Source organism: Zalophus californianus, chromosome 2, assembly GCF_009762305.2.
Source record: "Zalophus californianus isolate mZalCal1 chromosome 2, mZalCal1.pri.v2, whole genome shotgun sequence".
NCBI lineage: Eukaryota > Metazoa > Chordata > Mammalia > Carnivora > Otariidae > Zalophus > Zalophus californianus.
This window is the reverse complement of record NC_045596.1, coordinates 89,146,673-89,284,074: the sequence shown is the minus strand read 5'-3', so window position 1 is coordinate 89,284,074 and position 137,402 is coordinate 89,146,673. Positions and strand designations below refer to the sequence as shown.

The following is a 137,402-nucleotide window of genomic DNA, read 5'->3' as shown; positions in this document are numbered from 1 at the left end:
TTGGATGGTGGCATTGATATATAGTTGAACACAAAGCAATACTAGATTGTTATGGATGAGGAATAAAGCAAATATAAAAGCTGGGTTGTAAAGACAGTCTTGGAGTTCAGGATAGGAGTTACTTCCGGGAGTGAGAGAAAGGACCGAGGCGGGCAGGATTGGAACAAAGGAGGCTTCGACTGTATGGTAACACTTAGTACAAGGAAGGAAGGAAGGAGGGAAGGAGGGAAGAAAAAGACAGGAAGAAGAAAGGGAGGGCAACACATTACTGTCAGACACTGTACCACCAGAGCAGGGACCTGTCCTGGAATGGACTGGAGTCCTAGGGCTGGTCTCTGAAACCATGGGTGGCTCTGGGCCCTGGTGACCCCCAAAGTCAGAAGAATTTGAAAGGCGTTTTCCCAGCAAATGGAACATCCAATAGTTCTGCTCAAACTTACGAACACTCTAGGACAAGAGTAGAGTTAGACTAAAGCAAAGAGCATGAACTTTCTCCCTCAACCTCAACTAATTATTAGCTGTGTTTACTGAGGTACAAAAGAGAAAGTGGATTGAGAATTCAGAAAAAAAAAAAAAAACCCAGACATTTGGAAATAAAGTGTATTTGCATTCATTTCTGAGCTTGAAATCAAGGATTTATAATATGTTGCCTTATATGAAGTCCCTTCTACACTCTCCAAAGTCATCCAAATTAAAGCACATGGGTAGTTTAACTTCACATCATAATCCCCCCCAAATCTGTTTTTCTGCTTCAGATCATTTACGGTGGCTAATAATTAGCAAAATTTCACTAATATACATTTTATAGCCTTTCTTGTATCCAGGACCTTGCCCAAATGTCTCAACACTGTAAAAGGAAAAGATGAGCTGCCTAAGATCACCTGCATCATTCCCAAGGGAAGAAAAACAAGTTCTAGGCAAGCCTGAGTATTTATTTCTATAAACATTTGTATCAACTTATTACAAAATAACATATCTTTTTAAATATTTCCCAATTTAAAAATCATTTCACATCAATTATGTCAGCTGAATTTTACAGAAGCAATAAAAGCAAGCTCAGGAAAGTGAACCCTTGGCTCTAAGTCCCCCCTAGAAAGTAAGGTGTAGGGACTGGAATCCAGCTCCAGGCAGAGGGATTTCAGATGTCTGACAAGATCCTTCCCCAAGCTGCAGCTGTCTGCTGGGGAGTCGGGAGTCCCAGCACTACTATCAGGGGATTCAGAATGATCGAATTCAAGATCACAACAGGGTGCAGGGTGGCAACTTTTCATGGCTGGGGAATACAACCAGCCCCTTGAGCTCAACCCTTCCCAGTGATTCAGCACTACTGGATTTAATTATTTCCTGAAGGAGGGCTGAGAAAGAGTCTGGTTTGGAGCCTGAAATCATTCTTACTGCCTAGCAAGTAAGCAGTAAGAAATGGCACTTACAGAGCATTTACCATATTGTCAGGATGATATAGGTAATTTACATACCCTCCTCCCAGAATCAGCTGCTCTATTTCAACTGAGGAAACCAAAGAGAAAAATAAGATGATTTGCCTGTGATCATATGCATAAGTTCAGAGCCAGGACTTGAACTCAGATCCCCTGCCATAAAAGCCCTAACTCTCCCCCCGAGCTGTGCCTGTGCTCCGCTGTGGGAGGGTGCCCCAAAGTCAGCGCTAAAGAGTTCTGCTCCACAGGGACAAGGGGTGGAAAGCCTACTTTTCCAGAAACTGCTTTTATTCTTTAGCTTGTTTCAATTTATTTATTTATTTATTTGAGAGAGGGAGAGAGCACAGATGGACAGTGAGAGGGACAAGACGACTCCCCGCTGAGCAGGGAGCCCGACGTGGGGCTCGATCCCAAGACCCCGGGATCATGACCCGAACCGAAGGCAGACGCTTAACCGACTGAGGCACCCAGGTGCCCCTTTATTTAGTTTTTTTTTAAAGACTTGAGAGAGAAAGAGAGCGTGTGAGTAGGACGAGGGGCAGAGGGAGAGAGAGAAGCAGAGAAGCAGACTCCCCACTGAGTAGGGATTCCCCATCTGGGGCTCCATCTCACAACCCTGAGATCATGACCTGAGCTGAAATCAAGACTCTGATGCTTGACCACTGAGCCACCCAGGCACCTCCACTTTATTTTTTTATTATTAGTTTCAGAGGTAGAATTTAGTGATTCATCAGTTGCCTATAACACCAGTGTTCATTACATCAAGTGCCCTCCTTAATGCCTGTCACCCAACTACCACATCCCCCACCCACCTCCCCTCCAGCAACCCTGTTTGTTTCCTAGAGTTAAGGGTCTCTTATGGTTTGCCTCCCTCTCTATTTTCATTTTGTTTTATTTTTCCTTCCCTTCCCCTATGTTCATCTGTTTTGTCTCTTAAATTTTTAAATTCCCCATATCAGTGAAATCATATAGTATTTGTCTTTCTCTGACTGACTTATTTCACTTAGCATAATACCTTCTAGTTCCATCCACGTCATTGCAAATGGCAAGATTTCATTCTTTTTGATGCTGCATAATATTCCATTATATATATATATATATATATATATATATATATATATACACACCACATCTTCTTTATGCATTCATACAAAGATGAAGAGAAAATCCTGAAAGCAGCTTGGGGATAAGAGGTCCTTAACCTACAAGGGTAGACACATAAGGGGGCAGCAGACCTGTCCACAGAGACCTGGCAGGCCAGAAGGAACTGGCATGACATTCAACATGCTAAATGGGAAAACATGCAGCCAAGAATACTTTATCCAACAAGCCTGTCATTCAGAATAGAAGGAGAGATAAAGAGTTTCCAGGACAAACAAAAACTAAAGGAATCTGTGATCATGAAACCAGCCCTGCAAGAAATACTTAAGGGGATCCTTTGAGCAGATAGAGCCCCCAAATAACAAAGACCAGAAAGCAACAATCTATAGGAAGAGTGACTTTACAGAACCTGCTTTTTAAACCCCTTTATTTAGTATGGCATTCAAAATTCTGGCGTGTGGATCTTATGCTGCAAATAACGATGGAAAGTCGTTAACAATCAACCTAAAGCAATACTAAGAAAATGACTGTACATGGGAGAAAACTGACGAGCATTAAGTCAGAGCATCCTCTCGCAGGGAGAGGCTGAACACTGGCCATTCAATTTACAAGGAGATTGTTGAAGTTCAAGGAAAAACAGAAAGCATATTTCTTAGAACTGATGGCATCTTTTTGCAAATAAAGTATACTTATATATCAACAGCATTTAAAATCTCCATAGCCAGAAGTCTTTACACAGGATAAAGTAAGGGGAGAGAGGTTTAAGGCTTCTATGAACCTTCATCACTGATGTTTGCAATCATTTGGTTCTCTTTTAGTTAACACTTCTGGGGAAAAGAGGTGTTGGTAGCATAGGAATTCCCCGATCTTTATTTCTATAAAATTAACAGCAGAAGTCAGCAATTAATATTCTACCAAGACCAGACATTTTATATATGTAATAATAATAAAAATAGTAATGGTGTTAGCACTTACTAAACACTTGCTGTGATGTCAGGCACTATTCTAAATGCTTTACTGTATTATCTCATTTGATCCTCCCAATGACCTGCTATTTGCCCTATTTTCCATAAGAGGAGGTTGAATAACTCACCCAGAACTCATGCAGCCAACAAATGGTGGAATCAAGCAATCTGACTCCAGGCCCTGAGCTCTAACCCAAACCATTTAATTTGAGCATCTCCAGGGTGCCTGGGTGGCTCAGTCCATTCAGTGTCTGACTCTTGATCTCGGCTCAGGTCTTGATCTCAGGGCCATAAGTTGAAGCCCCACAGTGGGGTCCTTGCTGGGTGGGCATGGAGCCTGCTCAATAAAAAGAGAGAGATGATCATTTGAATGGCCCCATAATCCTGTATCCCGTAAGATCCTTTTTATGGCTAACAAAATTGCCCCTCAAGTGGGTTAAGCCGTTGAAACAGAGCTCAGCTTCAAATTCAGGTCAGTCTATCTCCAAAACCTTCTACCCCAGTTTCCCTAAAAAGAAATGAGGTCGCAAAGGCGGAGACAAGAAGAGACAGGTCTGGGGAACAAGCCCTATGGACGCCTCCCAGAGGTCAGCGGGGTTTCTCCCGCCCCTCGAAATCTAGACAACCGTGTCTACAAACCCCTCTGCGCTTCTCCGGAGGAGCCCCAGGAGTGGTCAGGGGTGCTGTTCCGTCCCGGCCATCTTGGCCTCCAGTGTCTTGTCTCTGCTGACCGCTATTCCCGTTCTCCCCTGTGCGCCCAGTTCTGGAATCCCGCCCTGTCCCCATGAGTTCCACAGTGGTCCCAGGTGCATGTACCAGACAGCCCTGTTCTCCTGTTTAAAATCAGAAAGGTTTCCAGACCTTTTCTCCCACCCCAGCTTCCCATCAGGATGTTCATCTCTCTCTTCTTCACCCTCGGGTCCTCTCTCCTTGAGCCCCCGTCTCCGGGGCAAGGATTCCTTCCCCTTTTCCAGGTACAGCCATTTAGTCTCAGGGCCCCGTCTATATAAGATCCCCTCCTGAGGGCTGTAATGTCCTATCTAGAAACCTTCTCAAGGGGTTTTTGCTTCCCCAGCGGAGGTGCAACTCTGGCTTTGACAGTGGCAATCACACCCAGCTACCAAGCTGACCGCAGGACTTTGTCATCGGGAAACTATGGGCTGGGGAGTAATGTCAAGGCTACAGACATTGCATGTCAGGAAAACCTCAGGACACTTCTCTTTTCACAAGTTTATAATGCCAAACATCTAACAGCCCATTAGACACTGCTTTATCTCTATTGCTAAAATTAAACATACATCTTATATAACTTTGGCTGCGAGTGACCTGGAATCTTGTTGGCCAAGCACTTGGCAGCCACGTGGCTCCCGGGCCTGCCAGTTTCCAGGGACGCCAATCCTGGCAGCCCGCCTAGAAGCCTCGGGGCTCCTGGGTCCCATGCCTAATCTTGCAGGGTCACCCGAATGGTGACTCAAGAAGCTTACTGACGTTTCTGGACTTTTTTCACATAAGGGCAGGCTAACACATCAGCTGAATGCTGTCTCAGGGATGGTCTTAATGATTGTCTTTCCATGTCACTATGACCCCCCCAACATAGATTTTCTCCAGGAAATGCAGCTGATGCTATAAGGCTCCGCCAACCCTGCCAGGAGCCATGGTAACCCTCTATCAGCAGAACCAGACTGGCAGCGTGAAGAATCTTGTCCTCACTCCAGCCCAAAGCAGCCCTGTGGCCTGGAGCCAAGCCTATGACCCGAGCCTCCATTCCTTTCTCTGATAATGGAGATAATAATTTGTTAGCTGTAACTGCTGTTACACCGGTAAGCAAATATGATCTTTACTTTAAAAGTATTTATTGAGTACCTACTATGTGCCGGGCCCTGGACTAGACACAAGGGATACAGCGGGAAAAGGTCAGACCCAGGCTCCGGCCCATGGAACTTTCATTTTAAGGAGGAAAAACAGACCTTCAACACACAATGATACAGCTCATTTATTAATTAGTTACAATTGTGACAAGTTCTCCCGAGGGAAAGTATGGGATCCTGTGGAAATACCAGAGATGGGCTGGCTGGAGTAGATTTCCTAAGGGGGTGCGGGGGGGGGGGGGGGGCGGTGGCTGACAGTGAGCAAGCATTGCTGAGGCTGAGGCTTGAGTGAAGGGGGAGCCCCATCTCTTGCTCCCTCCCTCATTTGCTATAATATTTTCAACGTTCAGATTACCTATATTGGTGTTTTTTAAAATGTGTTCCTTGAAACAGGAGTTTTTGGAGCACTGATAGATATAGAGCTGCCAAGAGAAGCGAGAAGTGGGCACTCTTTGACTGCAGAAGCTTCCAGGGGCAGCTGGAACAGAGATCAATGGAATGGAACATTGGTTTTGTTCTACATTCTGGAAGCGTCCTGCAGAGCAATGCACCTCCCCAGCCCAGAAGTAGTTGAACTTGGGACTTTGTCACTTGCCCCCAACTCCTGCCAGCTCTTTGGAGGAAAACAGCAAGACTTCACATGGATTATGTCCTTAGAAAACTCTTTTCGGTCCTGGCATAGTTGCATATTATCCAGTTGGAGTGAGAAGGAACCTGTTTGCAGTCTGTCCAGTTATCCTCTCTATCAATTCGCCCAAGACACATTTGTATTCATTTACGGGGAAGCACACAGGAAAATGTGACTCGACCGGGCAGTTAGAATCTGGAGCTTATATACCATCTTTTCTTTTTTCTAAGATTTTATTTATTTATTTGAGGGAGAGAGAAAGATAGTGAGAGAGAGCATGAGCAGAGGCAGGGGAGAGGGAGAGATGTGGGGCTCGATCCCATGACCCTGGGATCATGACCCGAGCCGAAGGCAGATACTTAACCGACTGAGCCACCCAGGCACCCATACCATCTTTTTATTTTTTTATTTTTATTTTTATTTTTTTAAAGATTTTTTAATTTATTTTTTAACAGAGAGAGAGACAGAGAAAGAGGGAACACAAGCAGGGGGAGTGGGAGAGAGAGAAGAAAGCTTCCCGCTGAGCAGGGAGCCTGATGCGGGGCTCGATCCCAGGACCCTGGGATCATGACCTGAGCCGAAGGCAGACGCTTAACGACTGAGTCACCCAGGAGCCCCCATACCATCTTTTTAAAATAAGATTTATTTATTTATCTGAGAGAGAGAGAGAGGGTGGAGGGGCAGAGGGAGAGGGAGAAAGAGTCTTAAGCAGACTCTTCATTGAGCATGGAGCCCAGTCCCACAACCCTGAGATCGCAACTTGAGTCAAAACCAAGAGTCGGTCACTTAACCAAGTGTACCACCCAGGCGCCCCAGAGCTTATATACCATCTTAATGGGAGAAAGGGAAGGGGAGAAAGAGTATTTATGGGAAAACATTTAGGAAAAGCTAAATGGGCCCCTAGGAGAATAGATGGTGCATATGGTAGTTTTGGGACTGTGTCACTTCAGGTGGTCTCGTATCCGGATGGTAAGATTGCTTCCCTGGTTGTGAATACGAAGAGATGATTTATGACAGTTGAGTTTTTGTGGGGGTGGGGCGGTTGGGGGGGCAGACTCTGCTGTTAGACAGATAAAGGGAGTTCAGGGAAAAGCCCCTTCCTGCCTCCATTGATTCTCAAATGCCCACAGCTCAAAATAATTTTTATGCCCCAGTGGCATATTCTGAACTCTTTCACCGCTAGAAACAAACTCACTAGAAATAAACTGAGGCCATATTCTAGATCCTCGTCTGCATCTAGAGCATCACAAAGTACAAGTTCCAGCACCTGCCTCCTGAGCGCTTACGTGGTTTCCGGGCCGACTACTGTTCCAGTAAGTGTAAGATGAGCCTTGGATATTTAAAATATCACCTTACTCCATTACCACATACACCCTTGGAAGACTCCCCCTGCTACACTCAAGCACAAGTCTGGAAGACTCCTGAGGGCTAAGTTTGGGGGGAAACCTCAGGATGGAACAAGGAGAGGAATAGGTTTATACGAGCCTGACGCGCTGTTGGCATACAGTAGGAACACACACACACACACATTGTGAGTGGTCGAATGGCTCCATTGAAGTGCTGTTGAAGTCCCAGTGGTGGAAGGGCCTGTCAGGTTCTTCCTGCTGTGAACTAGGGGCTGTGCGCACAATTATACACACATGCTGACATCAGTGTGGACTCTCAGGGGAAGTTAAGATGTGTGATCTGCACTCTCATGCAAGGTCTGTTGGGGCAAAGGAGACCCTCTGTGGATATCAGGTGTCATGTCAGAAAAACATCACACCCAGCATTTGTCCCAGATGATGTATGACTTCAGGATAGACAAATCTCCATGAAGGGCAAGGTAGGTCAGGGCAGGACAGGGTAACAGGAATGAGTGAGGAACTAGTCAAATGCCCACATTCCATCTTGAGTATTGTATAATAAGCTGGAGAGCCTCTGCTGTTGTGGACGTAGAGTTCACTCACCTTTGCATGCTTCTCACTGACAAGAAAATTAAAACCTGCCACTTAGACTCTTTTAATCGGACTATTGAGTGGAATTCTGATTACCCCAAGCTTGTGCGTGCTGTGTCTTCTCATTTCAGTCATGCAGGGGTTGGTTTGTTTGGCCAAGCCTAGATGGTTGAGTAATCTGTGGTCTTGAGGTCAGAACTCACTCAATAGGGTGATCCAATCAATAGGATCTTGACCAAAACTGAACAAACATCTACTTCTGGGAGGAAAGGCACTCCAGCCCCCACTCTTACCAAATAGTCATATGATAGAGAAGTACACGAGAAAATATACCCCCCCAAAATACCTTAGAATTTGTTTTTTGACAAAACACTGTAGAGCGTGAACTGTTGACTTTTATCCATCTTTATGTTGGTGCTATTATATGTCTGCTCTTTCTTTGAAGACTGTCCTTGGTACTTCGTTAATATCATACATTCCACATTGTGAAATAAGTAAAACAATGGGGAAGTCATTTTTTTTGCAATAGTAATTTGCTTTCCCATAAAAGATAATGAATCTGAGCATTTTTCTCCTAAAGAAATGGTTGAAACGTAAGTTGGCCATCAACTGGGAAATGGAACAGTTTCGAGGGCTATACGGCCGGTAAGAACTTTCGTCTTCAAAATAAGGTATTAAGTCTTTAAATAAGTCTTTGCTGTTTCAGTCAGTCAGTCAGTTAACAAATATTTATCAGTCTACCATAGGTTGAGCGCTGCGGTAGGGCTGAGGTACACTGATGAACAAGGCAGATAAAGACCAAAGAGGGGGTTCAGACAGAGGAACAGGGCAGAGATTCGTGTTTTCAATTCACTGAGAATTATGTGAGGCAGAGTAGTCAAGAATGACCTCTCTGATGCAGTCTTTGAAGTCATTAAGGACAAGGAATACCGGTGTGGGCCGGGGGGAGGCCAAAATGAACCTGGAGAGGAACGCTGGAAGTCACTGCTGGGTTTGAAGAAGGGAAAGGACAGAATTGTGCCCGCACAGGGTGGGAAGCGGGAAGCAAGGGAATGCGTCTGCATATATCTTGGAGGAGATGCAGAAGGCTTCCATATGGTGGGAGTAGATAGGGTGGGAGCAGATAGATTTAGCATATATTTTGAAGTGGAGTCAACAGGGCTTAAAAATAATTTAACATGGGGATGGAGTTGAGAAAAAGAGAGGAATTATCCAGGACGCCTATGTTTCTGGCTTAGGATCATTTCCCTTAGTTTATTTCCTTTAAGGCCCTTACCACAATTAAAGAGACTTAAGCTGCCACCTTGTTAATTTATTTTGTTTATGTGTTTATTCTGTCCATCTAGAATAATCCTGTCCAATAGAAAAGTAATGCAAGGGGTGCCTGGGTGGCTCAGTCATTAAGCGTCTGCCTTCGGCTCAGGTCATGATCCCAGGGCCCTGGGATCGAGCCCCGCATCGGGCTCCCTGCTCCACAGGGAAGCCTGCTTCTCCCTCTCCCACTCCCCCTGCTCGTGTTCCCTCTCTCACTGTGTCTCTCTCTGTCAAATAAATAAAATCTTTAAAAAAAGAAAAGTAATGCAAGCCACAGATGTAATTTTAAATTTGCTAGTAATTACATTAAAAAAAGGTGAAATTAATATTAATGATATATTTTGCTTGATTCAATATATCTAGAATATTTTTTCCAACAAGGAACCAGTATAACACCTAATGAGAAATTTTACAGGTGTTTTTTTTTGTATTAAGTCATCAAAATACAGTGTTTATTTTACACTGAGAATACATCTCAATTCAGATTACCACATTTTAAGTCCTTAAGAATCACCCGTGGCTAGTGGCCATATGCTGGACAGTGCATACCTAGTATGAGCCACCGAGGGTGCATCCATTCAGTCTAGTTCACTGTTATCTCCTGCAACTGAAACATTCAGGGGCATACAGTGAGCACTTGATATATTTTGAATGAGTCCATAAATGCCTGGTTTGGGGGGCCCTATCGGAGGCAGTCATTTTGGGGGTGGGGATCAAAGCTTTCATTTTGGATTCGTTCAGTCGGAGATATCTGTGAAGCATCTAAGTAGAGAAGTCAAAAAAAGAAGTAGATATGAGAGTCTGGGACTGAGAAGATCTGGGTGGAGAGGTAAATTTGGCACCTTGATGGGTCCTCAATCCATAGGAATCATGGTGGATTACCTTGGGAAAGAGCACAGAGAAAAGAAAGGGCCTAAGACCTTACCCTCAGAGATACCAACATTTCATGTTAAGTGACAGAAGAAGAAAATCAGGGAAGTGCGGTGGTGCCAAGAAATCAGAAGAGTAAGTGCTTTAAGGAGAAAGGAGTGGTCAACTGCTGAGAGATCAGGTATTTAAAAAAAAAAAAAAGGTAGGAGCATCGAGATCCTAACAATGATCCTGCCACACATTCTACAATCATGATCTCTTTTAAGCCCTCCTTATAATGCTTTGAGTCAAAGAGAGTTTTTTGGGGTTTTTTTGTTTTGTTTTGTTTTGTTTTGTTTTTAGTATAAAGAAATTTGGCCTCCAAAAGGTCAAGAAGCCCAACTAATTTATGGAAGAACCAGATCTAGGCCCTAAGACTCTTGGTCCAGCAATATTTACAGAACATATTTTAAAGCACTGGGAATAACAAGAAACCATGAAGGTTTATAGAAAAAGCATGACTTATCTGTGACTTCACCAGGTTTAGGTGTTTTGAGAATAAATGTACATCTTTCAAGTATGGAACTAGACCAAGATTAATGATCGGGATTTCTTGTAAGTTTCCAAGCGCCTTCTGCCCTTCATTCATAACACCTAGAATTCTTACCACACTGTTCCTCATAGGACTCGGTTTCTCAACTTATCTTAGGCAATGCAGTAATACTGCTTCTGCAGTGCATTAATGTAAATTAATAACTTCATTCAGGAGAAAGATAGTCTGCAGTTTTCAAGTGTGTTGTTATAAGTAAATTAAGCTTTCTTTGCTGCCTTTCAAAACACAGAATGAATGAAATGATCTAATTTAAACTCTATGGCTAAGTTGTTGCATGACCTTGAATAAGACTACCTTTCCTGTGCCTCACTGTTCTTATCTATGGAACAGGGGAGTTCAGTCAGAGGATGTCTAGTTCTTAAAATAACATGCTTAATGTTATAGTTAATTAGGGTTAACTTTGTCCAGATATTGAACTTCCACTTTAATCAGTGTGTGAAGATCATCCCAAAGGAAGTCAAGAAACCTAGGAATGAGTTCCAAGGGCACCACCAGGTAGACATGTAATCATGGGACAGGGAATAACCTCACTTTCCCCGTTTGTTAATGGCATGATAAATCTGATCATCTCTCAGGGTTGTTTCAAGGACTGAACCAGGTAAGGTATGTTTTATCATCTCTAAAGTAGAGAAATTAGAAGTGTAAGTACTGTTAAAGTGGATCTTTGAAACACTGTATACATTATCACTCCCAGCAAGTACCAGACTCAGTCCCCTGTTACTTATCATTAGGGCCATTACTTTTGTTGAGTTACAGGTTATGGTATTGAAATATGCTCAGTGTGAGAAAGGAGAAAACTGTAGAGTCTGGGTATCTCCAGAGAGCGCCCATCTCTGAACGTTTACAAGAACATAATGGGATACACCAAAAAGAAACGAGAAAGAAAGGGGGAAGGAAGGAATTCGTGGGCAGAAGAGAAAGAAAGGCAAGGCCACGTTAGGGAAATAAAAGGCGAGTCCGGAGAAGTAGCAAGGATTAGGAGGGGAAATGGGAAGGGCAGGGCAGGAACGGGAGCCAGTTAGACCAAGGACAAGGGTGGTGGCGAACGAGTGGCCAGTCCGGCGACTTGCCAAAGCAGGCGCCCGGCGGAGGAGGGGAACGGGAGGGTGGGGCTTGGCGAAGGGCAAAGGCAGGGCAAGACTTAAAAGGGGATGACCCCAGCTAGTTGATGCCACCGGTGACTTCCAACGCCCAGGGCAAGGGGACCCCACGAGGGTGCACGGCGGAGGCAGCCCGCGGGCTCGCGAGGCAGGCGCGCACACGCGAGAGGGAGCCCCGGGGAGCGCCCGGCAGCCGCGCCGCCATGTGCGAGCTGTACAGCAAGCCGGACACCCTGGCGCTGAGGAGGAAGCACATCGGGTGAGGGCTCCGAAGCCGCCAGGAAAGGCGCAGAGGGGGCAATAACTAGCGCAGGGGGCGGGGAGCTGAAGCGGGGCAGGTGGCCGGCGAGCGGGAACGCGCCGGGGCTGTGGCCGGCGGGGCGCGTGCGAGACGCCACCGCCCACCCGCGCCGCACCTGCGCACGCGCGCCGCCGCCCGCCCGCGGCGCCTCCGCCCGCGCTGTCCTGGCGCTCCGCCGCCCGCCGTCCAGTGGGGGCTGCGGGCGGCGAGAAGAGCTGACCCACGAGGGTTAATCGCCCCAGGAGGGGAACTCCAGTCCAGGGACGGGCGCTGCGAGGGAAGATGGGTAGCTCTCCGCCGAATGCCACCAACTCGAACGTTTCTCCAAACTATGAACTCAAAAATATTTTTGACAATGGCTATGAAAACGAACTAATTCTGACAGCTTTTGCTTAAAGTGAACTTTTTCTTCTTGCATGCTTGGTTAGATAAAGGGTTAATCCAGGCAGTTAAAAAAAAAAGAAAAAAAGAAAATCCTTAAAACCACTTTCTTGGGGCGCCTGGGTGGCTCAGTGTGTTGGATGTCCGCCTTCAGCGCAGTCATGATCCCAGCCCGCATCGCATGGGCCTCCCGGCTCAGCGGGGAGCCTGCTTCTCCCTCTGCCTCTGCCTGCCACTCTCCCTGTTTGTGCTCTTTCTCTCTCTCTCTTGCTCTCTCTCTGTGTCAAATAAATAAAATCTTAAAAAAAAAAACAAAAACCCACCACTTTCTTAAGGGTAAAATGCCACTTACCCACCTTGGTCTCCCAAGCTGTGCCCTCATTACAATTAAAAAGTGCAGTGTTCTCTCCTGTCTACTTTTGTTTTGCCCGTGTTATAAACGACTGGGTGAAATACTGGTAAGCGTACAGAACTGAACGTTAAGTCTGAGCTGGGCTCTGGTCCTAGTACGGTATCTCGTTACCGGTGTGACCTCTGTCAAATTACTTTAATTTCCTCTTCTGTGGAAGTAGGAATAGTTTTCTGCTTCACGGGAGCGAGCAAGTGAGATTAGTAAGCGGGATCTGGTTTTTAAAACGGCACATGTAAGTATCAATGATGATTGTGGCCACTGGCAAAGGCCTGCAATAGTCACACTTAATTAACAAGCAGTGTCGCTGGTGAACAGAGAGAGGACTGGGGGGCATAAAAAAGAAAATAACTGGTATCCTCTCCTGAGAAATGCTGGGCGGCTCCTCCTACTCATCTCCTGGTCTCAACCGGGGAGGTTTCTAGATGGGCTTTTAGGAGACCGGTTGGAACTTTCTCATTCCTGCGTAGGGAAAGCCAAAATGATCTGATCCCTCCCTCATTACCCAGTCACCCCCTTGCCCTTTTCTAATCACCACTCCTTTCTGTTAGTTTTCAATCCCACGTAGTTAGATTCCAGTGCAAACCCAGTGACTTCTAATGTGAACTGAAGAAATTCTGTGAAAGGAGGAATGTAGCCATGGACAGCCTGAAAGAATTTTACCTGAAGTCTGAGTGGCGAGGTGGAAAGTACCCTTAGCAAGGGAAGGTGAAGTCTGCAGTTAACAGCCCACATTCATGACAAAGGTTTTCTTTGGCTTTTAACTCAGCGGTATAAACTAACAGCTGGGATTGAACCAATAAGAAATTCTCATTAAATATTGTTTTGATTTTAACTGATGATGCTTAATCTGAGGCAATTTTAAATTAAGATTACATATACACAATAATTAAAATACTTTCTAAACAGTTGCTTATCAATTTAATATACAAGCATCCAGTTACCCTCCAAAATAACTCCAATGCATGTGACATTTTTTTGTGTGTGTGCATGCAAAATCACCAGAATAAAAATAATATATTCCAGGGATGCCTAGGTGGCTCAGTGGGTTAAGCATCTGCCTTCCGCTCAGGTCATGATCCCAGGGTCCTGGGATCGAGCCCCGCATTAGGCTCCTTGCTCAGTGGGGAGCCGGCTTCTCCCTCTGCCTGGCGCTCCCCCCTACTTGTGCTCTCTCTCTCTCTAACAAATAAATAAAATCTTTAAATAATAATAATAATATATTCCATTTTAGTTTCTACGTGTCCATAGGACCAACATCAGAAAACTTTGTGATGTTTCTATGTTGCTAAAATTTATATTCCAGACATTCATCCAAATAACCAAAAATATGGATGACTTTTTATTATGTTCAAAATAATGGATTAAGAGGTTAGAAGAATAATTGGATTTCATTATTTAAGAATGGAAAATCCATTTGATACAGGACAAATACCACTCAAAAGACTTGAAAATGGTCTCCTATAAAATCTTTTGTAGTATTTATTACCAGTTTATTTGTATTTAGCTTTCAGTGCTATTCATTTCTTTATCAATTAGATTAGAAGGAGAGAGAGAAAGCAAGCAAGCACTGTCTTGGGCTGTGGTATAGGATAGTCTATTTTCTTTTTTTTTTTTAAGGATTTTATTTATTTGACAGAGAGAGACACAGCGAGAGAGGGAACAGAAGCAGGGGAGTGGGAGAGGGAGAAGCAGGCTTCCCGCGGAGCAGGGAGCCCGATGCGGGGCTCGATGCGGGGTTCGATCCCAGGACTCTGGGATCATGACCTGAGCCGAAGGCAGACGCCTAATGACTGAGCCACCCAGGCGCCCCTAGGATAGTCTATTTTCAAATTCTGGTTTTTTTCATTTACTGGCTGTGTAATCTTGAACAAGTTTCTTGATTTTTCTGTGTCTCAGTTTCCTCACCTATACAAATGAGAATGATAATAACCCCTATTTCATAAGATTATTGGGAGGATTAAATGAAATGATTTTGTAATATTTGTCAGTTCCTGACACATAGTATACCTCGAAAAAAAAAAAGTTTGTTTTGTTTTCTGGTAGAACAAAACTTCCCAGAAGAAAATTAGTTATTGGTTTGTGTAATTAGAGTTTTCAGAGTTGATCCATGTGCCTCTAAACAGAGTTGTCAAATCATGGCAAATTTAATATAACAAACATATGAAATGTGAGGAGTGTCACCAATGGGGGGGGGGGTTAAGGTAAAAGGTTCCGGGCTAATATGAAATTAAAAAAAAAATAACGTATGTCACCCAGGTTGTGTTTTCCCTTTCCTTTATGTAACTGTAATTTTCCACTGATCATGACCCTCGTTGAGAAGGAAAAACACTGAGCAGTCCTTCCAGACCAAAGTGTTTCCTTTCATTATTTCTAGACCCTCATGCAAAGTTTTCTTTGCTGCGGATCCCATCAAAATAGTGCGAGCCCAGCGGCAGTACATGTTTGACGAGACAGGTGAACAGTACCTCGACTGCATCAACAACGTTGCCCACGGTAAATGTCCTGTCTCTGTAGTGCTGGGAAGGGTACATTTGTGGAGTAGGGCAGACACGGCACCACTGATATTTGCCCCAGGAGGTGCAGTAGCTGCTGTTCCTTGGCTGGATGGGGCCAGTAGTCCTAAACCCGGCAAAGTTACAGCGCAGTGTGGGAGAGAAAGAAGCTCAGCCTTTTTTTTTTTTCCCTTGCTTCAGAATCCCCATCACTCCGGGAATTTAGAATTGTAATTCCTTTTTGGGGTTTTTGTCTTCTGAATTTTAGTGGGACACTGTCACCCAGACGTGGTCAAGGCTGCCCTGGAACAGATGGAACTGCTAAACACAAATTCTCGATTCCTCCACGACAATATTGTGGAGTATGCCAGGCGCCTTGCAGCAACCCTGCCGGAGAAACTCTCTGTTTGCTATTTTACAAATTCAGGGTATGTTTCCAGGTTTCCCACCCACCCCCATTCCCACCAATCTTTTTTTTTTTTTTTTACTCTCTCACGCACACCTTTCTTCTTGATTCCTGGGGGAGCCCAGACATCTAAGGTTTCCTGAGATTCTTGTCATGTACTAAATGACCACACGATGGGACCTTGATGGTTCTGGTTCTTCAGCTTTACTTCATGAGCTTGTGGTCGATAGGATACCCAACAGCGTTTTCTAGAGGTTTTGACCCAGCCACTGATGATTAACATGTGCATGCAACTCAACTTCTTATTACCATGGCTTCCTTGGTGAAAGATGGGGAAAGCTTACCTAGCATGCTTTAGTATCCCTGCAGGTTAGATACTTGGGTCATAACCATGGCAAAAACATCCAAGCCTGGGGTTCATGTGAGAAAACCTAACCCGTCAAATAGCCCTCACCTCCTCAGGAAGTAGAGTAAGTAGCTAAAGAGTCAGTGGGCCTACGTAGTTCCTTTAAGGCATGAATGAGGGGTTTTAGCAAAGGAAGAATTCTACTAAACAAGCTATAACTTTTGTAAGACTTTTGATTGACTTGTTTCTTAGGCAATTTCCTCAACACAAATACAAATAGGAAGGAGTAAATTCAAAAGAATAGATATGTCCCAGCTTTTAAATTCTGTAAATTCAAGTTATATATCCATTCTGTGGAATATTATGCAGACATTAAAAATATGTTTTTGGACATACACATCTAATGACATGAAAAGCTTGCAATGCAACGTTATATTGGGAGGAAAGCTGTGCACACGGTGTACACTCATATTTTTTAAAATTAGGTATATGTATAAATGTATTAAAACTATTAGAAATTCTGTAAATGTTCGATTATATGATTCTGTGATTCACTTTCATCTTTGCAATGAGATTTTAAAACCAAATTTATAAGGAGAAGATCGTCCCTTTTTCTTTGTAAAGAATTAAGGTATTTTAGGATCTAACTTATTGTTATAAAGCATTTTTGCCTTCAATAAATAAATGCCATAATATTTGACTTTCACTTCTAAAGAATCCTATACTGTCAAAGAGGGATTGCCCCAAGGAGCACTGTCACCAGAGACTGAAGGCGATAGAGCCTGGGTTAGGACAAAGAGTAATCTTGAAGTTAAATAGACTTCAGTCTGAATGCTGGCTCTACCTCTTATTAGCTGCGTGAACTTATTCTGCCTCCTTAACCTCTCTGAGGTTCTTTCTTCATCCATATAAAGGAGATGGCAACCCTTGCCTTGCAAAGGAGTTACGAGAATAAATGCAAGCAAAACCCTCAGCATGATGTCTGGCAGATAGTAAACATCCCACAAATGATTATTTTCTTCTTCTGTGTCTGAGTTGTATATATAGACTATCTAAGCCAGATAGAAAAATTATAATCTTTATTTTGTCGGTAAGGAGCTGATCAAATATTGGGTCAGGACAACATAGTTTAGTGGTCAAGTTGACGGGCTCTCATGCTCTCCTTCCTCCCTTTGAGATCTGGCTTCATGTGGGCTTCCTAACATCCTCCAAGTTAGTCACCTACTCCTGTAACTGAATTGGGCGGAAGTTTGAAATAAGCAGCGTATCCTTTGCATTGGGTTTCTTCCGTGTGTCTCATTCTTTATTGAAGACATCTGGGGAACTTGTATGAGAAGGATGAAGTGAGATTGCCGGCGGCGGGGGGGGGGGGGGGGGGGGGGGGGGGGGGGCGCAGACTAAAGGGGAAAGAGAGGACTTGCACTTATTTCCCCCATACATTTCTGGAAAAACGGGATCTTACAACTTTTGTAATTAACATTTGAAATATTTTAAAAAGAGCTTATGTCACCTTGACCCCTCTTTCTGTGATCTCTTAATAGATCTGAAGCCAACGACTTAGCCTTACGTTTGGCTCGGCAATTCAGAGGCCACCAAGACGTGATTACCCTTGACCAGTAAGTTTGGGACGCAAGACTTCTAAGCAAGAAGCTCTTTCAAGAGACAAAATGGTGTTGATCCTGTCCGTACTAATATTACAAGCACACGGGGAGGAGGGCGGATATATGGCACGATGATTTTATTATGTAGTAAGGTATCAAGGCCAGCTGAGGCCTGAAGGATACTTAATTCCGTCCAAGTTCCTGCAAATGGGGGAGGCTCTCTTGGATGCTCTGTCATGGCCTCATGGGCTTTGCCTGAATCGTTATTTATTGAGCCACTCTAACGAGTAACTCAGTATTTTCCAAAATAAAAATATAATTGATTTCTTTAAACTCTCTACGTTCACGTCACTATTGTGACTACCCACTGTAATCATTTTAAAAGATAATAATTTAGAGCAAATTTAAAAAAAAATAAGAAACCCAAGTAAAAGATCGTACTTTCTTGTTAGTTTGAGACTATTACCAGCCATCATTTAGTCTCATCTCCTTAACATGAATTTAGTACATTTTAGACAAGAAAGCTGACAACCCTCGTCTTTATTAAGATCTTTTCTTTTAATTTTTTTTCTACCTTTGCACCCCACTCATCTCAGTCACAGAGGATTAAATTGAACGCATACCTCATTTCTTGCCCTTTTATAGGCTTCTCTTGTTTTATGTGTCAGATCATCTCTTCATTTTCTATTGCTGCTATAACAAATGACCACAAACGTAGTGGCTTAATTACCACAAACGTAGTGGCTTAAGCAACGCAAATTTATTTCCTCACAGTTCTGTAGGTCAGAAATCCAAATGGGTCTTCACTGGGCCAAAATCAAGGTATCAACAGGACTGTGCTCCTTCTGGAGGCTTCTTCTGTTTGCTTGCTTTGCCCAGCTTGTAGAGGCTGCCTGCGTTCCTTGCTCAGGGTCCCCCCTTCATCTTCAAAGCAGCCGTTCTGCCATGGCCCCCATCCTCACCTCGATTCCCCTGCCTCTGACCACCATCCTCCTGCCTCCTTCTTTCACTTGTAAAGACTCTTGTGATTCCGCTGGACCCCCCCCCAGGATTATCTTTCCATCTCAAGATTCTTAATTTAATCACACCTGCAAGGGCTCCTTTGCCATGTAACATATTCCTAGGTTCCCAGGAGCAGGATGTGTATTCCTTGCCCATTTTTCTATTGGGATTCCCATCTGTTTCTTGTTGGTTTGTGTTTGCTTATATAGTCTAGATCAAAAGATCTCAACATTGACTGTGCCTTAAAATTATCTGGGAAAAATTTATTTAAATGCCAATGCCCAGGCCCCACCCCAGACCAATTAAAGAAAATCAGTGGTGGGGGCGCCTGGGTGGCTCAGTGGTTAAGCATCTGCCTTCGGCTCCGGTCATGGTCCCAGGGTCCTGGGATCGAGCCCCGCATCGGGCTCCCTGCTCGGCGGGAAGCCTGCTTCTCCCTCTCCCACTCCCCCTGCTTGTGTTCCCTCTCTCGCTGTGTCTCTCTGTGTGTCAAATAAATAAATGAAATCTTAAAAAAAAAAAAAGAGAGAGAGAGAGAGAAAACAAAATCAGTGGAAGAAATTCAGAAACAGTATATATTTTTAAGTTTCCCAAGTGATCCTACTGTGCAGGCGGAGTTGAGAACCACCATTGTGAGCATTCATCTTTTGTAGTTTGAAACATTTTAAATATCTTTTCCCACACTATCATCTATCTTTTAGCTTTGTCCATGGTATCCTTCAACCAAAATCTTTAATTTTCATCAAATCAAATAAATAAAATTTTCATCATATGGTTTATGTGATCTAAGTTTTGTTAATATCTCTCCTCCTACACCCACCACACCCCCCAGATCACAAAGATGTTTTCTCTATTTTCTTCTACTACCTCATATGAAATCCACCTGGTGTCCACTGTGTTAAATTTATGTGTGGAGGTGTCCCTGAGCTGGCCTTCTGTCTAAGTCTTCTCTTTGTTCTCATGCTGATACATACTTACTGATACATACATACCATTCTGATACTTACTGTGGTGCTGTAGCATCTTTAATCTTGCTAAGGGAAGTCCTCTCTCTTTGTTTTATCTATTCATGGGCTTTTTAAAATTTCTTTTCCAGATCTCCCACTTATGCCTCTGGGCAAGAAACAGAAAAGGGAATATTATAGCCACCTGTATTTTAAGCAAGCGAAAAGAATCTCATAGCCACTTGGTCATCTCTCAATCTTAGTTCTTCCTGAGGAGACATCCTGCTCTTACTAACTTGTATTTGCCCAGCATATGCAATCTGACATCCCATAGAAACCGTTCCAGACAGAAACGCAGCCCATTCTGTGATATGTTGTTTTAAAATTCACTAGAATGTAACTGTCGAATACATTTAAAGAATACTTAGTTAGCAAGTTTTCCATAAAGCTATAGAAAATAATTTTTGCATTTAGACAATCTAATTTAGCACATCTAATATCATCCTAAGAAATTAAGTTTTCTTTTCCTGCTTAAAAAAATTGTCTGTGAGGATCCATATTTGGTTTCCTATGTGTTTTATCACATGAATAAGGAGAACTGGACAAATTAAATGGCCAGTCTTGCCATGAAGAATTAGATCTTGTATAGTTAAGTCTGGCATTAAGGTTAAGATTCTCCTAGATGGTGTACACTACTGTTTTTCACATACTACAAAAACTTCCTTCTCTGAGTGATTTTGGTTCCTGTTCTTTTTCTTTCCAGTGCTTATCATGGTCACCTATCATCTTTAATTGAGATCAGTCCATATAAATTCCGAAAGGGCAAAGATGTCAAGAAAGCATTTGTGCATGTGGTAAGTATCTTAGAGTCCAAGAATCAGAAAGCTGCTACTGGAAGAATGCCTAATGATAATCCAGTCCAATCCTTTGATCAAAATGAAACTACGAAAAAGAAACTAAAATCTAGAGCAGTTACCTGACTTACTAAAGTCAAAAAGCTAGTTAATGACAGGATGTGGCTTAAAATCCATTGATGAGTATCACAAGTAGCAAATTAGTATGGTGGTAGTGAAGGCTATTATTCACAGCTATCATTTTGTTTTTCTTGCCTTTTGATCTTTAATTACTTTTCCTATCTACTGATGCCGGCTTCAATTTGGAGTTGAATCTAGTGTGTATGAATGTCTTAAAATTACACTGTTCTATGCTAAAGTATTATGTAGAGTTATGAAGTAAAATAAATAGTAAAGAAGATAAAGAAACCAATCACGTTGTTGAAATATTAAAACTCCTTTGGTTTAATTAAGGATCAGTAGACTTTCTTAAGTGAATCGTCAACTCCTTCTTTCAAAATGGTAAGACCTCATATCCGTGCTAAGGCATTCTAGTATTTGGAATGATTACAATTTGCTATATAGTTGGTAAGTGTTGGTTTATTTTCAGTATAGAATAGTTAATACAATTTTCATCCATTGAAATTTTCAAATACAATAACCACATTTGTCATTTGAACTTGCTCTTGATTCAAATAGGGATGTAGTCTTGACTTATAAAGGTCTAGGAGCGAATCCAAGCTCCTGTTCACAAATGCAAAGATCTTAGTTTTCACAGAATTGAGAAATGTTAAGGAAAAAGAACAAAAGAACCGAAGTCACTTAAACCGACATGGTCACCTTTCCAACATGCTCTTGTGGGGAAATGCCTTTTCTTTCTTTCTTTCTTTCTTTCTTTTTTTTTTTTAAGTTCATTTGTCTGAGAGGTAAATCTTGAGAAACTCTACCGCTTGGTTGTTTCCAGGCACCAACTCCAGATACTTACAGAGGCAAATACAGAGAAGATCATGCAGACCCAGCCAGCGCTTATGCAGAGGAAGTAAAGGAAATTATTGAAGAGGCTCATAACAGTGGAAGGAAGGTGTGTATTTACAGCTTTGGAAACAGCATAACGTCTTTTATAAAGTGGATCGAAATCACTGTGACACATTGGAGAGGTGGAAAAGGATTAGATCTCCATCCCCTTTCTGTTTTTCTCTGCTTGCTTTTCACTCGATTCATATCTCAAAAAGTGCATTATTATGATCATGCCTCTAAGACTATCTGTTTTTATTTATTCTGGAAATGCAATCACTATGCCTGTTCCAGAACTGGTGGCCTAATTTCTCACTTTCCCAGTGGGTTGCAGACTCTGGCCCAAAGGGGGAGAGGGGAGGGGGGATTAGGAAAGGCCCATGGACAGACTCTTCCAAATGAAAGTAGCGTTGGGGGGGGTGGGCTGATGTATGAGGAAGGGAAGGGAAGAGGCACAGTGGCCCTGGGACCTCTGAACCAGTGCAGGTTCCCGGGCCCAGGAAGCCATGCTGCTTCCCTCAGACTGGTACAACTTTCCCGAAGCTGCAGAGCTTGGGTTAGCCAAGGCAGATGTTTCTCCAACCTGAGCCTGGGCTTCGAAGACAGAACCAGAATCTTCCAGAGTAAGAAAAAAGAGTTTCCATTTTCTCGGTCTTCACCCTACTCTCTTCAGCCTAACATAAATTTTCAGCCCGTTTGGGGGTTATTTATGTGGAGTTTTAAAGTGATTTGACACATGCTTTGCCTTTAAACTGGCTTATAGCATCAACAGGGCAATAAAATAAAAAAAAACTTAAACTTTTTTTAAAGATTTTATTTATTCATTTGAGACACAGAGATACAGAGAGAGAGAGAGAGAGAGAGAGAGAGCTCATGAGCAGGGGCAGAGGGAGAGGGAGAAGCAGGCTCCCCACCGACCCAGGAGCCCGATGTGGGGCTCAATCCCAGGACCCTGGGACCATGACCTGAGCTGAAGGCAGACACTTAACCACCCAGGCACCCCCCAAAAAATCTTAATTGAGATAAAAATGAAGCCTTTCCTTTTTCCAGTGCAAATACTTTTATCTTAGTGATTGGAGAGTCATTTGCATTTCTTAACTGTTTTCTTCCCATCCCATTCATTTTTCGTATCTTCAGATGTCACATCTGTGCAACTAGCCCTAAGAGCTACCTGTTCTGGGGACCTTCATATGCTTTTCTTCTTCAAGGGTAGCCCATCCCTCCTTACACAAACTGTAAAGAGTGCTTCCAGAAAAAAGTTTACATTACTGAGCGCCTGGGTGGCTCAAGTCGTTAAGCGTCTGCCTTGGGCTCAGGTCATGATCCCAGGGTCCTGGGATCGAGTCCCACATCGGGCTTCTTCCTCGGGGGGAAGCCTACTTCTCCCTCTCCCACTCCCGCTGCTTGTGTTCCCTCTCTCGCTGTCTCTGTCTCTGTCAAATAAATAAAATCTTAAAAAAAAAAAAGTTTACATTACCAAGATCACATGGTCTTCTTGCTGCCAAAAGTGTTCAGATAGCTTTTTGAGAACATTACCATCGAGTAGTTACGGACCCGATGCTGTCCTGTTAACAATGCTGAAAGTAATGAGCAAATATAAGATGGACGCTTCAGAATATTAGATGTGCTTGAAAAGTCAGGGGATTTTAGAGAAGCAATCGCTTAGGTCCAGTGGCTTCATTTTATAGCTAATAAATGAAATATTTAAAAGTGAAGAACTTAAGCCAAGGTAATATAGTTCCTGAGATGTAGTCTGGACGGAAACCTCGGTTCTCTTGACTCCATATCTCATCTTGTCTATGCTTTCTCTTCTTGATTTAGTGTTACCTATCTTCTACTCCTCCATTCTTCCCCTCTAGAGCATTCCCTCTGCAATTCCTCTTGTGAATTGCCTGATTCCGTTAAGTCCGGTTCAGGGTAAGAACTAGAAATACAGCACAGTAACTAACCTGTGTGGCCACCAGTCAACCTCCCCTTTCCCGAGAGCAAATTCCAGGCGCAGGCAGTCCTCATCACCCCGCTGGGGAAACGGGCACCTCAGTAATGGGGTTAGAACCTGGGTAATTTTTTTAGAAGTTGATGTCAAAGACCGATCGTCATTCTTGCTCAGTTGATCCTAATGAAAACACTGCATTTGAATTAATAATGGAGAACCGGAGGTTGCTCTCTCTTCCATTTCTCATGGTAGTGTCACCGGTACTCTAGAATTTCAGAAACGGATGAATTTCAGATCAGTTGCTTTTCCAGCATGGACATCTCTTCTCTTCTTTGTCATCAAGTGGCCTACTTGCCACTTGCCACAGGCCCATTCCCAACCATTTTAAAAATAACCTGCTCTGTAAGAAGTCCTCTTTTTTAGGGGGCTCAAGGGGGACCTAATGGACTTTGACCCCATCTTCTCTTGTATAGATTGCTGCCTTTATTGCTGAATCCATGCAGAGTTGTGGCGGACAAATAATTCCTCCAGCAGGCTACTTCCAGAAAGTGGCAGAGTATGTACTTGACTTGGGCACTCTGGGTCAAACTGAAGGCTCTGTGACAGTTCTGCAAGGCCATACTGGTTAAAATGTTGAAGTACTTCCAGACTAGCTGGTAAATAGCCACTTCAGCATGCCTGCACACCAGGACTCCCCAGAACCCCTCCACCTTCCCAAGATCCAGCAAATAAAGGGTTTACACATGGTCCAGTGAGGGGTGGGGCCTCCGGGGCTCTGCCCCAGTTCCCAGCCTGACATCCTCTCTGGCTGGTGCCCACGCCTTACCAATAAGTAAACATTTGAAGATTAACCCTGCTAAACACTACTTCTTGTTCACGTCTTTCTCTTCCCACTTAAAATGCCACAGTAGAGCTTATTTGAAGCAGCACAAACCTGAATAATAAGACTATGTCTACTCTGGAAAGTATGTGATTATATTTCAAAGTCAGTGACATCACGTAGATGTCACTGGGGATTCGAGCACAGAACCGTTTTTGACAACAATTCCAGACCTCAAGTTAACAACATTTTTTTAAGTCCTCCATAATCTGTATCTTTGTGGGTGGGTTTGGGGACTCTCAGTGACCTGAAGACGTTAGACTTCCCTTTTGCTTTTCAGATACGTACACAGAGCAGGAGGTGTGTTTATAGCTGATGAAGTTCAGGTGGGCTTTGGCCGAGTTGGGAAACATTTCTGGAGCTTCCAAATGCATGGTGAAGACTTTGTTCCAGACATTGTCACAATGGGAAAACCAATGGGCAATGGCCACCCAATGGCATGTGTGGTAACAACCAAAGAAATCGCAGAAGCCTTCAGCAGTTCTGGGATGGAATATTTCAATACGGTAAATGTTGGCTTCCCGGTTTATGCTTAGAGGGAAAAATACTGTGTGTTCTTACACTTCTTGCCAATGTAGTAAAGAATAAAGAATAAAGTTCAGTATCGCCAGCTAACCACCCCAGGACTTTAGCCAAATTTGGATCTAACCATATTTCATTCTATCTGGCATAATTCTCCTTGTATTTTTTCTTGTGTATCTTTCCCCTTTCTGAAATGACTAATTGTTCCAGTGATAAATGGTTGCCTTGCTAACTCTAGAGGTTGTGATGTTTCATCCACAGATGATATGATCTTCTTTATTTTAGATCACATTTAAATTCCCCAAACATTTCTAAAGTGTTTAGATGATACAGAACTATAAATGTTATATGGCTGTCACAGGAGATACTAAATTTTCTATCTTTGGGAAATTTTCTTTCCTTGGTTTTACCCCCATAAGTCGTGAACTTTAAGCTTGGAAAAATTATTATAGTTTATGCTGTGTGTGTAATAGGACTTGTGACAACTAAAAGTAAGATTCGAATCTAAGGACATAAATTATTCAGAGAAAATGTCATTGCTTAGCTGTTTTCACACAACTGTTCAGGGGCAGAAGCCCGTATCCCCCTCACTGAACCACACTCTGAAATTCTTAGTTCCCAAAGCAGTGTCTGGTTTTTGTTTGGATGAACTAACAAATTCCCTGATAGTCCTCCATACCAATTAGGCAGGATAGAGAATATAATTTGGGATGAATTTTTACTCAGTTGTAAACAAATAGAATCACATTATATTCTAAATCTAAAAAGTTTACAGCACAAGGGAAAAATTTATTGAAATTATAGCTCTACCTGCCTATGTATGAGCCAAATTTCTCATGGATGAAACAATACCACTAACTCAACTATTATGGTTTTTCAATCTTTTTTCTGCAGTATGGAGGAAATCCGGTATCTTCTGCTGTTGGTTTGGCTGTCCTGAATATAATTGAAAATGAAGACCTTCAAGGAAATGCCACTAGAGTAGGGGATTATCTTACTGAGTTACTCAATAAACAGAAAGCTAAACATACTTTGATAGGAGACATCAGGTATGTTTATCATGAACTTGTCATGTGCTTATTCATTTTTCCAATGAAAATGGCTTGAATTTTATCTTATAAACTTAAAATAAATTACATAAAACCAAATCTAGAAAGCACTGAAAAACATAAAAAAAAAACCACCTCATTCTTAATCCAGAATCCTGATATCACCACTGTTAACTTTTGGGTGTATATCTTTCTCAATTTTATACTTAAAAAAAAATAAAGCCAATATAATTTCAGTTCCTGAAAGAGGAAAAGAAGGAACTTAAAGTAACTCTAAATGATTTGTTAAAAATTATCTAAAATGACATCCTGGAAAACTCGATGTTTTTCATAGATATATGTAAACATTAAACATCATCATTAATGTCCTAAGAAACTAAATAGCATAAAAGATTGTTTTTAAGATTTTTTCCTTTACAATTAAGTAAAGAAAAGAACTGGATGACAAAACCAACTTGGTTCAAAAACCGGAAAGATCTGTGACACTGGATTGATATCTTGGATTAGTTAGAATCAATAACAGTTATGCCTACGGGGAATCATATCCAGCTTCTAATTAAACTGAAGTTTGGGAACAGTGTTAATATTTTATGACAATGCGATTCTAATAGAGCATCTGTCAAGTTTCTTTCTTTATCATCTTCAGAGGCATTGGCCTGTTTATTGGAATTGACTTGGTGAAGGACCGTCAGAAGAGGACCCCCGCCACAGATGAAGCTCAACATGTCATCTACAAGTAAGTGCACCCCCACACCTGACGGATGTCCCGGTTTGAAACATGCCCCTCCCCCCCTGAAAGCTTCTCTTATTTCCTCCCATCTCTCCAAATAAGGGAAGTTGGAGATGCATGCAATTTATAAATGTGGGCTGCTTGCATGAGAATACTCAACTGCTCTATGTTCACATCATTCTTTTTTTTTTTAAGATTTTATTTATTTATTTGAGAGAGAAGAGAGCACAAGCAGGAGGAGGGGCAGAAGGAGAGGGAGAAGCAGACTTCCCTCTAATCAGGGAGCCCAATGTGCCCCAGGACCCGGGGAGCATGACCTGAGTGGAAGGCAGACGCCTAACTGACTGAGCCACCGAGGCGCCCCTCTTCACATCATTCTTAAATAACCTTAGTTACCAGTTGTATGTACTCACGCATATTTCCTGCCCAAATTAGGATGAAAGAAAAGCGAGTCCTTCTGAGTGCCGACGGACCTCATCGAAATGTGCTTAAAATAAAACCACCTATGTGCTTCACGGAAGAAGATGCGAAGTTTATGGTGGACAAACTCGATGAGATTCTAACAGGTCTGTTCAAAGACATTTCAGATGCCTCCCCCTCTCACACCCGGTCATACATGATGGTGCGCGTTGTTCTTCATGACAGAATGGAAGGCGTTTGGAAATGAATGTGTAACTTTGTAGGTAGCACTAGAAAAAGCTGAAAAGTAATAACTATGTAGACTCTTAGTTAACTCTAAATTTTCTGTTTGCCCTCCCACAACTCCAGATCTGGGTTTTTAAGGACATGACACAGCCTTATTTTTTCCCTATTTTCACTTTAAAAAAAAACTGCATGTCTGCCTTGCACCGTGCCCCACAGATGCTGCAGTGTATAGGGTTTTAGCATTCTACCAGGGAAATTTGAGAAACATTATTAATAAAAATTACAGGATACAGGTAACAATTCTTTGCTATATGCTGAATCGTTTGACTTGTGTGTATATTTCACTTATTACATTTAACTTTTGAGGCTTTTTGTTTGTCATTCAGAACTATCCCTGTCATAGGAATTTATCTTTTGCTTACCTATATTATATAATTAGGTTCATTAGGTTCATTTGGTTTTTTATTATGAGCATAAATTGAGCTTAAAAAGTAAACTAGCAAGGGCGCCTGGGTGGCTCAATTGGTTGAGCGACTGCCTTTGGCTCAGGTCATGATCCTGGAGTCCCAGGATCGAGTCCCGCATGGGGCTCCCTGCTCTGCTTCTCCCTCTGACCCTCCCCCCTTTCATGTGCTCTCTCTCTCTCACTCTCTCTCTCAAATAAATAAATAAAATCTTTAAAAAAAGTAAACTAGCGACATAAAACCCTGTTGGAAAACATAACATACTGTCAAATGTTAGAATACTTTTGGTTTTGCTTTAGTCATATTTTTAACATTCAACTTCTTTGCTCCCTTCTCAGACTTTTGGGGGTTAGGGTAAAGCTGATAAGCCAGGAATCGATATAGCATACAAAATAGATTGTCAGTGTCGGAAAACTTGAGAGTCAGCCCAAGTTATCTGTAGTACGGTCACTGTTTTTGGATTAAGATCACACCCACACCTGGCAAGCATTCCTCATACACCTGCATTTCCTCTGGTCCTCTGAAGGGCCAGGTGGAAGGAAGAGTATAGGATGGGGCAAGTCTGTCACCATTGCTTCAAAGGCATCTCAGAACTTGGGCATTAATAACAGTGGGCTGAAGAATTTCCTTTGAACAAAGGGAACGAGGCATACCTAACCCAGGTTCAGTGCCCCTTGTAAATGATAATGATGAAATGTGGCAATAAAAGTTTAAAAGCAGCAATTCTAATAGGGACGTTTTAAACACATTACATTTACTCCTCAGTTCTTCATTAAAGGTATTTCTAAAGATACCAGAAGGGTTTTTTTTTTAAGATTTTTATGTTGTTCTGTCTTCTCCATTGTATCTTCCTTGATGTAGTTTTAGAAGAAGCCATCGGAGTCCAAAGTGAGAGTATGATCTCTGAGAATTCTCCATGCAGAGCAAAGGTAAGAAAGAGTCTGTTACTCTATTTTTAGGGGAAAAGTTTAAAACTTTGGAAAATTGACTAAAAGGAAGGCAAATTTTTTAAAAGTTGTACAATAACCTTTAGAATAAAATCCACCTTTGCTGGGGTTGGCTTATTGTGGCAATTTTGAGTGCACAATTACATTTCAAAGCAAGTGTCATACTGTTTGAAAGAAATAAAGCCAAAGAGCCATTCTTACAGGATCATTCCCATATTCCCCCAAAAAACCCTCAGGCCTGCCAAGGAAACCAGCAAAATATAGAGAGAAATGATAACAAATGTGCTCAGCTCCTTCCTGTCTGAGGGCCACCTGACACTGGTTCGGATTCCCATACATCACTCTTTAAAATCAGCAGAAGCCTTAGCAGTGTGGCCCCAGAAGGCCCGGGTTCGGTCTCGGATGGTGGCCGGGGCCTGGGAACCCTCTGGCACCGAGTGTCCTAGTTTCTGCATTTGATGTGCTTCCAGCAGAGGGCCTTTCCATTCTCTCCCCGAGCTGCCCAGGGTGTGAGAAAGCGCTCCCCGGCTCAGGAAACAGAAAGGCGAACACTCAAGAGGCTTTGTTGCATAATTTGCTATTTGTTTATGACTTCGATGCATAAAGGAACACTCAGTGCCTCGAGCCCGCCTGCACGTACGGAGCAGTCAGCAAAGCCCTTTTCCTGGTGCAAAAACATTAGGCTCTTTGAGAGCAAATGGTTTGCTAACAGGACTGCTTCTGTCTCTTGGTGGAACACAAACCAATTCTAAAAATCAATTCTTATCTGTAGTTTGAGATTCGCTTATCACGTCCAGGACAGAATCGTAGCTGAGAACTGAGCACGCATTGACAAGGAGCTTACAGAAGAAGGTAGTTCATGGGAAATCGCACATTGGAGTTGGTACACATGTTCCTGAAATTTTGGCTGGGAGTCCTGGATTTTATGTTGACGTTACATTTCAGATGTCTATGGAAGAGAATAGCCAGGGTTCGGGAGGACGGCGCAGCAGTGTGGTGTTGTGTGGGGCTGAGCTGCCCCACTGGCCCGCTGAGTCAGCCCCGCGGAGGCTGGCGGGGGGGGGGGTGTTGCGGGGGGGGGGGGTCCTGGCCCGCTGCAGTCTATGTGTCTATCTTGCAGTTGCCGAACGAAGCACACTCAGAACAGCTCGGTGACGGCACCTCGGACCCCAGGGAAAATCCCAGCCCAAAGAGGAACGGACTGTGCACAGATAAACATTCCTTGCTCAGTAAGAGGCTCAAGACATGAGAGATTAACACTGTAAAGCAGGACAGATGTCCAGGGTTATAGAGAATCATTGGAAGTGTCTCTTCCCTTAGCAGCTCTATCATACCCTCTAATGGTAGAATTTGCATTCCATTTTGGTGTGTTAATAAAAAGGTAAGGGAGTGAAAAGAATAAGCCAAGTGATCATCAAACCATGTCAAGATGATTAGTTCAGCCTCTAGCCTGTTAATCCCTGACTTGAGATTTCTGAAAGTGCTTTATTTATTCTACTAAATTTATGCTTCAAATTGAAAATGAAGTTGGCAGTTTTACCTCACGTGTTTTAATGTTTGAAATGAGAGAGCAAAGCACAATAGGTTCCTTAATTCTGGAGACTTAGTGTCTTAAAATACTAAGGAATCATTCTTTACTGTTTTAATTTATATATATTTGGGGGGCTATAATAAAAGATGTTGTAAACCAAAACATTTTTACTAGAAAAATGTACCCTTCTTTTGCAGAGAATATTAGGGCTGGTAAAATCAAAGCCATTTGGAAAAAATCACATACAGCAAGTGTTAAGAAGTAAGTGGATAAATCAGACCTCTGGCTGAGGACCAGGTTAGTCAAGATCCTGTGGAGTCGTGGTGGGGGCCTGGCGGCAGCCAGGAGCACAAAAGTCAACTCAGAAGCACACAGACATAGCTAGAACAGAGGCAGTAGCCAAAGCACTGTGTTCAGTCAGGTGACCTCAGCTCTGTCTACGTCAGATTGTGTCACCTTGACAAGTCACTAACCTGTCAGGTAGGAAGTTACCTTTCAACCAGCCGTCTTCCTTTCTCATCAAGTTTATCAGTACCCAGCACACACCCCACCCCCAACCCCCACCCCACCCCGCACATGCGCACACATACGTACGCGCGCGCACACACACACACACACACACACACATATTTGTAACCAGACATTGGCCAAGGGAAGTGAGGAAATCTGGAACCTCAAGGGTCTCTTTGTAACATGCTGGTATCATGAGACATTCACTTGGAGGCCAATGTACTGAACTGGAAGAAACTTGACTTTTACTATTCACTTCCCATTCTGTCTCTATGGCCTTCCTAAGACTTATTAAACTTTGTATTTTGGTTTTTGTTCCATACAGGAGAGAGAATAATTTTGCTATGGCTGTTTCATGACAACTGAGAGGGATGTTGAGAGGGAAATTAATTGTAAAATCTTCCTTTCTGAGTTCATCATTAATTAAAATGCTGTTTAAAAAAACAGGGCCTTGTTATTAAGTACTTTTTCCTCCTAAAAATATCACTGACTCTGTGAGTTAGTTCTGGCTGGATAGTACTGAAGTTGGTTCCCAGGAGATGGCAAAAACGAGAGAGCATAGCGGTCTCTGTGGCTGGCTTCTAAGGGACAGCTAATCAGATCTTCCACAACACAGATCAACACCCCCACGAGTACCACTTGTGGGCAAGCTCAGACAGTACTTGTCCTCTTTTCTTTTTGGAGCAGGTATGTATGTTCAAGAGAGGAAGGAGAAAACCACCTATACCTGTGTTACAAGTTTTCCAAATATAAAATAATAGAAAATTAAGACTTTCTTCTTTGATATACTCCACTCTTCTTCGTTGCCTATAAGTTAGGTTTCCATAATGAGGAGAGATCTAGAAATAAGTGACACCTTCCAGAATGCAACAGTGACTCTGTGTGAGGTTCCTGGTAACTGCCGCATTTCTGTGGCGTCACAATCGAGGCTGTGTCAGTTCGGGTCCCCTGGGTCTCTAGATCGCGTCCCAAGATAGATCTAACACCAAGATCGCCGGACACACAAGCGATGGACTAGGGGTAGCACCTGTGAAAGATAAAGGAGCAAGGAAGCAGGACTTGTCAGGAAAATCTTCCGGGTCTGACACATACGTAAAGAGAAGAGCCAGAGAGGAGATCTGAGTGGGAAGCACCTCAGACTGAGACGCAGCTCTGTGGAAAGTCTCTGCCAGTACGCTGGGGACCCACAGATGTGCATACAGAACTGCAGGCAGAGATGACAGGGCCCTGGGTGCCCCTACTGACTTCCCGCCCTGACAGGGAGCGCCCAGGGAGCACATACCCAGCTCAAATGTGGCTGTGATGCTGTAGCTGGAGGCTGTCAGCGGACTGCACTCCTCACCACAGGCTCCCTCTTGAAGGGGAGCTGAGCAGCACACCCCCCTTGGCTGCCATGGTCGGCCCCTTGTGCCGCACAGGTCCACTTCCCCACACGTTTGGGAAGTAGCTCTTCAATGGTTCCTGTGCATCTCTCTTCCTCAGGGGAGACTTAGAATTCTGGGTGAGCTTAGTGGAGCAAACTACAACTCCTGTCACTGCCAGCAGTCTCAGGGCCACACCTGGTACTCATTACGTCCCTTCTCCACAACTGAAATTCCACTTACCCCCCGGCCATCTCTTCTGGATGTCCTAGTAGTGGTGCATCTCAAGCCCTCCTTCCTAAGATGTGTGAACCTCTGGAAACCATGCCTTCCTCAGGCCTGGGCTGAGGCACAGTCCATTCACAGTCACAATTAGGTAAGGAATACCAAGAGACCTCAAAGCGTACCATCTGAGTTCCACACGTATGTATCCTGCCTCCCCCACTGTGGAACAGTAGCCCTACCTGCTCCTGCAGATCAAAGTCATGAGCCCTTATGAATCAGCTCCAGCAGCACCAGCATGCCTAGCACGGCACCTGCAGCTGGGGCTACTTACTGACGGAGCTTCCAATAGTGTATGGTCTTTTCCCGCTTGTCACCTAGTTTCTGTAGAAGCCAAGTCAGCTAATTACGAGGAGAGATGGTAGGCACAGCCACCCCTACATCCTTTAGATTTTCTTTAAATTTTATTTATTTATTTATTTATTTAGGTGGAAATACAGTTGATTTTTGCATATTGACTTTCGTTTCAGCAAACTCACTAAACTCACTTGCAGATTCCAAAAGTTTGCGAATTCTTTTGGATTTGTACATATATAATCATATCACCTGAGAATAACGACAGTTTTCCTTATTCTTATGGGAGGCTTCTGTGTTTTCCATCAATGCTCCAGTCTTCTCTTTACGGAATTCCTTTAATTATGTATTCTCTTAAAGTCATTTTGCATTATCCCTTGGATTTCATTGTTAATTTCCTTGACGTCAATAAGCACTTTATATTTTGTTGCATCATTTTATTGTATTTTACATTTTATTCTACACTTTCCCCCAAGTTTTTATTTTGAAAAATTTTAAACCTTCAAGAAAGTTTCACACAGTAATGCAAATTCCATGTATCTTTCACCTGGATTCACCGATTGTAATGTTTTGCCCCACTTCGTTTCCTACCTATATACTGTTACACACAAACTTTTTGGCTTTGGTTAAGCCATTTGAGATTTGTGGCTGATATCAAGGCAACTTACCCTAAATATTTCACCTTGTTCTTCTCCCAAACGAGGGCATCCTCCTACAAATCAATTATCACATTAGGAACATTTAGCATTAATTTATAATATTATCTAATATACAACTCATATGCAAATTTCCTAAATTGTGTCAATAATGTCCTTTATAGCCTTTTTTAAAAAATTCAGAATCCTATCAAGGATCCTGCAAAGCATTTAGTTGTCACTTCTCTTTAGTCTTTTTTTTTAAAGATTTTATTTATTTATTTATTTATTTATTTATTTATTTATTTATTTGACAGAGAGAGACACAGTGAGAGATGGAATACAAACAGAGGGAGTGGGAGAGGGAGAAGCAGGCTTCCCGCAGAGCAAGGAGCCCGATGCGGGGCTCGATCCCATGACCCTGGGATCATGACCCTGGGATCATGACCTGAGCCAAAGGCAGACATTTAATGACTGAACCACCCAGGCACCCCCTGTTTAGTCTTTTTTAATCTAGAATATTTTCCTATTTTTTCCTCTCATCACACTGACACTTTTGAAGTATCCAAGCCAGTTGGACATTTTGAAGAATGTCTTTCAATTTGAGTTTGTATAATTTTGCTCATGATTAAATTCAAATTAAATATTTTGACAGAAAAATTACATAGGTCATATACCCAGATTTATTTTCAAGTGTAAAACTAACCTGAAATAAACTCAACTTCATCATGATGCATTGCTTCATATAGAGACTATATGTAGAATTATATATATATTCTTATACATGTATTATGTATTTTGTATTTTATTTTATATTTATATATATTCTATATATAGAATTTGAGAGAACTGTATATCTCAAATATATACATGTGCAAAAATCCTAAACTAAATTCTGGCAAACCAAACCTGTACTTATTAAAATTCAACAATGAGGGACGCCTGGATGGCTCAGTCGGTTAGTGTCTGCCTTCCACTCAGGTCATGATCCCAGGGCCCTGGGATCGAGTCCCAAATGGGGCTCCCTGCTCAGCGGGGGAGTCTGCTTCTCCCTCTCCCCCGCCCTTCCCCCTGTTTATGCTCTGTCTCTGTCTCTGTCTCTCTCTCTCTGACAAATAAATAAAATCTTAAAAAAAAAAAATCCAGCAGTGCAGTAATGACTAGAATTTTTATCCCCTTCCTGTTCAATGCAGAGACTTTAGAATATTTTTATTTCGTTTATCTCTCTGAATGTTACTGTTTTATATTGTAAGTCCATAATTTTAGACATATATGTGTATATATGTATTAATGTTGTTTTATATATATACTTTTTGTTGTTCTTCATTTCTTCCTTCCCTCTGCAATTATTTTCCTTTGCCCTTGTAGAACACCCTTTTAATATTTCCTTTAGAGTGGGTCCTTGGTTCAGCTCCTTTGTTTGATCAATGGATAAACTGAAGGCCATAGATGTTAAGTGACTGAATGAAGTACAGTCTTTATAGGCCAAGCTGGGCTTGGCACCCAGATCACTCTGACTCTTAGGCCAGTGCTTTTTGCTCCACATCATTTTTAAATGTTGGGATCAGGGGCGCCTGGGTGACTTAGTCAGTTAAGTGTCTGCCTTTGGCTCGGGTCATGATCTCAGGGTCCTGGGATCAAGCTCCACATCTGGATCCCTGCTCGGCAGGGAGTCTGCTTCTCCCTCTCCCTCTGCCCCTCCCCTGCTCATGCTCTCTCTCCCTCTCTCTCTGACAAATAAATAAATAAAATCTTTTTTAAAAAATAAAAATAATAAAATGTTGGGATCAGAGGCATAATATTGACAATTTTGACATAGATGGTTAGATCTCCTAATGAAATGTAAAACCAGTTATTTTGACGAATTGGCTTTGAAGTATTAGAAGCAAATGAAAAGCACAGTTTATCAGTCAGTGACAGACACAAAAATATTAATTAGGGGAACTCACTCAAGTGATACAGTAACAAATACACAATAATTTTACTCGGTAATATGGACCTGAACATAACATTGGCCACCAAATGCTGGCCTATGCATCCTTGCTACTTTTTATACCAATAACAATATCATCTGTGAATGGAAATAAACAGCTAACCCCAAGGAAAGTAGAAATCCAGGATGCATTTCCCACCCCCCAAAGGAAGAAAACTGCAGTCATAACACAGGATTTGAAGGAGAAACAGGACTCTGGGAGCAGAAAATGCAGATTTAGAAAGCAAGAATGATTTGCAGGGAGCCATGGTCCCCTAACATCTGTTCCCTTCAGAACACGCTGAGGACTCTCTGAGTGTAACCATATCGCCTCATGTTTCACACATGGTTTCTGGTCTTCTTGGTGTAAGAATTATAAAAGAAGAAGGAGAAAAGATGGAGAGAGAAAAATAATCACCCATTCCTTTCAAATATTCAATAATTTGCTTTTCTTCTTTACTGATAATATTGTCATGTGATATTCCTGAGATTACTAACCTATGGTATCTATCTAGATCATAAGTTTGTTTCTTTTCCTTTTTTCTTCTAGAACTGCTTCTTTATTTAATCCCTCTTTTCTAAAGGGTTTCAAGTATACAGATTGGTTTTATAGAAACACCAATTTCCTCGTGATTGTCTGATTCGGTCACTCCAGTCATTGACAAAGGGGTTATGAAAGAAATGGCCATGGCAGCAGGGATAGGGGTTACATATGGACTCTGCAACGTGGACTTCTGTTTATCAGGGTCAGTCTGGCTACAGCTGCTCCTGATTGCCCAGTCAGCCAACAGCAGAAGTCAATGCTGAACCTCTAGGATGGCACCATTCCCCAGAGAATCTGCCAAATACCTAGTGGCAGGTTGATTAAATTATACTGCTTCAACCACGGAAGGGTAGTGCTTTATTTTTCCTGGAGGAGATAGTTAACTCTGGATGTGGATTTTCCTTCCCTGCCTGCAATGCTCCTACCAAAACTTATTCATAGACTTCCAGAATAAGCCCACTGTCATGGTACTACACACTGCATGACGACTTCTGACACAGGAACTCATTTCACAGAAAATAAAATGTGGAAAAGGGTCCATGATTGTGGAGTTCACTAGTCTTCCAACGTTTTCCATCATCCTAAAACAATTAGCTTACAAGAATGGGGGAGTGGCCTTTTTATTACCCGATTATGGTGCCAACATCTTGCGAGGCTGGAGAAATGCCCTTAGGAGTGGCGTAAATGGTTTATATTAGTGACTGATATATGGTGTTCTTTCTCCTGCAGCCAGGATTCACGGGACTGGGAATCATGGGGTGGAAACGAAAGCGAATCCTCTCACTGTTAACCACAGAGATCCACTAGAACAATTTTTGCTTCCTATCCCTGTAGCTTTAGGCTTTGCTGGTCTGGAAGTCTTGGTTCCAAAGGAAATAATCCTTCCACTAGAGGACACAACAATGTTTCCTCCTAAAAATGGAGATGGCCACGTGGCCGCTTTGGGTTTGTCATGCCATTGAATCAACAGGCAAAGAGGTTGGTTGCTTTAATTCATTGGGGTGAAGGATACGGATCGTTAAGGGGAACGAGTGTTGCTAAGATGCAGTCAGGGTAAGGAAGAGTATTTCTGGAATGCAAGAGAAAAGTAAACATCACCCAAGGACTTTTTTGCGGGGGAGGAGCAGAGGAAGAGGGAGAGAGAGAATATTGAGCAGGCTCCATGTCCAGTGCAGAGTCCCATGCGGCGCTCGATCTCACGACCCCAAGATCATGACCTGAGCTGAAATCAAGAGTCAGACACTCAACCCACCGAGCCACCCAAGCGCCCCTCACCCAAAGATTTTTAAAAGAGAAGACGTGGTCCATATATACGATGGAATACTACTCAGCCATCAGAAAGGATGAAGACCCAACTTTTACATCGACATGGATGGGACTGGAGGAGATGATGCTAAGTGAAATAAGTCAAGCAGAGAGAGTCAATTATCATATGGTTTCACTTATTTGTGGAACATGAGGAATAGCAGGGAGGACATCAGGAGAAGGAAGGGAAAAATGAAGGGGGGGAAATCGGAGGGAGAGATGAACCATGAGAGACGATGGACTCTGAGAAACAAACTGAGGGTTCTAGAGGGGAGGGGTTGGGGGGATGGGTTGGCCTGGTGATGGGTATTAAAGAGGGCACGTTCTGCACGGAGCACTGGGTGTTATGCACAAACAATGAATCATGGAACACTACACCAAAAACTAATGATGTAATGTATGGTGATTAACATAACATAATAAAATAAAATAAAATTTTTTAAAAACTGTGTGTTGGAGTGGATTTTGTATCCTTTTCTGGGGAAAGTGGTGTGTGTTTGGGGTTGCATGGTGGTATAGGTGTGTCATGGTCAGTGGAAATATGAAGTTGCTATTGTCTTTATTTGGAGATTAAATACGGTTTAAGGAGATGTGCATAGCTTCCAAGCTGAAGAAGGAAGGACCGTGGTGGCTTTGTAATGTGTCAACTTGCCTAGTATGAACTCTATTTCCAAGAATTCTTTTTCTGGTTTGTTTTTGGTTAGGGTAAGCCATAAGATTTGGGTTTGAGACTTCGAAGGAGGCAGCAAAGCAGAAGTCACTTTGAAGCTAACACCCATTGTCACCAATGTGCTAACTCACCTCCGCGATGTAAGGCAGTGACTGGGCTGCAGCTGCCCCTCTTCCCCTGGGTCCCCCTTAGTTCCTCCAACTCCTGGATTTGAGGTAGATGTTGAGAGCCATGATTAAGGACCAGGCTAATTCATGACACTCACACCACTAGGGTCAGAAGCAACAAAAACCGACAGGGGTTTCAGTCTGTCCTCATGGGCTTATGCTTTGGATTCCAGATTTTGCTCTTCCCATATTACATCTGCCTTCCCTTTCCAAATAAACGCTTGTCCTGCCTTACGGAGATTGTTCCACAATTGCACAAGGTCAGATCCCTGTAACAAATCCTTATAACTATAAATGTAATATAAGCATAAACATATGTGTATGTATATGAAAAGCAGACTCACTAGGATATATATGTGTGTGTGTGTATATATATATATATATATATATATATATACACACACTCTATTATATATAATATATAGATAGATATCCTAGTGGTTCTGCTTTTATTATTGGACCATGACTGATACATGCTACAGAGTATGTTGTCTTACCATAATGGAATTAATCTAAAAATCCTTAAAAGAGTGATTACAGGAAAATCTGCAAACACTAGGAAATTAAACAACATACTCATATTTATTTTGAGAGAGAGAGAGAGAGAGAGCACAAGCCGGGGTGGGGAGGGACAGAGGAAGAGTGAGAGAAAAATCTTAAGCATGCTCCATGGTCAGTGTGGAGCTGGACATGGGGCTCAATCTTATGACCCTGAGATCATGATCTGAGCTGAAATCAAGAGTTGGATGTTTAACCACCTGAGCCACCCAGGCGCCCCAAAACAACACACTTCTAAATCACGGGTCAAAGAAGTGAAAAGTCTCAAAAAGAAATGGTAAATGTTGAGCCAAATTCTATGTTGAATCAAATATACCAAGTTTTCAATGCTACTCTAGAGCATCTAGAATGCATTAATACATTCTCTATTAATTGAAGGCTATCTTAAGAGGGGTTCCCCAGAAGCAGAGCCGAGACAGGGATTCTTGTGCAAGTGATTTATTGGAGGAGCTCTCAGAAGGAGATTCCTCCTGAATGGGATTAAGGAAGTAAGGGGAGAGGAGAAGTCAGGGAAAGAGGCAGCGAAGCTATTCTCCTTAGCAGAAGCCAGCAGTACTTTTGGAACATGAATGACACCATACAGTTAACCCCCTTTCAGACAAGCGGCCGGGGCCTTTACGGTATCAGGTTAGCTGCAAGCCGATGAGGGGGCTCTTTCTAGACATCCCTGGGATAGTCGGCTCCCTCGGGCAGAGGTCAGTTCTCCAGAGAAAAGGAAGCCCTGAGCCATCAGGAGGCAACACTTAAGAGAAGTTGGGGGCTGGGGGTATTAATTAGCCTGATAAAAGGGTCTGTCCGGGCAGGGCATTAGCGGCATCCATTAAAAAGGGTTTCAGAAGAGATTTATTTGTCGTGAGACCTCCAACACATTATCTTTTATTTTGAGACACAGGGGCATGATCCTTCACTATGATGTCTGAGCATGTAAAAAGCATTTTAAAACATGGCTTCGTTCTCCTGTCACCAAAAACAATTCTTTAAAAAAAAAAAAAATCTAACAAGAGAGCAGCTGTGGACTGGCCACCGCAAGAAAGCCGTCTTTGCAGTTAGACACACATCTAAGGAGACCGTGAGGTGCGCTCAGCGGCCTTAGGTTGCCTGCGCAGGTGAGGTGAGTGTGGGGGGGCTGCTGCCCACCAGCCCCGGGGGGTGAGGGGGGTGAAGGGGGTGGGGGGTTGGGGGGGCGCTCAGGCTCCCGGCTCCCAGAGGCCACCGCAGCGCTCCCCCAACCGGGTGGGAGCCAAAGCGTCTCCTCAGGTCTGCCACTTAATCACTGTGTGACCTCGGTGACCCAGGTTTTACTACTGTTGACTCCTAGGACCTAGTTTTCAAACACCCACACAGCTGACCGGCGTTGCTGAGCGATCGTTGATCCTTCCCCCAGAGGCAGGAGTTGAAGGAACCACGAGAGGAAACTGAAACTTGCGTGGGTGGGGGTTCTTTGACCTTGGTATCTGAAGAGGGAGGAACAGGGTGGTGGAGGGAAGCCCGCTCAGCTGCTCAGCTCCGTGGAGAAAAGAGGAAACCCGAGGGGAGATCGTTGGGCTCTGCGCTCACCCACCCTGGCCGTTGCCTTGGGTCGCCTGGTGAGTGTCTTCAGACCTCAGCTCCGGGGGTCCCTGGCCCGAGAGTCACAGTTTGAAAGGTCACTAGGAGAACTGAGAACTGTAGGTGGGGACTCATTGACCTCAGACAGCTGTTTTACCTCCCTGCTTCCTCTTCCAAAGCCTTGGGCTGGGAATGACAGTCTAAGCGTTTCTTCCTTTCAGAACTGCTCCTCCCCCCAAGCAAAACCAGGGGGAGTCCTTGTGAGGGATGGCAGCGGGGGCCTGGATTTGTGACCACCCCCCCGTTGGACCTCAGGCTCTTCCACCCCCAACCCCACCCCAGCCCCATTCCCTGAGTTTGAGGGTTCCGAACTTGTCCCAAATACTCCACTCCACTGTTCTGGATATTCATCTATACATCTCCGATTGCACATTGCCATAGTTTCTGTTGAGTGTGTGCTTAGGGGTGGAATTGCTGAGTCCATAGGGCATGTGAATGCCCAGCTGGGGTAGATAATGCCAAACTATTTCTACCAAAGTCATTACCTCAATATCCATTCTCACCCGCAAGTTGGAAGAGATCCTGCAGACCCTCCTCCTCTCCCGTATTTCATGTTGTCACTAGTGCTGTTCCTAACAGCAAAAACCTGGGAACACACAAATTTCCCCTCAGCGGTTGAGGGGATTAATAAGCTATGAAATATGTACACGGTGGAATACAATACAGCGTTAAAAAATGATCAGCTGCAATGCCACACAATATGGAATAACCTTATCAATATAATCATAGGTGAAAAATATGTCTGAAAGATTCCAGGCAACGTGAGACCCCTTCCTATAAACACTGTACACACACACAATGTATTCTTTAATAGTACACTTAGATACCAAAAAGAAGTCTAGAGAAATCAAAGCAGGTAGTGATGAGCACAGGATGAGGGTGAGGGATGACAAAGGATAGTTTGATAAAAGGTATCACGTAGTTAATTGCAAGTTATTGTCAAGGCCCTAGCTTTCGATTTCGGTGTTATGGTCTTGGGTATTTATTGCATTATTTAAAATATCTAATTAAATAACTGACTAAAGACCATGCATGAACCAATGATGAGGCTATTTACAAACCAAGGATAATGTTCATTCAGTTCTATACACATATACACCTAAGTTTTTTAAATGGAAGAAAGGCGGGAAGGAAGAAAGGACAGATGGATAGAAGCAAGAAACCACTAACCTTAGAGAACTAAACAGAAATCATGCAGGCAGTGCCCTAGCCAAATGCCCTACACACATGGGTTGGTTGGCTGTTTGTGCCCCATCTATTCCTTTGCCTCCCTTCGTGCTTGCCCCCCCCCTTGTGTCATTTCATAAAGATGGACATCCACCTCCATAAGGAATCTTTAGAATACACGAACTACTCAATTTTGCAAGTCATTCCTAGGACCACACTCTCTCCCAACTAAAATGGTGGCAGGGAGAGTTTGCTCTTGTTTTGTATCCAGTAGAAAGAGAAAAAAGTTAATCCTTTCCTAATAGTTAAAATGGGTGTTCTCAAGTCTTGGTGGTATAATAATCACTGGAGCCTTTTTTTTTTTTCTTTTCTTTTAGGAAAGGAGTAGGGGAGGGGCAGAAGGAGAGGGAAGGAGAGAGAATCTTAAGTAGGTTCCATGCCCAGCACGGAGCCGGATCTCCCAACACTGGGGACTTTTTAATATACAGATTCCTTAGAAATTCACTTTCAGGCATCTGCACTTTTAACCACCATTCCAAATAATTCTGATGCAGGTAGTCTGAGGACCATATTTTGAGAAATATCTGGCTAAAGAACTGAAACAAGTGGAGTTTGTATAACTAAGGAAGTTGCCCTTAAGGGGTCAGTAATGGAGCAGTGTAGGCCAATTGTATCGTGAACATACAAAACCTTGTAAGTTATGAGTCAATTAGAGAAATGACTTTCTTTTTATGTGTTTAGTACATATTATTTCTGAGAATTTGTATTGGTCCTTGGGAGGTGTGTGTGTGTGTGTGTGTGTGTGTGTGTGTGTGTGTGTGTTTATTTTCCAATAGGTACCTCAAGGACACTTAAAAGTATACCCGCATATCTGCAAAATTTATCCTGGAATCCTTAGAAAGGATTAGATTTAAAGGGATCAACAGCACCCCCCATGGGGGACTTCTGGACCGGCCTGCCAAGCCCACTGCACATTGTCTGAAGCCCATAAACTAGTCACGGCTGAATGTCATTTTCCCCCCTTTTTACCAAATATAATGGTGCAGAATGACCCTTAAAGTGGTGGGGAAAACTGGAATTTGGATTTCCAATATTATTAAAATGCTTCCAAATTTGTTTTTTTTAAATTAAATAAGCCCAGTTATTCCAGGCTTTTCTCATAGAAACCTGTTTCTTAAGCGTTGGTTTTTTTTAAATTCAAAGTTAATTATAATATAATAAATAGAATTCATACACAGTAAAATTGACCCGTTTTAGGTATATCGATTAACAGTACACTTCGCATTTGACAAACATACACGAAGAGTATGGAAGCGGCCCAAACCCCTACCTTCTGGTCTGTGGTCAGTGTGTGTTTGACTCCAGGAGCCATGGTTGTCAGGATAACTATATGTTTTAGGAAAAGTCTCAAAGAGAGAGGTAAGAATATTTGAGTTCTCTACATGTCTAAGTGGTGCTTCTGGAGTTTATATTCGGGTATTATTCAGCTCAGGCTGCCCCACAACAAAATACCATAGACTAGAGGGCTTAAACAACAAAAATTTATTTTCCCACAGTTTTGGAAGCTGGAATTCCAAGATCAGGGTAGAAGCGTGATTGGTTTCTAGTGAGACCCTCTTCCTGTCTTACAGGAAGGCTAGCTGCTTTTTCACTGTGTCTTCACGTGACAGGGAGAGAGAGACAGCAAGCTCTCTGGTATCTCTTCTTACAAGGGCACTAATCCCATCAGGAAGGCCCCACTGTTATGACCTCCTCTAAACTTAATTCTCCCAAAGACCCCATCTCCAAATACCATTATACTGGGGGTTAGGACTTTCACAAGGAATTTGTTGGGGGTGGAGAGAGTTCATTTCTGCCTATGGCATACCCACGGAGTGTATTTCTGGCTCAAATCTTCAGACCTCGACTGGGTTTGGGAGAGGAGGGGTAAAGAACCTCCTCCTTCTAGAGAAGCGCTCAGAGACACTCTTTGCCCGTGATCAAGTCTTAATGGGGAAATGTGAGGATCAACTCTTTCTGTGGGCAACACAAGAGCTGCGTGTTTTCTGACCCCTTTCCAGGTCAAAGCGTGTCAGGTTGAGACTTCACCTAAGTCCTCAGTGTCATCACTTGAGTCAAGAGTCAAAGTTCTGTCCTTCAGAAAGTCAGGACCTTCACTGCCCTTGGAGTCCACAGTCAGATGCACAACAACCTGAGGTTAATTTTAGCGTCTTTATTATAACCACTGAGGTCTTGATGCATCTGCTTTAAAAGGAACAGTGTGATGAATTTTTTCTGATATTAAAAGTTATAAAAATAAATCTCAAGAAAGTCAAGATGCCTCTGATGTATTAGAATAAAGAATAAAGCCCCTATAGCTGGTACTTTATAGGTAGTTGGCCTTTCCATGAAAATGTGAAAAGTTGTCACTGTTACCAAGAACTGCTTTGGGTTCCTCAAACAAAATTGTCAATTTACATATTCAATAGGAAACATCTCCAGTGAATCAGACAAAATTCCAACTGAACCGTCGAACTGAGTCACTTTATCTCTACCAAATAATAATAATAATAATAATAAATTATTGAATAAGAAATCTGTAGCTCTGAAAAGAAAACCTATGAGTTTCTCGAAACGTTTCTAATGTGATGGGATCCAAATATAACGATAATTTGAATAAATAAGCTTTGCTCCAAAAATGCATGAAATCCTTTCATTGTGATTATTTCCATGTGTCTTTCTGAAAGCTTCACAGGTCAAGTCCAAGAATGATAGAAAACAGTCTTTTTTTTTTCTTTTAATGACATGTTTGCATTAGATAGTCCTACATTAGTTTTATATCTGATCTGGCGTGATTCTGGGTGTTATAACTTGGGAGTGCGGACTGACAGGGCCCCTGGAGGGGGAGTTGCTGCCAGTCAGGGGGAAGAGAAGCAGAGCATTGTCTAACTTACCAGATGCTTAGGGTAGGCAGTGAAACCTCAAAATGAAAGAGCAACATTTTCTTATCTCCATCCCGTAATTAAGTCATAAAAGTCTTGACTTTCCCAAATGGGTAGCCATGTGCTTTTAAACAGTGACTTAGTTTGCGTTTTCCTAAAAAGCGGACCCTGAGACAAGGACCTGGGGACGGAGAGTTTGCTTTGGAGATAATCCCAGGAAGCTGAAGTGGGGAAATGGGGAATATGAGCCTGGGAAGTGAGAAAAAACAATAATGGAGGGATCACCACCCTCACGTGGGATGTTTTTTTTTTTTCCCCAAAGTACTTTCAAATCATTAGCTAAAGGCCAAATATTAACTCTAACAAACATCCCATGATTTGTAATTTTTGTCTATCTTTTCTTCTAAAAATAGTTCCATGATGGGCCTGCTGTCCCTGCATTTGTGTCCATATGCATGATGGTTGTGTTCCAACTAAGAGCATCCATGGGTCTGGTCTCCCACCCCAGCCTCTCCTGGAGCATTTTCTCCGGCTTGAAAGCCTGTGACTGAGACGTAGGTCTGTTTGGTAAATGCCAAGCCCGAGGAACCATTTTAAAGTCCATCTGCAGTGTGCTAGAAGGGGAAAGGAGAGGCGGCCTGGCTCCCCGGAGACCAGGCTGGGGTGATGCAAGCGTGAGCACTGACACCTTTGGCAAATGTTTCTTGGATTCTTCCCGGGCTCCTGCTTAGGCTCAGTCCCTGCCAGGAGATGGAAAGAGCACAGGGACAACACAAGCTGCCGTGTGCTACGAATCAGCAAGATGCACAGAGAGTGTGCCGGGCTCCCTGGAAAGGGAACAGTCGACTCTGTCCAGGGCAGTCCAGGAGTCTGCCTAGGCCAAGAGATGTGGAAAGGGCAGAGGAGGGTAGACACCCCCTTCCAGACGGCGAGACAGTACGTGCAAAAGCCCCGGGTCTAGAGTGAGAACCAATGAAAGAGCAAGGGAAGAAGGAAGACCAGAGGACGAAGAGAAGGGTTGTTGTGGAAGGCGAGGAAGGAATTGTAAAGGAATTTGGACATTATCTCCTAAACCATAAGGGGCCTTTGAAGAGCTGTTAAGCAAACAGATGTGCATTCTACAAAGATCTCTGAGGCAGCCTCAGGGTAGACAGCAAAGAGTTGAGTCTGGAAATAGGGAAGAGAGCCTGGGATGGTTCATTTCCTTTGCTGCTGTAACGAACTACCACAAATGTAGTGGCTTAAAACACACATGTATTCCCTTAGGGTTCTGGAGGTCAGAAGCCCACAGTGAATCCTATGAGGTTAAAAGGCGAGATATTGGCAGGGGTGGTTGCTTCCACAGGCTCCGGGGAAGAATCTGTTTCCTTGCCTTTCCTTGTCTCCTCTGGCTCTTAGAGACCACCTGCATTGCCTGGCTCCTGGTCCACTTCCTCCACCTTCAAAGAGCATCACCCCAACTTCCAGATCTGTCTCCTCCTGTCTCCTGTCTCCTCCTCCTCTGACCTGCCGGCTGTCCTCATCTGAGGACCCTTGGGATTATGTCAGATTCACTGGATAATCTAGGATAATCCCCCCCATCTCAAAATCCCTAATTTAGTCACATCTGCACAGTCCCTTTGGATATAAGGTAATATTCACAGTTTCAGGCATTGGGACAGGACATCCCTGGGGGACCATTACTCAGTCTACCACAATGATAGTTTCCAAATGAGAGACAAGTCCAATGAACCCGTAAGATACATGGGAATATCTTAAAGTAAGGAGACTCTAGGGAGGAAGAATATCACGTTTTATTTTCTTTTTACTGATGCAGAATGTGTGTGTGTGCGCGTGTGTGTGTGTGTTCATTATGTAAGTGCTGTGATTGCGGGGTGGCAGTGCCTACGAATCATGCAAAATGTAACAGTGTTCTCTCTCATGAGACTTCGATAACAGCATTCCAGTTCGGTCATGTAAGGGAAGCGCAGTGATGTGTCAGTACTCGGGGAATGTATCTACTCTCCACTATTTCCCTTTGAGGTCCTTGAGAGCACTAGTCGCTCTGATACACATTTTTATCTCCCACAGAGTGGAGCACACATTCTACACTACACATTTGTTGTCTGCTGACCCAGCGTGCCTTCCTCCTTCCTTCATTTTAACAACGCTCGATTTTCACGGGGATATCTAACACACACGAACGCACACACACATACACGCACGTGCGCGCGTTGGTGTAGTCATTCAGTTTTCTGTTCCTTGGCCCACAGTCCACAGACCATTGGCCTAAGCTGTTCCCAGTAGAGTGCGTGCTGGAACAGAAGAGCTCTCGTGGTATAAAGATATGAACCTGGAACTTCTAGAGACACTTAACCAGCAAGAGGATAAAAGTAATACCTCTATGGAGAGAAGCACATTGCCGAACCACTGAAAAAAAGCAACCCTAAAACCTACTCTTCCTCCGATATTCCAGTTAAATGAGCCAATAAATCCTTTTTGTCGTTAAGCTAGTTTGAACTGGGTTTTCTACTTTGCACGCTAACATTGCTTAATAGGTACATATGTATTCCATGCTGAATGAATGTGAATGTATCAATGAATAGCAAGAAAAACCACCTCATTACAACATCCTCTTTAATGCTAGTCAGAATATTTTTAGTGTTGATATTATAAAAAATATCTGCTTTATTTCTGGGCTTGCCCTAACTAGGAAAATATGGTTACATAATTTTGGAATCATATATATCGAATAGAGATCTATAGGCATGGTTTTCTAGATGGAGGCTTTGAGGGGCAGCAATCCAATTAGATTGCTGAGAATTCAGGTCCTGGTCTTGGAGGGGCTTTTGCAAGGTAAGGACCTTGTTTTCCCTTAGCTTAACCGAGTTTACAGCTTGGCTTTGGGGGGCTGGTGGAGATGATGAGGGTGTCAAGACCACTCCTTGATGCCTTTACGGCTCAAGATTGCTCCTCACTCCTTTCCAAACATCATCTAGTGTAATGTAATATTAAACAAGGAAATAATAAAATCAGTTGTGGAACTGAAAAGGAATCCCATCCCTTGGTTACTTATAATTATGTTGAAAAGGCAGCTAAGGGAAAATACCTGAATGAAGGGAGAATAAACAGGGTAGAGTTCCGCCCTCTCGCCCCAAGTCCTTCTCCCATCACCAAATCAACGTAATTCCCTCTGTTTCTATGAACATCCATATGGGGCAGAGAACTGAGCATTTTTGATTCCTCTAAAATAACAGAATTGGCTTAAGCCACCTACATGGTGACCTGAGAAAGCCCTTAACATTTAAACTGTTTCTCTAGACTCTTACCTGTCCCTCTCTTCTGCCCGATTTGTCAGTTTGTCTCACTCTACTGACTCTCAGAAGAAAGTGCAAGACATAGTTCACCCCACCCTGGGCTGATCTTTGGCTCTTTGTCTTTCTGTATACATTGTAAGATCAGCCTGTCAGTGTAACTGCCAGAATTTTTATTGGGATTGCTGAATCTATACATCACTTTGGGGAGAATTGACATACATATAGTATGCTTCCATTTATACAAAGTTGAAAACTAAGAGAAACTAATCTATAGTGTTTAGATACTGATAAATTTAAAATATAGCAAGGAATTGATTACCACAAAAGCCAGTGGAGTAGTTACTTCTAAGAGGGAAATAAGGAGGGATGATTTCAAAGGGATACAATACATAAGGAGCCTTTGTTTTGCTTCTTGACCTGATTGTAGTTATATGGGTCTCTGCCTTATAATTCCTTAAGATGTGTATTTCTGATTTACCTAATTTTTGTATGTGGATTTCATAATAAAATATTTTAACAGTTCTAATTCTGCCTCTTGTTAGTTGTTGCATTAGTCTTTCAAAGATTTTATTTATTTATTTGAGAGAGAGAGAATGAGAGATAGAGAGCATGAGAGGGAAGAGGGTCAGAGGGAGAAGCAGACTCCCTGCTGAGCAGGAAGCCCGATGCGGGACTCGATCCCGGGACTCCAGGATCATGACCTGAGCCGAAGGCAGTCGCTTAACCAACTGAGCCACCCAGGCGTCCAGTTGTTGCATTAGTCTTGGTTACCTTAGTCTTTCTCTCTCTCTCTCCCTCCCCAACCTGGCCCGTTTTTCCCATTTGTAAAATAGAGTTCATACCTGCCTCACAGATTTGTCTCTTCTTACAACATAGCAAACAGTACACAGTACAGTGCTTACTTAGCACATGCTAGAGAATAAAAGACGCTGATTTCCTTCCCCCTCCACAGCAAGCTCAAATAAAATCAGCCAGAGATGAGAGGACAACCTCTGTGAGGGTTACGTATTCAGGAGTCCCCAGCAGGCAGCCTTGGACTTACACCCTGTCCCGTACTGGACAGTGACGTTATCTCCTGCTCTTTCTGGAAATCATGACATCTGTCAGTTTCATCACCCTAGGTGGAGGGCAAAGTGAAACTCATTCAACAATGCTTATCTCTAAACTAGATCTCTGCCAGAGTCACGCACTGGCAATGCACTTTCTCCCCACTCCTTTCACTCTGTCCTTGGCTCTAGAGAAAGCGGACCTGTAGCCTTTGACCCCCCCCCACCTGCCGTAAGCATTGCCAAATTGTATCAAATCATTCTGAACTGATATCACTTTAAAATAATGCCATTGAGCACACTTCACAGCTTCTAGGGGTTAGGCACCAAAGTTAGTCCCTTAATAATAAAAATTAAAACAATAATATCTAAGATATTTGGAGTGATTGCTATATATGCCAAGCCTTTTGCTCAGCGCTTCAGGTGTGTTATTTTATTTACCCCTCACAAGATAGTATTATCTTTATCCCCCATTTCATAGATCGGTAAACCAGATCTTAGAGAAGTGATGAATTATCCAATGTCTCATAGCTAGTAAATTGTGGAGATCTTTACTGTATATCTAAATTTGTGTATGGACAAGTTTCGGACAGAAATAGTGGAGATACATACGCACTCATGCATACAAACTGGCTCACGTCACATCTTCTATTTCCGCACTGAATGACAGTCACAATAGTGGTATGTTCTCCAGCCTGTGTAATTTTTTTGACTAATGACCACTTATCAGAGCACTAACAAATCACCATGGGGGGCACCCTGCTCAGCCTGGCTCAATGACTATTAATTTCTCGGGGTAAAAATGGGATGAAAGAAGAAGAAGAGCACACATCTTACAACCTTAGTTATCACAAGTGCATTTTATAACCAAATTGTTCCACAACTGAAGGAAATGAAATCACCAATGGCGCACAAAAGTAGTTGATGGTTGAGAGTTAAAGTAATTGTCTGTGGTCACAATAAATACCTGCCCAGAAACCAATCATCCACTGCTGCAAAATTTGGAATTGGAACAAAGAATTGAGTCTCTTGTTTAGCCATGAGTGTTTTTTAAAGATTTTATTTATTTATTTGAGAGAGAGAGCACGCACGCGAGAGAGTGTGAGCGTGAGTTGGGGGGGTAGAGGGAGAGGGACAGAGAATCCCAAGCTGACTCTGCAGAGCCCCCTACTGGGGGCTTGAGCTCCCAACCCTGAGATCCTAATCTGAGCCAAAATCAAGAGTCCGGTGCTTAACTGACTGAGCCACACAGGCCCTCCTGTTTGGCCAGAAATTTAACACATAAACTCGGGAGCTGTGAGGGAGCAACGTGCCCTGTGCCCAGTAGAGCACCTGCTCACCAGAGAAAGAGCAGTGAAACAGTGGTGCAAAGACAAGTAGGCAGATGAGGTTAAGGGGCGTTTGGGTGGCTCAGTCGGCTGAGCGTCGGACTCCTGATTTCAACTCAGGCCATGATCTTAGGGTCAGGAGACTGAGTTTCCTGTGGGGCTCCAAGCTCAGGGTGGAGTCTGCTCGGGATTCTCTCTCCCTCTCCCTCTGCTCCTGCCTCCCCCCACCACCACTTGCACGCTCGCTAAAGCATGCTCTCTGTCTCAAAACAAAAACAGACAAACAAAAAGAGAAAAGAAAAAACAAAAACAGAAAAACAAGATTAAGAGAAAGAGCTCGAGGGCTTGGTAGTGCCTCATAGTTCCTGGAACTCACCGCACACCTGTTCTGGGTTCCTCAAATACCCCTTAATGCTTTTCATTCATATCCATAGTTGTTGGTTGGTTGGCTTTTGTCTCAAAGTAGTTTAAGTGTGGAAGAGGGGTTTAAGAGGAAAAGTCCCCCCTTTTCCTACAATAAAGCTTAGATAATTTTCATTTGTCAATCCTCCGTCAGCAGAGCCTCTGAGCTTCCCCTCAGTGTCTGTCCCTGTTATGGGTCCTCGAGTTCTGCTCATAGCTTCCCTTTCTAGTTCCACCTGGGATCTTCAAAGGTTGCTCATAACATTTCTCACCAGCGCTGTCCTGTCACCCTAATTCCAGATTTACCATATGGTTCCCATTTTATTCCTCGCAATAACAGGATAGGCCCCAGAACCCACCCCTTAAAAACAACCAAAAAATGCATTCCTCTAGATTGCTACAAGTGGCATGACATAGCTATGGGCTATTTTCTCAAAAAGAACTTGAGGGCTGTAGTGTATTATTAGACACGGATGAAGGGAACGGGACAGAATGAAGAAATGTAGACCAGATGCACACTGGAATCACCTGGGGAATTTTCAAAGTCACGATGCATGGTCCCACCCCCAGGGACTCTGATGGAGTTGGTAGGGGGCCCTGGCATCAGGATTTTAAAAATTGCCTGGTCTCCCACGTGATTCTAATGAGCAGCTCTGGCTGAGAACCACTGATGTACAGGAGGAGCATTGGTTTTAGGAAAGGTAAAGGTGATGAGAGTCATGCTGACTAAATTTTTTTTACCCTCCAGAGCGACAACTACGAAGCACCTGCTGTGGGCCAGAAACGGTGCTTTGCCTTTATTATCTCCCTCCCTCACAGTGACCCTGGAGTTTCTCTAACTGAGAAAGCTAAACCTCAGGAGCTGACATCATTCTACTAAGGACAAAGACTCCTGGGTCACAGAATTTCTATTTTCCCTGATACACCATCGAAGTCACCAGGGGCATCCGCTAACAATGCATTCCTGGCCTTCTCCAACAGGGATTAAATTCAACAGGTTTGGACTGGTTCAAGTCTTTCCCCAAAAGCACTCCAGCTTAGTCTGATGCACGCGGTTCACAGACAGCTTTTGAGAAAGAGTTTCCCAATTATACTGCTTCCTCAAGCATGGGCCCCCACTACTGGGGCTCCCAATATAGTAGATGCTCAAGAAAAAATTACCAGATGGGGCGCCCGGGTGGCTCAGTCGTTAAGCATTTGCCTTCGGCTCAGGTCATGATCTCAGGGTCCTGGGATCGAGCCCCGCACCGGGCTCCCTGCTCGGCGGGAAGCCTGCTTCTCCCTCTCCCACTCCCCCTGCTTGTGTTCCCTCTCTCACTGTCTCTCTCTCTCTCTGTCAAATAAATAAATAAAATCTTAAAAAAAAAGAAAAAATTACCAGAGGGAGAGAAGAAGAGAGAGAAAGAGGAAGGAAGGATAAATTTGGGACTATAATGATATAGTAGTATATAGTATAGTACATACTAATACAGTAATGTAGTTGAGTAATCATTATTGTGTAACTGAGTACTAACTGAGGTGACTGTGACAAAATAGTTAAAAATGTTAAGGGAGGGGTGCCTGGGTGGCTCAGTCGTTAAGCGTTTGCCTTCGGCTCAGGTCATGATCCCAGGGTCCTGGGATCGAGCCCCGCATCGGGCTCCCTGCTCCGCGGGAAGCCTGCTTCTCCCTCTCCCACTCCCCCTGCTTGTGTTCCTTCTCTCGCCGTCTCTCTGTCAAATAAATAAATAAATATTTATTTATTTTAATATTTAAATTATATATTTAATTATATATTTAATATTTAAATTATATATTTATAAATTATAATTTATAATTATATTAATTATATATTTTATAATTATATGATAAAATATATAATTATATTATATAATTTATAATTATATTAATTAAATATATAATTATAATTTATAAATTATAAATTAAATATTAAATTAATATTTAAATTATATATTTAATTATATAAATTATATATTTAATATTAAAAAATATTAAGGGATACTTCATGTATCTGTGGGGCTTGTCAGCTTTCTTCCTTGCTGATGTCAAAGAGCTAAAACGAGAAACCCTGAAGATTGGGGGGGATAGCGGCAGAGAGGGTGCAGGGCCAGCGTGGGAAGCAGGTGGGGGGGGCGGGGATACGTTCTCCTGCAGAACCACCAACGTGGCCCCGACAGCCACAGCAGAGGCACCCAGGCCCAGAGACGATGCTCTTGAGCACAGAGGCACTTTCTTGTCCACACACCTACTCTATTGAACTTGAGTTTGACACCGGTGAGTAAAAACATCCATGAACACACACAAAATTGCAGAGGGTCAAGCCTACCATTTCAGCTGGAATTTCAGCTCTGCTTAATAATAAATAGTACCATCCAACAAGAAGGATTCCATACTTAAACCAAAGGTCGTAGGCAAAGTGCAAGAACAAATTAAATTAGGAAACTGCATGACACTTCCTGCACAAGAATGACTCTGCATTCCATACTACTGTCCCCAAAATCTCTGTAGTGAAAAAGCAATAATTACTGAGCCCTAGCGGCACATCATATTTTATGCAACCACATTTGCGGCCAATAAAGGAATCCGGACAGCCCCTTGGAGTCTGTTCCTTGCCAAGGGCAGGACTCTACTGTAATACTGACAAAGGGCCAAGCCACATGCTTTCTGCTCCTCCCTTCTCTGCAGTCCTGCACCTCACCAGAAATTGTCTGTCAAACGCAATAAACACAGCCGAACAGGGACCCAGAGATAAAACTTCAGTGAACATTTGCTTTTTCAACCGAACGTATCTGGACACCACTGGCCTTGGATGGACTTGCAACATGTGTTTGTTGAATGAATGAACAAGTGAAAGGATTCATTAACCTAAAGACAGCCTAGGAATCGATGTAAACAATGTGACATAATGGGAAAAAGACAAATGCTTGGTATTGACTCAGAAATTCTATAGTAGTTGCTCAATAAATGAGTGTGAAATGACTGTGGGAAAAAAGTACGCTTTGAGACACCGACCAGGTAAAGGATATTTATTCAAAATCCCAGGGCCATGTTTCAAAAATGTGCCTAATACTAAGAAACGTCTGGTGTTGTTATTAAAAATACAAATTCCCCAGGCTCCTGCCATGTAGGTTTTAGTTCTGCAGATCTACTGCAGAGTCTGGAAATCTCTATTTGTAAAATTCCTAAATACCCTAGGGCCAAGGTGTTAAGCTAGTTTGCTATTTTTCTTCCATTTAGTAGAGTTTGACTTTCTCATGCATTCAGCAAACATTTATTGAGTTTCTACTGTATACCAAGCACAGAGTTAGGTGCTGGGCGTATGCAGCATGACCAACAAAGACAAGATGCCTGTCCTTATGGGGCTTACCCTATCGTGGGATTTGAAGCACATTGGATGAAACAAGATAAGAACTCAAGAACATCTGAGACCAGCACAGACACACAAAAACGGTCTGGTAGATGAGAAAGGGAGGAAGATAAACAGAAAGAAAACTCTCTAAAAAGGATTGAAATTCAAAGTTTAGGAAGATGCTGGAATTTGTGCAAATGCGCCATCACCAGCACCTGGGGTGGTAAGGCTGAGAAAAGCAGCATTCCAGTGGTTTGCTCGGGGTCACTTCAGTGACAAGAAGTAACAATGTGGCCAGGGCTAACACTCCTGTCTGACATCCAGAACAGGAATGTGTCTCTCCCTGGGGCCTGTGGGATTTGACTTAGCAGAGTTTTCCGACAATAAATGTTGTAATTACTGCACCAGATGAGTGAAGCTTTCGTTGCTTTCTGAAGAGCATTTGCTGCAAAGGTCTCCTCAGGGACCCTGTGGAGACCCTGGGGCCTTGCGTGTCTCCATCTGATCACCGGTAGAGAGTACATGGGTTACAGGGCTGAAGGACCAAGAAGCACCTGTTTTGGAGTTAGGGAGAATGAACTGGAACTCTGGCTTCTCCATGTATTTATTGTGTTAGTCAAGGTCTCTACTAGCCTGTTGTCTTGTCCCTCAAGATCCTTGTGCACATTATATCACAAAATACATAAGAAGTGATTAGCTGAGTTACTGGGCCATTGCTCTTATTATTCTCATAGATGTGCAAAAAGGATAGCAAGGACCTACATCTTTATGGGTATCAGTGTTTATGACTTTTATTTTGACAAGTTCTCTACCTGTGGAAGCTGGGAATTTCCACACTTACCTTCCAGATTTTCTACATAGAAGATACTTATTAAAGCTTTCCTCATCCAAGGGCTCTGAGCGTGATGACCTAGGGGCTTCCACACCATCAAAGGAGGATCCCCAGGAAAGACCTAGCTGAAGACATATTTCTAGAGACTCCACTTTTGCCTCTCATCCCTGCCAAGTGAGAATCGTTTCCAGTGGGCACATGTTGACTGCAGGTGGTAAGGATTCAAGTAGTAACAGTATTGATTTTTAGCTAAGGTGAGAATAGAAAGAGGGTTTAGGGTATCGGTGGATCGTTGAATTTAAACTTTGAGAAAAAGATGGTTTCAGTGGGCGAGGGAAACACTTAAGGAGCTGGGGTCAGGATGAAAGCAATGGGAACTGGGGTGAGGAGAATCCCAAAGGAAGAAAAGGTGATTAAAGAGGGGCCAGACTACCTCAGTTGGGATCTCGGGTATTTTTGAGCATTAACTGGGTATTACCCTGGCATTGAACCCTGCCAGGTCATTGATTCACTGGTTCATTCATTCATTCATTCATTCAAATGGTGTTTATTATGGATCTAATACGTAGCTGCTCATCATAGCAGGTACATAATAAATCCCTGAACAGGATTAACAGGATGGTCCATGCAATGTCTGACCTCGGGCCAATTACTTTACCTCCGTGCCTTAATTTGCTAATCGGAGAAATGAGTGTAATAGTAGTACTCACCTCATAGATACGTGGGAAGGATTGAATTAATACATGTAAAGTGCTAAGAAGAGGACCTGGAAAATGGTAAAGCCTCAATAAATATTAGCTGCTGCTTAGTATTAACAGAAGGCTATTTGGATGTCAAATTAGGAATTGTTATTTTTAGGAGATTATCAATTTTTTCCATCACCCCACTACGCCCCCCCGCCCCTCCCCCGGCCGCCCACACACGTACACACGTACACACACACACACACACTCCGGTCAGTTCAAGATTGTAGGGTTTATAGTACGCTCAGCTTTCCCAGACCTCAAAATTTCAGAGCCTTTTCCCTTTTCTTCTCTTATACATTTCACGTAAGATTCTTCCATTTCACCTCATTCACATTCCTTTCTCTAATTTAGCAACTTTAGAATTCCTGTTTCTGTTCAGTCTTCATTTTATTCTCATACTTGTTGCTCTCTCTAATAAGCACTTACTTCTCGAACACCTATAACTGGAGACAGTTTAAAAGATCCAAATAGAAAGTGCTGGATAAAATTCTCTTTCTTCTACCTTCACTCCCTCCATGTTTTCTAACAAGACTTTTCTATTCTTGAGATCTATGGTATAAGTTAGAAATGACTGGCTCATCTTACGGTGATTAATAGACTTTAATTCATTCTCATGCCCCTAAACTGATGACTCTCACAGGACTCAACACAAGATTTACTTATATTTGAGCTATGTCTACAATTTTCTTCAAATCTCCCTGTCTCCATTTGCCCACTCTAGAGAATGGAAATCTCATCAAATTCCTGCCGACCCCACAAGGGTATTATAAAGGTTAATGAGGCAATTTCCCAGCAGTGCTTTGAGTGCTGAGAGTGTATGACCATTATTATTGCAAGATTATTGAGGCCTTCCAGTGCTTGTAAAGAGCACACATTCCCCTCAGGCTATTAGATAAGAATTCTTACTTTTAATTTTTCAGATTTTAATAAATTCAGGGTTTTTTCATCTTTAGAGTTTTGTTAGGCATTTTCCTGATATTTTGATGAGATGGATTTCTGGACGTCTTATGTAAATTAGAATGTGTATATAGACACAAATTCTTATATGTATTTATACATAAGCATAAATCCTTATATTTCTATATCACATCAGTGATTTTATATGTAATAAAAAAAATCCTTCCAGATGTAAGTTTCTGAAAGAATAAGTATTAAAGCCTCAAAAAGGGAGCATTTAACCCTTACAACATCCTCAATCTGATACTTGAATTCCCTCCAAGTCATTACTGGCAAATGTTCTATCTATGCTTAAATCTCTCCATTGACAACTTGTTTGGTTTTATAAACTTCCTAGCGTGTAGAGCATTCCCCCTTTCACCAGGAAAGGGCTGTTTCCTGTTAACCTTTCTCCCCTGAAGTCCCCAACCCTTCCCTCATTCTCATCCGGCGGACAAGCTGGCTTCCAGCTTTGCTGGGGCAGCTGATGCCCTCGGAAGAGAATGTGCACACTCCCGCATTGCCAGGCCTTCTGCCTTCTCTCTGATTTCAGTGGGGGGTAAACTGTCTGTGCTCCTAGCGAACGCCATCCTCTCCCCCATCTACGTTAGCACATTGCACCACCTTTCTCCTCTCTGTCATTTGGGTTACCCACTTTTCTCTACCGAATCATTCCCATCAGCAGGCAAGTAGATTGCTAACTTGCCCAACTTAATAGGACCTTTTAAACCCCACTTGACCATTCAGCTAATACTCAGGTTTCCCCATCCCTTTTTGGCAAAGTCCTTGTAAGCGTTACGTGTACCGGTCCAGTCTCTCTTCTCCCATTCCATTACAAACGTCCCACCACGTCTCTGAAACTGCTCTTCTCAATGTCACCGGTGGGCTCCACACTGTTAAGCATTCTGGTCATCTCTCAGTGCCCACATCACTTCACCCAGCAGGGGCATCTGACCCAGGGGATCACTCCTCCCTGAAATACTTCCTTCACTTGGCTTGCAGGACGCCTGGTATTCCTCTCCCTTTTCTGCCTGCTCATTCTCAGTCTCCCTGTTGGTTCTGCCTTTGACATATATCACTTCTAGCCCCCTCTAGCTGCCCTTCGTATAAGCCACCATCACTTCTCACCTATATTGCTACACCTTGCCTCCTAAGTGGTCTCCCTGCAATGGCTCTTGCAGGATATTCTCACCACAGCAGCCAAACCCATCCTGTTCAAATAGGTCAAGGGGAATCATTCTTCTGCTCAAAGCACTCCAATGGCCTCTCATCCCATTCAAAGTAAAGGCAAAGTCCTCGCTGTGTCCTACCAGACCCAGCGTGATATGATCCTATGTTATTTTTCTGACCGCCCCTCTCCCACTGCTTTCCCCCTGAGTTCACTCAACTCCAGCCACGGGGGCTTCTTACTGATCCCCTGAACTCACAAGGCCCACAGTGACCGCAGAGCCCCCAAATTGCCTCATGGCTCCCTCACTTCCTTCATTTCCTCACCCAAGAGTGACCTTCTCAGGAAGGCCTTCCTTGGCCATTCTATCAAAAATTGCAAGGACCCCCCCCAATTCATATTGCCCTTTTCTGTTTTTCTTCTTCCTTCGCATTTCTCCTATCTGCCCCTATTGTACGCATTTGTTTATCCTGTTTTCCACACTGGAATGTAAGCCCCATGAGGATAGGGATTTCCTTGTCTATTTTGTTTACTATGTTATCCAGTGCCTAGAGCAATGTCTGGGAAAGAATAAGCGTTCAATATAAATATTTGCTGAATAAGCTATGCATGAAAGAAACTGATAAATCCATTCATTATAATTGGTAAATTGCAAGGAAAATAAAAATCAAATATTGGCATCCAAACACCTCTTTGCTGTGAATTGGGCCGTCTACGTGCCCGTGTGTTCCTGGTGTTGATGATGACCCTCACCTCAACCCCAGAGCAGCAGGGTTGATGACAGTCTTCCCCAGAAGCTTACTTTGGGCTCAGAGAGGACTGGCTCTTCACCAGAAGAGGTTTGTCAAGCTCGCCATTGTTAATTTATCAATGGAGGCAAATAGGATTTTTGTCCTTTTTCAATATTCTGTGAGGTTATCAGGCCTCAGTCTTCTTGGCTTTTGCCCCTTAGTTTTGTTCCCAAATGCAACTGGAGGAAGATTCTATTCCAACTTAATTAAACTCATAATACATAATCATGTATTATGATCGTCTGCTCCTGGAGTCTGTCTCTCAGTGTCAGCCTGAGCGTAAACATTTAAGTAAGATATCATTCCTCATTCAACAAACATTCAGAGGCTTTCAAGGTTCCAAGTATAGTATAATGGATGCAAAAATAAATAAGGCCCAGTTCTCACCTTTGAGGAGATCAAAGTCTAATGGGCGAGGGAGACTTTTGACTAATTCAACACAATGTAATAAGCCCAGTAATGGACAAAGGGTAATGGGAGCAAGAGCAAGGAAGTCTGCGGGGACAATGGAACTTTGGAGGATGAGAAGGTGCTTACTGAAAAGGGAAAGTGCATTGTAACAGAATAACTACAGGAGATTTTCCCCACCCCCACAATGATCTCTGTTTCTCCCACTATGACACAAAACAAGTCACCTTCCTCTTGTCTTGAGGCTGAACAATGCTCCAGTTAAAAAAATGACTTGATTTATTACAAAATTTCATATGTTTCAAATTCGTGTCATTCGATCCATCTCTAGGAATCTGCTGTGGCAATCATCAGGCAGAATCAAGTGTCATAGGATAAAGTAATCCCAGGTTCCTACTTGGTGGGGTTTCCACCTTGGGCTCACAGATTATTGGAGCTGTGACTTTAGAGACTAGCTCTGCCCCAGCTTGAGTCTCTCCACTGCTGAGGAAGCCAAGCCCTGAGGCGATGCTTGCTCTCCCCAGGTGAGCACGGTGAGTTAGGTCACCCTTTCCCTCAACGGGACCTAATTTGAGCACATATCAGGTAAATGAATCAATTCTTGCAGATTACTTCCTGCATTTCCCAAGGCAGCCTTACTGTACCCAACACCTAAAATAGGCAATATCTCTCTGGCCTATTCCCCTCCCCACTCGTCATGTTGGATGCAGGAGAAGCCAGTGCCAAGAGGTCCAACCTGACCACTCTCCCACATCTAAAGCAGTCCTTGCATGGCGCCAAGCTTTGCCTTTAAAGAGGCTCAAGTGGCTTTCAAGGGCTGTGAATCAAGCTCTGAAACTAGGTCTTTGTTGGAATGTTAAAACCTATCACATCCTGGCATTGAAGATTTTTTTCCAATTCCCCAGCCGATTCTCCAGGATTTGTTTGTCCTGTTATAGAAGAACAAAGGAGATGGCAAGAATGACCTGTTCTCTGCTCAGTACTTTGTCTTCCCTACCTGATCATAGCTCCGTTGAGCAAATATTCATAGCTGTATGTAGATGAGCATCATCCAGTGGATATTTGACTCTTTCAACTTCAGTTAAGAGGGAGTTATTTTAAAGTATCAGAGGAAAGTGAGAACCAGAAGCCCTCCTGGCTGTAAAATAGTTGGCCTTGTGCAGCCACTCAGGATAGCAGAGGATGGGCAGTCCCCCAGGTTACTGTGGCACCGCTACTCTCTTCCCTCAACTACTCTCGTCCCCTCTGCCTGCTTCTGTAGCTTTTTATTAAGGCTCTAGTTACCTCTCCTGCTGCCACCAACCACCATTAAAAAATATTTGATTGCTGGGTGCCTGGGTGGCTCAGTCAGTTAAGCGTCTGCCTTTGGCTCAGGTCGTGATCCCAGGGTCCTGGGATGGAGCCCCGTGTCAGGCTCTCTGCTCAGTGGGAATCTGTTTCTCCCTCTCCCACTCCCACTCTCCCTGCTTGGGCTCTTTCTCTCTGTCAAATAAATTTTTAAAAATTTAAAAAAAATTGATTGCATCATTTTTCACAATCTAATTTCATCTCTGCTGGTCTCGATATAGGCCAATAGTCAGTCTCTCGATAGCTGCCTTGGGCTTGGGAAACATCCGCAGATCAGTTGAGATCAAGGCAGCCAAACTATGGGATTCAGAACATGAAGGCCTGGATATCAAGAACTACCTATAATCAATCACCTCAGACCAGAGGTGATATAAATGGCAGGCCAAATGGCCTGTCCAGTACACAGTTTCAAACTCTTTGGCCTCTTTGGACCATTGCACAAAAAAGCATCCTTGATAAATATCACGTAGAAGAAACTATAAGAGCTCTGAACAGGCATGAAGTAGGCCAGGAACTTCCTCGTCTTTTTCAGTTTTGTCTTCTTAAAACCTGGCTTTAAAATGCCCAACTTACAGAACTGTTTGAAGGAGTTAAAAGTGCTGAACACAAGGTCAAGTCCATAATCACAATTTGTCATGAATTTGTCATGAATTTTCCTCTTCCTCTAAAGCATACAAGCAAACACGGAGAGTCTTTAAGGTCGGTTCCTCCTTAGCTAAGCCATGGCGCTGGCCACTCCTTTGAACCTAGGTTAATAGAAGCAGTAATAACACCTAGTGTTTGTTAAGAACTTTCCCTGTATTACTCTTACTCTTACCCTTACTCTGATTCATTTTCCTTCCTAATACTTGTCTACCTGATACTATATATTTCTTTGTTTCAATATGTCTCCCCCTCTAGAATATAATCTCCGCAAGGACAGGATATTTTGTTTACTGTTACATCACCAGCATCTGAAAGAATACTTGACAATTAGTAGCGTTCTTTAAATATTTGTTGAATAAATCAATGTAATCCCTTCACATGCTATGATATAGGTAATATGATTAGCTCTTTTTTCAGGTAAGAAAACAGGCTCCGGGGGGTAAGGAAATTGGCCAAGGTCACACAGTAGGTAGATGGTGGAGGCCAGATTAAAACCCAGACTGGCCCAGCCTCTCCAGGCTTTGCCCAGCGCTCTGCCTCCTCTCGGCTCCCGGCCTCTGCGCTCTGGGACAAGAACCTTCTTTTCAGCCCCTGCCTACAGGAAGCAGACCCAGACTGGGTTAAAATAAAATAAAATAAAATAAAATAAAATAAAATAAAATAAAATAAAATAAAATAAATAAAATAAGATAAAACAAAATAAGATAAAATAAAACAAAACAAAATAAGACAAAATAAAATAAGATAAAATAAAATAAGATAAAACAAAATAAGATAAAATAAAATAAAACAAAATAAGACAAAATAAAATAAGATAAAATAAAATAAGATAAAACAAAATAAGATAAAATAAAACAAAACAAAATAAGACAAAATAAAATAAGATAAAACAAAATAAGATAAAATAAAATAAAACAAAATAAGACAAAATAAAATAAGATAAAATAAAATAAGATAAAACAAAATAAGATAAAATAAAATAAAACAAAACAGAATAAGATAAAACAAAATAAGATAAAACAAAATAAGATAAAATAAAATAATTGTTCCCTTTGGAACTGATGCCATTTATGATGAGCAGCAGTACAACTTCTAGAAGGGGGAATAGCAGAAATGTATCTGCTCAGGGGCCACTGGCAGGTGCAGAGAAGCAAGCTACCAGGGCAGGCCTGGAAGGCTGGCGGCACTGATCCCAGACCAGCGTCTCCGAAAGCGAAGGCGGATGATCCCACACGGTGGTTGCCCAGTGGGCTGTAATCCAAACTATGGTACAAAGAGGACCTTTTGACAGCTGATTCCTGTTTTGCCAAAGGATGAGCCATCGGCTCTTCAGAAACACTAAGGAAAAGCATGCCCCGCATGGACGCCAGAGTGAAGAGTGTCAAGCTGACTTCATTCGTAGCCAGTGGGAAGTGTCATGTGCCAAGACTCTCTCCCAGGACGAAACCCCAGGTATGGCTCAGTCAGCATGAAACCTGTAAGGAACAGAAGTGGCTGGAGGCACAGGTATGATACTTGGGCAAGAATGCTGGGGTCACAAGGGAACATGTCAAGAGAAGAGTGATAGAATTCAAATAGGAGCCAAATTTTAGTATTCGAACCAGACTTATATAATACAACACTTCTCTTTCACAGCAACTTGTGAAATGTGACTGATATTTACAGAATCGGAAGTGAATTCTGTGGTTCTGGTCTAACAACTAGTTGCTAATATATTTATATGTTTTTAAAGATTTCTTTACAGATAAAAGTATGTCTCATTCTCTGGAACTGACTGCAAATTAACCTGGGATGGAAGCAGGGGACTGGGGCTGGGCCCTGATGAACAAGACTTGCTATGAGTTCATAATAGGGGAAGCTAAACAACGGCTGAGGGGACGCTTCGGTTTACTATTCACTCTTCTTTTGCCTGTGTTTAAAGTTTCCATGATAAAAGTGAAAAGGTAAGCAAATAATGAAAATAACCTTTATGCAAGACACATTGACCCCTTCAATGTGCACAGCACTATGCGATGTGCAGTAGGCTGTGCAAGACCGGGCTCTGTCTCAAGGAGCTCAAAGTCCTAGCAAGGGAAAGAGAGCCTGCACTCCATGAACCCAAATCCTGAGTGGGAGTTGGTACCTTGAGAGAAGGTAAGGGAAAATCCAAGAGGGTTCAAGTTCCAGTTGCCTGGCTAATACTGGGCCAATTGAAACAGCCCTGTCATTAAGATCTAAAATCCCATTCCAACCTAACTTACAGTGCCCACCAGGCTGGTCACATAGAATCGACATCTGTCATCTTACGTGTCATGGGATATGGCGGAAAAGTAGAGAAACTGTTTTCCTTCCTGGACAAGACATAGCTGTACCCCAGCATACCATTTTAAATGAAATGCAAATATTTGGCTAGGAAAGAAGCTAGGGATTTTAAGGCTGGACGTAATAGGTACAGTCATGGTGGTGTCGGATGGAGAACGTTTTACAGTGATTAGGTGGTCCCAACAATGTCTCTCAAGAGTTTGAGGCACTTTTCTCCTTTATTGAAGTCATCTTGCCAAACAGGTAGATATTCAAGCCTATTGGGCAGAAGTTTCTTCTATCCTGGACTGTACAGGAGAGATCTTACCAACTGGTGTTTGAGGATTTTCTTTTTCATGGACCAGGATGATTCTCCCCTATTTTATCCCTTATCCACCTGCCAACCAATCACAGCACAAGTGGACAAGTCTCCGGGGATTATACCTTGACCACTTTGATTGGAGTTGGTGTCGCCAGCCTTCAGTTCTACAGTTAGTTTCCTGTTTTATGATCTAAGATGACAGACTACCTCCATCCAGGGAATCTTCTTCCAGCTTACTTAAAGTGCTCTCATTTTCCATCTTCCTAAGGTCTTAATAGCTCACCTCATTGCTGAAGCCATGAACCACCTACATGAGCAAATTCCTTGATGGATTCTGTTCCCATGCCTGAACTAAGTAACACGAAATGCAGAAGCTACATTACGAAAAGGAATTCAGGGACGTACATATAATCTGGTACATAGAATTTGTGTAGGATTTAACTAACATGCTTTCAAAGGAAAACTGTATAAAAACTATACTTTTCCAAATTCCTGAGAAATGGAGGCTATGTTAAATATCTGTAAGTAGTAATGAGTGGAGCAATGTACATGTACTTTGTGAAATTTAGAGCATTCTCCAAAAGGTATTTCTACTTAAGTCCCCTAAAGTAAGTCAAGCTCCTGTGATAAGTTCTGTGCACATTTCTCAGACGCAAATGAGACTAAACTGACAAAATGTAGTGAGTGCTGCGGCAGGTGAATATGAACATAGCTGTGGTGCAGAAATTTGTGTAAAGGAGTAAACAAGAAACAGAATCAGATCCTGAACTCAAGCAATTTCTAAGCTAGTTGACTCAATCACATTAAAAGTTTCCTAATCCTTTGAGGTCAAATAAGGACACATTCCTGGGGAACATACCCTTGTGGTTCAGAGCGGAGGCTCGGGAGCCAGGTGTCCGATTGAGTATCTGTGCAAACTATGGCAAGTGACTTGACCTGTCTGACCCTCAGCTTCCTCATCTACAAAATGGGCGTAATCAGTTTACCTCATCCACTGTGCTGATGCAGAGTTCATACACTGAGAGTTCTTGGAACGACGCCTGGAGCACAACATACTCTGCATAAATACTCGCTATTTTTCATACCTATCCTTCCTTGAACAACAAAGCTTTGGACAGTAAAAGAAAATCCCCTCAAGGACAAGATTTAGATATTTATTAAAGGGTTAACAGTCCTAGACAATCTAGTGCTGAGAATCTAGGACTAGTGAATCAGCACTTTCCTCTCCCTTGTTTAGGCCCTGTTTGTTCAGAAACACTGATTAACTCGCTCAGGGGAAGAGATCTAAAATGAATTTGTATGACAAGGAAAACAACAAACCTTGAAATAGGCAATTTCCTTGTTAAGGCTTTAGTCAGTAACAACCAGGCTCTGTGACATTTGGGGAGTTGGAGGGGGAAGGGGAAAGAGAGAAAAAGCAGATCTGCCTGTACTAGACCCAAAAGACCCAGAGACACAGGTTAGTATTCCGCCTTTTCTGGCACATCTGTCTGCTCTTCTCAAAATGCTGACCAGGTGTGGCCTGGGCCAGAGAACACCCAGCCACACGTGGTCTAGACGGATGACCAGTTTGTTGTGAAGACCTGCCCAGATTACTCAACCTCTGGGTCCCTCAAGGAAGACACCCTCACAGGAAGGGGCAACATGACCTTTCATGAGGGGACACATGTCCAAGCTTAGTTAAGTGGAAGAACTAGTAGTAACCTTGTCCTGGCCTACCTTTGAGAGTTTATTTAAATATTTGACAACTCTTTTACTTGATTGTTGACACAGTTTTAAGTGGTGTTGCCAGCTTCGGTGCAGCTCCTGTCTTGAGAAATCTCTTACTTAGAAATGTTGAAGTACAGTACGGTATAACCACCCCACCCTAAGTGAATGCGGCTGTTTATAAAATAATCATTGATATTGGAAAATTGTAAGAGAGCTTTGAGAGAAACAAAGATAAAACAAGAGTTTCAGAAACGTTTGGATTTTTTAAAAGATTTTATTTATTCATCTGAGAGAGAGAGCGATCCAGAGAGCACAAGCCGGGGGAGGGGCAGAGGGAGAGGGAAGAGTAGACTCCCCTCTGAGCAGGGACTCTGAGGGGCCTCTCCGGGCAGGACCCTGGGCTCATGACCTGAGCTGAGGGGAGACGCTTAACCAACTGGGCCACCCAGGCGCCCAACATTTGGATTTTTATGCTTCCTGTTTTGAAACATCGTTTAGTTGATACTTTAAAAAAAAAAAAAAGGAGACTAGTTTTAGTACCAATTTATAGATAAAAGCTATTAAGTGTTGAAAATGTATGTATAAGTTGAAAATATTCTTGAACTCTCTTTGGCTTCTCTATACCACTTATGATCACAACAGCCTTAAGAAGATGCAGTTTCCAGCTCCTGAGTTCCTAGGAGGTGTTTGACATATCAGATCCATCACAAAGGAATCATGGACTCCCAGGGTCACTTAACTCTGGGCTTCATAACGTAAACAACAACAACAACAAAAAGCCTCTGGGCTTCAAATCAGGCACTGAAACATTGGGAGAGATCTCCATCCAGTATTCCACAGGGAGTTTTTTTCTTGGTAAAATAGTATGTGTTTTTTTTAAAACCTTTCCCCCATGTAAAAACAATACTTTGTGATAGGCCTGATAGAGATAGAACATGATTATATAAATCTGAAGCAGCCGCAGGATTGTGCTTGGGCAGAGACCTGGCCACATGCGGTAGACGCACAAGAAATGCATCTTCTGTTCAATCATCAAGCGCTCCCTCTGCTGGTCAAATGGAATTCCTTTGTAGCCCTGCAGATACTGAGGAGAAAACCCCTGTGTCGGAAAATTAGAAAAGACAAGAGTATCCATGGTGAAAGAGGCTTTACAGGTCATCTGATCCAAACCCTTTACACACGAAGACGCTTATTATACTACTGGTATATTCCTAAGTAGACGAAGTGGGGAAAGTCAAATAATTCGTTGAAATTATGGTTGACATACAGGTAGTCTAAAAAATATTGACTGCGAGAGATAGCAAGTATGAAATTTGATAAGGTGAAAGTAATGCACATTGCAGATGCTTTTTGGTTTTAAACTGCTCCCTGCTCTTTTCAGAGAAAAAGGTAAAAGACGACTTTGGACTTGGAGTCAAACTAATGTTCGAATCGAGGTTCCACCTCTACTAGCTGTTTCTTGGTGGAGATATTTAGCTCTCTGGCTTCATATCCCTCTTCCTTAAATCGTGAGTCGTAATACTCCACTTGGTGGAGGAGAGATCACCTGTCTAAAGCATATCAGTGGGCACACAGCAGGAGCCCCAAAATTGGAGGAGAAGGAAGGATTGGCTGTGGTTGTTGCTCTAATCAACATTGTAGAGTAAGGGTAATTTCCTATCTGCCCAACAGCTTTGTACCTTGACAACGTGCAATACAACTAAGAGTTATGAATAACTACACTTTAACCATCAATTTAACACAAAATCTTTTAAAGAGGATAAATGAGGAACATTTCTTGGATAAACTGTGTTTTAAAAACACAAGCTTTTGGAGGGCCTGGGTGGCTCAGTTGGTTAAGCATCCGACTCTTGATTTCAGCTCAGGTACTGATTTCAGGGTTGTGGGATGGAGCCCCATGTGTGGGGCTCTGAGCTGAGCATGGAGCTTCCTTGGGATTCTCTCCCTCCCTCTCCCTCTGTCCCTCCCTCCCTCTCTCTCTCTCCATCTCTAAAAAATAAATAAATAAAAACACAAGTTTTTATTTGCTACCTGGAAAGTCACTTCTGGCCTATTGCTCTAATTGAGCTCAAAAAGAGAACAACTCCTTCTCTGGTTTCTCTCTTCTCACATGTCATTATGTGCAGCTAGAAGAAGCCAGCTGACACTTGGTGCTTTGCCTGGAAATCTCCCCATGGGATTCATGAGTGCATTAGGTGCCTTTTCTATTTTCCACATTAGTAAACTTTTTATTTATTTATTTATTCCCGGTGGTACTGGTAATATTTTAATGCTTGTGTTGGGTTATGGGTTCTCGGGACTTTGTTCATTTTATTATGCTTCTCAATTTACATGTCTGTTTCATATATTCCTTTGAATATATTACATATTATATATTAAAATGTTAACATGAAAAATGACATGAATCAATGTAAGATATCAAAACCACAACCTCATCAAATAATGATCTGAGTGTTTTTCCATGGCCTAGTCCTCTTTGAAAAAGTTTCTTCTGTCCTATTTTTCAACCTGAAAGTTTTCTTAAATTCGTTCTTATTCTGTCTATGGATGACGTACTTCAGGTTTTCGAGCTTCCTGAAATAACAGGCAACAGTGTGCGTGTGTGCGTGCGTGTGAGTGTATTGGAGGGGGTGCGAGAGAGGGAAGAGTCCATTCTTTTGGCAAGAGTATCTAGAGATAAGCAGTGTACAGCAGATAAGGGGATGGATTGGGGAGGCAGGAAAACTTGGGTTTGACTCTTGGTTTAAATATTCCTAGATCACTAGTGTGTGATCTTGGTCAAGTTGCTTTTGTCTCTGAGATTTGATTCCCATATCTATAAAATGAGAATAATAATGCCCACCTCACAGTGTGTGGTGCAGGTAAAATAAAACCATATAAGATTTTGGCACAGTGCCTGATATAGAATGTATATGCTTTGATTATTACTTTTTATTATAATTTTAATACGATCCTCAACTGGTCTATGACCCAAAAGATTGAGCAGCACTCTTAGAAGCAATAATTTCCCTTGATTCTGTGTATTTAGCACTCACTTACCCACAATAAATGAGCAAAATGCACATGAGCTAAATTTGTTCACTGCAACAAATAAGCACAGTATTAGATTCCGGGGATAAGTAAAGAGCTCGCTTTCAAAAGAAAAGCTGGATTCAAAAAACCTTTTTATTGAGGGGCTCCTGGGTGGCTCTGTCGTTGAGCATCTGCCTTCGGCTCAGGTCATGATCCTGGGGTTCCGGAATCGAGCCCCGCATCGGGCTCCCTGCTCCGCGGGAAGCTTGCTTCTCCCTCTCCCACTCCCCCTGCTTCTGTTCCCTCTCTCGCTGTCTCTCTGTCTGTCAAATAAATAAATAAAATCTTAAAAAAAACTTATTGAAATGTAATATTCATAAAGGACACAGATCCTAGGCGTACAGCTCAATTCATTTTCCCAAAGTGTATACTCCCTACGACATGGGGCCCAGATCAAGAAATAACATTAGCAACCCAGGCAGTGCCCCCCATCTCCCCTCTGGTCACTATCCCACTTCTCAAGGCAACTATCACCCTGACTTCCACCATTAGGGGAGACACTGACTTTTAAAATGACGAATTAAAATATAGGATGATGTCCTAGTAGAAAGTACATGAAATTTAGAGCTAGGCACACTTTAGTTCCATCCCAGCTGATCCCTGTGAAATGGAGATGCACTATTTACTAGACTGAACTGTTGTAAGGATTGGAAATACTATGGATCGAATGCCCCGCACATTACCTCCTCTTGCTGACTCAGCCTATTTCTTCTTATGAACTAAGAGACCCAGAAGATAGTTGGCGGACCTCATTACTACTTACATGAGATAGCAGATGTGAGGGCACTGTGAAAAGATGAAATATGTTCTACAAAGTGTTACGTGAAAAGATACAGTACAGCATGTGCTCTCTGGGCTTAAAATTGTTAGATAATTTCCTGTCATCTCAGTTAAAATAGTACCACAGTCCAGAGGACTCCGAATTACGGTTGTTCCAACCTATGAACCGGGTCAGACCTTGAGTGCTCTGTGTTTAGACTGGCGCCCACACTCTGCTGTCAAGAGAAAACTCGTTTTCTGAGGTGGGACGATGGCCAACATAAGCACTTAATGGCACATGTGAAGGTTCATCCTCATCAGGAGGCATCTGAAGAAATGGACTTTATGAAAAGGCAACACCATCTATTAACCAAAGGCAGCTCCTTGGCCTTCAGTAGATGGTGGCGTCATGCTGTCTGCCGGGTGGAACCGTTTCCACCCTGCGATGGATACAACGTAAGTCGTAAAAATACTTTTTTGAATGGACATAAAAAGCAGACATTCCATGCTTCAATTATAGTGCTCACACATGCCTATGTGTGCACATATCCACCACTCCTATCCCCAGGGAGGAGAATGCATAATCATGCATTAAATAAAACTACAGGGTGTGAAGGGAAAATAACTAAAGATAAGTACAGACCTAACATAGCTGGAGCATCTAGAGCACCTGACAGGTTCCAGAGGCTGTGCATTATCTCATTTAATTCTCAGAACATTCCTATAAGGTGGGTATTGCTATCTTTATTTTACTAAGAAGATGAGGCTCAGCTCAGAGAATCTGGGTAACTTGGCCATGGTGACACAGCTGGTAATTGGCAGAGCTGAAATAGGAATCCAAATCTGACTTGACCCCCCCTTCTGAGCTCCTGATAACTCGTGGTATCGTCCATCGAGATCCATAGTAACTATCTTGGAAACCCTGATAATTAACAAAGCTTATGAGAAGTATGTAGCCACCAAAATGGCTATGTCAATCTAAGAACACATAATCTTTCAGGGAACTTATTTTTAAAGGAATATAAACAACCTAGAGTGCAGTGAGAGAAGAGTGATCCCAAAGGAACTAGACCCCACGTTTGTGAGCCTGAAAAGCTAGTAACAGTAGGCCTGAAAAAATGGAGGCTCCTACGAGTTTCAATATTTGAACTGTTGGCTGTCATTACAGTACAGTTAGATATGCCTAGATACAGACACAAGCAGTGGACCTGAAACCAACGAACTAAAGCAACCAGAAAATAGCTTTTTAAAAGACAAAGAGATCTGACGGTGGCTCAGTCGGTTAAGCACCCAACTCTTGATGTAGCTCAGGTCATGATCTCAGGGTTGTGGATTGAGTCCCACCCCGGGCTCATGCGCTAGGCATGGAACCTGCTTAAGATTCTCTCTCTCCCTCTGCCCCTCCTCATGCCCCCTTCTCTCTTGCTCCCCCTCACTGAAAAAAAATAGGGGGGGAGAGAGAAAGATCTGAAAATGGAATGGGCTGCCTTGAGAGATAAAAAGATTTCCATCACTGGCAGGTTCAACAGAAGCTAGAGGACATCTCATCATGAACAATGAAATTAGGACTTGACTTGTCTCACATAATTTATGACAAATTATATGAACTAAACTCCATTAATTTAATAACAACTGGACTTTGGATAACCTTGCAAAGAGGCAGCTAGTCAACTGGGTGCAGCTGGGGCAGGAAGGGCTGGCGAAAGATGAGGGAAAACGTAGGGTTTCCATTGAAAGAGGCGCCTTTAAAAGGATCACTGTAAATGTCCTCTAGAGTGGCTGAAGCTGTCAAGTGTAAGGATCAAGCTAGGCTGACAGGAATGATTCCCACCACTCTCTCCTAGAGGAATAGAAGTGACCAGTTGTATATGGAGAAAAGCATGGAGCAGACAGATCACAGAATATGTCAGAAATAAACACGAGTCCTTATAGTAGTATCTCCTCAATTCTGGCACTCCCAATGCCCAGCAGCATCCCTACCTTGAGTGTCATGACCCTCTAGTGTCCTGATAAATTACCCTTTGCTTCAGACAGCCTCGCTTTCTCTCACTGCAATTAAGAGTCTTAGCACGTAAGTCGTATATTGTACCTTAAGCAAAACAAGGAAAAACAAAGCAGCTTTGGGAAAAGTGTATTTGTATTTCAAACTTTTAGGCCCACTGTTCCAACAAATTAAGCCTTTCCTCATCCCAAAGCTGGGTTTAGGTGCTCCTCCCGTGTGCTCCTATAAGCAGAGAGGATTGGCCAATTTGTATATACTCACTAGATTATAAATTCCACATTAACAAGGGTTTGTATTTTTTATATAACCCCTCATTTTTGATATAACCTCTCATTGATCTAATCCAGCATCTGGCATTATGTCTTTTATCAACAAATGTAGGCTTATTACTATGTTCAAAGACCGACCTTCTGTATCAGAAGATAGCAGCACATAATGGAAACAAGTGGTCTGCTATGTGGAGGCAAGCACTGCAGCAAATGAATCTCAATTTACTTACTAGCAAAATGGGAAAACAATCTTTATTCCAGCTCTACATTTCAGGTATGCACCATTTACTAAGAACCTAAGTCACCTCACACTTCCCAATTCAAGTACTGACAATCAGAGTACAATTTCTTTTACTATCTAGATATACAGGATTTCTTCTCATTTTAATCCTATGATGTTTTATGAATCTGTGGCAGAGGTGTGCCACTCAGATCCCTTTGACCGACTCACTGCCAACTGCAAGGCATGGGGCTAGGTGGCAGCCTCCAGTTGTTGGCTTTGTCAGGGTTCACACCTCAGCTTTCTGGCCACGATCCTGCTCATCGCGAGGTGGCCTCAGGCCAAAGACCCGGCAGTGATACCAGGGGCTAGCCATTTCCACCCAACTGCTCCAACAGGCAGTCTCTTCTCTGGAGTTTCCCATGGGACTGACAACTACTTTGTCAGCTCCGCATCACCGAATGGCAACATCCCCTGGTTAGCCTTGCATGTCTGCTTTACCCCTCACTGGACCATTTTGCACTTCTCACTCCACGTTAGCATCGACTCCTGGAGAATCCTGGAGTAAAATCAGACTAGTTTGTTTCCAATCTAGCCTATCAGCATAGTCTCTTTCTCATTCACTTAACTTCTGCCGATGTTAATAATAATACTTGAAAGGCTTTCCTTCAGCCTGGGCCATTTTAATTTGTATCCTAAAAGCATTTTAAGTTCAGTACAAGACACAATGATTCTTTTCTTTACATAAAACCTTGCAATTTTATCAGCAGTTATTTAAATATATTTCATTGTATTCAGCAAAGATACATTTATTTTATGATACAAACAAAAACAAAACCTTAAATAAAGGGAGCAGAGACAAAAACACACCAAACTTCAATAGCGCCATCTTGTGGTGTTTAACAGGAACTGTTCACTACTCAGTTGTTGAGGAAAAGGCCTAACGCCTGTTAATCTTCTGTCCGTCTGGTTTAACCACGGTTTTAAAATACGGCCAAACAGAAAACACAATTAAAGTTAAATCAAGCCTTTAAAGTTGGTGAGTAAATGCGGGTCTTGTTTTCCTTTTTCTGAGCCTTGAGGTAGAACCACCTCCTCTCCCCACATCTCTCATCACTATGGTACAGACCAGTAACTTCGTTAATTTTTGTTTTTGGCATTTATCAGTATCTGACATTTCACAATCATTTTCTATCTTTTGTTTATCTGGCTTCCCTACAAGAATATAAGCTCTATGAATACAGAGTCTTTATCTGTCTTATTCACCCCTATCGTCCTCAGGGCCCGTTGGCATAAAGTACTTAAAACTTTTTGAATAAATGAATCTTTTAACTTAATGGCTACATATAAATCAGCCTTGGAATTAGAAAAAAATCACCTGAGAGAGAATTTTCCTGTAAACTTAAAGATCTTGGGATAAGAAGTAATGGAGCCACTAGAGAAGTGACGTTCACAGCCAGTCAGGGAGAACCAAAAGGCCTACCTAGAAAAAGGGCAAGACCCGACTGGTGTAGAGATGTTTTTAGATGTGCTCAAAATTGTGTTAATTACTGAAAATGAATGCCTGAAGGGAGTTTTCATCTCATACAACCACATTTACAACATATATATATATATATGCAGCCCCTGCTCGAATATTTATAGGGATACAGAATTGCAACCTCACAAGACAACCTATCAATCAACTACATTTTGAGACCTTAGACCTACTAAGGGTAGCTTCAGAGAGTCACAAGAATGAATAATTATGGACCAAAAAGTTCATACCATCAGTTAATTAAATCACGTACATAGGGGCGTGTGGGTGGCTCAGTCAGTTAAGTATCTGCCTTCCACTAAGGTCATGATCCCAGCGTCCTGGGATCGAGCCCCGCGTCGGGCTCCCTGCTCTGCGGGAAGCCTGCTTCTCCCCTCTCCCACTCCCCCTGCTTGTGTTCCCTCTCTTGCTGGCTCGCTCTCTGTCAAATACGTACATACATACATACATAAAATCTTTAAAAAAATAAATCACATACATAAGTGGTCTTCTTGGCACTGTGGGCGGCACATCAGTCTCATAAAACACAAATAAAGTTACTAATTAGAAAAACTATTTATTTCTGCTCCTTTCATACAGCTTATTGTGCACAAAAACAGTCTTGCATACATATCTGAATAATGTACTGTCACACACTCTGTTTAAAGGCAAAGCACCACAGGTAAAGCTGATCATCTGTCCAGAGTTCTCAGCTTTTGGAATCTTGCTTCCTGATTTTTTACATTAATTTTTCAAAGTTGGAAATGTCATCTCCAAAAAATGTTAAGGGGGCTGTAAAAAATAATCACTTTATTCAATACTATAGTTGTAGAAATGGAGTATATTTTCTTTAAGAAATGAAAAACTAAGAAGAAAATGTTACTTAACATCGTTGGTACATCAGTATAGGCCAGCAGGAAAAAATACTGTGATAAGCTTGTCTCTTTGATACCAAGCATTCTAGTTCAAGCTTTAATGTGCTTCCGATTTTTCACTAGATGCTTCTTTTCTGCTGTTTCACTCTTTTCCCATATTTCACATCAGAGGATTGGTACAGCCTTTAAAAGTTCATTAACAGGAGCAAATCCAATATCCACTGATTTCTTCTCGAAAGGCATTTTTTAACCCATCAGATAGCCCCTGTAGGAATAAAATTCATAAACACAAAAAGTGAATATGAAGCAACATTTCGAAGCGCCCGAATTTTATGATAAATCAAACGACAATCTGAAAACGTAACTGTGTGATTCCTCCTTATGGTTTTTATTCCGCATCTTGCCTCCCCAATAAATGACTACATTACTGGGCTTCATTTCCATTATCCTTTCCCCTCAAAGGATAAAGTTACAAACCAATATGCTCCAAACCTGCAAGCAAATGAAAAGACACTCACACACCTGCAGGGCATGAAGCTCTCCTTCAACCAGGACTGACTTAAAATGCAAACACACAGCTAGGTTATCTATTTCCTCAAATCACAGAATTAACAACAAAATGACGAAGAAAGAAAGGAAAATGCCAATAGGTATACAATAATAATATGGAGAAATGGCAGGTTACACTAAGGAAATCAACTAAAAAACTGAAAAGTGCTGTTGTGTCTACTTAAGTCTAAATGTAAAAGGACCCTGAGTCAAGAAGGCAAAATTACACTTCATGTTCAGTGTCCAGCAAGTAACAGTTATCAAATAATAAATATTTGCTAAATACAAATGTCAATGTCACAGAGGCAATAAAACAAACACTTCAGAAAGTGGCCTGTCAAAAAGGAGTAAAATAATGTTTTTTAGCACATGTAGAATTAAATTTCAATTACACAGAAAAATCATGTATATGCATTCTCCTAGTCCATAAATGACATTAATTATTATTTTCTTACTTTTATTTTTTATTCCCCCTTCCTTTAGAATTTTTTCGCTGAACTAATCCTATGATCTTAGGACTTAGGCAGGAGCTCCCTAGCTTTTCTCATCAGGTTTAATAAACACCAGCTCAAACTGCTAAAAAGGCAATTTTTGCCACTCTGACTAAAACAGGCCTTTTGGGGGCAGCTGGGTGGTTCAGTCAGTTAAGCATCTGGCTATTGGTTTCAGCTCGGGTCATGATCTCAGGGTCTTGGAATTGCCAGCGCCGGGAGTCGGGCTCACGTTCAGCACAGAGTCGGCTTGAGAATCTCTTTCCCTCTCCCTCTGTCCCTCCCCCCACTCTCTCTCAAATGAATAACTAAATATTTAAAAATAAATAAATAGAAAATAAAACAAGCCTTTTGTCCTGAGTTGCATAATATCTATTCAATAGACTACTTTATACAGCTTTATAACAGACTTGCCTAGAAGTGGAAACCCATCTCTCTACTCCCACCAAACACTTTGCCTAATTTTAGGAAATCAACACATGATACAGCACGCCATCTTTTATTTTTTTAATTTTTACGATTCTTTTAGGTCAAAACTACCCTAATAGTGAAGACTCTAGAGAATCTAATGACCGTTATTTTTCAGAAGTACCAAGCACAAATGTATACCAGAGTCTCCCACCCAGTATCCAAACAACATTTCTTTAAACCTGTCCACATTTAAAAGGTACCTAACGCACATACACAATCCCACATACATTATCTTATGAATTATACGAGAAAAATTTTATTTTCAAAATGAAAACTGTTTTTCTGTAACTCTGTACTAGTACTATAAAAATATTAGGCACTAAAATTTGATTTTTCACTTTAAATGTACTGTCATACATGCAAATAGTCAAGAAATACTCATTTTTTTAGTGCCCATGTTTCTACAAAAGATATGGCACCAAATAAAGCCATGTTTTGATTTGTAAAATTTTATCTGTAGGAGAGACTTCAGGTCTCTAAAAGAGCATAAAAGAAAATATAAAACTAATAGTACCAATTCATTGCTATTGTTTTTTTCCTTTTTAAAGGCTCCTCTTACTAAAGATATCAAACTCTTTGTGAAAGACTTCAACCCTGGAGGTTATCATGCTGAATCTTATATAGCATAGCTATCCTTTATCTCAGATGCTAGCAACTTATTTTATCTGAAAACACCCTTGGTTACCAGTGTTTTTTAATGTACTTTCGTTGTTGCTGTTCCACTTATTATGCATCAAACTGTTTATATATGTTGGGACATCAAAGATCATTTGTGTGCAAAAATACAGACATATCCCCTCCTTGCTGGTGATACTAACCATGGCCCTAATGTGCGCAACATGCAGGCCCATAGACATGGCTCATCATCTTGTTTGGGGCCTACAAACATTCCAGAAAATGCAATACTGTTGCTTCCCTTTCTTTTCTAAAATTTGTTCGCTTCTTCCCACTCTGCACCCAGGAACCAGGCTTTAGGAGGTGCAGATGAGGAATCATATCAAAAAGGAATCATAAATTACTTCCTCTTAAAAATTTAAATAAGCTGCATGACAATTTACAGGAAGAAGCAATTATCTGTTTAGATCATTGTTCTGCTTCGATTAAATCTAAATATAATTTACACCTGGGAGATTATATATAAGGGGAGTACACCCTATTTCCTATTGTTCACTTAGTCAGCAATCTTGGATGCTGGCCTACAAATGGGGACAAGAAGACAAATATTTACATAAATAATTGAAACAGTAAGATGGAGGTAATCCAGAGAATTAAGCACCTTCTAAAGCTTTTTTTTAAAGCAGTAAATAGCTCTATTATCCTACACGTCAAATGCCTGAGCTAAACAGAAAAGCACTCACATCCTAAGGAGAGGACCTAAAACCATAAGGAAGAATGAGCAGCTTAGGTAGAATAAAAATAAATCTCGTTCTATGGGCAAAACCAGCCCACTTCTGCTATATGCCTACAAAAGTTCCATCTCTTTTGCTTAATTTGCAGTAGCCTCTTGATCTCTCTGAGAGCCTCCTCTTTTCTTGTTTTGCTATGGAAAAGTTCAGCCTCTTCTATACCAATAGACCTTTACCAACAGGGCAGAAAAAAAAAAAGAGGAACAAAAAGAGGATGCTGCAGTACGTCATTCTTCATACAATTCAGCCAATGGCCAAAACTATTTTTTTTTAAGATTCTATTTTGAATCTTAAAAAGCAAGCAAGGGGGAGGGGCAGAGGGAGAGGGAGAAGCAGAGCCCGATGCAGGACTCAATCCCAGGACCCTGGGATCATGACCTGAGCCAAAGGCAGACGCTTAACCAACTGAGCCACCCAGGTGCCCCAAAACTATTTTCCCCAAGCAACAATAAGAGCCACTGGCAGAGGAGTCTGAGCGAACTATATGGCTACACAGCTATTCAGCCGACCAAGAACGCTGCTCTCTTTTCCCACCCCGCTAAGACGCGAACATGATTGCAGCATTAAGTACTTCGGACTTCCCAGGGGAAGTCTGCCCATTCTACTCCAGACGTGTTAGAGACAATGGGCAGGTGAAGCCACAGAACAAGTGAACTTGTGACGCTCACACACATTCCTGTATTCCCTTTTAATGTCTCTTATAATAAAATAAGGGAGTATCAGTTCTAAGAAATCAGTATCATTGACACTTGATGTTTAACATATTCCCTAAAAAATGAATTTACTAAGAGCTAATCTTTGTATGGTATGTTTGCCCAAAGTTTCTGCAGTTCCTAATACATCCATAGGTGCAATCGGAATATAGGGAAATGGGATCAGACTTGCCCACATTTCAAATAACGATCTCAAATGGAATTATAAAAGTTGCCATAAAACCAATTTGTTTTTGTTTTAAAGATATTGTATGTTTTCTGAAACAAAATTTTCTTATCAGGCCTGCAAACATAAATTCCTTCCTCTTAAGAATTTAAATCCTAGATTTAGCTGCATCACACACACACAGACGCGCACGCGCGCCAAATCCTTTTTCCCAACTTTTTGGAGAGGCAGTAACTCCCTGTCCAAGGCTTAATGGGTTTTCCTCATATCAGCACTCAAAGAGCAGCAATAATATTCCCTACTATCACTATTACTACTGAAATCCCATATTTTATAGATTAACCAAAAAGCAATTTAAAGAAACAGTATCTCCAGTCAGTGATGCTACAGTAAAATAACAGTACGGAGATAATACTCAGAAAGACCTATGGATCTCAATTTTGCTACTAACCATAGCTATAACCTCAAGCAAGTCACAAATTTCTTTGGTTCTGAGAATTGTTATCTGTTTAAGTGAAGGTTAAATTAAATCTCCCATGATTTTACGTGATCCAAGTAATTATTTTACCACCTTGCAACAGAAGTTAAATTGCTGATTATACAAAGTACTTAATAACTTACGGCAGTTTCATTCTCATGAATACTCTAGCCATGAAAAAACTCAATAGGACACAGACGAATCCAATGAATAGAAGAAGAAATCTATTGAGTTTTGGAATGTTTGGTGCATTCGATCGGTCCAGGATTATAAAACCTAAACCTCCCATTGTAAACAGAAAGCTGGATGCAAGTCCTTCCATAATATACTGTCCATTTACTCTGAAAAAGACCACAGCAAAACAGTAAGTGAAAATTCCAAGAAAAATAAAATACTTGTCTTTAGATTGAAATTCCTATTTCTGCTAAAATATTTTTGTGCTAATTTTTTATTCTTACCAGTAAAACTATTTTACCACATTTCTGGGTATTCTTATCAACAAAATTTATTGAGAGCCTATTATGTATCAAGCACTATTCTAGGGTCTGGGGATACAACAACGAAAATCTGTGTCTTCATGGAGCTTTTATTCATAAAGTTTTAAAACCTCAACTAACACAACTGTCTATGTAAAATCAGTGCTGAGATTTTATTAGCTTAAAAAGCCAATTAGTGTATGTATATGAACTCTTTACCCATAACTTTTGTTTAGCTTTTAAAAATGATGGCATTTAAATTTCTATTATCAATTTCAAATTCTGAATTGGTTAGAAATGTTTCTAGAAGTTTTATGAGAATTAATAAACATCTTGGGGCCCCTAGCTGGCTCAGATGGCTAAGCATCTGTTTGGTTAAGCATCTTGGTTTTGGCTCAGTGGGTCATGGAATCAAGCCCCACGTGGGGCTCCACATTCAGCAGGGCATCTACTTGAAGAATCTCTCCCCCTGCCCCTCTCCCCACTCGTGTGTGTTTATGTTCTCTCTAAAATAAACAAATAAATCTTTTTAAAAAATCAATCAATAAAAATAATGTTTCAAAGGGAAAATTTTAAAAGCAAGCATTTTTACCCAGGGCTCCATGAACCCCACACAAGGATTTCCAGCAATCTATAAACCCTCAGAATTATATGCAAATTTTTATATATATATGTATATCTGATTTTTCTGGGAATACCGAGCTTTCAAAATTCTGAGTTCACGGATCCCCAAAAAGCAAATTCCTCTGTTAAAGGGATAATTTATACATAGGTATATGTGAAGGAAGTATGTATTTTTTGTTAGCTAACTGCTTTAACTGAAAACACAATACATGCACTAGGCTCAAAAATCAAACAGTGCCCCAATGACAACACTATGAAGGGTTCCCCTACCATCAAGATCTCCTTCCCCCACTCCCGAAGAATCACAATAATCTTTTCAGGAATATTCTATGCAGGAATACCATTAAAGTAAGTGTAAATGCAAATATATAGCTATATTTGGTAGACAGTTATCAGGTGGAGTTTATTTTATTTTTTAAAAATTTTATTTATTTATTTGACAGAGAGGGGGAGAGAGCAAGCACAAGCAGGGGGAGTGGCAGGGAGAGGGAGAAGCAGGCTCCCCACTGAGCAGGGAGCCCGATGTGGGGCTCGATCCCAGGACTCTGAGATGATGACCTGAGCCGAAGGCAGATGCTTAACTGACTGAGCCACCCAGGTGCCTCTCAAGTGGACTTTAGAAAGCAATACTGTAAGCACTGCTCAGATGAACCAAACCACACTGGAATGGTGTTTCATTACTGAAATGGAATGCCCAAATCTCCAAAATTATTATTTTTTATTTGATAGTATAATCCAGGGGTCCACAGAGTTTCTTCTTAAATGGCCAGACAGTACATGTCTTGGGCTTGCAGGCCACATGGTTTGTGTCACACATACCCCTGCAGCTTGAAAGCAGCCACAGATAGTATATAAACAAATTGGTATGTCTAGTTCCAATAAAACATGACTTACAAATAAACAGGTACCCGCAGTTTGCTGATCCCCAGAATAGCCAAAATGTATTTTAAACCAATACCTTCCTTTAAATAAGTGATCATGTCAATCACTGTGAAATATTTTATTTCCTATAAATAAGTAACATACTTCTATTCTTGCCCACTTCCTGCCATCTCTGAAGTTAGCATTTTAGCTATTATCTAAATGCAGACAGCCCCACAGGTTTCACTATATTTTTAGAAAACATCCATACCCAAGCAACCTTCCTTCCCACCAAACCATTCAAAAAGGTAAGTGTTACCTGTAGGCCAAGAAAGCTACTGGTCTCTGATGTCCATGTTCATCGGTCATAGAACCAACACTTGGAGGCTCAACAATAACATCATAAATTATTCCTATATGAAAGACAATAGTACAGATTAGAATGGATTTCTAATTTTTAAAAAGGGTTAGAGTTTGCATGTCTCTAAAGGTTCATTTATATTTCAACAGGACTGCTGTGATACATTATGATAATCAAGTGAAGCCCAGCTAATCTCCTAAACTTTAGATAAACCATTCAAAACTTCAACTCAATATTTTTGAATATTATCTCTAAAACAGGTATTTGATAAAAGAAATTCATTCAGTAACTGTTTCTAATGCTCAAGATACTCCAATTCTCCACAATAAAGGAGAGTTAATATTAAGGCTATATTTTAGTTCAAGAAAATGTTCCACATATGCTTGGATATGTTTCTATCAACTGAGAGGTAACTAGAGAAATCTTCTCACTTAAATATAAAATAAGGAGACATTTCTCAACCATACCAACAGGCAGACAAGCAATACTAGAGATTCGTGATCATTAACGTTAATGTCCATCAACATTAATAGTTTCCCCAATCTCCCATTGCCAACATCTACTCTTTACCTTTTCTACTATTCTCCAACATCCTCACTTCCAGCTTTTCTTAAGCATAGTGAGACTGTGTCTCCCTCACCCTTGACTAACAAAGCAATCACACAGGAATTCCCTAATCTCTCCACCACCACCGAATCTATAAAGTAGCATTTGCATCCATCCTTACCTCCTTCCTTCCAGCTACAAGAGAGAAAGAGTCCCTCCTCCTATCAATGTGGGATTCCTTCTGCAATGATCAGGACTTCATCCCCTTCCACCTTCTCATAGATTTGGATCCTTTGGCTAGCTCTCCTCCTGCCTGTATTTTCAACCTCTCCTTCCCTCTATCATCTCTCCCTTGACTCCAAACCCTCCTAGTTAACACCCTATTTCTATACTCCCTTTCTGAAGAAAAGTCAGACTTCCTTCTGGAAAGAAAAAAAAAAGGTAAACTTTTCTCCCCTTCCTCCTTTACCCTTCATTCTTCAACGCACTCCAACCTGGCATCTGCCTTCACGGATCTTACTCTTGCTGAAGTTGCCAGTAATCTCCATGTTGCCAAATTCAATGGACATTTTTCAGGTATCTTAGGAGGCTTCCCGGTGGCACTCAATCCAGTTTACTAAATCCATTTTCTTTGGGGGAAAATTGGCTTTTGTGACACTCCTGTCCACGTTTTCTTGTTACATCTCTAGCAGGGCCTCCTCTTCTATAAAAGCACTAAATGTTGGGAGTTCCTTAGGGCTTGAGCCTCTGACCTCTTTTTCTACATTCTCTCCTGAACTGAACTCCTCCCTTCCCAGGGTTTTCATTCCATGTGCTAAGGATTAGTGATGGTCAGTTGCCAATACCTATCAAATGTTAGCACCAGTAGAATTAGATGTAAGCTCCCTAAGAACAGGGACTTTCTCTGTGTTCTTCAATATCTGGCTTATGAGAGGGTTTCAAAAAAAACCTGTTATCAATCAATTTCAATGGAGACCTCTTTTCTCAATCCTAGACTCACAGCAGCAAACCTGACATAGTCAACTAATTGTAGTTGGCTATGTCCAACTATTACATATCCTGAAGTGACCTCTGGTTCACCGTTCCCCACCAAAAAACCTTCATCTCTTCAAGCTCCGAAAATGACCCTTCCATCTACTCAGATGCTCAAAGTTAAGATTCCTTCATACTTCATTCTCTCCAATCAATCCGTACATCCAATCAATCCATCAAGACCTACTGAATCCACTTCCAAACTATCTTTCATTATACTTTCCTCCATCTCTGCTGCCACCAACCTAGTTAGTCTCAATCAACTACAAAACCCACCTAATTGGTCTCTTGATTCCATATTTATCCATTCTTTTCCTTCTGCCCAGTATTTCCTTTCCCCCAATTCTTCAGATTTTTGGCTAACACGTCATTTCCCTAAGAACCACACTCCAATATAAACGATGTTCCCAACTCCCATTGTTTTCTCATAACTTCTTGTTCTTTCCCTTCAATGAATCTCTGGTAATTTGTAATGAAAAAAATAATTCAGTGGAAATAGATTTCTGTGATATTTAACCTGTCTCAACCATGACATTACAAGCTTCAGGAGGACAGCATCCTTATGTTTCGTTGACTATTATTCCCAGTACCTAGTGCCTGGAACTTAATAAGGGCTCAATGCATTATTTGCTGAATATTTCTCAGCAATAAATATTATTTATTGATACAAGTACACCCACAGTTTTTAGAAGGGACGCCTTTCCAGTGGCAAAACCGATTCCTTGTATGAGATACCTCATGGCCTTGGCCACTACAAGGTGTCCTTTGCAATCTGCCCCTGGGGTTGGAATGGAGAATCTCCCCGTTGCAACAATCAACAGGGAATAAGTGGACAGAAGAAAAACCGTGAGGCTTCTAACAAAGCCTTGGGCTCCAAGGGGGTAAGGGTTAGGAGAACGAGACTAGCAGATCAAAGCAGGTGAAGACTCTATTATTTTTTTTTAATCACATGCATTTTACATTTCATTTATTCAGTACAGTACCTATTAATGTGCTGAGTAAATGTTAATGCTAATGCAATGCTCGGACAGTATCTTACCAATATAAAAAATATTCAAAATGTATTTTACTTAAATGAGTACAAGTTAACTATGATTCTGAATCGAAAGTGGGGAATAGATTCAAAGTCACATTCTAGTACCAAGCCCTCATAGTTTCAGATTCTTCCCTCTTCAGTACCTATTCTTTTCACATCCATGAAAATAAAGATGTCTATGGCTAGTCCCTTAAAAACGGAGCCACTTCTGCTGTCCCTGACGTTTAAACTTCAATTTTGTAACTTCCAAATTAAGTGCTCCACATCACCAAATCTGAAAGTACAGAGCAGTCTTGAGTAAATCCTGAATCTGTGGCTTCAAAGGGTGGTGGCTGGAAGGCTAGCTGGATTGCCAACTCATCACTATACAAAACAACGCCCCTTTTGCGACTTTTTATTTGAAAAAACAAAACAAAAAACCAGGGTAAGACGTTCTGCAGATAAGTACTGCTATTTTCCTAATTCTTTAAATTCTCAACTTTTGCTCTTCAACTTTTGTTTACCTTCTGAGAATCTAACTCCAATCTCAAATATTTATCAAAACCGTGAATTCGGAAAATTCCACTGACATTTATTGTTGATCGGGGCAAAAAAGCGACACCGGACCCTTAGGTGTGAGCTAACAAACCTATGGGCTGTCAAGTCTTTTCCAAGGTTCCAGGGATTATAGACAAAGATAAAGTAAAAGTCCCAAACGCTCTTGACCAACCATGGAAGTACAACGGACAAGACTAGACTCCTCCGGGATCTTTGTCAAAAAACTTAACGGCAAGCAATAAACAGAGCAACAATACGGGCTTGGAAGATATACTGGATTCGGATCCCTAGGCTAAGACGCTAGAGGTGCGGAAAGGCAGCGGGCGTGAGAACAGTTGAGAACAATGAGAGCAGCCTCTCAGAATACCGAACAGGGCGTGAGGGCAAATAAACCTTTGAGTCGTTAATACTTGAGACCCCAGAAATTCCCTCCACCCTCCGAAAAGATCGAGAGCACAGAGATGCTTCCCCCGGCGGCCGAGAGTCGGCGGAATAGACGCGCCTCCGCGGCGGGCCGGCTCTCCGCGTCTCAGGGCCTCTCGGCCCGAGCCAGCCCGAGTTACCTCCGGTGATGAGGAAGTACGACACCACCACCAGCGCGTACACCGTCATGGCCGACGGCATGTGCACCCAGGGCGGTTTCTTCAGCTTCAGGTTGGGGCATTCAAGCACGAAGAACGGGACGCGGTACAAAGTCTCCATGCTTGTGGCGGCAGGGGCTTCTGTAGAGCTCGAGCCCCACGCGCCACCCGGAAACAGGCCCGCCCCTCCCGTTCGCCGGCGCGTGCGCTGGGAAGAGAATTACAGGTCCGCCACTTTAGAAGGCAGTTTGTCTACCTAGCGGGAAAAGAAAAAACTATGAAGAACGGATAAGTAACGTGATTTTAAGCTATGTACTTTTAAGCTTTTTGAATCATAAATTTGAATAAGAAGCTCAATTATTGCCAATGAATAAGCAGGTGATTTATGTACCTTCAAGGACCTGCAGGACGTCAGACGTGGCCAAGCGAGAGAAGCAGGGGAACCTAATCCATCGGAGCCCCTGCCACTCGCGGCAATGGGGATTGGGAAGCTGATTGGACGCGGGCGCTCTAGGTTCCCAGAGCTGCAGGATGAATGGGAACATTTGGAAAATTCTACCTTTTCTATTAGCGGATTTTTCAAGAGCCTCAGAAAGCCCCAGTTGCTGAACTTTTACTTCCCGATATAGTTGCGGGGACAGTAGTAACAATTATTACTAATAATTGCTAAACTAATATATTATCAACATTTTTAAAATATCCAATCCAGAGGTATCAGAAATATCAAGAGGACATCTCCACAGGATGCCTAAAGCTGATACTTTGACGTGACCAAAACACTATTTTAAATAACGCGTGTCCTCTACTCCACTTTGCTTCTCCCACAGCCATCCCTATCTTCATAAATGCTAAAGTCTTTCTGGCCGAAAATCTTGAAGTCATCCTGGTTTCTCTCTTTATTGAAACTCCATCTCCAAAATATCAGCAATAATGAAGTGGGTTTACAGCAGAACCAGTATTTATACATAGGAAGTTTTTTTGGGTATTATAAAGCAGAATGTTTCTGAAGTTCCCATAGTTTTATAAATAAGCAAAACTTTGGAACAATTAAAATTATGTTGCCTTAAAAAAATAAGGAAAAACACAGAAATTAAAAGTTTTTTTTTAATTTGAGAGGTACTTTCTTATTAAATTCAATTAATTAACATATGATGTATTATTAGTTTCAGAGGTAGAGGTCAATGATTCATCAGTCCTATATAATACCCAGTGCCCAGTTATCCCATTCTCTCACCCCCCCTCCCCTCCAGCAACCCTCAGTTTGTTTCCTATGATTAAGAGTCTCTTATGGTTTGTCTCCCGCTCTGATTCGTCTTGTTTTATTGTTTTCCTCTCTTCCCCTATGATCCTCTGTTTTGTTTCTTAATTTCCACATATGAGTGAGATCATATGATAATTGTCTTTCTCTGATTGACTTATTTTGCTTAGCATAATACCCTCTAGTTCCTTCCACGTCATTGCAAATGGCAAGATTTCATTTTTTTTAATGGCTGAGTAGTATATCCCATTGTATATATATACCACATCTTCTTTATCCATTCATCTGTCGATGGACACCTGGGCTCTTTCCATAGTTTGGCTATTGTGGATTTTGCTGCTATAAACATTGGGATGCAGGTGCCCCTTCCGATCATTACATTTGTATCTTTGGGGTAAATACCCAGTAGTGCAATTGCTGGTTTTCAACTTTTTGAGGAACCTCCATACTGTTTTCCAGAGTGGCTGCACCAGCTTGCATTCCCACCAACAGTGTAGGAGGGTTCCCCTTTCTCCACATCCTCGCCAACATCTGTTGTTTCCTGTGTGGTTACTTTTAGCCATTCTGACAGGTCTGATGAGGTGGTATCTCATTGTGGTTTTGATTTGTAAGAAATTAAGTTTTTAAGCTTCCCTTATAGCTTCAGGAGGGCAACCAATATTAATTAACCACTGCTTGACAGATACTATGTTAAATGATTTACACTGGTTCTCATTTAATCTTCATGATGCCTCGATTAGGGAAATACTACTATCAGCACTTTACATATGACAAAACTGAAGCTTGAGAAGTGAAACTTAAGAAGTATAGTATAGTCTGTGATTGGATGAGACCTAAAGGCAATTACTCTAAATGGAAACAAGATTTGAGATGTTTAATGTGGGTACGCTACACGTTCAGAGAAACTTCTCTAGTAACGAACTATAGAAATGATCCCTGAAAGTATAATCTTGAGATGTTTAAGATGGGACAAGTTTATCCTTCTTCCTTTACATTTTAGGACCAAATAATTCTATATACATTGTGGAAAAAACCTCGATGCTTTAAATTAAAAATATACATTTTGTAGCAAAAAATAAAACCACCTAGTCAAAACTTCACATTCATCTATTTATTGAGTTATTACTGTCACTTTTTTACTCTGTTCCAAAATGTAAGTTTGTTCCAGAAACCAATTCTTTATTATTTTTAACATCTTAAAATTTGAAATATTTTCCAACTTGACTTTGTAATATTCTATAAACCAAGTATTTTAAAAAAACCTTTTATGAATAAAAACGTACATCTGTTACCATCTGTGTCCTAACCAAAAATATTTCTGCAGAAAATGTTTTGGTTAAACACAACATAAACTCTGTAACCAAAAACCAAGGAAATAATGAATATAACCATGGACATTAGAGCATACCCTTAAGTAAACATACCATCGAATCATTCAGTGGGTGGATATTTTATATAGATGAAGAAGGGCAAATTTTGGAAGAAACACAGATTTAAAACATTATATACAGTAGAGCCTACCATTTTAAGTTACTTATACATAAAAGCAAAAATGATTAACTCTTACTATGCACAAGCAAATATACACTCAAGGAAGAAACAAGCATAAAACTGATATCTGCAAAGATTTTCATGTTTAATGTAGGAAATATTAATTAAAAGCCTAGAAGTCAGGAACGGCCCTGCCAGTCAAAAGAAGGACAATCCCACAAACAAGTTTTTAAGTAAATTTTAAACAAACTAGAGCTATCAAGACTATGGATACTATTGACTTTAGTTCTTTTGCATATGTATTAGGGAGGAAATTAATAGCTTTGTTTTTGGTTTTTTTGTCAGATAATAATACACAAGTTTAGCCCAGATTAATTTACAAAGACGTTTAGCAGCTGCGTTGACGGTCTCATGAAGCTCTGGGTTCTGTCTAAGCATGAGTATGTTTGTTTCCCCAGCTTAACTAGGCACTGGGTGCCTAATCTCATATACTTCTTCCCTTTTCTCAGAAGAGATGGGGACCTTTGAGGGCAGGCACTAGTGCTGGTGATGATAGTGTTCACCATTCATTTCTTCCTTCATTCACCAAGCATTTATAGAGAATGTAGCAGAGAACAAGCTCTGTTCTAAGCGTTGGGGTGGAGGTGGAGGAGGGACAAGCTAACCAATGCCAGATTCCTGCCTCGAGAAACTGTCATTCTGATCAGGGGAGAAACACACACAAACACACAGTTAGTGGCAGGGCTGTCTGAGAAGGGCATGCTTATTGGAGTTGGGGACCAACTGCTTAGCGAGTCCTGAAGCAGGAGTTACTTATTCTTGCAGGTAGGAAACTTCAGGCTCACAGAAGAGCTCACATTTGAGCTGAGCATTGAAGGAGAAGCTACATTCCTTAAGGGTCAGGCTTTTCAGGCGTGGGGACCAGTCTGAACAAAGGCAGAGAGGTGGAAAAGTCCAAGGGGAGACAGATGGAAGAATGGCTGGAGATATGACTCTAAAAGGAAGGATGAAGCCTGAGAGTGGAGGGTCTTTTCAATGCCACGATGCACTTAGATTTTATCTAAATGGATAGATTGATAACACTGAAGGATTTTTAAAATTGAGATAATTGGTTGTGCGTTTGGAAGATGGAGGGGACAGCAGAAAGGCACAAGCTAGAGAGACCTTTCAGGACCTCATTGTAAAAGACTGGATGAGAGATGATGAGGGCATGGGATAGACTGTGGGAATACACAGAGCAGGGAGATTGGTGGTGATGGAAAGACTATATAAGATCTTTCACAGGTAGAGTCAGGTGAATTTGATCAACAAATGGATATGAGACTTTGGCACTTTGGAAAGAAAGGGCTCTGATGAAAGTGAGCTGTGTAGTAATGATCCCGGGCAACTCTGCAGCTGAGTCCAAGAGCAGGACCGAAGAAGAAGACTTCTCCTGGAGCTGGAGGAGGAGATAGGGGAAATGGCCAAGGTCAAGCAGAGCTTCCATGGATAGCCAAGAGCCAGGGTGGAGCTTCCTCCTCCCAGGGACTCTGATTATATGTGCATGACCCCATCACCCCTAACCCACTCAATACCTCTCCTGGAGCTGGAGGCTGAGGTCCTGCCATCTGCCTGATAACTATTGTTCTAGAAGGAATCTCCAGGAGGGGACCTTAGTGGATGAAGAAAGAGGCCAAAGTTAGAGATCCAGGAGTCTGCAGCATCTGGGTGATAGTGGGGGTCTTATCAGTGGATGAACATGCCTAAACATGAGATAGAGTAGGCAGGGGTTTTGTTTAGAGGGATCATCCTCCAAAAGATCTCCTTGCAGAGCTGATAAAAGCTATGAGCTTTCTTCCCAGAAAAATGCCCACACATACCCACCAAATGTAGCTAAATTATAGGAGGTTCAGTGACTGAAGTTGAAAGCGAGAGGGAAGAGAGCTGAGGATGATGCTTATGGAATCACCCGCATGATTGAGAGGATATCTCACAGTAGATACAGCTAGATCAAAGGAACAGAGTCGTGGGAGAGCAGTAGCAGAGAAGGTTCAGAAGGGGGAGTTTCCAGCAAGTCAGATGGAGTGAAACTAAACAGAAGCCACAGACTTTGTCAGTTGGTCGTTGGTGATCTTCGGCCAAGGGAGTATATTGTTAAGTACGTGATACTAGAATGACTTGAGAGTGATTTGCCTCCATTACAAGGCACAGTCCTAAGGCAGGGTATCATGATCAATGCTCATGTGAATTAGTTCATTAATTTCAGTAATATGGTGGCAGGAGAAGCCAGATTGCAGAGGGGGAAAGTGACTGGGAATTTAAAAAATAAGAGTAGTGAAGGAATATAGGATTTATCCCTCCAAACACAGCTGGGTATGAAAGGGACAGGAGAGTTGAGGTGGTAGCAGAGAAGGGTTTTTAAGGATGTTGGGACTTGGGCACGTTTGTATAAGATAAGGGGAGAAAACTGTGAAGAGAGCAGGACAGAAGGTGGCAGAAGGAGGGGAGGGTGTTAAGGAGTGGAGCAAAGTCAGGGCCATGGTGCAAAAGTGTGTGGATGGAGCCCACCAGAGGTAAAGTTTACCTTGGAAAAGATTTGAGCCATCTTCTAAAGGAAAAGAGCAGAAGATTAGAAGCATAAAGCAGCCAACACTTAGTGTGTACCATACACAGGAGTTGTATTAGGTTATCTTATTTAATCCACCCAATAGGTGTTGTTGATTCTATTTTTCAGATGAGGAAACTGAGGTTTACAGAGATTGGGCAAAATGCTCAAGTTAACACAGAAAGTGGCAGATCCCTGGCCTGTTGATTGCAAAGCCCACACCTTTACATCCCCTAAAGCTTTGTGCCAATGGATGGTTTCTATATATTCAGATATTATTATGAGTGAAGGTTGTGAAGGTTGGATTGGGGACAGAAGTAAATACTTTCAGGGGCACCTGAGTGGCTCAGTTGGTTGAGCCTCAGGCTCTTGGTTTCGGCTCAGGTCGGGATCTCAGGTCCTGGGCTGGAGCCCCCTGCTGAGCATGGAGTCTTCTTGTCCCTCTCCCTCTGCTCCTCCCTGCCCCGCCCTCCCAAAATAAAGAAATAAAATCTTTTTTAAAAAAAAGCAGAAAATACTTTCAGCCACTTTGAAGAATGCATTAGTACGCAGCATTAGGGGTCCAGATTTTTAAAAAAGTATTTACATGTATATTTTAAATTATACACACATATTTTAAATTATATCTTTCCATGTAATATATATATAATCTTCTATAATATATGTAATAAATATTTTTTACATTAAAAATTTTAAAGAAGAATAACTATAAATCCGGACATTTTTTACCTTTCCTGCAACGCTGTTGCAATTCAACAAAATAATAGTATGATTTTCTGACAGCGCCCCACATGTAATTTCTTTCTGTGGCCACAGCAGGGCAGGAGTTCTCTTTTACAGGAATCACAGTATTTTTGCCAAAATGTATTTTCAATACCTTGAGATTTACAAACGATATTTGCAAGCATAATAAAAAGGCAAACTTATTAAAAATAAACTTGCCTCAATGCTGTGATCAAATAAACTCAAGGAAACATTACACAAGATGGAAAAGGCTGCTTCCCACAGCAGTCAAGCATATCTTTAAAATGCAAATGGTTTACTCTTTTAATGATGAAAGAAAAATCTTGTGAAAGCAACATTTTCAGATGAATAAAATATCAAACCCAGGATATTTTCTTTCACATCTAGTTGCCTTGCAAATCATATAGACTTATAAAAGCAAAAAGAAATATGTATTTGTCTGGCAATTTTGAGTTATTAAATCTTAAGAAAAAAAAAGAAAGAATAATTTCCAGTTCAGCTTTTTAAAGTAAACCTAGTAGATTTCATTTTTCAATGCAGAAATTTATAAAAAATAAATAGCAAAAGTGGACCGAAACACCATGACAGATAGTCTCTGCTTTTTAAAAAATAAGATTACATGTTCAGAGTTATAAAATTCAGAAGGTACAAAGGATAAAAATATGAAAACTGAATGCCATCTTCCCCTTTTCAGGTTCCCCCTTCCCTATTTCTTCTTCCTGAAAGTAACCACTATTAATAGAGTCTTATGATGAAGAATACTTTGCAAGGAATGTTTCATCCCAAGATTGGGACAGCATAAAACAACAGACTGCCTGGATGGTTGTCAGTTAAGCATTCGACTCTGGTTTTGGCTCAGGTCATGATCTTGCGGTGGTGGAACTGAGCCCCGAGTTGGGCTTTGTGCTTAGTGCAGAGTCTGCTTCAGATTCTCTCTCCCTCTCCCTCCTGCTCTTTGTCTCTCAAATAAATAAATAAATAAATAAATAAATAAATAAATAAATAAATAAATAAATAAATAAAATCTTTAAAAAAAGTCTTCACTCTTTTCTTGAACCAAAACTCAGATTGCAATTCTGTTGCACTTGGGAAATGCAGCAGTGGCCTCAGAAGCAAAGGCCTGTGTAAATGGCCAACCATACCGTCGTCATCCCCCCCACCATCTTTCAGAGTAAACGAGAAATCAAAGTGTCTTCTCACCTCCAGAAATGATCTTCCCAGAGGTAAGGCATTTGGGTTACGTTTGAACAGCAGCTGCCCCTGCTGTCTGCCAGGAGCCCAGAGAAAAGACCTTGGTCTCCAGGGCTGTCAGTCTGGCCCTTTCATACTCACTGAAGTCGATTGAACAAAACAAAACAAAACAAAACAATTCTATCTTAGAAATGACAAGGGACTCTTTAAGACATTGATTTATCCATATTTGCACACATTGAAGAGAAAAGTATGTTTTACATATATACTGAATAAAATATCTAACTTTTTAAGAATGTTGTAAAATATTTCCATATGTACATTATATCAAAGTACTTTCCCCCCAAGTTCGGTTGAAAGGAAATACCCAGAGCATTAGGCCCATCAGAATAGATGTCTCCAGTTGTGGTTTTCAGATGCCCTAACGTGCTTCTGCCCAGAACTAATCAAATACAGCTTGGGATTTTCAGGCTGTGTGTGTGTGTGTGTGTGTGTGTGTGTGTGTGTGTGTGTGTGTGTGATTCCTTACAAAGAGAAAAAAATCATTTGGGATAAAATATGATAGAGGAGGATAAGGTATCAGTGGACTTTTTGGTTTATATCCAACATTTTCACTCGTTTTTAATCATTCAAATGAGAAGACTCCATCATGACCATCATGATGCACTTTGTTGGTTTCTCCATAAATACACAAGAAGGCAGTTCCTTAGTAGAAGCAGGAAAGGATCATGTATTCTGTGGTGTGGATAACACAGGATATTTAATTGAACACTCAAAATAGCTCCAGATATATTGTTTTCATTTTATAGGCGCAGTGACTAAGATTTAGAGAGGGCAAGACACTTGCTCAAAGTCACCTAATTGGTGACTAATAGGGGAACTTACGATTTAAACCCATATTTGTCTAACACCAAATCGTATATACTTTCTGCCCTATCTTGTGAAAAGGCAGCTCAAGATCCATCTCTGTGAGAATCAGCGAGGAGATCTTGTTAAAATGCAGGTTCTTGGCTGAACGTTCAGAGATTCTGACTGAGAAAGTCTTAGATGGGGCTCAGGAATCTGACCATCAGAGATTCTTCAGTGAATCTAAAGTGTGAGAACCTTTGTCCATATCGTAATGCTCAGTTTTTTAAAACAGAAAGGGACATTTCATACGACAAACCTCATTTGAGCCCCTGACATGTGGTTGTAAAGGGGTGGCAATCCCAGTGTGCTCTTCACCGTTGACCATGTCCTTGGCACTACCTGTAGGCTTTGTTTTTGTATTTATATTTAATAGAATGATCCTTGACTCCCAGCAGACTGAAGCTTCACCTGCTTGAAATTCCTTTGACAGAAGTCAGTCTTTCAGCCCACCATCAGGAATTCTAAAGCTAAAATATAAATAGGCCTAAAGGGAACAAACACACTGACTCATGTTCACACTATGGCTGATGGCAGATGTGTTCTGAGATTGGGTTTTGAAGAGAGATGGAAAGGGACCCAGAACTAATATTAATTAAGTACCTACTAGGGTCCAGACACACTTAATCTTTTGAACAATCTTGGAAGATAGGCATTCTTATACCCATGTTTGAGGTTCATAAAACAGAGACTCGGAGAATTTAAGTAATTTCTCAGAGTAACATAACTTAGTAGTGGAGACTATGCTTTGTCCACTACACCAAGCACATGCCTGTGTGTATGGAAAGAGGGAGCTAAGAAGAGAGATAGGAGACTTTGTATACTCCAGAAATTCTCCCCAGGGACAGTACCAGCGTAGTGCCTGGTATATACCCAGAGCACAGTTAATGTCTGTTGAATGAACTGATGTGAATTCCATCAAAATGTTCTAAACACTAATGTACTTAAAACCCTGTGGTAACTCCCAATTGCCCATAGTTAGTAATTCTCTACCTTGTTCAGAAAGCAAAACACTTAGAAATCATGGTGCTCTTTTCAGAGCATGACAGATTTATATATTATGCCACGAATTAACTTACTGCTAATCAGATTTTGTGCAGACAATATCCAGCACCAACAATTTAAGAAAAAATGTAAAATCAACACATTCATCACATACATTTATAGTTTTTTTCCCCTAAAAACTGGGAATCTTGGATTACCTTGCAGAAGACCCACATTTTATGGTTTGCTATTTCTTTTTTCCAAAGTGTTGAATTTCTCCTGTAATGTTCAGAATAAAAATATAATCTCCCTTGGTTTTATATAGTACACTCCTAGAAAATTCAGTATTTTTTAAAACCATGCAAAATACTTTTTTGTTTATACTTAAATGGAGTTTACCAATGCTTAGATAATAGTAAATAGGTTTCCCACCTACATAAAAATCTGACTGGATATTGGACAGTCTCGTAGGACTCAGGACAATTTGTTGAGCAGGACTGTCCCATACATTACAGAATGCGTAGCATCAGTACCCCAGTACGTTTCCAACATGTCTCATAGCTGATGTCTGAGCTCGAACCATTGATTTAAACAAATCTACCAAGAGCCATGAGCACCTGAACTAAACTAGACTGTGAGGTCTTAGAGGGCACTGGTGATATCATGTTCACCCTCAAAGCTCCACCCAGTGTCTGAAGCACAGATGTCCAACTCATTACCAAGGCGATGAAATGAATTCATGCATCCATGATGGGAGATTCTGGAGATTCCGAATCCAGTCTTCCAGAGCAGGGAAGTGACTTGCCACCATAACAGAAGTCACTAGTGGCAGAAGCAGTGCCACGGTCCAGGTCTCTTGGCTTCTAAGTATAATACTCTTCCTACTATATCAGGGATCTTCAAATTGTGGTCCTTCACACCTTTAATCTCCAGAGTTACCTGCAGACATCCCAAGGGGAACTGGGGCTTCACCAGTTGTAAGGAAAACAGTTTCTAGATTATCGATTATCCCTATGTCCTCTTTCCTAAAACTGATCTCCCCAGGAAGGAAGGCGTCACAGCTATTCTCCCTCTCATCCCCTCTTGTACAGTCATCTGTCTCCCATTTTACAAAAGAAAGGGTGGTGTTCCATGGTGCACTGGCTGGAGGCCAATAAAATTTGGGGGCAATAAATGGACACTTTTAAATACCGAGATCCGCACAGTCTTCAAACAAAGAGCCTCCGATGGCCTCCCATCCACTCAAAAGCAGACCACACATTTTGCAGGACTCGGCACAGGAGTACAAAGAAATGTGTACTATCATATCAAATATCATATTTAAACCTGGGTGGCTCAGTTGGTTAAGCGTCTGCCTTCGGCTCAGGTCATGGTCCCATGGTCCTGGGATCGAGTTCCGCATCGGGCTCCCTGCTAGGCGGGGAGTCTGCTTCTCCCTCTCCCTCTGCTGCTCCCCCTGCTTGCGCTCTCTCGCTTTGTCAAATAATAAATAAAAATAAATAAACACTGGGAAAGCATAAATTGAGCCAACAAATGATTTAACAAGATAAGTTCTAGCCTCTCTTTTGACAAACATACCTTCCAAAGGTCTGAAAGGCCAAGCCCAACATTATGATTCTAGGACTTGTCAGGGCTCTCTGTCTAAGCGTGGTGGCATAGGAGTAGCCTGTGCCCTGCCCAGCCCCCTTTTTTCCAGAGTTCTGGCCCTACCTACCTCAGTGGGCTTCATATGCAGCTGTGTGGCAGTTCAGCTCACACACATCCAAACTCCTAGCACAGCCCCTGCATATGCCCTCGGGCTTCCAGGGAGCACCTCAGGGACACAGTTCTCCCTGAGAGATGGGCCAGAGAGAACTCAGGCCGGGCAAGGGGGATTGGGATGCCTTGGGCACAGGTATCTGAGGCCATATGTACCCTCGGTGGTGGTGGTTGGGGGGGGACATGTGCTCAGGGGTAGCATACCCTTCTAGTCCCCTGGACTCTTTGCTTATGGGGTGGGGTACTGGCAGGGAGAAGCCAGAGCAGAGGCCCCTCTTGCCCAGCTCTGAGAGCTGTAGCAGTCCGAACAGTGAGCTACAAGAACAGATACAATCTGGCACCCTGTGAACTTCCTAACCTCATCTCTCCTGCTTTCTTCCTCCACTCCAGCTACATGGCACCCTCTGGCCTCCAGACTGTCCTCTACGTGGAACGCTCTTTCCCAGATAAGCTGTTTTCAGCCTTCTCAGAGTAGCTGTCCCTCACACCACCGTTTCCCCCTGCATTCTGTCCTTTTTCCCTGCTTTACTTCTCTCTGTAGATCAGTCATACTGTATATTCCATGTATTCACTCATTCATTCATTCATTCATCGTCTGTCTCCCTTCATTAGAATGTAATTTCCATTAAGGCATGGATTTTTGTCCATTTTTTTATCCTCTTGCCCAGAACACTGCCTTATAAATAGTAAATGAATTATAAATAATGGTTGCTTGATTGATGTTCAAGAAATTAAAAAAAAAAACCAGTGGCAGGACTTTGTGTCTTCCCCTATCTTACACATAAGGTAGATGCTAGCCATCGGAGCAGGATATCCTGGCCCGCCCTGGGATGACCTGACCTCAGACGAAATGCAGAATGATGGGGAATGACAATTTTCACTTACCATCCTCCCCTCATTCATCTCCCTTAAATTATCAAAGAATAGATAATTCCTGAGAGAGAATCCCCTGAAAGTGAAGCAAAAACACAGATGAAAGGGCGGTGCTGCTTTATTTTACCCAGAGGGCAAATGGGCGGCAAGACTCCATGCCTCTCTCTTTTGCTTTTCTTAGAATAGAATTGTGGAAATCACCAGTCAGGAACAGACTTTCAACATAAAAAGTTTAAAACCCCATGGAGGAAATGGAATGATACGAGTCAAGAAGAAAAAAAGAATATAAAACATCCAACTGTTCAGAGAATCTATTTGTCTTTTTCTTTTTTAAGGTTGCTATGTAGCTTCAATTTGATATATTTAAAAGGCGATTTTTTTCCCCTAATTATTCACATCTTTACTGTGCTGGAAATTATATTCTTTGCAATGATTTAAGTTTATAATGAAAAGTTTTAGACGATGATCTAAAAATGGGAAAAGGTCTACAAAGTTTTTCAAAAATTTTTAAGGGATATGCAAACAAAATTATTTTTTTAAAAAGGTTTAATTTTAGAGAGAGAGCGAGAGAGCGCATACAAGCTGGAGGGACAGAGGGAGAGGGAGAGAGTCCCAAGTAGACTCTGTGCAGGGCGCGGAGCCTGGCTAGGTTTGATCTCACAACTCTGAGATCACAACCTGAGCTGAAACCAGGAATCCAACACTCAACCAGCTATGCCACCCAGGTGCCCCAAGCAAAATCATATTTAAAGACCATTGCACTGTACCAGTTTTAGTGGTATATTGCTATGTAACAGACTACCTCAAAATTTAATGGGGTAAAACAACCACTTTATTTTTTCTCATCGTCCTTTGGGTTAATTAGACTCAACAAGGCAGTTTTCTGCTGGCCTTGCTTGAGGTTTCTCATGCAGCTGCAATTAGATGGCAGCTGTAGCTGGACGCAGGGGCCATCTAGGGAGGGGAGGGTCCACAAACTACAACCCGTGGGCCCAATCTGTCCCAACATGTTTTTGTAAATAAAGCTCTACTGGAACACAGCCATGAGCATTCACTCAGGTACTGTCTAGGGCTGCTTCTGCACTATCAGTAGAGTTGAATAGTTTCATCAAAGACCATATAGCTTACAAAGCCTTTGTATGACTTATATTAAGATGCAGCAAACATCTGAATTTTCTTTAAGGCCATTTGTTCCTTAGGAATGTCAAGCTGTAAGCCTACTCCAAACCCGAGAGAGAAAAAGAGAGCAAACATACAACGTGAGCAAGTGAAGCCCTCAGGCTATTTGCACAGGCCAAGGAATACAGAGGCTGAATGATTAGGGGAATTCAGTCAATAATTCTAATCCCTTTCCTCCTTAATAGTAGGTTGATGCCTCAGTTATCTAGGGGATTGCATAATTTAAATATCCTCCAATGCAGAGGAGAGTGTCTTTGCTCCTAACTAAACAGTTTAGGAACGCTTTTTCCTAAAAGGGAAGCTTTTCCTAAAAAAGCTAAAAACAGTTTAGGAAAGCTTTTTCCATTGGTTTCCCTTAGGAAGGAAAGGAGGCACACATCTTTTGGCTCTGGGGCCAGGTAGGTGGACTAAAAGCTATAGAGTAGCATGGATGTTCCCTCTTAGTGATTAGCAATTTGTTCTCACTTATCAGATTCATTCAGCTGCAAATATTGAGTGAATTGGGTTGCATGAATTGCTTTTATTTTTTATACAATCTCTTTCTTAAGGCATCTGCACATGTTGGTTCTTATGTGTGGAATGTTCTCTTTGTCACCCAGCTACAATCTACTTATCCTTGCCACGATATTAAACATCACCTCCTCAGAAAAGCCTACTTTACCATCCTGGGAGGGTTCTTTCTTGCCATTTCACGACGTAGTTTCTCTTTATGATTCTTATCCCAAAGTGTGCAGTTAAAAACGTATTTGTTCCTCATCTAACATGGTACCCCATGTGCCACGAGAGCAGGGAAGAGTCTGTGTTGTGGACTATTGTATTACCATTTACCCAAAAGCACAATTTCTGTAACACAGTCGTTTCTAATAAATATTTGCTGAGTGAACGAATGAAAGCTAAAGCAAATTTTAAGACTATAAATGTAGTGGCAAAAATATTTATATAATCCTTCAAATTAACCAGGAACATTTAAGATTTACTCAAAATTACTTAACAGCTAGTATTTTGGAAACCAGAACGCATCTTTTGATCCGGAACTATTGTGGGTCTTATCCTTTAGAAAGGAAATTCATGAAGACTGTCTTAAATTTTCTACTCCTGTTTAGAATACAGTGTTTATCTCACCTAGTTCTCGTTGTTTAAGAGATGAAACTTGCACCTTTGCAAGGATTTTGTTTTCCTCTACATTCACAGAACCAGATTCAATAAATGCTTTTTGTATTTTACAAAATCAAATTCCAGAATATTCAGAATCAAAGCATTAATAAGCATTTATTATAATTTTAAAGTGTAAATCATTATCAAATATGTACCAGATATATGTAGAGCTCCTGAAACCAACAGCATCATATTTAAGTTGTGATGATAGACTGTAACTTGAGTAATAGCCAGTTGCTTGCTGGTAATATCTTTTTTAAGATTTTATTTATTTGATAGAGAGAGAGTGCGCACAAGCAGGCAGAATGGCAGTCAGAGGGAGTGGGAGAAGCAGGCTCCCCGTTGAGCAGAGAGCCAGACATGGGGCTCGATCCCAGGACCCCGAGATCATGACCTGAGCTGAAGACAGACAATTACCCAAGTGAGCCACCCAGGTGCCCCGGCTTGCTGGTAATGTTTAACATCCAACTCCCAAGGAGGGAAAAGAATTTTTGTAGCATTTGCTGATTTCCCAGGTGTAAATACTCCCACCATGCCAATTTCAAGGTACCTACCTGACATCAACGAACACAGAGCTGGGAAGAGATGCACACAATTGGCTCTCAGCCTGAGTGAGCTGGCTCCACACACCACTGGTTCTATTGGTAATACCTAATAATTATAAACTCTTACTCCTATAAACTCAGCACTAAGTAATCCACCTCAGAGAAAAACCTTAATATTCAGCCCTGCTTCAAAATCTTACTCCATAAGAATTGTATATGATTTTAATTGGTGTGATAAGAAATACAGTTTATAGTTAAAGCTAGACATAGTCCTATCAGAATTCTGGGAACCCAAGCTCCAAATCATTAAGGCAAAAATTTTAAGTATGTTATTACACTGCTGAAAATAAACTTAATTTACTTATTTAAATATATGGAGATTTCCTGCTTTTAAGGGTGGAAGACCCCCTCCCCCATTCTTCTAATAGAATTTAAAAGCAATTCAATGGAAGGAGAAATACTAGACTTTAAAAAAACCACTGACTACATTCGCATGTCTTTTTAGGAAACTGTCAAGAATACTTAAGTCACAGACACAGAACTGGATTCAATAAAAGCTTCATTTTGCTTTTTACAAAATAAAAATGCAAAACAGTGCAGAATTCATTTTGGTCACTTGGGCAGAGTTGGCATATATTCATACCCATCTATGTTCTTGATCTACACACTACAGGACGAATTCTGCACTGCTGTGAGTGCTGGGGTGGGAGAAGGAAGCTGGACTGCACAGTGCAAGGGGGAAAGGTTCGGAGAGGCATAAGCCAAGGGCAGCTTAAGTATGGCCTGTGGGAGAGGCCTAAGCAAAGGGCAGCTGAGGAAGTGTGCCCTGTGGGGGGTACCGGGGTGGCTCAGTCGTTAAGTGTCTGCCTTTGGCTCAGGTCATGATCCCAGGGTCCTGGGATCGAGCCCCCGCATCAGGCTCCCTAACCGGCGGGAGGCCTGCTTCTCCCTCTCCCACTCCTCCTGCTTGTGTTCCCTCTCTCGCTGTCAAAAAAAAAAAAAAAGTGTGGCCTGTGATCAAGAACTTCAGTGGCTAAACTAACACAGGTGAAGAAATGCGTCACCAATTAGTCACATCTCATACCGTTAATGTTATGGACATCAGCATGTCTGTGTCCCCCTCAAAATTCCTACCCTAATCCCCAATGTGATGGTGTAAGTAGCAGGGGGCCTTTGGGAGATAATTAAATCTTGAGGGTCAAGTCCTCATAATGGCATCAGCACCCTTGTAAGAGACACAAGAGAGCTTGCTTCTCTCTCCATCACGTGAGGATACAAGGAGACCGCCCTCTGCTAACCAGTAAGAGGGCCCTCACTAAGAACTGAATCTGAATCTACCAGCACCTTGATCTTAGCCCTATCAGTCTCTATAACGGAGATATGTTTGTAGTTTAAGTCCCTCAGTCTGTGGTAATTAGTTACAGCAGCCTGAGCAGACTAAGACACTTAGGAAGCAATACTGTAACCCCAGGAACTAAACTTTATTTATGTACCATACTTCAGTGCCAGCTTATGAATTTAAAAACAATCAGCATATATGAAATGATCAAATATGTAAGAATGCTCACAAATATTAAAAAAAGAGAGAAACTGGAAATAACCTGAATGTTCAAGAGTCAATCATGGCACATAGATTTGATGGCAGATGCAGCCACTAAAATATTTCTCCATTAAGTGGGTTGAAAATTTATATAGTATGCCTCCAACTTTGATTTAAAAATCTTTCCTATGCCTAGAAAACAAAATGAGAAAACATCAAACTGTTAAATGATAACCTGTATACTGAAATGATTTTTTTCATTCTATTTTTCCATACTTTTCAAATTGTCTGCAGACGTTTTATAAAAGTGAGAATGTTCCGAATTTTAAAAAAGCTAAACCATTTAACAAATTCTTTGAAAAGTAACTTTAATGCTTTAGCTTTCCCAAATTTCTCAGTCCACTCATTCTGCTGAAGTTTAGTAGTACTCACCAGGTAGTCTGTGTTCAGGTAAGCTGTCCTATGGCACCCTGTGTGGTAGAGGGAAGCACCCGGATGCTGGGCTGACAAATGGGAGGCTGTGCCCTCCACAGCCAGTATTCAACAATTACATCTCAAACCTTTCAAAAACTAGTCTACAGAGCAAATAACTGAATTAAATGTTAAGGCATTGTTTTTGAATGTTATTTTTAAAAAAGTACTCATTTTCATTCTTATACCGAACACACCACAGGATCACCAAACTTGTCCCTGCAGTATAGGTCAACCTAAGTCATGGTGAAATGAGAGGTTAATTTACTTCAGAATTCCATTTTTCGTTATGTCATTAGAAATCTTATTTTATATTGTGATTAAACAATTAGGGTACAACAGCATCACAGAAGGTAACTCTTACCTGGTTGCTTAACAAGCCTTAGGATTGGCAGGTTTTTGGGGACGCCTCATGGATCTCAATTTTGTCTGAGGCCATGCTGACAATAGGAGCCTCAGCTATCACCTGTTGTGTTTATGGGGAGTGAGTCGATTTCAACCACTAAGTATGTCATTGGCAAAAATCCTAAAAACAGATGGCTCTGGGTACTATTATACAACCTGTGTGCCTCAGTTTCCTTATTTGTAACCTGGGGATAACATAGGCATCACAGGATTGTTAAAGGGACTCAGATGTGAAGTACTTTGAAGTGTCAAGCACGTGGCAAACCCAGTGTTAGAAATTCTTTACTGCCTGAGTTCCTCTGCCAGCTTAGCCACTTACTAGTTCCAGGACACCTTTCCTCTTCTGCAAAAATGTTTAAAAATTGTGCCTATCAGTAAGTTAGCTTTTTCCTTCCTAAAAGGGCAGTCATTTATAAGAGGAAAACACTCCTCTGCCTGAGACATCTAAGTTACATTACACCAGTAACAGGAACATCTAGATTGAGGAAAAGGGTCAAAATACACAGAATTCTCCTCTGACGTCTAGATTTCTTGGCTTGTGCAAATAGCCTGGGGGCTCTGCTCTCCACCCTCCCTTGAAATTAAAAATAAGCTTGACATGATCTGAAAAAATGGTCTTGGAAGGCAATTCAAATGAACTTATGTATGCAGAATATTAGAAAATGCTTGGTACATTCTAGAGCTATCCTTACTATCTTTACATAACTTTTGTATTATGAGTTGTTAGAAACAATATTACATAGCTCTCAAGGATATAACTAAGGTCTGCTATCTTAATTTTCTGAACTGATTATAAATTCAATGTCAAAAAGAATTTGAATTTCATTAGACCCATGACATGAAGTTTTGTATACAAGAGTTATTTGCTGAATGTGAAGTTCTGAGTTCTCCAAAATAGACCATTTATAACTGAAGTGAACCAAGGAAATGGAAGGTTTAAAGGAGATGGTGTAAAAAAGATTCCATTTCAAGTAACTTATTGAACACTGTAATTTCTGTCCTATCAACGCTGGTGAAGGAGATTCTACGGAAATGATTCAGTGGAATTAAAAGAAACTTCCAGGGGTGCCTGGGTGGCTCAGTTGGTTAAACGTATGCCTTTGGCTCAGGTCATGATCCCAGGGTCCTGGGATCGAGTCCCGAATCAGGCTCTCTGATCAGTGGGGAGCCTGCTTCTCCCTCTCCCGGTCTGCCACTCTGCCTACTTGTGATCTGACAAATAAAGAAAATCTTAAAAAAAAAAAACAAAACCACATCCAGGTATTTTAAGGGCCACTCTTCTCAAACCGTCCCAAGTCTTCCAGAGCTGCCATCAAAAAATTCTACCTATCACACTGACCTCCAATTCCTGTCGTTCAGAAAGAGTAATCACCTAAAAATCATGGAATCCCCAAACACCATAGAAACGGGTATACTAACAAATTACAACAGCAATAACAGATCAAGCCTTCTGATTTTTTTTTTATTACTCAAAAAAGCTTCATTTTTTTATTTAGCTTTCTGACTCTGTGCTTGGGCCTTCAACACTTTCACAACGATTTTCTGCTCCTCGATAAGAAAAGCACGCTTGATCCTAGAAAGAAAAATATTAAATGAATACTTAAAAGTAAATGAAACCCCCAAGTACAGACTAAACACTTAGGAGCTGAAATTAGACGGCCAGACTCGTTTAGCTGAAGGTCTCCTTCCTACGCTGGCATTTAAAGCAGGAGAATCCCTCAATTCTATGTAATTGCACCTGCCCTCTTCTTGTGAGTCATGAAGGAATTATGTGTGCGGAACCAAAATGGTGGGTTAATTAAAAGCTATTAGCAAGAGGCACTTTCTCAAGTGTAAAGATTCTACAGTCTGATTGTCTGGAGCCAACTCTGCTACTTAACAGCTATGTGATCTTGGGCAAGTTAACTTCTCCGTTGTAAGGTACAGCAGTTAAGTTCATACCCATTTCACAAGAACTTTCTGAAGATTGAACTTGGAAGGAGTTGCAATTTCTGTACTTGGAACCTCCATTTAGAGAGGAAGTACATTTTATTAATCACTATTATTACAGTGCATAGGACCTGACAAAGAGCAGGTATTCACTACCATTTGTTAAAAGCAAAGTTACCTCCACAGAGAAAGCAAATTCCCACAAAAACCTGTCCCACTTATGCTCTTTATTGGTCCCCTGGTTACCTAATTATATTAAAAGCAGCCTAAAATCCCTGGGATTTTGGACTCCTTCAAATATCCCCAATGTTAATTACATTATAGAAACACAACTGATGCCACTCTCACTTAAAAATTCCCTAAACTTTACTGAGACCAGACTCCTCTGAGTCACAGCTAATACTAACTATAGACTACCAGTAGATCTACACCCAAATCTCTAAGAGCTAGGGCCTGTAAATCGTATTTTTAATAAATGTGCCCATGATGATGTTTAGCAAAGTCTGGGAACAAGGGGTAAAAAACCAAACACCTTTCGCTTAAAACTAATTCATGACCCTCTCATCTCCAATGCACCTTTTCAATCTCATTTCTCATTCCTCTGCATTCTTTGCCTACAATGCCCTTTCAACCTTGGGCCAACATTTACCTATCATTCAGGTACCACCTCAAATACCATTCCCAGAGTTCCAGCTACCTGGAAGTAATTTCTCCTCTAAATTTCAATCTAGTTCAGTTTTCTTGTATTTCATGGAAGTTACATTTACCTTGTATTTGAATTACTGTAACATGCCTTACCATCCCCTTACAAAATAACTCCCGAAAGGCAGAGTGAACTTGCAAGTTTGGTGCCAGATTTGGTTTAGAAACTTAGCTCAACCACTTTATAGAACTAGCTGAATAAATTGGAGGCAACCCACTTTCTGAACCAGTTCCTTAACTTGTAAAGACCAACCACCTCACAAATCCTTCCACCAAGTCTTTGGAGGCAATTCATGTTTATAAAATCAATGAGATTAAAAGCAAGGGTCTCAATAAAACCTAGAATAAATCCCAGTGCTGCCCCTTACTGGCTATGAGAATTTAAACAAGCCTTGGTTTCGGGGCGCCTGGGTGGCTCAGTCGTTAAGCGTCTGCTTTAGGCTCAGGTCATGATCCCAGGATCCTGGGATCGAGCCCCACATCGGGCTCCCTGCTCCGTGGGAAGCCTGCTTCTCCCTCTCCCACTCCCTCTGCTTGTGTTCCCTCTCTCGCTGTGTCTCTGTCAAATAAATAAATAAAATCTTAAAAAAAAAAAAAAACCAAGCCTTGGTTTCTTCACAAAAAATTGAATAGAAACCCCTCCCTGATGGACCTGTGACAATGTTCATCATTAAAACGCCCAGTAAATGTTACCATCACAAACGCCACTGTTTCCACTCCTACCTAGGCCACTACCAATTCTTTCACATACCCCAGTCCCGTCCTCTACCTGGAACATGCTCATCTCCTATGACCCTCCCCACCCAGCCTTTAGGTCTTAATGCAGGTGCCATTGCCTCAGCCTTCCCAAGCACTCACCTTTTGTTGAAAGAATGTGGTTACTATCCATCCTGCTGCAGTTTTAGTTTCTGGCCCACCAAAGGTCTCCCGACCCTGCTCGAAACCCATCAATCCCTCCATGTTTAAGGATCAAGCTAAAAATCTGTCATAATCTGTGACTTCCACCTCTCTTGTCTATCACCTCCTACAACACTCTGCTCCAGCCACACTAGAATTACATGTATTTTGTTCCCACTTTTAAGACCTTCCGCTCTCCATCTACCCATGTGACAACTTAATGGTTTCTTACCTGCCTCCCCACAAAACCAAGGTCATTTTAATTTCTACATCTAGCATAAGGATGCCCCCAAATCCTAAGTGAATTAATTTGAACCAGCATCATTTATTCGTTTGTACAGCACCAATTATCCCTAGTCTAGGAAGGATTCTAAAATATGCAACTTTAATTTAAATTTCACCAGTCTTCTATAATTAGCATGCAATGGAACAGAACATGCATTTCAGAACATTATATTTACCTGTCACGAACACACTTAGCACACATGGAACCACCATAGGCCCTGCTGACGTGTTTTTTCGTTTTGGACAACCTCATAAGGACTTTAGGTCTCACAGCACGAACCTGCAAAGTCAATGTTGAGATTATTTTGTGATGCTTTAACAGAAACTGTCCCGGATTCGACATGTGACAAGTATAAGCACTAAACCAGGTCAGAACAGGAAATGATATACTGATTTATCTGAAAGGCATTTCACTGTATCTGTCACACAGGCTTTAAAAGTCTATGTTCTTGACAGACCTGGATCATGGATGCTTGAGTACTTCTCAACCTTCCCAGTGGTGACCTCTCCTTCACTCATTCCCTTACCAAAATATTAATGCTCACTAGTTCCTGTTATTCAGAGCAGAAGGATCACTTACTCCTCGAAGTCGGCCTGGGCACACGCCACATGCAGATTTTGGTGCTTTCCCAACCTTCTTGGTATAAAGGTAAACGATTCTATTACCAGGGGTTCGGGACCTAGGAAGTCAGATAATAGGGAAAAGCTCAGCATTCTGCAGAGTAAACAACAATATGTATTCAAATTTTAGAAATACTTACAGCCTAGTTTTGTTAGAGGCTGTATTATAGGACAGCCTACGACGGTAGGTCAAACGCTGGACCATTCTGAATGCCTAAATTAAGAATGGAATAAAACTGCATTGTAGAAATAGTTCAAACCTCACAACAAAACAGCATCACATAATATATACATTCCATATACATATTCTTATATACAATAATCCTTAAAGTACCTTACGAAAAGAATTCCATACTTTCACTTTTATTTAAAAGTGACCGGTAGGAATTGCTAGGAGGCCCATGCTTGTTTTCCTGATAGTAATCAATGACGGTACTTCGTTAAAATTTGCCAAACTTATTCCTCAGTAAGTCTGATTCTGTTTGGTGGTGTCCAGAATAATGCTAAGTTTAGAAGTTTTTAAAGGAAAACCGCACCTGAACACAGAAGTTGAATCCTCACTTATGCCATCTCCTGGAATATACTGCACAAGGGGCTAGCTAGCCTCCTTGTCTCTAAAATATTTTTTTACTGAGTTCACACGGCTCTCATTGAGATTAAATGACATAAGCTAACCCGCTCAACCTACTGCAGTGCCTGTCACACAAAAGATGCTCAGGAATCGGTGTCTCGCTCCAAAGTAGCCTGTGGAACAAGTCAAGCGCCAAATAATACTTATTTTGGCATCAAAGTGTCTTTGAATTATGGCATCTGGGTTTTTTTTCTCATTTGTCAACTGGAAATACTACTACTGAATGAGGTCACTTAGCAAATCGGCTATGCAAGTACGCACCAGAACCGTTTTTCAGTTAACCACTTAAAATAACATGAAAACGTAAACAAAGACTTGAATCCTTTTTTTAATCCCAAACTTCGTAATCACTTCATCACATGAGATATAAAATAACCTGCATTTGTTGTTATAAGCTCCTTGCTAACATTACACTAAAACATAATTGTCAAGACACCAAAAGCCAATGCGAGAGATCCAAACAGCCACCATTCCGTAAACAAGCCCAAGACCAAGACAGAATACTCCCTATTAACATTTTATCTTCCTTGGTATTGGCCTTGGAAATGAAAATATTTTGAAATAACGACCCGAACATGCTGGTCGTCCGCCCTCCCGAAGCCTGAACACATCTACAGGCCCGATGATAAAACGTGAGCCCAAGATATGAAAATGTTCTACGACTTCGCTGAGTCTCAACCAGCCGGACCACACTCGTGGGCCCCCAAACGCAACTTAAGAAGGCGGCAAAGCCCCGAGCGGTAAGCTCCGGCTACTCCCGGCTCCGGAGGGGAGGTCCGGATCGATGGCTGTCTGAAGCTAAAAAGCCGAGGACCTGCTCACCACCAGCTCTCCTCCTGAACCTTTTATCCCCACGCCAGTTCAAAAGGCTGAGGCTAAGAGACCCTGGCTCCCCCAGCTTCCCGGATGGCAGCCGATTGTAGAGGGAGTAGCAATAGGGAAAAGGAAAGAGCAGCCATACCTACGGACGCCGTCCCCGGAAGAGAGAAAAGGAAGCACTTGCAAGTTTAAAGGTTAACTATGATTGCGTCGGACGGGAAGTTACGCCAGAACTAGCACCGCCTTGTAGTACGGATGCCGCTTAGCTCCCCTCCATGGGCGGGAGATGCATAGCGCCGCCATGTTGTACGGCAACTGGCGTGCGGTCCGTGCCTGGGGGCCTGGATGCGCGTCAGCAATCCCCAATAGTGCCGCGTAAAGCTCTTTTGGGAATCGCTGTAGAAACAAATGCAAATGAGAAAGGGAGCTGCAAAGGGCCGAGGTGGGACAAAATCAACTTTTTTCGTTCTGAGGGGCGCTAGGACACATTTAGCCTAAAGAGCACCAGTTTTGTTGTTAGTCGTGGGTTTAGATCCCAATTCAGACACTTGTAAATTAGGTGACCTTTGAGGAGTTACTCTCTTTAACTTTCCCTTCTTTTTTCTTGTCTTTCATTCAAAGCACAAGGTTAACAAATTGGATTAAAATCCAGTATCTGCTAATTATTAGCTGTGTTACTTTGAGCAGGTCTTTAAATGAGTTATGCCACGATCAAAGGCACAATAAAATTAAAGCACTTAGCACAGATCTTGTCCAAAGCAAGTGCTCGATAAATGGTGGCTAATCTTATGATTATGTACAGAGCTTCACATAGGTAATAAAGTTTGAGCTGTGCCTGAAAAATGAGGAGGAAGGGGGGGAAAAAGTCCCTCTAAAATAGCACGTAAAAGTTTACATTAAGTGCCTATGTATATATATATTTTTTGAGACAAGAGTCCTTAGCTTTCATTATATCGTCTAGGAGGTTCATGACCTCCAAAAAAGTAAAGAGCACTTTGTCTGGGCCCTAAGGAAAAAATGCTAAAAAGGGCCTTTAAATTTTTATCTTAGGCTCCTTGCAAACACACTGAGAGAGAGTTGCATGCTGGAGTATTGGGGGATGCCCTTAAAAAATACACCCACTCCTAAGGAAGTGAGGAAGGTAGGAGCACGGGATCTACAATGAGGCCTCAGCTGTTCCAATAAAGAGCTCTTCACAGTTGTCCCAAACGGGCGAGGGAGCCAGGCCTTTGTGCTCACATGTCAGTCAGTCCTGAGCCTGCATGCCCTCTGACCAGGGGTGAGGCAGTTTTTTGAAGCTGAGAGCAATGTCTAGTGAGGGAAGCAGCGGCGAACCTGCTGCATTGGTCCAGAAGTGGGAATTTGAGTAGAGCATCCTACTATCCTTTCAAGTTCCCTTCCAGGTTTCCCAGCCTGACTGTTGAGATGAGAAAGCAGGCAAGTGACTGAAGGCAGATGCCCTGTTCATATTAGAGATCTGTCCTGGATGGTGAGTCTTGTTAATTATGTCATTCCTCCCATCTTTGTCACCACACCAGATGGAAGGCTCTAGTTATATCCTGCCCTTTGCTGACTCTCAAATAGCTGCTTCTCCCCTGACCTAGTCATGAGTTACTTCCTCCCTTCCAGTCGTTCACTTTTTGTCCTTCTGGAATCCCTTTTGTCTCTATACCAGGCATTGGACACAGTCACATGTGGTTTTTGAATGAGTGAACAAATGAGTGCATTTACTTGGAATATATATTCTCTCTCTAGAGAGACTGGGCTGGACAGATGAGTATGGCAACAGGAGATGGGAAACCTGACCCCACTGTAGTACTGTTCACTTATCTTTCCACGCCCCCCTGTACCCCAAGAGAAAAAAGAACAGTGGTCTCACTGCCATAGTTTTCCCTCATCACACTTAACCCAGTTCTATAAGGTGACTTCTCTTCTCTTTCAATCTGTATTTGCATTTTTCTCGATCAGTCTTGTCAGAGATGTGGACATCTTATTAGACGTTTCCAAGAACCTCATTTGTTTTTATTAATCTTTCTCTCAGTTCCCCATTCATTGACTTCTGTGTACTCTAACTAAACATTCCATAAACTTTTGTGAGATTGAAATGAGATGAACTTACCTCACACTTTTTTTCTGGCTCCGACTAGGAAACTTTGAGGTTTAAAATTCATTTATTTGAGAGATTTTCCATAAAAGTTATTAATCTCAGTGTGGTCAAATGTATCTTTACTGAGTGTGTGCTTTTTGTGTCTTGTTTCAAAAATGCTTTTCTAGGGTGCCTGGGTGGCTCAGTCGTTAAGCGTCTGCCTTTGGCTCAGGTCACGATCCCAGGGTCCTGGGATCGAGCCCTGCATTGGGGGCTCCCTGCTCCGCGGGAAGCCTGCTTCTCCCTCTCCCCCTCCCCCTGCTTGTGTTCCCTCTCTCGCTGTGTTTCTCTCTGTCAAATAAATAAATAAAATCTTTAAAAAAAAATGCTTTTCTACTCAAAGGTCTGTAAGATAATCACCTATATTTTCTAGCAGTTTAAAGTCTTGTTATTGACTCATTTAGAGTTGATTTTTGTGTATAGAGTGAGTTAGGGATACAATTTTCTTTCTTTCCATTATGTATAATCTTTTTTTCCAACTTCACTTATTGAATACCCCCTTCCCCCCAATCTGATATCTTAGCTGTGTTGTATGCCAAAGTTCCATACCTGTGTGGGTCTGTTTCTGGCTCTTTAGTTTATTCCACTGGTCACTTTGTCTTTTCTTTATTAGTTCCACACGCCCTAAATTCTTTAGTAAATCCTAACTGCTAGAAGTGCAAATATGCACTACCTTTCCTTCTTTTTTGGAAAGAAAGTTCTTGACCTTTTCTCTCTCCCAGATACATTTTAGAGTCAGCTACTCTGAGTTTTGTTTGCATTTGCATTGAATCTGTGGGTCAATTAGAGGAGAATTAACGTTTTTATGATACGAAGTTTTCATAAATATGAATATAACATCTCTCAACGTATATTTAAGTCCTCTTTTTTTAAAAAAGATTTCTTTTTTTATTTATTTGAGAGAGAGAGAGAGCAGGGGAAGGGGCAGAGAAAAAGGGAGAGAGAGTCTTAAGCAGAGTCCGTGCTGAGCACGGAGCCTGACGCAGGGCTTGATCTCAGGACCCTGAGATCCTGACCTGAGCTAAACCAAGTGTCGGATGCTTAATCGCCTGCGCCACCCAGGCACCCCTCTTTAAGTCCTCTTTAGTATCCCTTAATAAAGTTTTATAATTTTTCTATAGAGATTTGCATGCTTTTTGTTAGATTAATTTCTAGGTTAATTAAAAGTTGACATTTTCTGATTCTGTTGTCTTTTAAAGTATGTACTCTAGTTTTTTGTTGCTGGTATATAGAAACGCGATTGCTTGTATATTAATTTTTCTTTCAGCCATCTTGATAAATTCTATTATTTCTAGTAATTTGTATGAAGATTCTTTTGGATTTTCTAAGATTTGTTTGAAGCAGTAATTTTAAATCTTTGCACATACAATACATATATAATTTGATAAATTTTCACAAACTGAACACACCTAGGTCAAGACACAATATTATCAGTACTCCAAATGGCCTCTCTGCATACTCCCATTTGTTTCCCCTCTTCCAAGGGTAACCACTATTCTGACTTCTACCCCATAGATAAGTTTTGCCAATTTTTGTTCTTTATATAAATGACCAATATTCTTTGTAGCTGGCTTCTTCTATTCAATCTTATGTTTATAATATTCATCTACATATTTTTAAAATTCTCACTGCTATATAGAATTCCACTGAGCAAACATATTACTATTCTTCTGTTGAAGGGCATAGGGTGGTTTCCAAGTTCGGGTTATGAACAGTACTGCTACTGTAGTACATGTATTTTGGTGAAGATAATGTATACATTTCAGTTGGGCATAAACCTAGAAGTGGAATTTGTGGGTCATAGAGTATGTATGGTAGGCAGAAGGCTAAGAATTCTAGGATGGCCCCAGTGACTTCTGTCGCATGGTGATAGTCTCAAAATTATGTTATATTACCTGGCAAAAGGGATTTTGAAGATATAATTAAGGTTACTAATCAGTTGACCACAAATGAAGCCAAAATTAGAATTGGGCTGAAGGAACATGATGCAGGACATCAGCAGCTTCTGCTGTGCTGAATAAGAATTCAAGGTTGGTGGTTTTTTTCCTTTTGGTACTTTGAAAATAACAGTCTGTTGTTTTTTGGTTTTCGTGGTCTGTTGAGAAATCAAATTCTTATTTTTTCTTCTTTAAAAGGAATTTGTCTTTTTTTTTCTGTGCTATCTTTGGGAACACTTTCTCTTTAGGTTTGGTTTCCATTAGTTTTACTATGATGTGCTTAGGCAAGCTTTTCTTAATTCTGTGAGGTTTGTAGGGTCTTTTATATCTGTATCTTGATATCTTTCATGAATTTTAAGTAATTCTCAGCCATTATCTATTCAAATATTGCTTTTGCTCCATTCTCTTTCCTTCTGGGACTCTAGCTCCACACTGTATTCCTATCACTGTATCTCTAGGTCTCTCTTCTAGTTATTAGTTGCAATATAACAGATCACCTCAAACGTAGTGGTATAAAATAACAACCATTTTATTACGCTCATGGTTTCCATTATGCTCAAGGTCTGGTCACTAATTCCAGCGTGGGGGAGGGCAGGTGGGAGAGGTTTCCCTACACCACCAAGCAAGTCTCCGACACCAGCCAGATGTCCTACAATTCAACTCAATTCCGAGAGTGTCTACCTGGAGATAGCATCAGATCCCACAGGTCAAGGGCTCAGTTCCACAAACTGCCTTTCACTTCAGATGCCACTCATGAGTCCAGGTTGTTACCTGTTTTTCTGACCAACTGGCTCTAAAGCAGAGGTTCCCACGACTCCCTCCTTGGGTTTGATTAATTTGCTAGAGTGGCTCACAGGCCTCAGGAAATCCATTTTCTCACTGGATTACCAATTTATTGCAAAAGATATTAAAGGGTACAAATCAGCAACCAGATGAAGACATACATAGGGTGAGGCCCCCCAAAAAAGATCTTTTGTTCCCATGGAGTTTAGGCCTGGCACAGTGGCACATGGAAGTGGTTCCCCCACCAATTCTGTAATCGCATGGTTGGTTCTTCAGGCAGCCAGCCCCTAGCTTTTGGTGAGGCCCAAAAGTCACCACGTTAACAGAACAAAAGACTTTATAGCCCTTATCACTTAGGAAATTCTAAGAGTTTTAGGAGCCATGTGTCAGAATAAGACCAAATATATATTTCCCATTTTATTTTATTTTATTTTATTAAGATTTATTTATTTATTTGAGAGAGAGAGAGAAGAAAGTAGGAGGAGCAAAGGGAGAGGAAAAGGGAGAGAATCTCAAGCAGACTCCCCGCTGAGCACAGAGCCCAACGCGGGGGGCTTGATCTCACCGCCCTGAGATCATGACCCCAGCTGAGATCAAGAGTCAGAGGTTGAATTAACTGAGCCACCCAGGTGTCCCTATATTTCCTTTTTAAAATCATAATATCACACACCAAAGATTCAAAGGCAGTGGATTTATAGCCTCACCTCTTGATGAATAGAATATCAGTAATTTTAGGATTGTATTTTATTTATTTATTTTTAAAAGATTTTATTTATTTATTTGAGAGAGAGCGAGAGAGAGAGAGAGCACAAGTGGGGGGGGGGCAGGGAGAGGGAGAAGCAGACTTCCCGCTGAGCAGGGAGTCTGACACAGGGCTCCAACCCATGACCTGAGTTGAAGGCAGACACTTAACTGACAGAGCCACCCAGGCACCCCTTTAGGATTATATCTTAAAACTACCACAGTTTCTCACCCTCTCTTTAGTATTTACTATTGTTTTGTTTTTCAGTGCTTCATTCTGCTTTCTTTTGACCTGTCTTCTACTTCATTCTCTCTTCAGTATATTTAATGCACTATTAAACGCATTGAATGACTTTTTAATTTCAGTTATTGCATTTTCAGTTCTACTCTTTCCATTTGTTTCTCTTTTTATGCTTCCCATTATATGCTAATTTTTCAATCCTGACTTCTATTACCTTGAGTGCTTGAGTATATTCAGCATAATTATTTTAGTGTTTTATGATTGATAACTCCATTATCTGAATTCCCCACAGATGTCTTTCTTTTGTGATATTTCTCTTGGCTTTTGTTATCTTGTCTTCTCATGTGCCTGATTGCTTTTTATAGATTTCAAGATATTTTATATAAAATATTAAAAATAATTTAAAATTTTGCGTATCAACGCACATGTAAATTTTAGAATCAACTCGTTTGGCTCCAATAAAAATTTGGTTGGCATTTTTATTGTTCTATATTTATATATTAACTTGTGGGGAATTGACCTCTTTATGATGTTGAGTCATTGTATCACGGGATGATTCTGTTTATTCATCTCTATTTTTAAAGTTTTATTCATATAGGTTTTACACTTTTCTTATTAAGTTTATATATAGGTGTTTTTTAACTGTTTTCTTGCTACTGTAAATGGCTTCGTCTTTTTCATTACTCCATTTAATTGTTTTCTTTTTATTGAAGGCTGTGAATTTTTATTAATTTATATCCTGCTATCTTACTAAATTCCCCTATGATTGGTATTTAACTTTTTATTAATTTTTGGGTGGTTTCCAGGTATATTATCCAGGTATATTCCCTCTTCCTTTCTAGTTCTTATGCCTCTTGTCCAGTTCCATTGGCTGATCCTTCAAATGCAGTATTAAATAGTAGTGTAGATAATGGGCATTTCTCTTTTTGTCCTGACATTAGCAAGAAAGTACCTACTAAGTTTTGTGTTAAGAAAATAGCCATCAATTTTTATTTGTGTTTTTTTTTAACCATGTCAAGAATGGGTTTTGAATGTGTTAATTTCCTTCTCAGTATCTGTTAAGATACTATTAAGTATTAAGATCTATTAAGAATAATTCAGCTGATAATTTAAATATTCTCCTCAGATCAATTAATATAGTCAATAATATTTGGGCAGTGGGAGAAAGGTGGGGGACCTTTTCTAATTTTCACAAAGGCATCATGGTGTTCCTGTTTCATTGACTATTTCTCTGCCTGGAATGCTCTTCCCCCAGATATCTACATGGCTTACTCTCACTTTCTCTGCTTCCTTACTCAAGGTCCCTTTTTCAGTGAGGCCTATTCTAACTCTCCCATTTAAATTGCTCATTTCTGTCCTTCATTGCCCTCCCCCAACCCCCCCCCCCGCCACTACCCTGTACTGTTTTTCTGTTTTTTCTGCACTAATCACATTCTAACATACTATACATACATACATACGTGTGTGTGTGTAGTGTTTTTGTTTTTTTTAATTTTATTTTTTTATTTTTATTTTTTTAAAGATTTTATTTATTTATTTAACTGACAGAGAGAGAGAGAGAGAGAGAGAAACAGCGAGAGAGGGAACACAAGCAGGGGGAGTGGGAGAGGAAGAAGCAGTCTTCCCGCGGAGCAGGGAGCCGATGCGGGGCTCGATCCCAGGACCCTGGGGTCATGACCTGAGCCGAAGGCAGTCGCTTAACCAACTGAGCCACCCAGGCACCCCTGTAATGTTTATTATACTTTGTCTGCCTCCATTAGAAGTATGCTGCATGAGTAGGGACATTTTGTCCTTTTAAAAACTTTTTTTGATGGATATATTTTCAATACCTAGAGCGGTACCTGGAGCATAGTAAGCACTCAAAAATATTTCTTTTTAATGAATGAATGAGATTGGAGTCAATCAAAGAATGGTGAGAAGGAGCATTTGGACTTGAGCTTCCTATTCAAATAGAACTTAAGAATTTCAACATTATTTCTAGATGAGGTTATAGAGGTAGTCATTGAGATACATGACAGAAATAGAAAGACTTTCATTGTAGAACTTGTATACACACTTTGTCCCATTATTGGGTGTCACACATTGTAAAGCTCCATGAATTAATGCATTTTATTAATCCTGTGATTATTTGTGAATAGCTGAATTATATCACAGTGCATTTTGTGTATTAAAAGTTTTAACTGGTTCAGTGTAAACATTTCAAATATGTCATAGTTTTGGTAATCTTGCTTTGGCAGGTCTTCATTATTAAATTTATACCTATCTTCCTCGACTTACGATGGGTTACATCCCAGTGAACTCATCGTATGATGAAGATATGGTAAGTTGGAAATGCCTTTAATACACCTAACAATACATGAACATCCCAGCTTAGGCTAGCCTAACTTAAATGTGCTCAGAGCACTCACATTAGCCTATGGTTAAGCAAAACCATCTAACACAAAGCCTATTTTTTCATAAAGTGTTGAATATCTCCTGTAATTGATTGAATACTGTACTGGAAGTGAAAACCAGAGCGGTTGCCTGGGTGCAGAATGGTCATATTTGCGTCAGGGGTTCACCCTCATGATGGTGCAGCCCACCGGGAGCTGCGGCTGCTGCTCCTGCCCAGCATCATGACAGAGTACCCTACTGTGGATCGCCAACCTGGGAAAAGAGCCAAATTCAAAATTCAACGATGGTTTCTAGTGAATGTGTATCTCTTTTGCACCATTGTCAAGGAGAACCATTGTCAGTTGGGGATGTTCTGTACTGGGAACCGCAAGAGAAGTAGCAGAATGGTCCGAGCTTTCCTGGATCTCTGACAGGCCCTGCCAGGGACCCATGGCTCCCCTTACCCTGGAGTTCTGTGTCTTCTGCCTTCTATCCTGCCCTTGTGCTAATTGCGTCACCTGCATCTTTAATGGCCTTGCCATTTGAGCTCTCATTTAGAGATGATTTTTGCTACAAAGAGTTAAAATATCAGAGCATTTTAACCACTCTAAAGTTTAGAAATAGGAATTTGAGACAAATTAGATTTTTCTAATAGAAATGTTCTGAGCCTAATGCCCTAAAGGGGAGTAAGGAAACCAATTAACTTTAATTTAAATAATCATGTCTTAAGTAGCAAATGAACCAAGTTCTATTGTTAAAGAACAACTGTATTAAATCCCTGAAAGGTTAGCTTCAAAATGGCATTAATGCAGTGGTTTCATGTCTTACTAATGAAGTAAGTTTCCGTTGGTCACTGTAACTTCTGTTTGTTGTCTTACTGGGCATTGTTACTGAGAGGAGAAGGGGGAAATTCAGAGCAAGGATAGAATAATTGTGTGAAATTGCCAGTGATGTTCTTCTTGGTAGTAACTTTTTTTTTTTTAAGTGACAAAGAGAAAAGCTAATAATTTTATTCCTGGGAAAAAAATAGTATAAGAAAATGTGAGAAAAGCTTGTTTTCTTACTCTAAAACTTAGGTATATGGCATATGACTATCTGTTTGTAGTTGTTATTTAAAAATAATGTATTTATGATGACTGAGATCACTGTTTATAACTACAACGACTGAGTTTCAGCCAATATTTATAAATATTAAGGCAACCATCAACGATGTATTAATAAGGTATTATTATGCTAAAATCTGGCATTGGGCTAATGTCGAAGATGCATTTTTTCAAAGATTTATTTATTTGGGGGGGCAGAGAGAGAGGGAAAGGGGCAGAGGGAGAGGAAGAGAGAGTCTTAAGCAAACCTCCCGCTGAGCACGGAGCCCAACTGCAGGGCTCAATCTCACAACCCTGACATCACGACCTAAGCTGAAACCAAGAGTTGGACGCTTGGCCTAGCCAACTGCGCCACCCAGGCACCCCTGAAGATGCATTTTGGATAAGCTTATGTAATTGAGTAGAAAGAACATGAGTTTGGCAGACAGACAGAATAAAGCTAGATCATGGAAGTCTTTAAATGCTATGCTCCAAGGCTTGAAACTTTATTCTTATGCTTTCTCTGCATCATCCTCTTCATGCGCTGCCTTTGTGACCTTAGGAAAGCAGGTTAACCTCGCTGAGACTCTCTCTTTACCTATAATATGGGGATAATAAGCCTATGTAATGGGTTATTACATAGCAGAATTAACAGAGGTAAAGCATGTGACTGAGGCTGGTTCACAGTGGGATAAATAATAAATGGCGACCTTAGGATTGTTGCCTAGAAATGAAACGCTGCTTTCTGCTCTCCTTTATTAACCAGTTTTGCGTATCACGCATCAGTATCCCAGCTGGTGCTCTACTAATGTTTGCTGTGTTCTTGGGGGAGCCTTTTAATTTTCCTGGTGCTATTTTGTGGAAGAAGTCTAAAGAAGCCACTCCAGAATTTTACCAAAATGGAAAATGGCATGGCTTGACAGAAAAGGGCAGAAGCCTTTAAAGAGTTGGTACACAAAAACCTTGATTTTCCTGGAGCTACTTTTTTTCTTCAAAACAGCCACTGCCTTGGCTGGCAACATGACCTGTGCCTTGATCCAATTATTTATGCAAATCAAGACTTTTTTTTTCCCCCCTGTGAAGGACTTGGTGAAATGATGCTATAGAAAAATCCAGTGCATTTCCATCATTGCAATACTATTTTGTAGCAAGAGGAAAAGGATTTGGCAGAATACTCCTCCACCTCCACACAGAGAGTACATAATATCATGTTTGTGTTGAAACTTTTTCTTCCAAAATGTCATAACCCTATACGAAAGAGAATTAAAATCCTGTTATTTTAATTTATATCTAGCCACAAGATAAGTAAAGTTATCATTGAAATTCTAATTAAATGGGATGATTGACTAAGGTAGCACATCAAAGAAGAGAAGTGAATATGATAAGTCGGAGACTTATTAATTAGTCTGCGTGGAAGAAATTCCAGGGATGTCAAGCTGAGCCTGCTGCAAGCAGAAAAAAAGCAGACAAGAAAACGTTCATTTCTTTGAAGTTAGGAACTGAGATAGTGATGGAGGTAATTGTGTCTGACTGGATCCAGTAATGAAGAGCGGTAAATCAGACCTCAGAATCGAAGGAAAGATTCAAGTAACGAATGTGGCTGCCCCCCCCGCTGCGAAGAAACAGAATGCAGAACACACTAATTGACCCAGCCTATTTCCCAGTAGTTCTCTGTTATTATTTATTAATTTTTAATTTCTGAATTATTTACGTCCTGGGAAATTATTCTTGACAGCCTGTTAGGTGTGCCAGAGTTAATGGAGGATGAAAGGACTGGTACCCAGAATTAGCAGGGCTGTAGTCACAGGCTGCTGGATTTAATGATTTGGGAAAGAAAAATTGATTTCACACAGCGTGTCACTTTATACTACTTTAGAGATACACCAGCTATTTGATTAATTGAGGAATAACCAATTCAAAGTATATTTGAAGTGTAAATGAGTCACACTGCTCAGCTGTTTATTTTTCCCTCTTTCTGAAAGATCTGAATTTTCTTGAAGCCGATGATTAAAAGCAGATGAGGACACACTCACATGCTTTGAATGCACACCTGTTTGATTCGTATTAAACTCAGAAGGGAAGAGAACCCTGATCGAGGAGAGAAGATATTTTCACTTTTCTTCTTCTTTCTAATCTCTTCATGTGATTTCTTTACTCCAGCATGTGGCATAGGATTAGTTGCAATCTGCATTCCTTAAGAACAAGGCTTGAGAAAATGTCCCTTGTTTTATGGCCTGTGAGCAATGAGCACAATCAGAAAGAAGCAGTGCTTGCCAATGAACAGAAGGAACAAATAGAAGAAAAATGTGTTAAAACAATGACTTTAATGAACAAAGGGAAGAAGATTAATCTATTAGGAAAATGAGTGAGGCAGAAATACGCCATCACCATCTAGCCTAAAAGTTCTGCATCATTTATGGCTTCTCCCTTTCTGGCCAACCTCATTAGCCTTGTTGGGTCTACTTCTGACATCTTTGTTCATCTCTCTTTGGCCGAGTGCTCTAACTGGTCTCCTTAAGTCAAATCTTCCTCCTCCACTATAATCTATGCCAGTGCTTCTCAACGTTGAATGTGCAAACAGACCACTTGGGGACCCTTGCTTCTCTGTAGGTTTAGATTCTGTGGGTCTGGGACACGAGCTGAGATTCGGAATTTCTAATAGGCTCCCAAGTGAAACTCATGCTGCTGGCCCTAGATCAGGACTTTGAGTAGCAGGGTCCTATCTACAAAACTCTGATGAACTCGCGTTCTTTAAAACACTGCTTTTAACCACATAACTCTCTGATTCAGAAACCTGAAATGATTTCCAGTACCTTCGATTAAATACAGATTCCTAGCCTGGCATTCATGACCTTCCTAGTATGATCACAACCTGTCCTCCTGGATATAGCCTACATTTCCCAGCGTTCTGCTTTTGTTTGTGCTACTTCGTCTTTCTGAATGCTTTTATCTTTGGAAATTCTGCCAGTCCCTTGAGGCATATTTCTAATATCTCCTTATACTTCCTAATATCTCTGATGTTAAGTCTTCTAACCTCCCCCCAACAAGACACGAGTTCTCCTTCAAATTCTTTTTCATACTTTCGTCTTACTTCTTTCTTGCTTCTTTCTTACTTCTTTCTATGTGGTATCTCCAATCTTATTGGTATTTAATGTACTTATTTCTCCCTCTGCACACACCAGATTGTGAGTTATATTAGGGTGGGGACTGTACTTTATCTTTGTATCCTTCCCAAGTGAAGGTGCAGAGCACAGAATGTGTATCTAACAAATATTTAGTTAAACTTAACTATGCAAAAAGTTTCCCTCCATGGTCATTCCTATACTTCCAAACTTGTAGCATCTCTGGAATTCTTTAAAATAGCCCACGAATTATGATTTTTTTTCTACATTACTCTCTCATCCATTCACTTAACTGTTTACTCATAAGCACTTGAATGTTCTCATTGTGCCAGGTGCAGTGGCAGGGGCTGCAAATATAGAAGTGAAACCACAGTCCTTGCCCCTTAAGATGCCCTCCCCCAACACATACCACATTTTTACATCCTGCTTCACCACTTTTGTCTTTCCTAACTCCAACTCCAAAATATAACCTTAGATTTAAGCTATATTTATTCACCTTAATTTTTTTTTAAGAAGCAAAACTCTCCTTGATAATTCTTGTAGCTGTTATAGGTCCAAGCATCATTACCTTAGAATATGGACTGCCTTGAATCCTGAGGAACTTCCTGCTCTTTTTTCTTTTTTTTTAATTTCATTTTTTTTAAAGATTTTATTTATTTATTTCAGACAGAGAGAGAGAGAGCAGGAGCGATGGGGAGGGGGAGGGGGAGAGGGAGCAGGGACTCCTCACTGAGCAGGGAGCCCAATGCGGGGCTCAGTCCGAGGACCCTGGGATCATGACCTGAGCCGAAGGCAGACACTTAACTGACTGAGCCACCCAGGTGCCCCCTTCCTCCTCTATCTTGACTTTGTATATATTCATTCTCCTCTCCAAAGGATTTAAAGATCCTTAAAGCCTTGGCCGTTCAACCACAATTCCTACTCTACTTGCCCCATACCCGTTTTTCAGCATTGTACTAGTTCTCAAACGATTGCTTCCTCCTGTCCTAGGCTCCTTAAGGGTGAGGCTCCACACTGTATTTAACAAACTTACTCCAGTACCAAAATTGTTCTCAAGTTATTTTCCCTTCCTTTCTTCTCTTTTTCTCTTTCCCTCTTTGTGTATCTCATACCCTTACCCTACTGTACTTCCCATCCTTAACCCCTATACCCTAGAGAATCCAGAGGGAAAAAAACATTTTCAGAATCTCCTAATTTTATATCTACTAGAAAGATTCAGACAAAAATAAACCACAACAAGCAATTGTGTCATAAAATGTATGACAGGAAAATGTCCAAGGGTCTAACTACAAATAAAATAGAGACAAAGGAAATTGTACTGTGCTTCTTTAGTGGCAAGTAACAGAAGACAACTCTTGCTAACAAGCAAAATGAGAAAGGATTCAAGGGTTGCTCAGAGAATAGAAGATAGAATTCAATAAAGTTAAATTTAGGTGAGCAAGAATGCCACCCAGTAAGAAACTGATTCCTTAGTGCCCATGCTGGGAGAACCTGCTTGTGTCTAGATCTTAACATCTCTCCTAAGAATTGACTCATAGGTAGAGTTACCCAAAGAAGGAAAAGGATTGGAGCTGACCCATTCCCCTTAGGAAGACTTGTTATGGATTCCTGTATCCCCAGAGCTGTTTGGCTTCCAGTTCTTCTTGAATCCTGGCTATTCGGCTTTTTCTTCAATTGATTTTTATCACTGGTAGCCGAAAAACTAAGTGACAAAAGAGACAGTGACAATAGCGAGGGCTCAGTAGAAGTTCGCTCATCAACCACATGGTGTAGCAGAAGTGAATTTTATACAATCTACCGGGTGAACTCCCTAGTCTCTCAATACACAAGGATTTTACCTTAATGCCTCTACTCAAGGTTTCCCATCAGCCTAGGATGTCCCTCTCCTTACTGCCCTTCTCACTTGCTCAATGCCTACTCTTTTCTTATTTTTTAACATTAATATCACCTACAGAAGAGAACCAAGTTAGTCTAAGTTTTATTATGAAAAATCTCCATGTACATCAAAATGAAAAGAATTCTACAATGAAACTCACCAACGTTCTGCTGGAATTCACTAACCGTTAACATTTTGCTTTATTTGCTCTAGATATTTTCAAAGTAAATTTGACATCATGACACTTCCCTGCCAAACATTTACCGTGCAACCCCTAAGAATAACGATATACTCCTACATAACACAATTCCACTGTTATGCCTCAGAAAATTAATAGTAATTCCATGTTGAATTCATCCAATTGTTTCAAGAAAGTCATATATATATTTTAAACCAAGATCGAATCAAGTTGTTCACTCATTGCATTTGGTTGTTAGGTTTCTTTAGTCAGTTTTCATATAGAGCAGTGCACTATCCTTTTTATCATGATGTTGCCTTTTTGAGAGCTGCAGGTCAGTTGTCTTGTACAATGTCTCACATTTTGGATTTGTCTGATTATTTTTCTCATGCTGTCATTTAACTAGCTCCTCTAGCTCCTATACTTTTGGTAAACTGAAAGTTAGATGTAGCGGTTTGATTAGATAAATGCTAAACCTTTTTAGCAAGACTACTTAGGAGATGTGTACTTCTCATTGCATCATATCAGGGGTCACTATTAGTGTTGCTAAGTGTGATCACTTGGTTAAGGTATGGCCCCAAGATCACTCCATTTTCTTTCTTTCTTTTTTTTCCTAAAGATTTTATTTATTTGACAGAGAGAGACACAGTGAGAGAGGGAACACAAGCAAGGGGAGTGGGAGAGGGAGAAGCACACTCCTGGCTGAGCAGGGAGTCCAATGTGGGGCTCAATCCCAGGGCCCTAGGATCATGACCCAAGCCGAAGGCCAGATGCCAGCCCCCCATTATGTATTAATTGTCCCTTATTTTGTTAATAATATCTATATTGTACTACTTTTATTTTGTATTGTGGTAATAGTTTTGACATATGTTTTTCTCCTAGATGATGATATCCTTGAGGGGAAGATTGATATTTTATTCATTTTGTCATCTTTAAGTTTATTCAGAGGAAAGAAGCAAGGTATAAATGTATAAATAAAATGCATTTCATTTATATTTGGAACTCTAATGTCCAACATATAGAAGATTCTTTATAAGGAATGATTGAGCCCTGGCTGCTCCATCCCTCAGAGTGGTCTATCAGTGAATGAAAGAATTTTGAATTTACTCATTTGTCATGAATTGTTTTCACTGACTTTGGAACCACAGTTTCAAACAGCTGGTAGCTCCACATCAAACAGTGGGATCTGGAGGGATACCCCTAAAGATCCATGGCCCTTCATTGCTGATCAAGCCCCTACACAAGTCTTATATCGAGAGGGTTATTTTCCTGGGGTCTGGGTTAAAAGTAGTTCAAATATTATCCAACATATTCAGCTCATGAGACTAGATAACTGTCTAAAGGAAAAGGCAGATTTTTACTGTATAACAGTTCCAGAAGACTCATTGAGAACAACCTCCTTAAGAAAAGGCAGTCAAAGGAAGTTCCAGTGGTAGTATATATTAACATTACTTAAAAAGTCAAAACCTATAGCTAAGATGAAGCAAAGGGAAACCATGGAAAGTCTTTGTTGGGATGTTTATAGCTGATATCAACATAGGAATAAGGAACAGTTTGAAGTTCTAGTTATTAAGGAATATTACAAAGCAAAAAACATTATGTTCTGGTGTAGAAACAGACCAATGGAGCCGATTGCAGAGTTCAGAAGTACATCTTCGTGTATACAGGAATATGATATTTGATAAATGTGGTGCCACAAAAAATGGAAAAAGATGGCTTGTTTGGTATATGGTATTAGGAAAACTGCCTCATCAGCTGGAGAAGAAGCTGGACTTTTGACTTAAACCATACAAAGATGAATTCTTTCTTTTTTTTTTTAAGATTTTATTTATTTATTTGACAGAGAGACAGAGAGAGAGGGAACACAAGCAGGGGGAGTGGGAGAGGGAGAAGCAGGCTTCCTACTGAGCGAGCCCGAGGCAGGGCTTGATCCCAGGACTCTGGGTCCATGACCTGAGCCAAAGGCAGACGCTTAACCGACCGAGCCACCCAGGCATCCCCAGAGGTGAATTCTAGATGAATTAAAAACCCAACAGAAAAGTTGAAAATACAGAGTAAAAGAAAATGAAGAATATCTCTGTGACGTTTATTCAACCATGAAAACACAAGTAATAAATGAAAAATGGATGATTTAACTACATCAATATTAAGACTTTTTTTCTTGTTCAATGAAGGATACCTAAAACAAAGTTAACAGGAAGAGAATAGTTGCAGCATCAAAAGCAAACAAGAGATTAATATCTAGGTCATTGCTGTCCACTAAAAACATAATGGGAGCCATATGTGTAACTTAAAATATTCTAGTAATCACATTTAAAAATAAAAAGAAGTGAAATTAATTTTAATAGTTTATTTTACCAATTAACCCAAAATATTGGCATCTCAATATGTAATCCGAAAAGAAAATTATTAATGAGATATTTTTAGAATTTTCTATACTAAGTACTTGAAATCGTGTGTGCTCTATACTTACAAGACATCTCAATCTAGACAATAAATTTTCATTGGAAGTACATGATTTATATTTGTTTTCATACAAAGTTGATTCACATGCCCCAGTTATTCCAAACATACTTAAAATTTTTCCAGTAAGTATACTAAGTTCCAAAAGATATCTTCCTTTAGTATTTGCATTCATGTTGACAAAAGTGGTTTATTTTTAGAAGAATTAATTTGACACTGAAGCAAAAGCATATCAGTTTAGAAAACTACATTGATCCAAGTTTAGTAAATTCATTAACTGTTGTGAGTACTTAGTATTATCAACATTGAGTTCAGTGGGGGTATTGCATAATTTGAAAAATAATTCTAAATTTACCAATATAACAAAACATTCTTCAAATTTTTTCTCATGAGTTCTTTTTCTTTTTTGCAATCAGATTACATAATGGCATTCATTACAGTTAGCGTCTCCTGCACTTTGACTCATATTTGAAAAATGTGTAAAATCATAATTGTCAATTTGTATTATGAAGCATTTCAATCTCAACAAAAATTCTTGTACCTATCTAGCTGGTCAAAACCTTTCTTTTAGAGTTTTAAATTTAATTAGTTCATATGTAGTTTGATATCTGTGGGAAAATATAAATCACACTGCTGTTTTCTGGCTTAGCTTATCAAATATTTATAGCAAGCATTCCTCTGTTTCATGAAAATCTTAAGTTGGACTTAACAGTATCTTTTTATTTATTTATTTATTTATTTATTTATTTATTTTTAAAAAGATTTATTTATTTGAGAGAGAGCACACGTGCGTGAACAAGGACGGGGCATGAGGGAGCGGTAAAAGGAGAGAAGCGGACCCCCCCATTGAGCATGGAGCCAGAAGTGGGGTTCAGTCTCACACCCCTGAGATCATGACACTGAGATCATGACCTGAATCGAAATCATGAATTGGACACTTAGCCGACTGAGCCACCCAGGCACCCCAACGGTATTTTTTTTTTAAATCCTCCCATGACTCTATCAACAAGCACTGACAACAAACACTGACAAGATCACTAAAATTATAGTCTTCTATTTCTTTTGACAATGCCATAAGTTGGAAATGACTCGTAGCATTTGTACGTATATACCAAATAACTTTTAAGCAAGTATACCCATAACACTTTTCATAGAGTCTGCTTCAGAAAACTGAGCACCAATATTTTCGATATATTATACTTTGGAATGAGGCAGTGAAGGAAAGGCATTCCAATAAATCTGGATTTTGGGCCTAATAGAAATGGCACTCTGTGTCATGTTAGAAACACAATTTTTATGTCTAGCTGAAATTCTTCTTTGAAGATTATAAAAGATTAAAAAATATCTGCACCACAAGTTCATTTCCCCCCCTCTGATTTGATAACACTTCATAATTTTGAAAGTTCCTTGAGAAACAAATATACCAAAGTATTGATGGACAGTGTCTCTTATGTTCACATGACCCATCCAAGGTTAAACAAAAGTACTTACAATTTGTCAAATTATGAATCAATCGATCTTTGATATTATTTTTTAATTAATTAATTAATTTGACAGAGTGAGAGAGCAGCAGAGGGAGAGGGAGAAGCAGGCTTCCCACTGAGCAGGGAGCTCAATGTGGGGCTCGATCCCAGGATCCTGGGCCGAAGGCAGACGCTTAACCAACTGAGCCATCCAGGCACCCCTGATGTTTGATATTATTAGAAAGGTCTGTGGGCAATTATTTGGTGGCTTAGTTGTGATCTTTCACTTTTCATAGAAAATCTTAGTCTTTTCTTCAAAATTTTCTAGCACTATTCCAAAATCATTTCTTTAACTACATCTGTCAAAAAATGATTTTCTATTGATTGATTCATGGATGCAAGAATCTGAAACATTCTTTAGCTGATTAATCTTATAAACTCAGATTCTGCTAAAAACCGTTGAGTTTTTTTGTTAGACATTTAATTCCCACTTCAAGCTAATTTTACTGATACTTTTTTTACTATCAAGAGGAAATTTCGGGGGCGCCTGGGTGGCTCAGCTGTTAAGCTTCTGCCTTCGGCTCAGGTTGTGATCCTAGGGTCCTGGGATCGAGCCCCGCATCAGGCTCCCTGCTCCACAGGGAAGCCTGCTTCTCCCTCTCCCACTCCCCCTGCTTGTGTTCCCTCTCCTGCTGTGTCTCTCTTGGTCAAATAAATAGTTAAAATCTTTAAAAAATTAACAAAAAATAAATAAAGACACTTGACTTACTAAAAAAAATTTCTTATCAAATTAACTGTGTATTTGCTTAAAATATCTCTTCATATTGTCCAATTTATTACTTAAAATATTTTTTTATAAAGCAAATAATTTTCTTCATTCTGCTGTGCTGCAGCAAATTTTAGTTTCCATTCATTATAAATTTGTGATATACTTCTAGTCCTTTTTTTTTTTTTGGCCCAGTTGTAGTCCTATTGTCTGTATCTCCACTTGATTCTGCATCAGAGTATGCCTTTATTTCACGCTTAACATCAGTTCATTTAGTTTTTAAGCTAGAAAAATGACTTAATTATATTAGAATTAGGATAGTAGGTATTTAAATCTAATTAGCTCTCAGGCAAAGGAAAAGGAGGAGAAGTTGTTGCCAGCAGACATGCCTTTAAAGAATAGCTAAGGGACATCTCCCTAAAGGTAATGATAACAGCAGGCCTAGAACTGCAGAAAGGAAGAAAGAAAGGTGGAATGGGTAAAAATAGGGGTAAACATAATAAACTGTTTCTTCATCTCATGGGTTTTTAAAATCATGTTTGTTACTTTCTATTAGTGTTCTATATTGCTGCTATAACAAATAACCACAAATATAATGACTTAAATAATGCAAATTTATTATCTTACAGTTCTTAAGGTCAGAAGTTTAAAATGCGTGTCACTGGGCTAAGATCAGGGTGTCATTGGCACTGTATTCCTTCTGGAGACTCTAGGGGAGAGAATCCATTTCCTTACCTTTCCCAGCTTGCAGCGACCACCTGCCTTCCTTGGTTCTTGGTTCCCTTCCTCATCCCAAGGCCAGGAATTTGGTCAAGTCCTTCTCACACTGTCATTTCTCTGATTCTCTCCTGCTTCCCTCTTCCACTTTTAAGGATCTTATGACTACAGTGCCCTCACCTTGAAAAGCTAATATAATCTTTCCATTTTAGGGTCAGCTAATTAGCAACTTTAATTTCATCTGCCGCCTTAATTCCTTTTGCCATGTAACCTAACGTATTCACTGGTTCTGGGGGTTAGGTTATGGACATCTTTGGGGCAGGGGATGTTATTCTACCTACCACAGGATTTAACTATTATGCCATCAGATGTGATGCTTAGTGTATATAGAGGAAATACTTAGGACATTACATTTAAAAGGTGGGGAGGGATAAATTATAATGAGAAAAAAGCTAAACCCAAAGGTTATATAGTACATTTTTCCATTTCTATAACACTTTTTAAAATAAAAACAATGTAGGAATGGAGGGCATATTGCCAGGGCAAATCGTTGCCAGGCGTTAAGGATGAGGGAGTGGTTGGAGGGAAGTGAACAGTTTATAAAAGGGCAACATACACGGTCTTTGTGAGTCTGGAGCTGTTGAATATCTTAACTGTGGTGGTGGATACATGAACCTACACGGGTGATAAAATTGTGTAAAATTTAATACATAAACACACATACACACACACACGAATGTCAGTAAAACTAAGAAATCGGAATATGATCAGTAGGGTGTATTGATTTCAATGTCCTGGTTGTGGTGTAGGGACTTCAAAGTCAATACATATCTAGAGTACTTAAATTTTTCTTAGTTAATTTTTTGGGGGGGGGATGATAAGTACTGGGTTTAATTTGTATATTAATCTCAGTGTCTCTGAAGGTAGCAAGATATTTTAGGATATTGACCATTTCTTTAGGATCTTAGAAAAGTGGTTGGCAGAGGCAGGAGGAAGGCAGATATAGTTAACAACACTAGGGATCCCTGCAGTGTTGGAATTATATAGTATCTTGACTGTGGTGATGGATACATAATCCTGCACAGATGATAAAGTTATAAAGAACTCAAGATATACACATAGATGCAACACACATATAAATGAGTCCAATGGGGAAATCAGAATACAATCTGTGGATTATATCAATTTTAGTATCCTGGTTGTGATAGTTTTGTAAAATGTTACCATTGGGGGAGACTGATACCGGTCTCTTTCTTATTTCTTATAACTGCACACGTATATACAATTATCTCAATAAAAACTTCAATTAAAAGGGGCGCCTGAGTGGCTCAGTCCGTGAAGCAACCGACTCAATTTCAGCTCAGGTCATGATCTCAAGGTCCTAGGATCAAGCCCCACATTGAGCTCTGCACTCAGCACAGAGTCTGCTTGAGAATTCTTTTTCCCCTGCTTGTGCTCCGTCTGTCTCTAAAAATAAATAAATAAATCTTTTTAAAAATTCAGTTAAAAGAAGTGAAAGAGTAAGAGATTTAAAGGAAGTCAGGTTTCCATAACAGAGTGACAAAATGTTGACACTGGTAGACCATGATAAGTTATACCTGCATATTGTAATCCCTATGGCAACCATTATGAAAACTATACAGAAAATACTCAAAAACACTGTAAAGAAATTGAAATGTAATTCTAAAAAATGTTTGAGTGATCCATGGGAAGGCAAGAAAAGGGGAACAGTGGAAACAGTAAACAAATAAAATGGTAGGCTTAAGACCAAGCATATCAGTAATTACCTTAAATGTTGGTCTAAATGTACCAGTGAAAAGACAAGAGATTGGTGGAGAGGATGAATTTGATTATCAATTATTGTTTAAATGGATATCACTGTAACTCATGCTGTTTGCATAAAATATTCAAAGAATATATATAGTGATCTATATAGTGATCTTTCTTCTTCCTTCTTGTGATATGATAAAGGTGAGTAATTTGCCCAGGGTCACCTCTCTATTAAATGGCAGAACTAGGACTTGAACGCACTGTTGTCTAACTCCCTAATCCATGCTCTTCATCCATTGTGCTGTATTGTTTCTTTTGGCTTGATTGCCCTTTGTATAGTTAAACACGGTGATGGAAGGTACTGTCAAAAACTGTTTATTGAAGGAGAGGGAGAAAGAGTAAGAAAGTAGGAGAATTAAGAAGGGAGAAAAGAAAGTGAGAGAGAGATAAAAAATCCATGAGAGATGAGTGATAGAATGAGTGCCATGGTTACTTTGTAGGTTGCTTAATCCCATCAGAGCCCTGGGCTGTTTCTGCCCTCCTTTCTTCCAGATCTCTTGCTGGTGAATCTCTGTGGCTGAACACAACCATAGGGCATGTGAGTCTGATATGCACTACACAAAGGTCAGTTTCCAACAGCACAGGTTAGGATGCAGAAGCAAACTCTTTCACACACCACATCCTCCCCTTTCTTGACTTTTTGCTTTCATTTTGGTGGGAGCATATCCTCTCTAGCTTCTTGAGAAAGAGTGCATGGAAATTAACTTTTTGAGAACTTGCATATCTGAAAATGTCTTATTCTTCCTTCATATGAATGTCTTTATTCAAATGTCCTTTGATAGTTTGGCTGAATCTCGAATGGTGGTAGGAATACTTTCCTTGAGAATTTTGAAGGTGTTTCTTCCTTGTCTGGTTGCAGTTGAGAAGTCTAAAGTCATTCTGATTCCTGATCCTTTGTATGTAACTGTTTTTCTCTCTGGAAGCTCATAGGATCTTCTCTTGGTCCCCAGTGTTCTGAAATTCACAGTGATATTCCTGGATATAGTTCTACTCAAATCTATTTGGTGGAGGGGGCACTCGATGGGCTTACCAAATTATACAATTATGTGTGTTAATTATTGAAATATGGATAAATTGTCTTTTGGAAAGGTGCACTCGAGACTTAGCACAAAGCACAATAAATAAAACATTGGAAAGTATTAATTCCATTTGTTTCCCATAAAAAAAATGAAAAAAAATCATGAATTGTATTATAACTCTCATAGGTACTACAGGACTATAAAATGGCAATTTTGCCAAGGGGCTCTTTGACCTTAATTAACCCTCAGCTTTCTTTTCTTCCATCCTATTTTCTCTCTTTTCGTCCTTCTCCCAAACATGTTTCTTAATTCCCGGTACGTGCCAGCCTCCGAACTAGTGACTGGAGCTCTGTGAACAAGGCAGACACCGTCCCTGCCTTCCTGAAACTGTCTTTTGGCAGAAGGGAAAAGTAATGACAACATGATTTACTGTGTTAAGAATATGAAAGAGGAGGACTTGCCCCAGTCTCAGTTGTAATGTGTGAGCTGAGATTTGAGAGGAGTAACAAAAAATGTTGATTAAGCAAAGGGTAGATATAGGGGACCTGGGAAAGCCTACCAGACCTAAGGAACAGGGAATGTAAATGCCCAAGGGCATCTTTGGATGACCAGAGCCAAGAGACAGAGGCAGACAGAGACAGAGACAGATCAGAGATGAGACCAGGCAGAAAGCAGAGTCCACATCATGCCTGGTTGTAATATTCACTCCGAAAGAAACGAACTCCTCACAGCAGAAACACAGGACGGTACATTTACTTGCTTAACAATTGAAATGGTCATCTTGCTTCAGTATGACAGTGCATTTCAATGAAAACATGTTAGTGGGCACAAAAAGTGATCTATCTATCTATCTATATTTTAATTGTTTAGACTTTTATTAGAATACATGATACTGTGAATCTAAGAAGATCGACCGCCGCATGTATCACAGCCTGTATCTGAAAGTGAAGGGTAACGTGTTCAAGAACAAGCATATTCTCATGGAACACATCCACAAGCTGAAGGCCAACAAGGCTCGCAAGAAGCTTATGGCTGACCAGGCCGAGGCCCGCAGATCTAAGACCAAGGAGGTTTGCAAGCGCGCTGAAGAGCGGCTCCAGGCCAAGAAGGAGGAAATCATCAAGAGTCTGTCCAAGGAGGAAGAGACAAATAAAACTCCCTGTCTTTTGTCTGTACATAGTGGCCTCCGCAGTAACACAGATCAGTTACTCAATAAAACCAACCTTTATCTGCTTAAAAAAAAAAAAAAAGAATACATGATGGGATTTGTCACCAATGAAAAAGAACAGAATCTATTAAGGGTACCCAACACCATCTATTGTGCTATTTGCTAATGTATCTACCTCCTGATGTTTTTGTTTTGTTTTGTTTTAATCACAATTCAGTGTTTAAGAGATAAAGCTTTTTTTAACGTTCACTGTTGCTCAATAGCTGAATGCATGTGCTGTCCTAGATCATGAGGTTAGTGGTGCTTATTTCAATATTAAATAAAAGGATTCATTTTCATTGAAGCAAGCAGGGAATTAAGCTTACAACTTCAATTACCCATAATTAATTCCCCACACTGCAAGCCATGCAGTTTGCATTTAAACTGCCAATGCCCAACGGATAACAAAAATCTATTTTGATCACTTTTTATTTTCATCATTTAAGGAGTACATCTTATTTCAATTAGGCACATGCATTTTCAGATTATAAGAGAGTACAAGTACTCCTAAAAAACTAGGCAATTGGAGCAGGGGAGACTTTTAAGCATGACAAAGAAATTCTAAGATCTTTTAATTTCTTTTGCTTTTATTGAAGGAGCGCCTAATATTGTGTTAGAATCAGCTACTTTATATACATGAACCCAATATTTACAAGCAGATGGATAATTTCCCTAACTTTATTTTTCCTTAAGCACTAAGCTATTCTTTGGTGGCTTTTCACCACCTGAGAAAAAGAAGGCAATTGAGCACATGATTTAAAATGAGGTAAATTAAGTCCTGCCTCCAAGCCAACCCTGCTGGTCGGGCAGCAGGCATAAGGACCAGAGAACTCTTCAGAGAGGGGCACTTGACCTAGAGATGGATTAGAGAGACTGAGCTCATCAAGATGTTCCACAGTTTTTGGACAATTCAGAGCAACAGAAAGAAGCCACCACAATGTCACCAAATAAAATACACAAACCAGAGTTCTTAGAGGTAAAAAGAGGTGCTTGGAATTAGGTTTCATCAGCAACAGGCAGACCTGTGTGGCATGCAGAAAATAAGCTCTAAGAAGCCTCATCTTTCAAGTTTTAAAGACATTCGTTTTCTTCCTGCTTGTAAATGTTAACTTTTGCCTCCAAATAAATCTCATATTTCATAATAGAATTGGCCATCTTACAGTAAAATCTCATTTATGTGGAACTCAATGAAATGAACCATAAATTAACTGGAATTAGCTTCCACACTGACTTTCAGGAAAAATAATGGAGTATCAGTCCTTTAATAAAAAGTAATGACTACAATGGCATGTTCTAAGGTTCAGACATATTTATGCCACGGCTGTATAATGTCCAGACATGTCCAGCATCTTGATTCCCATATCTTACAAGATCCTTAATATAGTAGTAACATACTAAAAAAATTAGATTCAATGCATTATACTTCTCATTTTAAGAAAACAAACCAATATCAACCAATATATTTTTGAATGATTCTATTAATAAGAGTTGAGGCAGAAAGGATTTTCTTGCTAAGTGAACCTTAGTGATTAAAAATGGTAATAGCCATTCAGCCTAGTATTCAAGCATTCTTATTAATCAACTTTTTCCATCATTAAGTAAAAATATATACAACGTTGAAAGGGACCCAGCTCTCAAATTCAACCAAAAGAGTTTTCCAAATGCAAGGAGAAAAGGGTTGATTTCGCTGGATATTAGTATACAAAACAAACAAACAGAAACAGATTTCATGCTCCTGGGGGCCAAGAGTCACATCTACTAAAATCATTTAACATAGAGACCCCCCACTGACCCTACCGTATGTATGCTCGATGCATTGTTATTAGTGCGGCCAAATGTTCCTGCCCTGGGACATCAAATTTAAATGATTTAATAAGTGATTTCTTTTCACATGACAAACTTAGAGAAAGCATTAAAACAATTTTTTTATTGCAGTTTTTGTTAATGAGCCCTTCTGATAAGAGGTAGAGGAGAAGATTTATTTTGCTTGGGAATGAAGAACAACTGGGTCACATTCATTTCTTCATTTCTGGCTTCATGATATTTTTCAAGGTCATGCCTTCAACAATAAAGGTAAGTCACTCATTTTAGACTCTTTGTTACCTTCCTGCTCAACACCATCTGTTAGGCATGACCTCTCTCACTTCATTTAAGGCTTTGGCTCCTTTTCAATGGTCTGCCATTGCCATCAAGCAAATTCAACCCAGGAACTTTATTGTGGCATCATGCAAATGTAAGTTCCCAAGGACAATGGATATTATTAGCCCAAAATATCCCCACTGGACCACACAGCTCTGAGACCCACCCCCTAGTCATAGATAGCCACAGGGAACAAAGAGAAGAGAGAAACCTCAAATTCGCTTGGAAAGATAGGCCAACCCTGGAGGTCTTGGACAAGGAGCAGCTGAAAGCCTGACAGATTTGCTATTACACAGCTGTTCTTGCCTGGGAAGAGGAGCAGGGAACACACATACTGCTTTCCAAGATTCTGTAAGTGATGAACTTCTGAAGGCAACACATATCACCAGCTAAAAACATCTGCGTAAGTATACAAGAACTCAAAACAGACTAGATTGGAAAGTCAATGGGATCCTTGCTTGCTTCACAGTTGGAACCGGAGGCTATCTCAAGGTGAATAGTCAGCCAAAGTTTGGGCATGGGCCACTGTTCACAACAAGTAAAAGAGACACTGTTTATGACCATCATCTGTTGCCTAAGCATTTTTGAGTGTTTTTTCCACTGGAGGTGATGATCTTGTACTCCCTGGCTCTGTGCTCCATGTTACCAAATTACTATGTTTGAGGCGAATACCTAGTTAGGGGTGCAGACTTTGGCAGTGCAATACCAGCTCATTGTGCATACCCTGAGAGTTCAAGTGACTTAAAATTAATCATAGTCATAACACTAGATAATAACAACACAGCCTTGACCTCAGGCCTGTTATCTGTTCACTCTAGAACTTTTCTCACTTTACCATGCTAACTATATAAATCATCCCAGCATTTAAGATAGATTGCTATCCCTCACTGTGATAGGTGGAGCAATGCCCCCCCAAAATGTCTACACCTTAAACCTTGGAACCTATGAATATGTTTTGGTACATGGCAAAAAGAATTAGGTGTGCAGATGGAATTAAGGCTGCTGATCAGCTGAGTTTAAAATAGGAAGATTGTCCTGGATTATCAGGATGAGTCCAGTGTAATCACAAAGGTCTTAAAATGTGGAAGAAAGTGGTAGAAGAGTCAGTGTCAGTGTGCTATAATGTGAGAAAGACTTGATTGGACATTGATGGCTTTGACAATCAAGAGGGCCACCAGCCAAGGAAAGTGGGCAGGTTCTAGAAACTGAAAAGACAAGAAAATAGATTTTCCCCTAGAACCCCCAGAAAGGCAGCGCCCTGCCAACATTTTGGGTCCAGTGAGATTCATTTCTAACTTCTGACCTCCAGCACTATAAGTTAATAATTTGTGTTGTTTAAACTACTAAATTCGGGGCACCTGGGTGGCTCAGTTGGTTAAGCGACTGCCTTCGGCTCAGGTCGTGATCCTGGAGTCCTGGGATTGAGTCCTGCATCGGGCTCCCTGCTCAGCAGGGAGTCTGCTTCTCCCTCAGACCCTCCCCCCTCTCATGCTCTCTCTCTCTATCTCATTCTCTCTCTCAAATAAATAAATAAAATCTTTAAAAAAAAATAAACCACTAAATTCGTGGAAATCCATTACGGCAACAATAGGAAATCAATACATTCTCTAAAGTACCTAAAAACAAACACATGATAACAAAACTCAACCTTCCTTTGAGGTTTGTTTTTTTTTTTTTTTTTGAAGATTTTATTTATTTGTCAGAGAGAGGGAGAGCATAAGTGGGGTGCGGGGGGAGGGCAGCAGGCAGAGGGAGAAGCAGTCTCCCTGCTGAGCAGGGAGCCTGATGCCGGACTCAATCCCAGGACCCTGGGATCATGACGAGCCGAAGGCAGACACTCCACCGACTGAGCTAGCCAGGTGTCCCTTGAGGTTTGATCTTTAACAGGTTATAGCAATTAAGAGCAATAGCAAACATTCAAGTATAATACCTATTATGTCAAGAATACCTATTATGTGTTCTAGATGCTAGATATATTAGCATATTTAAACCTTTTCAGAACATTATGAGGTGGGTTCTGTTATCATCCCCACTTTATAGAGAAGAGAACTGAGGCAGAGAAGTTGTGCAACTTGTTCAAGTTCACAAGGCTGGAAAGTTCCAGAACTGAGATTGAACCCAGAGAGTCTGGCTCTAGAGTCTGTTCATTGCTATTCTGTTCTGCTTCTCTCAATGGTAGTGGCCCAACAGATAGCATCCCTACTCAAGAGTCACCTTAGATGATCTTGTCCTTTACGCAAGAGCTAAACAAAATTGCTTATGGAGAAATATTTTATTTTTGTTCCTAGGTTTTCCCTTTGAAGTATGTTTAGCTTTTTCCTGGAGGTTTCCCATACTGCTTCTTAACCCTTTCTCTCTTCTTAGCACTGAGGCTGTTTTATATGTTAATCACCCAAAATTTCATACTCTTACAGATACAGATTATTCAAGAACTGATCAGCATGTCTAGTTTCCCACCTCAGTTGTCTTTGTTCCTTCTCTCCTCTTGCTCTCTTCAGATACATTACCCCGTCTACTGGTCCACTAGAGGAGGTGAAAATAAAATGTGTAGACTTAGTTACTTCTCACAGCTCTGACAAGAGAGGAGCTTTGCCCATGGTTGCCTATCATGGATTTTTTTTGCTGTTTGTTTTCAAATAAAACTTGAGCTTTTGTGTTCCTATGATGTTTGATATTCGGACAACACTTAAGTCTTCATTTATCATACAGGCTTTGAGAATTGTTAATTTGATTTGTTCATGCTACACTGAGTACACCCTAAATTCCTTCTGAGTTTCTATGTGGACAAATTTGACTCCATGCGGCACCATCTATTTCAATATTACCGCTTTTCTGAATCCTCAGCGTTTTCAAGATGAAATAATTGAAACTACATAAAACCATATAGAAGATAGTGTGTAATTCTCTAGTTTATAGCCTAAAATGAATGGAATTAGATTAAATTAAATACGGAGTTTTAGGTTTCCAATAACAATTTGCCAACCTGAAGGATTGTTAGATAATGCAGAAGGTCACTGACAGCTGGTATAAACTTTCTTTTTAAAATAACAAGAGCTACCATTTCCCAAAATTTTGTTTTTTTGAATTTGTAAGGCCCTTTGTTAAGTGCCTTTATACATTTAACTTATTTTGTCTTCATCCAGACACACAAGGTAGATATTTTTAACTCCCATTTTGCAGAAGAGAAAATTGAGGCCAGGAAGTTAAGTAACTTTACTTTGGTCACAAAGAAATCTCCCGGGGAAGGCTTCCGTGGAGGGTTGTCTCCTAGAGAAAAAACAGACCGGAAGGATGCCTTTGAATGCACCTCAGCTCAGAGATGAAACTGAACCCATTTCTTATTATCCTCTTTTGAAAAAGTAAGTTACCAAAACAGAAACATTGAGCAATATGTTTGAAGTCATGGGCCAGATCTCAGAAATATCTACCTCTCAGGATTGTGTTCAGATGGAGCAACCAGTCAGGCTCGGTTCCTTTTATCTGTCTTTCTGGGTCAGTTCCTGCGGGGTTTCAATCCCATCACTCTTTTCTCCATTGCCTGTCAATTATTTGCTGTCTTGCTCTGGGGTTGTGATATTTAAAAGAAGATACAAAACAAGCTCTGAGGTTTTGCCTGAATCTCCTGGTGCTTGCCTCAATCTTCCGCTTACTTTTTGCTTTGGAGACTGGTTATACAGTGGGTGGATTTGCTTGTGCATCACAGGTCATTACAGAAAGTTCGGAAAGCTTGGTAATAACAAGGACTTGTGAAATCAGACCTCTGGCAGAACTTCAACTGAATGAAATATCAGTTGAGAGGCTATTTGGATGTTCTGTTGAGGCTTTGTCTATGTTTGGCTTTCAAAAATACATAGCTTAAAACACACACACACGCACACACACACACATACACACACACACAGCTTGAGCTTTTAAATTGGTTTGGGAGGTATGCTTTTTAAAAAAGCATGGATTTGGGTCGCCTAGGAAAACAATATTTGGGTGATATTTAATTTGAGGTACTCCAGCTTTCAGAATTAAAGTGAAGTTGAAGGGCGCCTGGGTGGCTCAGTTGGTTAAGCGACTGCCTTCGGCTCAGGTCATGATCCTGGAGTCCTGGGATCGAGTCCCGCATCGGGCTCCCTGCTCAGCAGGGAGTCTGCTTCTCCCTCTGACCCTCTTCCTTCTCGTGCTTTCTATCTCTCATTCTCTCTCTCTCTCAAATAAATAAATAAAATCTTTAAAAAAAAAAAATAAAGTGAAGTTGAAGTTATTGTATCTGCCATTTTGGGCAGCCAGGTGAGTGGAAAAGAGAAATATTTCAGAACGCAGAGTTTCAGCGAATTGCATAGGAAAAGCTGAATCCATGTGCCTTGAAGAGGCACCATGGTGTTTACGTCATGTCATGTAGTTAGTTACTGGTTACTTAATACTTTTAGTTAGAATAGTACTTTAATTGTTATTACACAGACTTACATTTAGTA

The 137,402-nt window shown here is 41.1% G+C and overlaps 4 protein-coding genes, 1 long non-coding RNA gene and 1 pseudogene across 10 annotated transcripts; 3 read left to right on the top strand and 3 right to left on the bottom strand.

The window, feature by feature from the left end:
• Positions 1–11,793: 11,793 nt before the first annotated feature.
• ETNPPL (ethanolamine-phosphate phospho-lyase) lies at positions 11,794–31,286 on the top strand. 5 transcript variants are annotated; one of them, XM_027600462.1, is made up of 15 exons: positions 11,794–12,070; positions 15,280–15,398; positions 15,666–15,825; positions 17,691–17,765; positions 20,460–20,550; positions 21,494–21,610; positions 23,953–24,035; positions 24,640–24,865; positions 25,776–25,930; positions 26,577–26,666; positions 27,096–27,226; positions 28,631–28,698; positions 29,837–29,945; positions 30,445–30,544; positions 31,083–31,285. In XM_027600462.1, exons 1-14 carry the CDS (start codon positions 11,880–11,882, stop codon positions 30,510–30,512), a joined length of 1,683 nt encoding a protein of 560 aa, XP_027456263.1. In that variant the 5' UTR covers positions 11,794–11,879; the 3' UTR covers positions 30,513–30,544; positions 31,083–31,285. The 5 variants fall into 5 exon arrangements, with proteins under 5 accessions (XP_027456263.1, XP_027456262.1, XP_027456264.1 ...); XM_027600464.2 differs by adding an exon at positions 13,454–13,648 and having other exon boundaries at positions 11,936–12,070; positions 30,445–31,286; XM_027600461.2 differs by having other exon boundaries at positions 30,445–31,286.
• A 41,956-nt stretch (positions 31,287–73,242) lies between these two features.
• On the bottom strand, positions 73,243–84,079 carry OSTC (oligosaccharyltransferase complex non-catalytic subunit). Of its 2 annotated transcripts, XM_027599731.2 has the most exons (4): positions 83,871–84,067; positions 80,115–80,208; positions 77,978–78,175; positions 73,243–73,825 (listed from the first exon to the last, which is right to left on the bottom strand). In XM_027599731.2, exons 1-4 carry the CDS (start codon positions 84,007–84,009, stop codon positions 73,807–73,809), a joined length of 450 nt encoding a protein of 149 aa, XP_027455532.1. In that variant the 5' UTR covers positions 84,010–84,067; the 3' UTR covers positions 73,243–73,806. The 2 variants fall into 2 exon arrangements, with proteins under 2 accessions (XP_027455532.1, XP_027455533.1); XM_027599732.2 differs by lacking the exon at positions 77,978–78,175 and having other exon boundaries at positions 83,871–84,079.
• Positions 84,080–86,020: 1,941 nt separating this feature from the next.
• On the bottom strand, positions 86,021–86,098 carry LOC113925995 (annotated as a pseudogene).
• A 16,308-nt stretch (positions 86,099–102,406) lies between these two features.
• Positions 102,407–107,075, bottom strand: RPL34 (ribosomal protein L34). The gene is made up of 5 exons (XM_027599954.2): positions 106,999–107,075; positions 105,547–105,620; positions 105,366–105,465; positions 104,962–105,065; positions 102,407–102,545 (listed from the first exon to the last, which is right to left on the bottom strand). Exons 2-5 carry the CDS (start codon positions 105,609–105,611, stop codon positions 102,461–102,463), a joined length of 354 nt encoding a protein of 117 aa, XP_027455755.1. The 5' UTR covers positions 105,612–105,620; positions 106,999–107,075; the 3' UTR covers positions 102,407–102,460.
• Positions 107,076–107,152: 77 nt separating this feature from the next.
• On the top strand, positions 107,153–122,316 carry LOC113925305. The gene is made up of 4 exons (XR_003520973.1): positions 107,153–107,298; positions 108,260–108,345; positions 114,942–115,024; positions 122,218–122,316. It is a non-coding gene; the product is annotated as an uncharacterized LOC113925305 (long non-coding RNA).
• Positions 122,317–130,486: 8,170 nt separating this feature from the next.
• Positions 130,487–130,927, top strand: LOC113925519 (60S ribosomal protein L19-like; the record flags this gene model as incomplete). Its single annotated transcript, XM_035726334.1, has 1 exon — positions 130,487–130,927. A coding segment is annotated over one exon (441 nt), but the record flags the coding sequence as incomplete, so codon positions are not given.
• Positions 130,928–137,402: the final 6,475 nt, after the last annotated feature.

Excerpts from the sequence above, each read along its gene's own strand:
- ETNPPL (XM_027600461.2), top strand. The coding sequence starts at position 11,880 with ATGCCACCGGTGACTTCCAACGCCCAGGGCAAGGGGACCCCACGAGGG. Across the intron at positions 20,551-21,493 it reads AGAAAGCATTTGTGCATGTG|GCACCAACTCCAGATACTTA; the intron begins GTAAGTATCTTA and ends GGTTGTTTCCAG. Across the intron at positions 24,866-25,775 it reads GGATGGAATATTTCAATACG|TATGGAGGAAATCCGGTATC; the intron begins GTAAATGTTGGC and ends TTTTTTCTGCAG.
- OSTC (XM_027599731.2), bottom strand. The coding sequence starts at position 84,009 with ATGGAGACTTTGTACCGCGTCCCGTTCTTCGTGCTTGAATGCCCCAAC. Across the intron at positions 80,209-83,870 it reads GTACTTCCTCATCACCGGAG|GAATAATTTATGATGTTATT; the intron begins GTAACTCGGGCT and ends TCTTTCATATAG. Across the intron at positions 78,176-80,114 it reads GTAGCTTTCTTGGCCTACAG|AGTAAATGGACAGTATATTA; the intron begins GTAACACTTACC and ends GGTCTTTTTCAG.
- RPL34 (XM_027599954.2), bottom strand. The coding sequence starts at position 105,611 with ATGGTCCAGCGTTTGACCTACCGTCGTAGGCTGTCCTATAATACAGCC. Across the intron at positions 105,066-105,365 it reads GCCCAGGCCGACTTCGAGGA|GTTCGTGCTGTGAGACCTAA; the intron begins GTAAGTGATCCT and ends TTGACTTTGCAG. Across the intron at positions 102,546-104,961 it reads GCTAAGTGTGTTCGTGACAG|GATCAAGCGTGCTTTTCTTA; the intron begins GTAAATATAATG and ends TTTTCTTTCTAG.